General features: G+C 36.4%; 5 protein-coding genes across 9 annotated transcripts; 3 read left to right on the top strand and 2 right to left on the bottom strand.

Moving 5' to 3' along the window:
* Positions 1-9,591: 9,591 nt before the first annotated feature.
* zmat2 (zinc finger, matrin-type 2) lies at positions 9,592-19,074 on the bottom strand. Its single transcript, XM_056447150.1, has 6 exons — positions 19,013-19,074; positions 17,840-17,930; positions 17,214-17,337; positions 17,056-17,129; positions 15,399-15,544; positions 9,592-10,235 (listed from the first exon to the last, which is right to left on the bottom strand). The coding sequence occupies exons 1-6, from the start codon at positions 19,028-19,030 to the stop codon at positions 10,092-10,094; spliced, it is 597 nt and encodes a 198-aa protein (XP_056303125.1). The 5' UTR covers positions 19,031-19,074; the 3' UTR covers positions 9,592-10,091.
* A 402-nt stretch (positions 19,075-19,476) lies between these two features.
* Positions 19,477-24,126, top strand: slbp2 (stem-loop binding protein 2). Its single transcript, XM_056446909.1, has 8 exons — positions 19,477-19,528; positions 19,633-19,761; positions 19,875-19,943; positions 20,053-20,136; positions 20,702-20,848; positions 20,989-21,156; positions 23,241-23,397; positions 23,597-24,126. Exons 1-8 carry the CDS (start codon positions 19,479-19,481, stop codon positions 23,771-23,773), a joined length of 981 nt encoding a protein of 326 aa, XP_056302884.1. The 5' UTR covers positions 19,477-19,478; the 3' UTR covers positions 23,774-24,126.
* A 9,274-nt stretch (positions 24,127-33,400) lies between these two features.
* Positions 33,401-56,793, top strand: fam53c (family with sequence similarity 53 member C). Its single transcript, XM_056446658.1, has 5 exons — positions 33,401-33,904; positions 44,887-45,086; positions 45,197-45,254; positions 48,777-49,621; positions 55,582-56,793. Exons 3-5 carry the CDS (start codon positions 45,248-45,250, stop codon positions 55,852-55,854), a joined length of 1,125 nt encoding a protein of 374 aa, XP_056302633.1. The 5' UTR covers positions 33,401-33,904; positions 44,887-45,086; positions 45,197-45,247; the 3' UTR covers positions 55,855-56,793.
* A 7,795-nt stretch (positions 56,794-64,588) lies between these two features.
* dnajc18 (DnaJ (Hsp40) homolog, subfamily C, member 18) lies at positions 64,589-79,732 on the top strand. Its single transcript, XM_056446433.1, has 8 exons — positions 64,589-65,092; positions 67,355-67,556; positions 67,641-67,786; positions 69,488-69,700; positions 70,590-70,702; positions 72,731-72,840; positions 72,924-73,096; positions 78,523-79,732. Exons 1-8 carry the CDS (start codon positions 64,951-64,953, stop codon positions 78,645-78,647), a joined length of 1,224 nt encoding a protein of 407 aa, XP_056302408.1. The 5' UTR covers positions 64,589-64,950; the 3' UTR covers positions 78,648-79,732.
* A 3,423-nt stretch (positions 79,733-83,155) lies between these two features.
* On the bottom strand, positions 83,156-112,266 carry brd8a (bromodomain containing 8a). Of its 5 annotated transcripts, none has more exons than XM_056446867.1 (20): positions 112,217-112,266; positions 110,901-110,994; positions 109,999-110,068; positions 109,044-109,093; positions 107,916-108,038; positions 107,767-107,847; positions 105,612-105,676; positions 104,001-104,125; positions 101,362-101,553; positions 98,976-99,069; positions 98,700-98,834; positions 98,404-98,540; positions 94,384-94,795; positions 92,167-92,210; positions 91,756-92,030; positions 89,505-89,597; positions 89,248-89,316; positions 87,145-87,427; positions 85,583-85,627; positions 83,156-83,520 (listed from the first exon to the last, which is right to left on the bottom strand). In XM_056446867.1, exons 2-20 carry the CDS (start codon positions 110,921-110,923, stop codon positions 83,461-83,463), a joined length of 2,376 nt encoding a protein of 791 aa, XP_056302842.1. In that variant the 5' UTR covers positions 110,924-110,994; positions 112,217-112,266; the 3' UTR covers positions 83,156-83,460. The 5 variants fall into 5 exon arrangements, with proteins under 5 accessions (XP_056302842.1, XP_056302839.1, XP_056302840.1 ...); XM_056446864.1 differs by lacking the exon at positions 112,217-112,266 and adding an exon at positions 111,385-111,468; XM_056446865.1 differs by lacking the exon at positions 112,217-112,266 and adding an exon at positions 111,385-111,468 and having other exon boundaries at positions 91,756-92,027.
* Positions 112,267-119,321: the final 7,055 nt, after the last annotated feature.

The following is a 119,321-nucleotide window of genomic DNA, read 5'->3' as shown; positions in this document are numbered from 1 at the left end:
CTTTTTTACAAAGGATCTAAAACACAGTCATCTGGAAAAGGACAATAATATGTGCATCATAAGTACTAATAAACAGACAGTATAGTAATATGAAAAATGATAGTAATATAATAACACGGATGGACAGTTGTATGTTTTACATAATACTATAGTCACTGTAAAGAATTAGATGCTGACTTGTTGAATCAAATTAAATTTTCAGGTAGTAAAAATCAGTCCAAGTGCTCGAAAAATGTGAAAAAATAATATTTTAAAACAATTTTAAAAATATTTTAAAACCAATTTTTTTGAGTGCCTTGGAGTGATTTTAGCTGTTTCTTCTGATGAATTCTTTACCCAAAGAGCACCAACACATTATTTAACCTATACCTGAGCTTTTTTTTTGTTTGATTTTTAATTAAAATATTTATTTAAACTTATATTACAAGAAAGAAAACTGACTTGAAAAATCAATTTGAATCTCAGATGACTGACATGTTAAGACGTGATCGATTAACGCATTTTGTGTTGAATTAATATAAAAACATGTTTGTTTGTTCGTTTGTTTACTGTGTAATAGTCTATTGGTTGAAAGCTTAATTTGCTAAAGATTTATAGCTTTTTATTTATATACAAATTTAAACAAATTTTGCACTTAAATTTCACATATAGTGTGACAATTCCCAGAAGTATTTATTATATATATAGTGTGTATGTATTTATATATATATATATATATATATATATATATATATATATATATATATATATATATATATATATATATATATATATATATATATATATATATATATATATATATATATATATATATATAAATATTATTTCATTCATATATAAATATATTTATTCATTCATTTTCCTTTGGCTAGGTCCCTTATTTATCAGAGGTCGCCACAGCATCATGATCCGCCAACTATTCCGGCAAATGTTTTATACAGCGGATGTCCTTTCATCCGCAACCCAACACTAGGAAATATATATATATATATATATATATATATATATATATATATATATATATATATATATATATATATATATATATATATATATATATATATATATATATATATATATATATTTATTTATTTATTAGCCCCCTTTGAATTTTGAGTATGTCTAATAATATCTTACTTCTAATTTTTTGTTCTGGAGAAAGTCTTATTTGTTTTATTTCGGCTAAAATAAAAGCATTTAAAAAATTTTTAAAAACATTTTAAGGTCAAAATTTTAGCCCCTTAAGCTATATTTTTTTCCGATAGTGTACAGAACAAACCATCATTTTACAATAATTTGCCTAATTACCCTAACCTGCCTAGTTAACCTAATTAACATAGTTAAGCCTTTAAATGTCACTTAAAGCTGTATTGAAGTGTCGTGAAAAATATCTAGTCAAATATTATTTACTGTCATCATGGCAAAGATCAAATAAATCAGTTATTAAAAATGAGTTATTAAACTATTATGATTAGAAATGTGTTGAAAAATGTTTCCCTCCGTTAAACAGAAATTGAGGAAAAAAAATAAACAGGGGGCTAATAATTTAGGGGGGCTAATAATTCTGACTCCAACTGTACGAGAGAACTGCATTTATTTATTATTTAATCTTATTAGGACACAAATAATATGACATTATTTAATTTAATTTTTAAGTTAATTAAATTACTTAATTAGTTACTCACCCACTGGGTAAAAAAAGGTATTTAAAATAATATTTAAAGGGATAGTTCACATGAAACTCCTTGTGTTCGCGGAGGTTTCCTCTGGGTGCTCCGGTTTTCCCCACAAGTCCAAAGACATGTGGTATAGCTGAATTGGGTAAGCTATATTGCCCGTAGTGTCTGTGTGCGAATGAGTGTGTATGGGTGTTTCCCAGTGATGGGTTACAGCTGGAAGAGCATCCGCTGCGTAAAACATATGCTTGATAAGTTGGTGGTTCATTCCGCTTTGGCGACCCCGGATTAATAAAGGGACTAAGCTGAAAAGAAAATAAATTCAATTCAATTCACCTTTATTTGTATAGCGCTTATACAATGTAGATTGCGTCAAAGCAGCTTCACATAAAAGGTCATAGTAAATAGTAAATTGGAACAGTGTAGTACAGTTTTCAGTGTTTAAGTTCAGTTCAGTTTAGCTCAGTTCAGTGTGGTTTAAAAATCACTACTGAGAGTCCAAACATGAATGAATGATTTCACATGAAACTGAAATTTCTGCCATAATTTACTCAAAGTCCATTTGTTCAAAGCCTTTATGAGTTTCTTTCTTTTTCTTTCTCTTTCTCCAGCCATTGACTTTCATAGTATTTTTGTTCCTGATATGGAAACGCTGCTACATGTTAATATATGAATGACTGCCAGTTTACAGCATTCTTCAGAATATCTTCTTCAACAGAAGAAAGAAATTCATAAACGTTTATAACCGCTTGCGCATGAGTAAATGTTGAGAGTGAGCTAAACTATCCTTTTAAGTTTACAAGATAATTCCATTCAGTCGAATTGAAAAACATTAGATAAGATTATTATCAATTTTACTCTGTACATATTCTTTCAAAACATGTTTTGAAACAGCACAAAAGGTCAGATTGTACTTGCAGAGAACTGTAAATAAATAGTTCCTTGCAACAGACAATGCCAGTAATATAATATACTTGGGTAGCATGTCAGCAGAGGTCTTTATGAATAAACAATCTTCACAAGCAGAAGTCATGTTCTTTCAACAACAATCATTTGCAAGACAATGAATCTGCATATTCATCAGGTCTTGGTATTGATGTTGCTTTTTTTTTTGTTAAAATTGAGTAAAGTTTCGATTCCTTGTGCTTTCCATTTTCACTTAAAGAGACAGTTCACCTCACAAAAATGAACATTTACTCACCATTTACTCACTCATATGAAAAAAAATACCAAATACTCTATTTTTAACCCATGTATTAAACAGTGCATATTATACTACTTAACTCTTTGTTGATGAATGGTACTTTATACTATAGTTTTAACTAGCTGATAATAAATACTGTAGTATACTTTAGATTTTACTATAGTAAACTATGATGAATTGGAGTATACTATGCCCAATGGTTGAAAAAATTCAAGTATTGGGTAATTTTGTTTATATTATTATTGTTGTGTTACATTAGTAAATATTTAAAATAATTCAAGAAATTGCTTCAAGCACTTTACTGTAGAAGGGTATAAAAACAGCATTTACTATAGTATTTTTCATATGGACACCCTCTAGTGGTGCTTTTTACTGCTGAACACAAAAGAATATACTTTAAAGAATGTTAAAAACAGATAGCCATTGGTAAAATCATAAAGGATATTGTAGAAGTCTATAACCCATCTGTTTCCAACATTCTTCAAAATATCTACTTTTGTATCCAATGTTAAAACCGTCTAAATCAGGGGTGTCCACACTCTGTCCTGAAGGGCCAGTGTCCTGCAAAGTTTAGTTCCAACCACAATCAGACACACCTGGGCTAGCTAATCAAGCTTATACTATAGGCTTTCTAGAAACATCCTTGCAGGTGTGTTGAGGCAAGTTGGAGCTAAAATCTTCAGGACATCGGCCCTCCAGAACAGAGTTTTGACACCTCTGGTCTAAATGGTGAGTAAATAATTGAAATGGTGAGAACATTTTAATTTTTGTGTGAACCATGCATTTAACCACAGTCCCCTACAAAAAAATGAACAATAATTAATAATATGTATAACAGACTGTTTACCGAAAAAAGTTGAATGTTTTATACATTTATAGACAAAATAAAAACTGACTCACTGTTTTCTCATGCCCAAGTGGTTCCAAACTAGGGCTGCATAATATTGGAAGAATCGAACATTGCAATATTTTGTTTTTCTGCGATATATATTGTGATATGAATACAGTTTGACCAGAATTCTAATTTTAGAATAATTGGGATGATTCTGTAATGGAGTTAATTATGCATAATATATATATATATATATATATATATATATATATATATATATATATATATATATATATATATATATATACATATATATATATATATATATATAAAAACAATATTCAATCATAAATAAATACACTGAAAGAAAATAATTTTTTGTTGTGGTAAAATCTAATAAATGTACCCTCATACTTTTTAATATTAATACTTATAATATTAAGTGTCAAGGGTAGCTAGATTTTTTTATGTAAATATTTTATATTTACACATTTACTTCATGTAATAAATGAAAGGAGTGGAGAGAGTTTAATATTAATATTCATTTACTTGTAATATTTGAATATTTTCTAATCGTTGCAAACAGTAATATTAAGTACATTTTCATAATCTATATATCCTAGTGCAGCGTTTCCCAACCCTGTTCCTGGAGGCACACCAACAGTACATATTTTGGATGTCTCCCTTTTCTGACCCATTAACTTCAGGTTTTGGAGTCTCTTCTTATGTTCTAATTAGGTGATTCAGGTGTGTTTGATTAGGGAGACACTGAAAATGTGTACTGTTGGTGTGCCTTCAGGAACAGGGTTGGGAAACACTGTCCTAGTGGATGTGTAGTTCCCAGAATGCTTTGCATGGGACTGAATTAAGAGTAGAATATTTTGAAAATAAAAGCAATCTTAGGTGTTTAAATTTAAGAGAAAGACTTGTTAGAATTTAATCATCATTAGTTTAAAGTTTTGAGTATGTGTTTTTCTGAGATCAGTAAGGATTTTGAAAGTAAATTTGCTCTTGGGTTCAATTTGCTTAAACTAAAGTGAAATAACAATGTGTGTTTTAATTAAACAAGTTATGCCAGATGTACTATCATTCATTCATTTTCTTTTCGGCTTAGTCCCTTTATTAATCTGTGGTCACCACAGCAGAATGAACCGCCAACTTATCCAGCATTTGTTTTACGCAACGGATGCCCTGCCAGCTGCAACCCATCACTGGGAAACACATTCACACACTACGGACAATTTAGCCTACCCAATTCAACTGTACCGCATGTCTTTGGACTGTGGGGGAAACCCACACGAACAGAGGAAGAACATGCAAACTCGACACAGAAACACCAACTGAACCAGCCGAGGCTCGAACCAGCGACCTTCTTGCTGTAAGACAACAGCACTACCTACTGCGCCACTGTGTCACTCCTGCAAAATGTACTAATTTAACTAATACGATTTATTGAAATTATGAAAAAAAAACAGTCTTCCTTTTGTTAAAACATGCACTTGACATTCCGTGATTAATCTGAATAAATATAGACTCCAAATTAAAGATAATCAAACACTTTTACTATGTTTGATTAAACATTGAGTAAATTTTACATGATATTGACAAGTTAATTAAATCTAATATGAAAATGTACAATTTTTACAAATTTACTTTAAGGATTTTTAAAGTAAATCGAAATTAGCTGTATTCAAGTACAGGAATTGAATAATTAAATGTAAAATAATACTGCAAAGTCTTCAATTAAATAATCTTTAAATATCATTATTAAAGCTACAAATTGTTATATTTGTTATGCTTGAATGCTTTTAAAAAACCTCATGCCTCAAAAACATGAAAATAATAAACTATAGTCCAGACTCAACATTGCTTATGCTGCAATGTACCTACTGCGAATGATCACATTGCAATATCGATGCTGAAACAATTTATTGTGCAGCCCTATGCCAAACCTTAATGAATTTGAGTTTTTTTTCTGTTGAACTTAAAAGAAGATACTTTGAAAAATGTTGGAAATCTTGATTTCCACAGTAAGAAAAACACAAGTGGAAGTCAACAGTTACAGGTTTCCAGATTCTTCAAAGTATCTTCTTTTGTGTTCAACAGAAGAAAGAAACTCAAACAGCAAGTGTAGGTTGAGCAAACGGTGACAAGAGTTTTTATTTTTGTGTGAACTACCCATTTAATCTGTGTGAGTAAGCGGCTGTGACCTCTTCAACACGGGTTATAGTCCACGAACGTCTGCATTCATCAACACCCACAGCTGGAAAACATGACTTTCAGCTCACAGTTGCTCCTCTTTTTTAGAATGTAGAGCTGTTAGTTCATGGAAATTATTTGCTAAATGAGCTTCCATCGCTGAACATCATGTTTTGAAGTAGCTCTGAAGCGTATTTGATTCACAAAGCCGATAGAGTTATCATTTTTGCATTCATTTTACATCATGCAGCGAAATTCACATATACATTACCGCATCTCCTCGTCACACAGTTATTTCCATTTCCTGTGAAGTCGAAAGTGGGTGTATTAAAATCGGTCTGGGGGTAAAGTCAGCGGTCTTGATTCAGTGTCATCCTGTTGTTTATATATGTCTGTGATATTTGACGAAGATCCTACACTGACTTTCATTGTAGTGGAAACTGTCGTTATTCCATGGGAAATTGTGCAATGGCTTATTAGAGACACTGAAGTCAGTATTTCCTTCAGACAAGAGTGCTGATTTTAAATCGTTTGGTGATTGACAAAAAAGTGCAACAAATATTATACACTACTATATTATATACTACTAAATATCTTATACTACTTAAAAATTATAAAATGTAACTACTACAACTATATATATATATATATATATATATATATATATATATATATATATATATATATATATATATATATATATATATATATATATAAAGACATCTATCTATCTATCTATCTATCTATCTATCTATCTATCTATCTATCTATCTATCTATCTATATATATATATATATATATATATATATATATATATATATATATATATATATATATATATATATATATATACACACACACACACACACACACACAGTTGAAGTCAGAATTATTAGCCCCCTTTGAAATTTTCTTTACTTTTTTAAATATTTCCCAAATGATGTTTATCAGAGCAAGGAAATTTTCACAGTATGTCTGATATTTTTTTATTTTGGAGAAAGTCTTGTTTGTTTTATTTCGGCTAGAATAAAAGCAGTTTTTAATTTTTTAAAAACCATTTTAAGGTCAAAATTATTAGTCCCTTTAAGCTACATATTTTTTTCGATAGTCTAATTACCCTAACCTGCCTAGTTAACCTAATTAACCTAGTTAAGTCTTTAAATGTCACTTTAAGCTGTAGAAGTGTCTTGAAAAATATCTAGTCAAATATTATTTACTGTCATTATGACAAAGATAAAATAAAACAGTTATTAGAAATGAGTTATTAAAACAATTATGATTAGAAAAATATTGGAAAAAATCTTCTCTCCCTTAAACAGAAATTAGGGGGGGAATTATTCAGAGGGGGGTAAAAATTCTGACTTCAACTGTATATAACTGCTATTTACTGGCGTTTAGTTTTTCCTCATTTCGGACAAAATAGAGGTGTCATGATATTATTTCCTCTTTGTTTGTGCACAGTGGCAATGTGTTATTAGTAAGCAAATTAACTGACAGAACATTCTGGTTCTTATTGAAGCTCACAGATGAACCACTTCACTTTGTAGGCCAACATTTTAGTTGGTTTCTGATGCAGTATGCACTTGGTGAATTGGCTTTTTTCATTGACAAGGTTGTGGGAAACATTTAGTACTTCATACTTCGGGTTCAATCTGTTTTGTAGATGTTTATGGCCAGTGTATTTGTTAAAATGTATATAATGAGAGCCAATTGCGCCATCAGGTGGTGATAGAAATCTATCTAGAAATCACTTTGGAGTTTGGAGTAAGATATTAGTTTAAAAGCATATTTAGTAAAACTGAAATAATCAGTTCTTTTTTTATTTAATTTACGGGATGATTATATAGCGTAATGTGTGCAAATATATAAAATAAGATAAGTCTTTAACTGATAATGTAAAAAACAACCATTCTAACAGAGTGAGTTTGTATTTAAATACTGTAAAATATGGTCAATAAACTTATATTTCTGGTATAAGTTCAACAAAATTTCTAGGATTCAACTTGGTTTTAAGCAATTTTATGTAATGTGAGATTAAATTAATTGTGAAGTTAAGTTTATTAAACTTAATTATTGTTCAATTTGGTAGAAACCTTATTTAGTATAGACCATTTTGAGGGATGTAAACAAAAACAACGGTCCCAATGTATTTCCTGTTGTACATTTTTAATTTCCATAGCTTCAGAGAATCCAAAAAGAGCCACATATTGTTAAATAATATTATGATAGTGGTTTTAACATTAATGAATCGCCTCGTGTTACAGTTATTTTAGAAACAAGCAGGAAATGTTCATGGGCTAAAGACATCACCACATTGAAATGGTCTATACATTTGCTATGCCAAATACCAAAACATGGTGAAACAATGTTCCAACATAATTAAGTGCAATAGACATGCAAGTTAACTTTTGAAGTGGATCAAAACTATTTTTGTATAATTATTAAATTATTGAATAAATAATAAGTAATTAAATATTGATATTGTATGTTATTGTAAAAATGTTGTTCTAAATGAAACTATATACTTATTCTGACTTGCACTTTTTCAAATACATACATTTTGTGACAATATTATTCTTTAACCCTTGTGTGCTGTTGGGGATGTTTTTATCCACCCTGGGATGATTTTGAGTCTTAATTTGGCCATCAAGGTTTCTGTGTTTCAGCTAGCAGAATGATTTTTGTTGACTATTGTAATTTCGACACATATTTTGATTACGATTTTTTTTAATTCAATGATGCACTCTGGGCAAATTTACTACCTTTTTTGTTATATTCTGGATGAAAACATCCACTAAATTAAACTGCTGTAAAAATGTGTCAGGTAAATATATAAATATTTTTACATTTAAATTGCTTGGAAAATTACAGGATTTTAACTCTTTAATTGCCAAATTCACAAAAGATGTCACTGATTTGATGAAAAAAAAACTAAATTAAGTATTTACAATATAAAAAGTATTTGTGGACTGGATTTTTTTTACCTTGGACATGTGAAACAACATTGTCTTTGATTGATTTTCATTTTTTACTGTTGGTGGCTGTTTTTGCCACTTTGACTTTATTTGACACAGTAATTTACAAATAAATTGTTAAAAAAATCATACAACGTGATTTTTGGATTTTTATTTTTAGATTCTGTCTCTGAAAGTGGAAATGTAGCTATGGGGAAAACTCTAGACCCCTCCATGATTTCTAAGTAGGAGATATTGAAAAATCACAGGTTGATCAAACACTTATTGACCTCTCACTATATATATATATATATATATATATATATATATATATATATATATATATATATATATATATATATATATATATATATATAGTTATATATATATATATATATATATAGTGAGAGGTCAATAAGTGTTTGATCAACCTGTGATTTTATATATAGTTATATATAGTTAAATATATAGTTATATATATATATATATATATATATATATATATATATATATATATATATATATAGTTATATATAGTTAAATATATATATATATATATATATATATATATATATATATATATATATATATATATATATATATATATATATATATATATATATATATATATATATATAAAATATTTTAAATAGAATAAAAAATACTTTTAGTTTATTTCTTTTATCATGGCTGTAATTTACTTCAATCCACTGGAAAACACAGGAAAAGGTTTTTGGACAATGTTTTAATGTAAAATAACCACAAATAACAACTTATCACTCTCTTCGTGATTAAAAGAAGAAAAAACACCCCATCCTCACACAACTACAGCAGGTCTTCAAATGTCTCTCTCACATCTAAAGACACTGAGGAATGGAAGCATTGTCTTGTACTCAATTTGAACCTTTCACGGTTTGTTGTGTTGAAGGGGTAAAACATAAATCTGACAACCCATAAACCATACATGTAGAAGCTAACCCTATTTACACACTGACCTCTTAACAAAAGTGTGATAAGCAGAAGTTTAATTTAGACTGGAACCAAAGGTTGAGATTGCCGATAACAGTCTAATCAACTACAGGATTTTTATAATGTGTCGAAACAGGATTTTTTTTCCAACAGACTGTGCGATAAAAAGCTGTGTGGTCCTGTGAAGGAATAATGAAGTTCTTGAAGTTTCATACAGTTCAGGGAAGGCCATGGTGAGCAAACTGAATGAATGATAATCAGTGGCCTTTTTTGGAAGATCCAAAACCTGAGAATCCCATCACAGCAGCCATTTCATCGTCATCTTCAAAGTTGAGATCTTCTTCTGCCTTCCTTTTCTTTTCCTTCTGCTTCTCTTTTCTGTAGGCTTTAGCTTTCTCCTCCTTCAAAACAGAGTAAATAGGTTATAATTTATCACTGATATTGTTGGCCAGACCATACTACTGAAGTTTTATTCACACATTAAAGTATTCAGAGTTTCTGCAAATAACTCAGGTTTCTTCAAATCAAATTTAAGACCCTTTTAAGGCCATGATTAATTACATTTTAGACTTATACAAGGCTAAACACTAAGGATTTTTTCTAATGGCCCAGTTACTTCTGTAAATAGTTTTTGTATTAATAGAATATCATGTTAATGGATGTGTTGCTTTAGTTTTCTTTCCCTATTTAGGGAAATTAACTTGGAGACTTTGCTTTAAAAATGTCTAACAGTGGTTGTGTATCTCTTTGCAATAACAAAAATATATTTTAAAAAGTTTTCTGACGGGGTGACACAGTGGCTCAGTGGTTAGCACTGTCGCCTCACAGCTGGGTCAGTTGGCATTTGTGTGGAGTTTGCATGTACTGCATGCGTTCGAGTGGGTTTCCTCAAGGTGCTCCGGTTTCACCCACAGTCCAAAGACGTGCGCTATAGGTGAATTGAATAAACTAAATTGGCAGTAGTGTATATGTGTGAATGAGTGTGTATGGGTGTTTCCCAGTACTGGGTTGCAGCTGGAAGGGTATCCGCTGTGTAAAACATATGCTGGATAAGTTGGTGGTTCATTCCATTGTGGCATAAGGAACCTCTGATGAATAAGGAACTTAGCCAAAGGAAAATGAATGAATGAAGTTTTCTGATGGACTATTGGTGATTGGATATCAGGTGATTGACGAGCTTTAGGAAATAGATAAATTAAGACCTTTTTAAAACGATTTAAGACCAACACTACAGTATTTACAACACTATATTTCAGTGCATTTAAGACTTTTTAAGGTCTACAATTTTGTTTTTGAAATTTAAGACCCCGCGGACACCCTGGTATTGCATTTTACTCTTTAAAAATAAAAATAAATAAAGGATTTAGCTTTAAAAAGTAGTCTGAAAACTTGATTTGATGGTCAAAAAAAAGAGGTTTTCTCCTATAGTTTCACACGCAAAGACATCTGATCCAAGTCTAAATTTGGGAAGATAGTGAGATCTGATACCTTTTAAGACCTTTTTAAGACTCTTTCCATACATTTTAAGACCTAGTTGCCACTTTGGGATTCAACGCTAACATTGGCGACAATTTAGCTTTATCTATTTACTAAATACTGACTAAGAAACTAAAACATTATTCATATACTGAATAAAAATGCTTATCCAGCAGGTGGCGCCTACAACAGCAGGAATAACGGTGTTGCCTTGGTTACAGCAGTAAACAAAAGCAGCGTGACGTCAAATCCAGCAGGATTTTAGCAATTTCATAAACTACACAGCATCATAATAGTTGCAGATTAAATTCAGGCAAACTTAAGCAAACTGATACAAAATGTAATTTGATTAATTGTAAAAGAAAAGCATTTAATACCTGTTAAGGGCCCTAAATTTCTCTAAATCGATTTATCAACTTTTAGTACCCCGCGCACATCCTGATTAAAGACACCAGAGTTTAATTTAACAGTCAAATAAACCTGAGCATCCTCTGCCAGTGTTTCCTTAAATAAATCTATCAATAAATAGACAATAACAAAGGGGCCAAAACAGAGCCCTAAGAAACTCTGCAGGTCAGTGCAGCATTTGTTAAGAAATGTTTGCCTACCGTGACTGAAAAATGTCTATTCATTGTCATCACTCATGGGATATGATTTAAAATCATTTCAAACTACACCTTTTAAACCAAACACTGCTCTAAATGGTCAATGAGAATACCACGGTCAACTGTATTGAAAGCAGTCATCAAATCTAAGAGAACAAGGTCCGTAAAGTCCCACAAGTCACATCATATTAAGATATCAATAAAAACCTTCAAAAGCACAGTCTCTGTAGACTAACATAACCCCAATGAGTGTTTAAATGCACGTTCTTAAGCTGATTGTGCTTAATAAGCTGATGTGTGTAATGTCAGGTAAACATGTTACATGGATTTCTTTTATTGGTTTAAGGTCACAAACGGCTTGAACACAATCCAATCGGGGCAGGCAGTTTTTTTGCCCAATAGGGTACATGCGGAAAGACTTTTAATTTGTCAGTAACCTGGGTTAAGCGTTTCCAGTGAACTGTACGCCATTACAAATCAGCACGTTTAAGGTGTGTTACTTTAAAAATCAGCGATCTCCACTGGCTGATTGATATCCGATATAAAGTGGGTCTCAGATTTACAAGAAGCACTGCATTAGATTACATTTTCCCCGCAGTGTCTTTAAAATATGAACATTTATTTTACCCCAGTATATTTATTGGAACTTCTGCATTAGCCTGCTAATCCTGATGAGCGTATAAACAGCTTCTCGTCTCGTGTTACGCTTGAACAACTAAATGAATGCAAAGGTCTATTTAACTGATTGTATTTTAATTACATTACAACATCAATGCTGTAAAAACATTCCATTATAAAACGCAGAAAAGGTCACATTAACCGTTCACTGGAAGTTTATCAGTATGGGAAGAAACACTAGCTCTGCATATACCCTATACATAGATTTCAAGTTGCACATAAATGCCTTTATCAGCATTCTAGAAGTTCATTCATGTTAGCATGTCTGACTGTGCATGTGAGGTAAGTACAGAAACAGTAGTAGTAAACATCTTGACTATTGTTATTAACGAATTCTTTCAAGATTACCTGCTCCTACCAGACCTTACTACAGACAAACATTCAGCTTGAGTGGGCACTTCTGGACAGGGGTGGCAGCATTATTTCATACACTCCGATGGATAATTGTCTTAATAAAGAACATATCATGTCATCGACTCATGCAGTTGATGCAGAAGTTTTCCATTCACAGGTACTGTGAAGAAGTGATAACACAACAGCACTGCTTCTGAAGCTGATGTTTGAGCTGTGATGTCAGCTCAGCTGCTGGCGAGAAATCTGGCAAAGCTTCATGTAAAATTTCATGTAAACTTGATTTTCTGCGTAGGCCACTTACAGATTTGCAGGTCAACTTATAAAAAAACTGAAATACTAACATTTTTGAACAAATTCTCAGCTTATTTTTGTGCACATGATGATTAGTGATGCTAATGATCTTATGCTATTATCTACTGAAGAAGATATTTATCTTCTTCACCCATTTGCATGACAAGTGTTTTTCAATCACCAATAAACTTCAGATGAAAATGTTTAATTGACTATTCAATTTCACAAGTTTCCCTTCACTTTTACCATCGATAATGTAATTTAATTAAAACTTAATCATTTAAATAGACTTCTGCATCAATTTAGTTGTTTATTCATTCTTTTTTTTTGGCTTAGTCCTTTTATTAATCTGGGGTCACCACAGCAGAATGAACCGCCTACTTATCCAGCATTTGTTTTATGCAGCGGATGCCCTTTCAGCTGCAACCCATCACTGGGAAACATCCATACACACTCACTTACACACATACACTATGGACAATTTAGCCTACCCAATTCACCTGTACCGCATGCCTTTGGACTTGTAGGGGGCTCGCGTTGGCAACAGGGAAAAACTCATGCGAACACAGGGTAGAACATGCATACTCCACACAGAAATGCCAACTGACCCAGGCGAGGCTCGAACTAGTGACCTTCCTGCTATGAGGCAAACGTGCTACCCACTGCGCCACCGTGCAGCCTTAATTTAGTTGTTAAAAGCATAAAAAAAGATAAGAGGCTGTTTCAACAAGCGCTATCAAGAGCAGCAGGCGAGTGCAGAAACTGCAATGAAAATACTGTGGTCAAATAAATGTCCATGTTTTAAAGACATGGCTTAGAACAATGCAATTTAATGCAGTGCTTCTTATCCAGTCTGAGACCGACTTCATTTCATATCTCGATCAGGCAGTGAAGAGCATTGATTTTAAACAAATCAGATCTTAAATGTGCAGAGTTTATAATTGCACGACAGTTTACCGGAAGAGCTTGAGCTGACTAAAGCCTAATTTATACTTTCACCTTGCGGCGCATCATGGACCTCCGCTGACTGCGCGCACACTTCACAAAAAGGATGAGGCATTTATACTGGCTGCGTTTGCCGTTGTGATATTCTTTAAAACTACAGGGGGCGGTCAAAATAAACTGACTGTAAAATCAGACAGATAAACAGAGAAGTAAGAAGTTGCCGGAACTACGTCATATCAATATCATTCAATATTTTTTAATTAATAATTGTTATAAATTATTTGAATGATTATAAAGAGTTTTATAACTATTCAAGATTTTTTTTTAATCAAACTTTGATGCATCACTTGCTTTTGTTCATATCTCGGACAGTTTTACCTATTAAAGTTTATTGAAATATTAATGACAAGAGAACATGGGTTGCTCTACAATTGTATCTTTTATTATGGCAAAAATAAAAGCAATAAAAGCACACTTACTAAAAAATACTGATGCTGTTTTTTTATATTTAGCTCACTCCACAATTGACACATTACAGTCTGGTTAGTTTCTGTCCTCTAGTTATATGCTAAAAGGCAATAAAGGTCCAACATTCCTGATAGGGCATCATTATATTGTAAACCGATAGGTTCAAATATTCCTTTCCTGTTATCAAGAAAATAATTTGCTTATTAATTTTAGTTATGTAACTATCAAATTGTTTTAAATGCAAAATTGTAACATATACATCAGTGTTAAACCTATAAATGGTGGAAAACACATTTCTGTAATTGTGTACCTGGGTCTCTACTTTTGCCATGGTCTCTTTTTGCTTTAACAAACTTATCCCTCAGGTTTTTCCAAACTTTTTAACAAAAACTTTCCTCTTTTGCAACTGTTGCAATTTCTAGGCAAGAATTATTGTTCATCTGGTTCTCCCTATGATCATGCATGGATGGATGGATGTGTTTACAGGCGTACCTGTTTCAGACAAAATCTTTTGAAAGTGTTTCATACTCAACTCAAATGAAATTTCAAAATCTCGAATCTCAAAAAATTTTGTGCACTCCGCCAGACTAAATTATTTCGCACGCACCCAAAGCGAACCTCCGCAAATACTACGATGATATCAGTCACTGCACGCACTCAAGCAAACACATCGCATACAAACCAGGCTTTATCCAAAATTAAATTAAATAAGTCAGAAATAAAATGAATCCCATTTACAACACTGACCTCCTCTCGTAACTCCTTCATTCGTTCCTCAAAATCATACTCCTTTTGCTTTTCCTCCAGCTTTTTCTTGTTCACTTCAAAACGTTTCTTAACTTGGTCCAGCGAAGAGCGCTCTACTCGCATCGACATTCCCAGATTCCTCTGATCTGCGAGTCAGCAAAATAAATGTATTGTGTTATGCATTAAATATACTGAAAATACCACTGAGTAGTGGAGTAGGCATGGGACGATAACCGTTTTCAAGGTATACCGTGGTTTGAAAAAGTCAAGGTTTTAAAACTGCCAAAATGTTTTGCAATACCGTTCCTAAGGTAGGTGTAAGATTTTTTATTTAAATTTTTTGGTTTTGGTTTTTAGGACAACAGTATCTCCAGCAGAAAAAAATATCCATGTCGTTTTGAACTGTAACAAAAAAAATCTGTTTTTAAAACAAACGAAGACAGCAGAAGTCTATGATTGATTTGAATTATTTAGCCTGACATGTTTACTGCTCCAAAATATTTTTAATGTTTCTTAAAATAAAATATATTGTGTTTAAAAGGGAAAAAAGTTTTTGTTTTTTACCCAGATATTTAAAAAGAATATATTTTAGAGCAGTAATCTCAATACCGCGAAACCATGATATTTTTATCCAAGGTTATCATACCTTCAGAATCTTATACTGGCCCATGCCTACAGTGGAGCAGTCAATATATTTTTATTTTTCAACAGAAATACAACAACCAGATATTGCTTTACATCATAGATCCATTTGATTAAATTAAAGTGTTCATAATTTGTCATCAGATATTACCATTTATGTTGTGTATAATGACATTTATTTAGCATAACCATTTACAACTTCCACTGACTAATGTGCCTTCCAATAAATAGTCAAATAAAGTTTTCGGGAACATTTGGATGATGGGAGGTGTCTATATTTTAATTTTCAAATGTTTTCTTTTATATAATATATAGTTAAGTCTGAAAATACAAACAGATTTTTTTCCCACACTGATGCCTCTTGTACATCATGGGAGAAGCCTGTGTCATTTCGTTGAATAAAAGTACCTTTAAGTCAGAATATGCCAGGGGTATGAATAATTTTGGGCTTGACTATATACACAAATATATCTTTTTTTGTAACATACATGTCTGTGAAGTTTTAAATATCAAAGTGGATATTCAAAGTGTGACTATTTTCTCCCAATAGAAAGAATCTATATTAAACGGTCTGAAATGAGTCATCAGTATTTCCAGTCCTACTTCCTGCACAAACCTATGTAGATTTGTTATAATTTTCATATAGCCAACCTACAGTTTTCATCAAACAATATAGCTTTAGAAAAGTCTGAAAAAGTTTGTGTAAAGATACGGTTTTCTCCACAGCAAAAACAAAACTACCATAAAGCGATGATACACATTCTACATTTCACATCAACTCTGAGAAATGAGTAATTAATGTAGAGTTTGAGAAAATGAAAGTGTTTTTTGACCTTGGATGGATCTGAACCTATTGTAAGAGACCTGTACAACGAAATTAATCTTTAAAATAGAATACAATTTACGATATTGCACAGAGGGATTTCCATAGGCAGTGTGTCTACAGGCAAACCACATTTTATTTGCAATATGTTGTGTAAATTATAAGAAAAAACAAAGGCCTTTTAATACTTACGTTTTTTACCATTGATATGATCCAAGAAATTGATGGAATCCTTTACTACACAATCACACACATTGCAGTAATACCTTAGAATGAAAAAAAAAAGTATATTGAAATTTTATTATTTATATTTATACTGAAACATAGTACAAGTTACAGGTAACACCCACCCTCCCATCTCAGCCTGTGGTGTGGTCTTCGTGATGACGATTGTTTTCCCCAGTTTTGACTCCAGATCCACTTTATAATCTCTGTGGCGGAGGAGCTCCCGCTTGATGGGGGGCACAGGCTTGCCTGGGGAGCAAAAATGAAGAATGACATAGCAAATATTGGCCAGAATTATTTACTTTTGTGAAATATTCAGGCATAAGAGAATTATTGCAGTTTGTTGTCAGCATATGCGTTTATTTGACTATAATTTAACCATTCAATTTACCGAATAACGATACTGCTTACATATGCAAAAAATTCCACTGAAAGTTTCTCAGAATTTATCATTTGTTATTATGTGTTTGAGTGAGACATAATTTTAGTTTTATTCTGTGAACTACTGATAATATTTCTTCCAAAATGTCAAATAAAATAGACATTTTCTGGAAAAATAGGAAAGGTTCTGATATAAAATATTTTTCTAATTTAATTTTTGGAAGAAATGCTATTAGACTTTTACAGAATTAAACAAAAAATTTTACATTTTATATCCAATAAATCCAGAAAAATTGAGAATTTACAAGTGATCCTTTAGATTTTTTACTCTGATAACTGTATATATTGAAAAAGTGTTATTTTAGCTTACCATCTTTTTTCTCTCTCTCCTCTGTGATTCGTTTCTGGGCCAGCTGTTCATATTCATCTTTGTCCCATTTGCGTCGAAAATCATTCTTGGACTACAAAACCAGAAGATGATTGTAAATGATGAAGGTACATTTGAGACACTTTAAAGACCTTTTTAATACCTCGCAGTGAAAACATAATAAATCATTTTAAGGGAACACAATATACAAACACTGAGTTGCAGAAACAATGATTTGTATCTACGTAGCCAAACCTTTTAAGGTTTGAAAATACAAATCTGTATTATTCACTGTTAATTTAAAAAAATGTATTCAATAATCTGTACTTTTTGCCTGCACTGTAAAAATCCTGTTGTTCCACAGTTTTTTTTACCTTTTCCATTACTGATGTCTAAAGATTGTAAAATCATGATACATTTATAAAATTAGATGAGAATAAACAATGTCTTGTTTCTATCAGATTGTTCAAAATAAAGCACGCAAGATGCAAGTATGATTAAAATATTGCAAATATCTGCCAACTGGCTCAGAAATACACCCTCAAAGAGCAAAGTAATTTTCATACTCTAGTGACAAACAATATTTTATCTCGATTTAAACTTTTAAATTATTTATCGATTAAATGAAACCTCATTTAAAGACATTTTTATGATATTTATAACGGAATGCAAAAAATATTGAGGAAGATATTTATTTTGCAGTGTAAGGCCATGGAATATAATATCTGCGGATTTAAAACCTTTTCAGGGGCTTAATGTCTAATTTTAACTTTAAAGGCCGACATAAATCTTGATTTTAAACTTTTTAATAGGCTAATCATGTCAGCTGAATACGCAAATCTATTGAAAATGCACAAAAACGTCTGTACAAAAGATAGAACAAGAATAAACCATAATATAATCATACTGATAGATAAACTATGCTTTTCAGCCAACAATAATAAACATTTCAGATTTTAACACGCTTCACTACTAAAATATGTGTGTTTTTATTCTTGTACACAACAAAACAAAACCATCTGGCGTCACAACATCGACTAGTTTTCCTTATTCACCTTTTACGATACCAACATTTCCTAACACATGACGCTATAAACTGAATTCTTTCTTAAATAACGTTTAAAGTAAGCGGATAGATTAAAATAACATATAAACAAGTCTTAACAAAATTCTTACCCCACTGCCTGACGCCATTTTGCTATGAGGATGCCGTAATGCGTGTGCGGCTGTCGTAAACAAGCGCCCCTGCCGAACTGCTGTTACTATTTTGCCAACTGTGAAAAGTGTCATCACGCTTGGTAATTTTATTTGTTTATTTGTATTTTTTTGGGCTTTGTAGCAGTTATGCTTACATTTAGTCAAAACCCGTTTAATGATATAACATTTGTAAAAAGCTTACTGTAATATTCCTGTCGTTACTTGGAGAATTTTCTTCAATATGTCTAAATAGAGACACACTATTTAACTACAAGAAGTTGTCGACTAAATATTTAAAATAATATAGATATGATGATTTATTATTTACTTTTTTGAATGATTAGCGGCCTTACCTGTCTCATTTGTAGAGCCCCGCCCCCGTTACACCTGTCGCTGATAAAAAGCTTTGTCAAACGCAACGTGTTGTGTGGCTGAAGCCAAAATCATGACAACACGCATAGAAAGCCTTCTTCAAAGCCCCTTTGAGTCGCGGTTGTATGTTTTAAAGCTTGTTTTGTGCCTTTAAAATGTCCTCATATGTTATTGTCCTCATGTGTTATAGTAAAACACTTTGTTTTTGTTATTTTTGTGTGATTTAGAGGTCTGCCTCTTCACTTGTGGCCAACAGACGCTGCTCAAGACTTCAGTAGTAAAACCCTCTCTCTCCCATGTAGCCCAGAGCCTTGGCTTCTTCCTGGCTGCAGTTCAGTGTATGATAGTCTTGTCAGGTAAATATATCTCTGTTGAATGAGGAATCTCTTCATCTGTTATTTAAATAAAAAAATTTTTTGGAAATTTGAAAATGTTGTTTTGAGAAATCCTCATTTTTTTCTCCCCTCAGCTGCTCTAAAACCCCACTGTCTACTTCACAAAATGGAGAGAAGTCTTCTGCTGTTCAGAAGCCTCGCAGGTAGGCTTTTTTTTTTTCTTGGTTGTGAATCGTGTTTTGTCTTAATTCCAATTGATGATTATGTAACCTGTTTTAGTGCCTTTTTTATTTTAAATTATTCACTCTTCAGGTCCTCCATCCTTGAGCGATGCATACTTAGGATGTCTACAGCTAGTGTAGCTGTTGGGACGGAAGATCTTGATGGGGTCAAGAGGTCTAACAATTCTTATAGTTCTGCGTGTGTGTGTGTGGTTTTATTTATTTTTTTTTTTTAATAAAGTAAAGTATGTTTAAATAAATTAATGGGAATATATTTGTTTTTTTTTTTAATCTTTCAAAAATGACAACACCGCTTTTTTAGAAATGACACGTGTTGATCACATTTGTTATGGGGTTTTGGAAAAATTGAGTCAACTAATTATTATAATTTTTTTTTTTCCCCTCCACATGAAAATGTGTACAATCATTTATTGCATGGTTTTAAAAATGTAACACTTATGGTATTTTTTTTTTTTTTTTTTGTGAAGGAACATTTATTTTAAAAGAATGAATATAAAATTTGCACATTTAAATTAACATTTAATTCAGGAGAAGCTTTAAAGAAAACAAACTTTTATATGAAAATGTTTCATCTATGTCCCACATGTTTGTTGTTTTTAAACCTGAAGCTAAGTAGTTTCTTTTAGGCATGTTCCTCAACTTAAAGCACCCAAGTGTTTATTAATAGTAGTTTTATTTATTTAATATAATGCAAGTATTGTTTTACTCTGATTTTGTAGGTCACCATCAAGGGTAAAGTGGTATCCCCATAATGCTGACCCTTCTCATTTTGAGATCAACGAGGCTGTTTTGAAGCGTAGACAAAAGCAGATTCAGTATGGGAAGAATACCTGTGGCTATCAGAACTACGTACAGCAGGTTCCAAAGTGAGTTGTGGTGAACGTTATTACCCCCTTATCAGCTGCTAGTGTCCACTTTTTTTTTTTTTTTTTTTTTTTTCTTGGATGCCCTTCTGATTGTATTAAGAGCATAACTAATCTTTCTGGCTTCTGTCTCCTCTGTTCAGGCGTCTGCGTGTCCCTGGAATTCATCCTTCCACTCCAAACAAATACCGCAAATATAGCCGCAGATCTTGGGACATGCAAGTCCGGCTCTGGAGGAGAGCACTTCATGCTTGGGACCTGCCATCTGCATCTCAGAATGACACTGAAGGACAAGACCCTGTTGATCAACTGTGAGTTTTATAGATTGAATTTTCATACATGAAATGGGAAAACACTGCATCATTCTCAACTTGATTAGTAAATTAACTACATAATCAGATTATGAATATGATCTACTTGTTATTAGATCACATTTTAATGTACTCTTAATAATGGAATCAAAATAGTCAGATTTTACATTGAGTTATAGTTGTGCAATTCTATTTAGTGGCCGTTCCCAATTCTTTTTTTTTTTTTTTCTTTTTTTTAAATCAATTAGTTCATATCATGTTCCTGTTTTGTCCATATAATGCAGGAATTATAAACCTTTCCCCCTGTGCCGTTCATGTGACCACATTTACATCTATATAAATTAATTAATAAAAATTAACTCAAAATAATTTAATTCTTCCAAACCCCAATTTGGGGTTTTTTTTTTTTTTTTTTTTTTTGCTGACAGAAAAACAAAGAACAGATAGACAAACCCACCATGTAACTATAATCTGTGCAAAATGTGAAATGAGGGAAGAGAGAGAGAGAGAGAGAGAGAGAGAGAGAGAGAGAGAGAGAGAGAGAGAGAGAGAGAGAGAGAGAGAGAGAGAGAGAGAGAGAGAGAGAGAGAGAGAGAGAGAGAGAGAGAGAGAGAGAGAGAGAGAGAGAGAGAGAGAGAGAGAGAGAGAGAGAGAGAGAGAGAGAGAGAGAGAGAGAGAGAGAGAGAGAGAGAGAGAGAGAGAGAGAGAGAGAGAGAGAGAGAGAGAGAGAGAGAGAGAGAGAGAGAGAGAGAGAGAGAGAGAGAGAGAGAGAAAAGAAAGACTGGATCTCACATTTAGCTGAGTTACCAGAAGTGGTATCAAATTCTTTCAGAATGTAAAATGGAGGCGAGTCCAAGAATTAGTCAGAAAAAAGAGGCCTGACATTTTTCTTCCAGAAACAAAGGTACACTTTTTGCTTTACAGTCTCCAGAAAATCTGGCTAACCAAAAATTTGCTGTGGGTCAGAGTTTACATGTTTTAATACACCAAGTTTCTGTTATTTTTTATTTATTTAATTTAAGATCATTTTGGTACCAAATGAAATCAATGTATTCAATCAGATATCTAAAGCAGGGGTGCCCAAACTTTTTCTTATGAAGGGCCAAAACCAAACTTGATTGAGGCTAAAGGTAAATTATAGTTGCCATGGGTAACTTCCTTTTTCTAAAAATATTTAACAATAAAACATTTGCTTTATATTAACTAATACAGTATTCCTTACACTTTTTATAATGAACTATTACAGTTAAAACACAAATTCATTGATAACGGAGTTATACTAGTTTTTGCCTTGATTTTTCTCGCCAACGTCTTCTGCATCGTCCTCCATCCGTTGAGTGACACTGTTTACATTTTAAAAATCTGATTAATTTACAACATTTAATTGGAAAAAAAAGCAATAAAACAAACAAAAGGGTTTTTTTTTCCCATTAAATGAGCTCTGAACCATTTGCTCTTACCCTCTCTGCTCTTCTCTTTCCTCTCAGATGGGATGGCAGGCCAAATCAAGGGTTACAATGGGCCAACTTTGACCCATGGGCCCTAGTTTAGGCTATCAAAACATGAGTAACTCCTCAGGCGTCTGTTTTATTGTCTTAAATTTATTGTAATCTATAATGATCCCCAATTTAATGTAGTCAGGACTGATTCAAATTGATATAGGGTTAACAATTAATCCCGTGTGGTTTCTAATTGCATGTTCAACACAATGCCTAAACCCTGGATGTACTTTATTTGGAGTAGTTGATTGCATCCCATGATGTTTTTACTTTAAAGGCTATAACGCTGTGCATTCTCCTGTTAGGTTTTTTTATTGTTTCTTTATGCTATCAAACATGGACCTAATATATCAGCAAATCTGAAAAGGGTCTGTTCATGTCAATGCTAAAGCAATGCTAATCCTAGTTTGGAGCCAGATTTCACAATGCCAATTGAAAAGTGCTGCTGATCTACTTCTAAATTATGTGTGGAAACATTCCTTTACCAGTGGTTTAAAAAAAGAATGGCACTGTGTTGTGCAGTTTTAACCGTTCTAACATGAGTAGGTTGCTTTTTTTTAAATTTTCTAATTTAAACGCTATTAGGCAGAGCTTGCTTGAGAAGATGAATACAGAGCTGTGTGATGGTGGCGAAAAAGAGGACATCAAGTGGGAAATGGTGCCAGATTCAATGACGTCTATCATTTCACAACCTTCTGAAATCTCAACTGATGGTCCTTGGTTGGCTTCTAATGCTTTGCAGGTCAGACTTGAATGTTTATGTAAATTTTACTACAGCCATTGAATTGTACACTGAATTGGATAAATGGTTTGCAGGTCTGTTGTGACCTTGCCATTTCAAGAGGCACAACCATGTTCATTTTCAATACATGAAGGATTTGCATGTCTTGAAAATAAACCAAATCCAATGTCCTTTAAGTACAGTGTGTTCTTCTGTCCAGATTGGAGCCCCATCCCACCTGAACCAAAGCTCTCAGCATGGATTGGGCTATACCTTCAGCAGTAATCAGACAGCACAGGAAAACGTCCTTGGATGGTTACGGTTTCTGCTTGAGACTGACCACAACCAAAGCCAAGCGCCTTTGCTGCCGGAAGAGCCTTTCTGGAGAATTGCGTAGTGTCGTCAAATCATGTGAATTATCTGCGCGAATCTGGTGCAGATCTTGTTCCCCCAGCAGCCTTCGACACTTTGAAGAATCACACTTGAATCAGTTGGTCTTCTAGTTCTGTATGTTGTCTACTTTATGTATTTCATATTTGTGGTATCCTCTCCAGATGAATGTTCTAGATTGTTCTCAATACTTTGTTCCTTCACTTTCTAGTTTCCATTATGTTTCTTGAAAAGCACGTTCCTATTTTTCATTTGTTCCTTGTTCTCAGCACTATTTCCCTCCTGTTTGTCACGTCACTGTTTTTCTAAAAACAGGAAGTTTTGAAGTTTTATTTACTTTTATTTTTGTGTGGACCTCTATGAATGGAAAGCAAAACTAATAAAGATATGGACTGGCAATAGATGTCATGTGTTTGTAGTAGTGCAACATCCTGTCCAGGGGTGCGTTTCCGAAAACCATTGCAAGCCAACTGAGGTCGCAAGTTCCTTCATTATGAGCCAGTTCATTGATTTGCCATTTCCCAAATCCATCGTTCCAACAAACAATGGCAAACTGCATCACAAACTTGCAACCACCTCTGGAGCTGTAGTTAAAAGCAAAGTTCCTGGTTGTTATATTCCCAGTTATCCCCCCTTTGCTCCATTCCTTTTGAACGTTCTAACGTTTAAACTTGGAATGATAAACAAAGGTCAACTTTCTTTGCTTTCAAAGTATTTTTACAGTTAAGTTTTAGCAATCTTCATTTTGACGGTAGCACTCCCTTCACAGTGCAGTTTGAAACCAGTTATGCCATTTTGAACACAGCTGTGGCTCATGATGAAAGCTATGTGACCTATTTTTTTTAAAAACAATTTTTATTACGTCTCAAGCTTATGAAAACAAACAAACAAAAAAAAAATATATATATATATAGCATACGTTAATGCTTAAGTAATTTTATTAAGAACTGTAGTGTATATGACATGGGCCTGTTGGCTAGAACATTTTTGCAATGGTTTGCATGTTAAATTGTAAGTAGACTTAAAAAAAACAACAACAATATCCTACTGTAAATTACAACTATTAACCATTTCTGATTTATACATGAGATTAGAATATGTGTTAGCTAAGCGGTTTATGTTTTAGAATGTGGAATATTCTCAATATTTTTAAAGAAAACATAAGCCTTATGTTCCGTTAACATATTTTAATTATTATGAAAACGAGGGCATGTTTTTATCAAAACTAATATTGGAGTTTCTTTTGTGTGTGTAAAACATAGTTTGCACAAATTATGGGGTTTTAATCTAAAGAAGTTGTTACTCCACCCTGTTTAGAGCGTCATTATGGGCTTTTATGTTATAACTAACGTGGCTCAAACGATGGATCTGCGACAAAACACTCGTCAGTACTTTGTTCTTTTCTCAAAAGATGCATCATACTATGATAGCTCAGCCACAAGTTATGTCGTTGTTTGAGAAACACACCCCTGATCTGTGAACATGACTTGAAAACATGCCAGGCCAGTAGGTGGCAATGTAGCTCTATAAAGGAAACAGTCGGTTAATTCCAAACATGAGGTGGGTCCCAAATCGCATACCTATGCACTACTCTACACCATTTTGTGGTATAAATGGTGTAAGTAGTACGTTCACACTAAAAACACTTAAAATAAGTGGAATTTAATTACCCGGATCATGCACTCATTCAACTGGTAAAATGAAGCGTCAAATGTTGGACACTTCGCAGCCAACAGTCGCAGCTTTGCGCACGTAGTGGAAGGAGCGAAGCTATCAGGTGCACATGTTGGACTCCATTATTTATTTTGTATTATGAAAGCAAAATTCTCCTACGAGAGTGATTATAGCGCCTTCCGATGGTGAGTGCGGTTATACTCATGGCTGGTATTTGATAGTTTTTTGGCAACCGTCAAATGCCATCTGGGAAACGGTTTGAATTTCCACTTAGTAAAAAAAAACATTAGTGGACCATTTGGGATGGCACTACGTTCAAATACTATGCTGTTGAGTATGTAGTGTATGTAAGGACATAGTGTATAGTGTGCCATTTGGGACGCAGCTATGATAAATACAGTATTGCTCTCCGAAGAGCAGATTGGAGTGAAAACAATCACAGCCTCCATATTGAAGTGTCATTTCAAACTGAAGTGCTCAACTGGCCACTTCATAGGGCCTTTCAAAATGAACTATTTCAAGGGTACGACTAGGGGATACTTTTAGCCTCATTGATCCTTAGCACAGGAAAGTTGTTTGGTGTTGCAAACTAGATTCCATTCAGAAAGGATGTTCCCTATGTCCTAATCCCTTAGATGCTGTCACTCGGGAAGGGATTGCGGTATAGGCAATAACCTTTCTGAACGGAACTCCATTTCTAATAATGTGTACAGTACACACATATAGTTCTGTTGTCCACCATTGTGTTTGTCAAGTGCTCAGATCTACAGGCTGAATGGATAACAGCACTGTTTTTGCAAAATGCTTCAAGGGTCATTTAAAAGGAGATCCTTATTGCATTTAATATGACACTTGTATTACACTGGGTGTCTCGGTGGCACGATTACCTCACAGAAAGAAGATCGCTGGTTCGAGCCCCGACCAGGTCAGTTGGCATTTCTGTGTGGAGTTTGCATGTTCTCCCCATGTTCGTGTGGGTTTCCTCCGGGTGATCTGGTTTCCCCCACAGTCCATAGACATATAAGATGAATTGAATAAGCTAAATTGGCTGTAGTATATGGGTGTTTCCTAGTGTTGGGTTGCGACTGGAAGGGCATCCGCTCAATAGTATCTGGATGTAGCCTTAATGATGCAAGCTGAGATTGAATCGACCAGAGATGCAATGTCAGACACAATGCACTCAGTGGAGCTAGTGAGGTCACTGTGAGGGGTAGGGTTAGGGGTGGGGTTAGATGAACGCATTAAAAAGCATTGGATGCAGCTCAGCTTGCATCTGCATCGATTCTGCAGCCCCTCTCCATCCACTGCGTAAAACATATGTTGGATAAGTTGGCGGTTCATTCCGCTATGGCGACCCCTGATTAATAAAGGGAATATGCTGAAAAGGAAATTAATGAATGAATAAATATTATTAAATACTAAAATGGTTGTGATTCGTAACTCTTGTTTTGGCAATGTGACCAGTCATTACCAGTACCATTCACCTGTCATTATTACATATTCAGGTCTTTGGCGACCCAGACTTTACATCTAAAAGGACTCACAACATTGTTTGGGGGGCTTGTAAATTACACATTTTCACAAAAACATGGCACTGGAAAGCAGCAGCATGCACCCCTATTATGTGTTCAGGCTACAGTCCTTTGCAAGTACTGGACACCCTAAACAACAATGGTTACAGCAGGACCGTATGTAGCCTACAAATACACGATGTGTTGTGTATGTTTGGTTTTTTTAAACTAAGTGACATTGGGAACTATTGGCCTGACCTGCATGATGCAGTATATTTAGTTGTTTCATGGGTTCATGTGGGTATAGCATTGACTACTTTCATCTGTACGTATGTTCTGAACCGTCAGCGCCAGTGGTTAGTGCTTCGGCACATGCACTCCGGTGCTCCAGGGGCCTCATGTATCAACGCTGCGTAGGCAGAAAAACTTTGTGTACGCCAGATTTCACGCTCAAGTTTGGATTTACTAACGATGAAATTAACGTGAGAATGTGCGTTGGTCCATACCAACTTCATGTCTGGCGTATGTGTATTTCCTGTGTGTGTTTGTTTTATTTCCATTGGCGACTCCTAGAGGCAATTGTGTTAAATTGCACACTACAAAGTATCTTTGAGCCGTGCAATGGCAGTTGTATGGGACAGGATCATCCGCATGTCTAGCAGCTATATAAGGTTTCAATACCATGCAGTTGACCAGCCAAACATTAAAGCGCAATTTGCAGCGATCGCCGGTTTTCCCAATGTAATCGGAGTGATCGACTGCACGCACATTACTATAAAGGCGCCATCTGAAGATGAATTTGCATACGTGAATCGGAAACATTTCCATTCAATAAATGTGCAAATAATATGTGATGCTCAAATACGCTTAACATAATACACACACTTATTAATGATTCCTCCTTGTCTTTCTCGTAATGAAGAGTAGGCAAAATCTGATATGCAGTGGGGGAAAATAGAAGAATGAGTTCATCAGACGCTGGGTTCGAACCGGGTTCATGGTCGATCGTGTCAAAACATGTTGCCAAGCAATTTACGAGTTACAGCACTTACGCTGCTGCTAGACGCTCTCTTTAGTTATGTTGTCTCTGTCAATCAAGCGGTGATGGGCGAGAATCACTCAACTAGCTCTTTCCAACGAGGTGTGCTACCTAGCCTAAATAGACACTATAAAATGTACACTTTTACATCAGACCATTTGTTTTTTAATTCACTCACAGTGCGATGTTCACCGCGTTAGCTAAACTCTTCCACTCTATTTTTTTCGTTCGTTAATTCTGGAGGACAAACTTGCAAATAACACCCTTTTTGTCCGGTCTACCACCGAAAGGAGCACCTCCGATTCACATTCTGTTCAAAGTTTCTCTTCTTGCTTGCTTTTGCCGTTGCTTTTTCTTTTGGTTTTGCCAAAGTAGAGTCATTACCATATTTATTAGGGGAAGGAGGCAGGGAGGGGTTTTGCGCTCGTGCACGTGCGCTCAGTTTCACGTTAATTCGTTATGTACAAAGAAATTATGCGTGGGATTCTGCGTATGCAGTGTTTCATACCTCTAAATTTTTTACTGCGTACGCACAAAGCTGTAAATGTTTTAGTATGAATTCAACGCAAGTCTTCGTACATGAAGCCCCTGGTGACCAGAGTTCGATTCCTGCCTCTTAGTTGTATGCCATTCCTTGCCCTCTCTCTGCTGCCCATGCTTTCCTGTCAATACTCTCTACTGTGCTATCCATTACAGGTGAAAACGAAAAAGAAAAAGAATTCTTAAAAAAAAAGAAGTTCTGAACTAAAATCAAATGCTCTTCTGTTGTTAGTATAATGTTTACTAACCTGTGTCAGTCCCATAGCCAGGGGGGGTTCAGGTGGTTCGAAAAACCCACCGTCAACTGACAAAGCGTCCATGTATTGTATTATGCCCTATTTTATTTTCTTTAACCTCCTTTAACATACATGGACAGCACATTTTAGCTCTTAAGTGGCTATTTAAAATACTTTGAATGTTTTATATTTTGTTACAGACATACAGTGTCATCCTGCAACTGTTTTTCAGGATATGAAGTGTCCCAAACCCTATTTTAAACTGTCCAAAATGGGGGAAAATTGTTTTTACTCTCTGATAGTCAAAGCAAGTTAAAAAAAATATGTTAAATATGCATTAAAAAATTCAGGAAAAGGTGTTTTATGTAAATTCGGACCACGAGTCCACATATATGGGCATAATTTTTCTCTAAAAGTACATCATATCAAAAGAAGATACATACAGTAGATTTCTAATTAGGTTCTAATAAGCCCAAATAGCAAAGAGAAATAAAAAATGCATGTAAAAAACACCATGGGCCTTAAGAAATATATTAATGAACTGCAGAGAAAAAATGATGATAATCTCACTCTTATAAAATATGTCGATGATCTGGCATTGGTTTCCTGTCAGGAAGAAATGAATAGCTCCTTATGTTTTAAATATATTAATAGTATCTCAGATTGGTTTGGCAAAAGTTGATTACATCTTAATATTTTCTGTATATATATATATATATATATATATATATATATATATATATATATATATATATATATATATATATATATATATATATATATATATAAATAACGTCTGGGGAATCAAACAAGAAAAGTAGATACTTTATAAATCAGTCATCATAAATTGAAAAATAGTCCAAAAAGTCTCAAATTTGAAGTATTTAGGCACAATTATTTACAATAAACTGAATTTTGATAGTAATGTAGAAGCTGTATATTAGACTCCTCTGTAAGTTGAGAAGTTTAATGTTTGTGGACAGACTTTAAACATGGCATATAGATCATTGATAAAGAGTGTTCTCACATATAATATTGTTTCATGGTCTGGTAAAATAACACTTAAACAGAAGAAGAAATTATCACAAATTATCAATCAGGCAATTAAGATAACTGGTCGCAAACAACTTTCACTACAGATTTGATTTGACTCCTTTATGAAAAAATGGGATTTTAAAGATAATACACATCCCCTTCACTCAGCTTTTGAAATGCTACCATCAGGATGCAGGTTCCAAGAGCTTCCTAGGAAATTCTTATAAAAAGTAATTTATCCCAATTGCAGTTGTTTTCTTAACTCAGATCACTGCTTGAAGTGAATGGGGTGGTTGTCAAGAAGGATCTGCAGTAATATGTACTGTATGGGCTAATTTGGTTTTAAAATGTTAACTTATGTTGCTGTATTGAGTGTTGCTATTGTGTGATTGATGTATGGATGCAAATGTTGTCTTAAATCCAGGGTTAAAGACAAATGTCCTTTCTGTGCCAAGCAGAACAGACAATAAAATTTAAACTAAACAGAATTCATTTTTCTGGACCAAACAATTATTATTTTAAGTCCGACATCCAGCTATGCGAGAAAACGCATATATATATATATATCTGTATATATATCTGTGTGTGTGTGTGTGTGTGTGTGTGTGTGATGACATATTATATAATAAATTTGTAATAAATAAGTATTTTTTTTACATTTTTTACAATGCGTCACATAATGCTATGATGCATGAGTGTGCTCCACGCAGGTGAGTGAGCTTGACAAACCATCTGTAGGACACATGTCTTACTGCACCAGACATTATAATAGAAATACCCCTATGCTTAACATGTTTGTTTATGTGTTTGTTTATATAACTGCTATTTACATTTATAGCACTTCATTTTTGCATTTCTTGTGTAAATAATGTATGAACAGCAGCTACGCTGATTATTTTCTTTATTGTCTATTTCCAACCTGGGGACTTGCAGATTGTGCAGCACCATTTATGCGATCCAAGACATGGGCAGAAATGCAAGGTACCCATAATCCTGGACCAGGCCATATTCCGAGCTGATGTTGTGGTGGCCAGAGAGGAGCGGAGAGCTTGAGACTGATTCCTGAAAGACACCAGTGACAGACGAGTCTCTGCATTGTTCCCATGGGCCAGCCTGATCACTAGGGCCACACGGAATCTGTGGATGTTTTTTGCTATTTCTGCGGAGAATTTAGATATAAATCTGCAGATTTCTGCAGAATTCTTTTGGGAGTATCATAACTAAAACCTTAATTTGTGAAATGAAAAGTCATATCTTTTTAACTTTTATTTAATGTTTAAAATGCAAATCCAATTAGATTCACTTTATTTGGTAAACAAAGCAAGTCTCTATCTACTAAAAGACAGAAAATATTACTGTACAAATTGCATTGTACATAAATCAGATGAACATTTTCTCAGTCAATAATAATACTGTAATTAATAAAATATCTGAATATATATAGATTTACACACATTTACTCAAGTAAATAAACAGAATTATTGATAGGCTAAAAATCTGCGGAATTCTGTGCGTGCAGATTCCGTGTGGGCATACTGATCACCCACAGGTGACCTACTCACACCTGCAGCTTCTCCACGATGGATGTCCAGTGTTCATCTCTGGTGTCTAGACTGCAGCTTCGCACAGGAGGTTTGACCAGAGGAGAAATGGTTGTGCCCAACTGAGCCTGGTTTCTCTCTAGTTTTTTTTCCTTCACTTTGGTCAATTAGTGAAGTTCTGTTCCCCGCCACTGGCTTGTTTAGTTGGGACTTGTAGAGCTGCGCATCGATGGATTTGCTCTTCAGTGTTTGGACTTTCAGCAGTGAAAATTAAACCACACTGAACTGAGCTTAACTGAACTTCAACTCTGAAAACTGGACTGACGCAGTTTCAATCTACTAGAACTTCTATGTAAAGTGCTTTGACACAATCTACATTGTAAAAGCACTATAGAAACAAAGATGAAATGAATTAAATGAAATTTATTCATAAATCTTTAGGAAATTTTTTGGTACATCAAATAGTGTGGTTATGATGACCATTTGACAAGCTAATCCAGCAAAAAATAGAGCTTAAAATGTCACTAATAAGGCAGTATTTAAACCTCATAAATAAATAGAAAATGAGGCGAATAATTATAAAAAAAGATGGAAAAAAAGAACCACCAGAATCACCAGGCTGGCTACAGGCCTGTGTGTGCTTTTGAAATAAGATTTTGTAATGATGCATCTATCCATCTCACTACTTTAAAATCTCCTTAATTTAATAATCTTCTATACAGGCCTGTAGCCTGCTTATTGAAAGGGGTGGTTCTTTTTTTCTGAAAAACTGGACCATTGCGCAGTTATTTGCCTCATTTTCTATTCACTTATGAGGTTTAAATATTGAGTTTTAGTGACATTTTAAGCACTTAAGAACTTTTTCATGTACCTAAAGATACTACACTGTAAAAAATGCTTAGAGATTTTTTGTCTTGTTTCTAGTCCAAATATCTAAACATTCTTATATCAAGAAGCATGTTCTAGGCAAACAAAACATATTGTCTTGTTTTCAAAAATAATATCTCAATAATATTAAGTTTATTTTTCCTTAAAACAAGGCTTGTTTTTCCATTTGACATAAGATTATTTTTCTCACCCAATTGGCAGATTATTTAGCTTGTTTTAAGGAAAAACTTACTTCATTTTGGCATATTATTTCTGAAAAAAAGACTATATGTTTTGCTTGTCTAGAAAATTCTTCTTGATATAAGAATTTTTAGATATTTGAACTAGAAACAAGACAAAAAATCTAAGTAAGAAAAGCTATTTTTGCAGTGTAATTTAAATGTTTATGTACAAATGTGCATTTAAACTGTAAGTTTTATTTTACAGTTTTATAAATAATGTTTAGATTAGCGAATAAAGAAATCTGAAAAGATACTTATTTTTAAAATACATTTTTTATTATCATCTATCATTAAATTATTTTTTGCTGATCTGTTAAAACTTGTTTTAAATTAAAACTGAATCCTATACGCAAATAACAAACAGGCCAGTACATTTAACTTTCCTCAGCCAGAATTTGGCCATTTGAATAATTCACACATAATATTCAAACATAATAATAATAATAATAATAATAATAATAATAATAATAATAATAATAATAATAATCATCATCATCATCATCATCATCCAACAGAAGATTCCACTTGGTCTTAAAGCCTTTTTTGATTGGTTAGTTTGACAATTTATGATAGCATAGAAGTCAAACATGGAATGAATGAGCTCATATAGGGGACCTGGACCTTTGTCAATGAGGGGTGAGTCTTTCGAATCACCCAAACCTCCCCTGGCTACAGGCCTGCTATATCTACCCTTTAATAGGGTTTAAAGGATACACAACATAATAATTTTTGTTTGGATATTAGCCTATCACGTTAGCTAGTTTAAGTGTTGGCCACTTCTTGTGCTTAATTTCACTTAAAGTTCATTTTCTCGATGAATGTATACATTTTAACATTCAATTTAGGATTATCAGCAAAAAAATAAGGTTGTTTTAAAGTTCCCCACTACAATTCCCATGATTCTGAGTGCTGTATTATCTGAGGGGATCGGCTCAGTCCTGACAGACTCGAGTGTTGAGGATTGTTTGGCAGAGCTAGGCTTAACATCTTCCGTTTATTCATCTTATAAAATTTGTCCCCATCTTCTAGATCCCACACAACGCCTTCCACGCATTTGCTGGAAGGAAAGCTGAAGCCGAGACTATGCGCTGAATGTTATTTACAAATTCCTCCATAGAAAGGACGCACTTATTTCTCCCTAGTGGGCGACGTTGAGAAGACAGTCTGTATCGACCAAGCGTGCATTTGCAGACCAAGCCTCAATTTTTACACGATCCTTTAATTCCTCCTCCTCATCATCACCTTAGCTCTTCGTTTATTTCCCGACGTGTTATTTTAGCGGTATGTTTTTGGTTAAGCACAGCAGTCGAGAATTGTGTGCAGATATATTTCCAGGCCGAAGCGATGAGAGTGCATTAGACGGCGAGCCGAGAAGCTTTAGCTTGTTGTACCGATTCGGCTGAATCTCTCGGTTTTGATCAACATACAAGGCCTGGGCTGTTATCGACTCGAGGTAAGCCATAATTGTCATAAAATCACCCGTGCATCTTTATTTACATGCTGTACCCCTCGCCTATCGTGCAGTGTGGCTGCAGTCGGGCTCATTGTGCATGGCTACAAATCGCTTCGCGGGGCAGAATTGCATTTCATAAACGTGTGTAAACAAATCTGCAGCACATGGCAGGGATGCAGCATTCTGTTTTTGCACACAGCCGAACAGAAGCCGCCGTGTGTGTCGGAAAGACATGTAAACCTTTATTTCATTAATGGGCCTGTTTACGTTACAGCTCCGCGTTAGCTGTAGCCCGGGTCGGCTGTTCCTGATTGGCTTGTCATATGCAGTCTGTTATTTTTAACCGTCAGTAAATGAATCGCGTTTTGTGCCGTACACAATCCACAACTGCAATTTTATGGTTTTGTTGTGTGTAATAGATCTCAGCTCGCTGCAAGATGCAAGGAAGCAGCAGCCGGTGCACGCGACGTGAAACCGCTTTCTGCTTCCTAATGTCGCCCAATGCTTATTTATAGTCTCGATTCATTCGCTTGCCCTCGGCGTGCACAAATCAATATACTCTTAATGTGTATGCATGCTCAGAATGGCTAAATTTGGCTAATACCACACGCTTCAGTAATGTAACCCAGTGGCCTACTCCGACCTTCAGCGAGATTTAATTTTATTATGGAGAGGCGGTCATTTATTTATATATATATATATATATATATATATATATATATATATATATATATATATATATATATATATATATATATATACACGCGCAAATGATGTGAACGTAAGCCGAAGGATGTGTTGTGGTACATGTCACGCTTAATGTGCTTGTAATGGAGATGACAGGCGCGCTCCCCCTCCCCCGCCATCAGCCGCGTTACCAAAGGCAACGGCGGAACCGAACCCGAATCCGCTCGTGACCGCCGTGAAACGTCATCACTAGCGACGCTTTTACACAGGCATCAACATATACGGACTAGGCTTTGCTTACCGCTTTTAAACCAATGGTTTTAGATGCTATACACCTTCATAGACATGATCATAACCGTGTGAGAGGTTCCAGTCTATAACGCCACTTGTGAAAACGTCAAAATATGGAATAACGATCCGTCCTCCTAGTATAACAGATACACAAAGCAATGCCCTCCTCTCAACAAAATAAGAGACAGTGTTCTGACGATGATGCTACCTCATCAGAATGTGTTACCGGTAGCTCAATCTGTCATATTTCATCTAAAAAACAGGGTGTTTTTTTTCTTCTTATCAGCTTCAAATGTCAATCGGAACGAACTACCACTCTAATAAACAAATTAAATAAATAAAACTAAATAAAGAAAAGCAATTAAGGCAGTAGTTCACAGACATTTTAAGCTGCTAAGCCTTTTTCTACATTGTTCAATAGAGAAGTAGTTGATTTCGATAGATATTTGAAGCTGACATTGTGCTACCCCTGTTTTTACACCCTTCTTCAAGGAGGTAGTTCATTCTGATAGACATTTAAAGCTGACAAGATGTGCTAACCCTGTTTTTTTTAGATGAAATATGACAGATTAAGCTAGCTTTAGCACATTCTGAGAAGGTAGCACAGATTGTCAGAACACCGGCTTTAAAATTCTCAGGGTTTGAAAATCAATATTTGTTGGAATGGAATAATCCTCATTTTGAGAGTCTTTAAACCAGGAGTCGGAAACCTTTTTCCAGCAAAGAGCTGTTTTTGATTTTTTATTTTTTTTGGCAAATGCATTTTTAAAGGGCAATTGGGGTATATTAAAGTCCCTTTAGGGCAAGTCATTTCACTCGGCGGCCATCTTTGAAACTCCTCTTGGGCAGTATGCTCGGGCATTCTGTCTAAATGGGGAAACATCAAATTCTCTAAAACTGTTTGCCAAGTTTATGATTATATTACATATTTGAAACCACCAATAATATTTAACAACGATTGTCATAAGGTTAATTTCTAAACGTCCGACTCAAAACAAAATTGGCATATTTTCAGGTTGCCCAAGCTAATGAGCATGTGCACTAGAAAGGAACGAGATCACGACGATAACTTCATTTATGGCTGTAGTAATGCACAACTTGGTCTTAATGGTGAATCTCCTCCAGAAATGACAGTGACTCTTTGTTTACAAGTTTGTGGGCGTTTGACAGTACTGTACCTTACTTTCATACAGATTACAAAACCAAAAATCTTTATTTAAAAGTACAGATTTCAAGCTTTATGTTGATATATTTCTTATGTCTGTGAAGCAAAGTTTTGCTGAGGTTCCAGTGCGTTTGTTGACCACCAAACTGTCGTAATAGCACACGTCTGGTGCAAGCTTCTCCCCTGGAGAAATGTCAGTCTATAGCGATTGATGATTGGCTCCTGTACTAGTAGGCGGGGCTTTATTTGCCATATAGACTGTTACACTTTTCCCCATTCAAAGCTAATCGTGACACGTCTTGTGTATTCTAGAGTCTTTGGGTTTGTATGTATATGTATGTGTGTGTGTATATATATATATATATATATATATATATATATATATATATATATATATATATATATATATATATATATATATATATATATATATTCATTTTGCTGTAAAAAATCACAATAAAATGGGAATTGTAATTGTGTTTTCAATAGAAAATTTATTTCTAGTGACAGTTATAATTTTTAAACTTAAATATTATTAAAGAGAGACAGCTGGAGAGACGCATTTTGGTCAAAAAGCCACATGTGGCTCGTGAGCCACAGCCTAGGTTCCCTACCACTGCATTAAGCAGTCATATAAAAACAAATAATCATATGTTGTTTTATTTAAAAGTATTAAAAACCTAATAAAAATGGCTTCGAAAAAATGTGGTGAAGAGTAAAGATTTAAAATGGCTATCAAATAATTACTCATTTGGAGCTTCACTGTGATCCTTAAATATTCTTTTCATGTCATCAAGATTTTAGTTGTTTTTTTTTTGTTTGTATATACTATAAGCCATTAAATAAAATAGTTTTAGTTGATGTCTTCCTCAAATCATCGAAAAATGTTTAATAGTCCTAATTTTTTGCTCTGAAAGTAATAATAAAAAACAGGACACAATAATAGTAATAATAATGATGATAATAATAATAATAATAAAAAAACAATATCGACTAAATAAAAAAAAAGCTGTATTACACATGGCCAACGTGGTGGTGCAGTGGGTAGCGTTGTCGCCTCAGCAAGAAGCTCGGTGGTTCAAGCCTTGGCTGGGTCAGTTGGCATTTCTGTGTGGAGTTTGTGTGCTCTCCCTGCGTTCAAGTGAGTTTCCTCCGGGTGCTCCGGTTTCCCCAACAAGTCCAAAGATATACAGTACAGGTGAATTGGGTAGGCTAAATTATCTGCAGTGTAGGTGTCTGAATGAATGTTTGTGTGTTTCCCTGTGATGGGTTGCAGTTGGAAGGACATCCACTGCGTAAAACAAATGCTGTGGTGACCCCAGATTAATAAAGGGACTAAGCCAAAGAAAATGAATGAATGTATTACACATTTATCGTTTTGATCCAGTTTGTCTTTGACCCATATGCTGTGAAAATTAATACTGTAAATGAATTTATTACATTTTTCTGTACTCCTATCCTGTACTGTACTAAAATAGCCATTGAAGCTAACTGGATTTCACTGGGATTGTAGTTCTTTCCCTCATTAAAGCAGCACACAGCCTTCTACCTTTGTCTTTTTGACCAATTTTTTTCATTGCTAGAATTTTCGTGGCTGTTATCAGTTTATACCATGAGAAAAATACCTCAGTAATCCAGTTTTTGCTATCACTGATACACTCTATACCGTCAATGATGATACAACATTAAACCCCGACATGTTTTGAATGCTCTGTGTGTCAGTGAGCACAGACAGGCAGGGATGTGTTTGCTGGAGTCCCCACAGTGGCGTCAGGCCAGAGGAACAGCCGGTTCTCCGCTGCGCAGCTTTACCAGACACCTGTCACCATGCAGACCCTATTCATGTGTGGTGTAATGGGACGGCGCTGGCAGTCCGAGCCTCTGTCCTGAGGGTTTCAACTTCAGACACTTTCTCAGACTAATCCGCTTCAAAAGAGAAATACACCGTAAAAAACAACACAACTGCTTCATGTTGACCCAACACAAATCGATTAAGTTAATTTAGTCGTTTTTACAAATTTAAATGAATCGAACATAAAATAATTAAGTTGTCTAAAAAAAAAGTAAGAATTGAGTTGATTCAACTCATTTAAATAAGTAGTTTGAAGCCATTTTTGGAGTGTATGGAGGTAAACTTGATTTACCCAAAAGGCGTTTTCTGGCATCAAAACCATGACAGGATTACATTAGAATGTTGTTTTTACGATTTACAGAAAACACTCAGATGTCATTGAGTGTAACAATTAGGCCTGTAATAATATCTGTTGTTTGTTGTGTGACATATTGCACCAAAATATATTGCGATAAATGATATTACTGCCATTTTAAGATCCTTTTATGTCACTCGTTATATACAGTGGTCCCTCTTGATTTGTGGGAGCTACATTCTAAAAATAACTCAATAGGCGAATTCCGTGAAGTAGCTTTATTTTTTACAATTATCATAGATGTTTTAAGGCTGTAAAACCCCTCACTACACACTTCATACACTTTTCTCAGACAGGTATTAACATTTTCACACTTTTCTCTTTTTTTACACACTTTCAAATTTCAAACCTTTGTAGAAAAATAAGTCCATTATTATTATAGAATAAAACCAAAGATCAAAAACATTTGATCTTCATTTATTTATTCCATAATGTTGCCCTACAGTTGCGTAACTTCTACCTTCCTTTAGCATGTCCAGAAGTTCAACTTTTTTTGTGATGGTTAGCATCTTCCTCTGCCTTTTGGGTGCTACCACAGGTGTCTTTGACGGTGCAGAATGTTTCGTTGATGTTGTTGGGAGAAAACTTGCAGACATACAGTACAGCACTTCTGAGTGACACTGATAGCGATCGAAAATTTATGTCAATTTGGCAAGCTGAACACATTCTGTACTGTACATGAGACACGGCACGGAGGAGATGATTGACAATGATCTACAGCCAATCGGGCAGAACACAATGCGATGTAGAAAAAAAAACGTCAAATTGCACGAAAGAAATCCACGAAACTGCAAGGCCGCAAAAAAATGAACCACGTTAAATCGAAGGACCTCTGTAATCTAGGCATGGGCCAGTATAAGATTCTGATATGATATGATAACCTTGGATAAAAATATCACGGTGTTGTTATTACTGCTCTAAAATATAGTCTTTTTAAATGTCCGGGTAAAAAACAACACATTTTTCCCGTTTAAAAAAACAATATATTTAATTTTTTGAAATATTTAAAAATATTTTGTAACAGTAAACATGTCAGGCTAAATAATTCAAATGAATCACGAATGCTGTCTTTATTAGTTTCAAATCCACAGATTTCTTTACATTTTAAAATGGCATCTTAGGCTATCTTTTCTGCTGGATATATTGTTGTCCTAAAAAAAAAGTAAATAAAAAAAATCTTACACATACCTTGGGAACGGTATTAGAGAAAACCTTGACTTTTCCAAACCGCAGTTATAGTCCCATGCCTACTGTAATCCCAGAATGACAATGTAATAGCATCACAATGCAAGTACACTCTTCCAAAGAACACATAATATTTTATTCTTAAGAGTGTTTAATTTAATTATGGTCATTTTAACAGTTTAATAATGAGGCATTGGAATCAGATTGTGAAAACCCATATCCTAAATAAATAAGAATAAATGTTAACAAAAACGGGCAACAAAGTAACAGAAGCTGTGATATCTGGTATCAGATGTATGTTAATTTGTCAGACACTCACATGAAAATATACGAAAGTATTTTGTAGTAAATACTATAGTTTTTTTTTTTAACCATACACCTCCATTTTGACCATACATTTTGACACCTCCAATACACTACCTGACAAGTCTTGTCGCCTATCGAAGGTTTAGGAACAAATAATAACTTGACTTCTAGTTGATCATTTGGAAGTGGCTAAAATGAAAGGCAACGGCCTCTAGTCTAGATCAGTGTTTCCCAACCCTGTTCCTGAAGGCACACCAACAGTCCACATTTTCAACCTCTCCCTCATCAAACACACCTGAATCAACTCATCATAACATCAGAAGAGATTCCAAAACCTGAAGTTAATGGGTCAGAAAAGGGAGACATCCAAAATATGTACTGTTGGTGTGCCTCCAGGAACAGGGTTGGGAAACACTGGTCTAGATTACGCTTATTTGACCAAAATAAAATGCGATCATGCCTTGATTTTTTTTAATGATTTAATTAGGACAGTAAAGTCTGATTTTGTCAAAAGTGTTGTCACTTAAGAGAAATAATGTACAGTACAGAATATAAAGAAATAGTCCAGTGGAAAAATAAGGAATATTGTGTGTGACTCCCATGAGCTTGGAGGACTGCATCCATTCATCTTTGCAATGACTGAAATAACTTATTAATAAAGTCATCTGGAATGGCAAAGAAAGCCTTATAGAAGGACTCCCAGAGTTCATCAAGATTCTTTGGATTCATCCTTAATGCCTCCTCCTTCATCTTACCCCAGACATGCTCAATAGTGTTCATGTCTGGTGACTGGGCTGGCCAATCCTGGAGCTCATTGGTCTTATTTTGCTTGTGAATGCTAAAGTATGAGGAGTGCTATCCTGCCGAAGAATTTGCCCTTTCCTATGGTTTGTAATGTAATGGGCAGCACAAATGTCTTGATACCTCAGGCTGTTGAAGTTGCCATCTACCCTGCAGATCTCTCGCATGCCCCCATACTGAATGTAACCCCAAACCATGATTTTTCCTTCACCAAACTTGACTGATTCCTCTGAGAATCTTGGATCCATGTGGGTTCCAATAGGTCTTCTGCAGTATTTGTGATGAATTTGGGATGCAGTTAAACAGATTATTCATCTGAACAATCTATCTTTCGCCACTTGATCAACTAGAAGTCAAGATATTATTAGTTGCTCTTAAATATGGGAATCGACGACAAGACTTTTGTCAGGTATTGTAGAGATAAAGATGTTGCACAATCAACTATAATGTTGCTAGAATTGGTTTTTATGTATGAGCGATAGATATTGCATAATCAAAAGTCATTGAGGTCATGTCCATGTGTTGTGTGATAAGTCGACATATTGATTATTGTGACAGGCCTAGTAACAATAGTTTAAATGGCAAACGTTTTTATTTTTGGTGTTTTTAAATCGTTTGGTGTTAATCCACATTCTTGGTCTGTTTCAGTATAAAAGTGTAATGTCAGCGATTTAGCATTAAGGACTTCTTAATCAAAGGGAATTTTAGATGTGCACTGTAGGCAATGCATAGTTAATAAAGGCCTGCTTTATAGACTGTATTGTTTATGCTATGAATTGAGGTGATTAACTGGTGGTCTATTTAATAATTCTACAGAAAGGAAATAGTTTGATTCATTTGTTTATCATCTTTAGCTGTTGGTAAATTTAGCCAGGAAAAGGACTTGGAAATAAAACCTACAAAAATGAGGATCTTTTTATTTTTTCAGTGCGTCCTATGTTTAGTCAGACAGGAAGAAGGGCTCTTCTTAAGGATTTATACTCTTACTTGTAAACACGTGGCCCCAAATTGGTATTTATTTATTTTTTAGCCATATGGTTTTTCATGCCGCTCCGGCTACATGGATCTGATCTTTTCGATTATGATTTGGGTCCATATTTGGTCCTAAATCCAGTGTTTATGACCCCACTCTGACTAGTAAATTCAGTCTGCTTTCTTTTTAGTCCAAAATGACATTTATCTAAATCCAATGGCTGCATTCACCCAATATTTTGTAAAGAAATCCATAAAAGTACATAGCCTCTTGAGTGGGAATGGTGATCAAATGTTCATTTTTGGTTGAACTATCCCTTTAAGGTCTTATCATGTTCATAAATATTTGAATTTTTGCTTTCCCTTTGCTGAGGTTTGCTCGCTTGACTTGCTTATGTCATGTGCACGAATTCTCTGGCTTTCGCTATACATAACCTAATATTTAGACATAAACTCATGTTTCATAGACTTCAGTGGCCTCCATGTTTACCATTTACGTTTTTTCGTGTACATACAGGTCTGTTTAGGATGATTATTAGTTCCTAATGGAAACTGATTGTGAAACAATAATTATGTGAACAACAAAGCAGAATTGGGAACTAACACTTTTGTTCCAGAAGCTACAATGATAGAATGTGTCATTTATTGTTTATATGCTTTCACTTAAAAATGGCTAGAAAATGCCTATAGCCCAGGGCTGCACAATATTTAGAAATATTGCAAATCTCGATATACAGTACATATCACAATGGTTTACGACTTTTATTAGCTTTTTTATGAATTTATTTACATTGGTTTGCGATTTAATACAAAAAAATTCTGTTTGTGTGTCATTAACACAGCCTCTGAAAGACTTTTCAGCACATCAGGAAATATGGTTACATGTCAACGTGCATTTCTGAAACCAAACCAAAAATCTGTTTTAGTATGGATGCTGAAATATGACTTGGCTCACACAGAATTTGAGCGCACAGAAATCCATATTTCTGCTGATTTTTAGCCAGTCGTGTCTATTTATTTACTTGTGTAAATGTATATTTATTCAATTTTTTAATTAATTTCAGTGATATTATTGACTAATATGAAAATGTTCATGCACTCACTAGCCACTTTATTAGGTACATCTAAACTAGTACTGCGTTGGACCCCCTTTTGCCTTCAGAACTGCCTTAATCCTTCATGGCAAAGATTCAACAAGGTACTGGAAATATCCCTCAGAGATTTTAGTCCATATTGACATGTTAGCATCACGCAGTTGCTGCAGAATTGTATTATATGAGAGACTTGCTTTGTTTACCAAATAAGTAAATCTAATTAGGTTTGCATTGTAAACGTTAAATAAAAGTGAAAACTGTATTTTTTTATATCATATATATATATATATATATATATATATATATATATATATATTTATTTATTTATTTATTTATTTATTTATTTATGATACTCCCAAAATCATTATGCTTAAAACTGCATTTTTTTTTTTTTTTTTTTTTACAAAAGTCTTCACAGAAATGGCAAAAAATGTCCGCAGTTTCTGTCTGGCCATAAACATGACCAATAACCAAGCCACGTTCAAAAATCAGTAAAACAGCAAAAAAAATCGGTTCAGAGTGTTTTTGTACACCTGAATGTTGATTAAGTATGCAGTGAAGCAAGGTAGCGGTGATGGTTATTTGATTTAAAAAGTAAATAAAATTATGATACAGAACAGATACACCAATTACAGAAGACAAAGCATGTACGAAAAGACAATAAAAACAAACATAAGGTCAAACATAACAGGTCAGGCAACTGCAGTGTGTTCAGGTATGCGAGTGCATGTGTGCTTCATTGTAGGGGTGGAAAAGTATAATTAGAGAAACATACAGTACAGTACATCATGAATAACAACAGGTATAATAATAGAGGGTATAATCAACGGTGGTAATAATAATTTTAATAATGAGAAAAGCAAAAACATTGAAGATTAGAGAATGAGAGAGGTGATGCATGGTTATGTTGATGATAAATAAATAATAACAATAACAACAATGATAATAATAATAGTAAAAAATTATAAAAATAGTAAAAATGGGAGAAAAGCACAAATAATAACAATAAACTAATATTAAATAATAATAATAAATTATATTACATTAATAATATAGAAGAAGAAAAATATAGAGCTTCATTTATGTGATTCAATGGTTTTCCTTGATGCTGAACATATACATTGTGGAGGAAAACTAACAGAGGACACTAAATATGAATCAGTACATGCATAAAATGCTTAATTGCAAAGATGAACAAGAAAAAAAGCATGCGCTCTTTGTCAGTGCGACTATCTACAAAGGCCGGTCTGTGTAGGTCAGTAGCACGGTGCTTGTATTGGCTTGTCATTCAAAAAAGTCACTCTATATTGACATAAAGTTGAATGATTCTAAACTTCGTTGTGACGTTGGACACGCCTACATCCAATCATCAAGGCTCGCTCTAGTAGCTGGAGAAATCGCTGATAGTGCGAATGGGGCTTACAAGGTTGTGGAATAGTTACATGATTTAAAGGGTTAGTTCACCTGAAAATGTATTATTGTTATTAATTTCTCTATTTGTTTATCATTTTAAGAACATTAAATATTTTAGATGTAATCTGAGAGCTCTCTCATCCTCCAAAGACTAATGCTCCTGATTCATTTAATGTTCAGAAAAGGAACCAAAAATATTGTCAAAACATTCCATGTGGCTTCAGTGGTTCAACAGTAAATCATACGCAGTACATAAAACACTTGTGCAAAAATATAACGTAAAAACGACGCCCAAGTCTTCTCTCCTGTGACCGGTCAGGATGTGTGTTTACTTGGGGCAGTGCCACATATTGCCATTAGAGTCACCAGAGGAACATAATAAATGCAACCCCTGACCTGATGTGGGAGACACTGGCGAACAACATAGTTTGGTTCCCAGTTGAACCATTGAGGTCATATGGGTTATTTTTGACAATATTTGGTTTTCTTTTTGGGACCGTTGTTGTCTATAGATGGTCAGTGATCTCTCAGAATCTAAAATATCCTAATTTGAAAATGAACAAAGGTCTCAGTTACTTGAATCATTAACAGAATTTTGATTGAACTAACCCAATAATTGCTTTCTTGATTCAACAACCTGACTAATAGTCACAGGACTATGACAATATATGGATTGAGTTTTTCTCGTTATAATTTACCTGATAATACAGTATATAATAATGCAATGCCTATGAATACTCTGAGATATGTTGCATGCCCCCTTCTGTGTACGAATCCACATCATTTCAGAAGTATAAGTTAGCCTTCAACTGTATACATTTGGTTTTCTGCATTAATATCTATTTTCCCTCTGTGCCCCAGGTGAGGTGATCATCATGTTTCCTGAATGATACTCGGCGAGTCCTGGATGGTTTGGTGGACTGAGCTTCAGTTTTATCTAGTGCACATCAGCCTTTTTCCCCTCCTTTCCTTCCTCCTCCAATTTGCCATGCCATGGTTTCGTTAAATGTTAGACAACAACGTTGTCCCAGCATCAGCAAGGACCACTGGACAGCAAACTGGTAAAGCGTGTGTTTTATCTCATTGCAGGCAGATTTGATTCATTTAACCATGATCTGTGGCTTCCGTTAGATCTGCCTATTAATGCAGATCTTTTTTTATCTTCTTTCAGTCTCTACTTCCTCGTCAGAGCCCCGAAACCAACCGGCCTGCTGATGGATTGATGCCTGGTAAGTCACTTTTCTGAAATGTACTTCAATCTGAACTACAGTAGTCAGCGTTTGAAGTAGATCAAAATCTTTGTTTGAACTAGTTCTAAAACTACTGAACAATACCCAATCTTGTCTTAGGTTTTTTTGATCCACTATACTGTTGACCACTGTACATGACTGGACATCAAGCATTTATCTATTCCACTCATCTTTCAAAATAATGCTCATAATGTTCGTTATTTATAATGAATACACATTTTTTTCAATTGTAATAAAATATATCTGTGGGTTTGTGACCAGGTTTATATACGTTTTATAAATAAAATGCTACATTGATAACGTATGCTTGTCAACATGAAAGTAATAGGATGATGTATTTTAATCAGGGATTCTTAACTGGTGGGCCTCAGCGATCCTCAGGTGGGCTGCGAGATGGCTTAAAATGAACTTAAATGTTATACTATAATTGTTTGATTTCATTATTAATTATGTCATATTAAAATGATCGCAGTAAAGGCATTTCCTGTTTTCTGTATTGTATAGGCTCATTCAGACTCTGCAAAACAGCCTCATTGTCAAATACATATCTGCTGCTTAAACTTTCAATTGCTGCATGTCAACTAGGACTACGTTTTCAGTTGTGTAAATAAAACCGTCACGGAAATGTAAAGGTAACGATTTTTATGATGAGTTATAATAGCCAGTTCGCGCATGCCTTATGTCTGCGATTCACGTCTGCGGCTCGTACTGTATCAGAATCGCACAAGTCCGTTGATTCATAAACTGTTTATTTTTTTCCCCAATTTCTGTTTAATAGAGTGAAGATTTTTTCAACACATTTCTAAACATAATAGTTTTAATAACTCATTTCTAATAACTGATTTATTTCATCTTTGCTATGATGACAGTAAATAATATTTGACTAGATATTTTTCAAGACACTTCTATACAGCTTAAAGTGACATTTAAAGGCTTAACTAGGTTAATTAGGTTAACTAGGCAGGTTAGGGTAATTAGGCAAGTTATTGTATGATGATGATTTGTTTTGTAGACTTTCGAAAAAATATAGCTTAAAGGGGCTAATAATTTTGACCATAAATGGCTTTTAAAAAATTAAAAACTGCTTTTATTCTAGCCGAAATGAAACAAATAAGACTTTCTCCAGAAGAAAAAATATTATCAGACATACTGTGAAAATTTGCTTGCTCATTTAGTAAATGTTTAAAAAAGAAAAAAATTTCAAAGGGGGGTTTAATAATTCTGACTTCAACTGTATGTATAATGTTTTGCTTTTTTATTAAATGATGTAGAAAAATAGAAGAATAATAGTAGAGGGCAAAAGAGATGTTTTGGTAATAAATAAAGCTTTAAAATAAGCATTTTCTCCAGACAATCAGTTTGGGTTTTCAATTTTCAAATTGTCAGAGGAGGTGGGCCTCGAATTGAAAAAGGTTGAGAACCCCTGTTTTAAGTCATAGTATATAAATAGGGAACTTGAGCAATTTAACTGTACGTCTGTTAGAATATCTAATTTGCATCTGAGAAAATAGCAATATAGTTAATATTACTTTAGTCTAAAAATCTGTAATATTGCAATAATACATTTAAATAAACTAGTATATCAGTAGGGCTGGGTGGCATGATACAACCATATAAGCTATCTCATATCCTGATAACCTTGTGTGTGTATATGCATTATATTTTATATATATATATATATATATATATTCAAGATATAGTACCATTTCTGTACATTTAATCAGTTAATAGTTTATATATTTATTGATTATATTTAAAAGAGGGCAAATTTGAGGGCAATTTTTTGATTAAACATGCAGAAATATCAAATAAATATTAAGATAAAGATTTTAATGCATTTTGTTTTCATAATGAGGCTGACAACTATTATAATCAAGATGTACATTTATTGGCCTATATATTGGTTTGGTTACTGGTAAAAATGTCCATATTTATGTTTCTCTAGTACAAAAACAAACCTACGCGTTCTCGCATAGAAGTACACACTATACAGCTAAAAAAACATACATTTCGTGACCATACACACACTCTGGCATGCGCGGAAAATTGCTTCAGCGTATTCGGACGTCTGTGCTCCAGGCAGTCAGTGGGAACTCACTGGCTGAGAGTGGATCTTTTCAGCCAGTCCATCTTGGATCTGCCGCATACATGCCCATTACATATCCATAATACAGTGTGATATAGCCTGGTTCAGATCGTATTGCTTTTCACTACAATCGATCTGCTCCAGAGTTTGTTTCAATCGAGCCGAATCACCTCATTCAGACGATCTCGGACCAGTTGTTTTGGTGCAGATCAGAGCATGATTGCTGGAAACGAACTGTGCTAACTGGGGAAACACGCCAGGTTTCGAAACTAAAGATAGGTGTGAAAGCACTCTTAGATTCACGGAAATATTGTCTTGTAGGTCTTCATTTCATTTTAAAATCATTTTAAACAGGTCTTAATTTTCCTTTGTTTATGTAAATCAAATCGATTAAACGTAAACCAGTCTCCAACAATGCATCTTAATAAAACGTTTAGCAAAACTATTTATAATTAATATTATAACAGTTTGTTGTGGATACATTTAGTTTACTTAAGATTTTACTATAAAAAGTTTTGTTTTTTTTTGGTTACTATTTATACAACTAGGGTCTGCTTGTTTTGACACGTTTTTTTAAATATGTGGCTAGGAAATAACTAATTAGAATTCGTTTTTTAATAGGGCAAGTTTTGCTGGACAATTTTAAAAATCCTTAGCGTTAACCCATATATAAGTCTATAATTTAATTCTTGATGGCCTTAAAAAGGTCTTAAAAAGTCTTAAATATGACTTGGTGAAACCTGCAGAAACCCTGTATATAATTCATGTTGTGTATATCTAAAGACTATGTGTATTAGGCTTACTTGTTCTTAAATAACATGTTTTGGCTGAGTGTAAAAATAAGTTAATATATATTCATTTATGTAACTATAACGTACACTAATTCTGCACATTTTACTGATTGCTTGCCTTTTCTATATTGTACAAACTTATTGTACTATATACTTTTATATTGCCCATTATTGGTTATTAAAACTGATAAGGATGCAGGTCTGAACGTTGTGTACCTGATATTGAGAAATGCCCCAATCAGGTAGTGAATGTCGGCAGCAACACCTCCATTTGCCTCCATCTACACAGACACGGAGCACCAGTGTTTTAAAATGAAATGACCTCTTTAGCATTTCCAAAACTCTTCATTTTTGAGTATCGGAAACTCTGGCTATGGATGGAAGCGGTACTGTCGCAAACTTTATGCATTTCAAATCTAAAATGTATTTGTGTAAACGGAGCCTCCGACTTAAAGAAGCTGCTTCTTTTTTTTTTTTTTTACTTTTCCAATGCCCTACTCTTCCCTTAAAAAATCTTAAAAAAAGACTTTATAAAAAGTATTATAGAAATGTGTTATTTCTAAACTGTTTTTTAATTATCGCCATTAAATAGATCTTTAATCTGTGTCCTCCGTCCTCTTTCAGAGAGCAGCTACTGGCAGCTCTGCCCATCCTCGAAGGCCAGCCTGCAGGGGGTGCTCAGCTCCAGCTTCCCCCCCGGCCCCGTGCCCCTGGGTCCTCCAGAAAGCCACCTGCCGGAGGGGGATGCCCTGAACCGTCCGCTCGCCCCTAGCACCTCTGTGACGGACCTGTCTTTTCCCGGGCCTCCCCCTCCCCCCCCGCCACCCCCCAAACGCCACTGTCGTTCGCTGTCGGTACCAGAGGACCTGTCCCGCTGCCGGTACACCTGGCGGCCGAGTGCATCCAAGGTCTGGACACCAGTGAACCGCCGATGCCACAGTGGAGGGGGCGCGGGGGGGCCGTGTCCGCTGCGTGCCCCCAGCTCCTCGCTCAACTCCTCGCTGCACTCCTCTTCCAGCCCCACCTTTTTCAGCCTGGCCCTGTCCCCGGACTCCCCGTTGCCGTGGACGTTCCCCTGGGACCCGAGTGACAGTGCGGGCGGTGGCGCCTGCTGCTGCTTCTTCCCCTCGCCGTCCTCGTGCTCATCGTCTCCATCGCCGCTCCACCCGCCGCCTCCGCCGCAGAGACGCTTCTCTCTCTCTCCTGTGCTCATCCGGGAAGCAGCTGCCCAGTTCCTGCCGCCGCCTCCGGTGCCCCCACAGATCGCCTCTCACCCTGCGGTGGTGCCTGCCTCGCCCTCGTCTGCCTGCAGCACTCCGTCTTCAGTGCGCCGTGCTCTTCCTCCACAACTTCCACGGTGCCATTCTCAGCCCTGCGACCTGCTCCTGCTCAAACCTGGCCTGAAGCGCCGCAGGGACCCGGACAGACCATGTGCACGGCCTGTGCTAGACTTTGCCAAAATGACACAGGTATGCAGATGCTTTTATTTATGGAAGGCCAGGGAAAAAAAATAAATCAAACAAAAAGGTAATTGTGGCATTTTAGTCCAAGTAGGTATCGCTGCAGCCTGGAGACCTCCAACTGGGACAGATTACACTGCATGTAGGCTGGTGGCCTCCAAGTGGGAGGGACTAGACATTAAAGAGCCCCTATTATTCATTATAAAAGGTCATATTTTGGTTTTGGGAGTCTCCAACAACAGGCTGATATGCATGCAAGGTCAAATAACACTTTCATTGTCTTATAATATGCTGTTATCTTTACCCAATTATCCCAACGACTCCTATATGATTAGTTCAGCAATTCATTTGTTCCTAAACCCCTAATCAGCACGATGCTAATCTGCTCTGATTGGACCCAGTCTATTGCGATTGGTCGACTCCGTTCAGCGTGAGACGGAGAGAAATGCCCACCACGGATTATCAACATTGTTGAAATAGTCAGAGTGCATAGTGTATGTGTGAGCCCAATGCAGGAGTGCATTAAAGCAGTGCACTTAGACACCAGCATATTGCTCTATTTTTAACCATGACACACATTCAGTATTAATCCACATAACGGCAAAAGCTGAAGTATTTTGAAACTTGATCGCCGCCCGAGTGTAGGAAGAGCTGACGGTGGCCATAGCAACGACAAACGGCAGAGGATCGTGAGCTCACAAACGCATTTAAATCTGTACAAAAAGCGGCACACGACACGTTTTCAACAGGGTTTTAGATGCAATATGAGAATATAGAGTTAACCAGATACAATACAAGCGGTTACAAGTAACAAAACTCAATTATATACATAATTTGCAAGCTAGAGAAAAAGAGGCAACCATTTTAATGGCACTTAAGTTGCTGACACTTGTGAAATGGAGGAAGGAACTGATCCATGAACTGTATGCTGTAAAGGTTCTGTCGAGCTGTGTCAAAGTCCCATATGTCAATAGTCATTTCTGATTCTTCCTTTAACAAACGGCCGACGAATCCCCCGTTGTGAGTAGATTGCTGAAGCTGGGACGATGGGAACACAGCACAAGGCTGGGGCTATAATGCTGAGCTATTTTTGCAAAAACAAACTTCAACCACTGACTCTTCACAGCCTCATCTTTGGGTAGAGAAAATAACACTAACTTTCCCTTACACTTCAGAGTATAGTGTTTTCGTGACATGATTCAACCGGGATCTGCTACAGCGTTAGTTCTCCTCTTTTTCTTGCTACAGTGTTTGTGGGTGGGGCAGAGGGTTTATATTATTCAAGGTCTGCGTGTGAAACAAATGGGCGGGGCTTAAGTTTCTTATTGTGACATCACGCCGACATGGCTAACGACTCATTACCCCCACGATTTATTTGAAACACCCTGAGTTGACTCTTTTCTAGATAAATCAATAGTTTTAAACAGGGTGCACTTTCAGATTTAAGCCTTAGCTGAGTATTTCACTTCACTTAGAGCGGTGTTACATTTTCAATAACCCATAATAGGGGCTCTTTAATAAAATGGGTTACTGTGAGGTTGGGTTTAGGGTTGAGGTAGGTGTAGACGTTAATAAAGCAACAGGTTACTGTGAGGTTGGGTTTAGGGTTGAGGTAGACATTCATAAAATACAATCGATTGGATCTGTGTCATGTACCAGACGTTAAATAAATGAAAACTCGCAGTTTATACAGCCCACTTGGAGCTCAAGTCCCACCCACTTGGAGTTGGCTCAGACCTCCGTTCATAGCCTTCTCTTTTAGTCACTAGATACCTTGTCTATTAAAAGATGACGCTTCCTTGCCATTGATGGGTTTTTATGACAATCCATGTTTTAGGTATGTGACAGTGCATGTCCTGAATAAGTTATGAGACTTCTATAAGATCAGAAAATTAAGTCATACAGCTTTCCTTTGGCTTACTTCGTTCTTTATTAGGGCTCGCCACTGTGAATAATTCAAACAAAATGCTTTTTTGTTTGTTTAAAAGGAGAGGCTTGGTTCTTTATTTTAATATACAATCATATTCCTAGCAGAAAATATTCAGAGGGCAATCAAATTTAGGTGAAACAATGTTGGCAGTGGCTGGCAAAAAAAAGAGGAAAAAAAAACACGCTTCTACAGAAAGAGTTAATTTAGAGACTTACCTCACCTTTCAGAGCAAAAAAGGCAAAATTGAAGAAAAAAAAATCTTACTTTTGTCACTTTTTCATTACTTTCTCACAATTTAAACTTTATTTCTCAAGTTCATTTATAAAAATTGTGTCTTTGTTCTAAGAATTACAAGATATAAATATAGTTGGTATAAATATAAGTCTATATCTATCTATCTATCTATCTATCTATCTATCTATCTATCTATCTATCTATCTATCTATCTATCTATCTATCTATCTATCTATCTATCTATCTATCTATCTATCTATCTATCTATCTATCTATCTATCTATCTATATATATATATATATATATATATATAAATAATCGTCTCAGAATTGCATATTGATTTTTTTAGCCTTTCTTGCAATTTTGTCTTCATTTCTTACAATTCCGTATCACATCTAGAAGTTTTTGTTATAAACTCACAATAATTGCAAGAAAAAAAAATCTGAATTCTTAGTTTTTAATCATAAATTGTGTGAAAGTGTGTAGTGTTGCTCCTTAAAATTAAATTTTTATAGGCCGCCTTGCAATTTTGACTTTCTCACAATTTTGATTTCATGTCTTTTGTTTCATTTCAACTTTTAACTTTGTTTTCAGAATTGTGAGTCCTCACAGTTGTTACAGAATCAAGCTTTTCAGATGTTTACTCCATTTTAAGAAAGATCTCAATTGTTGAGTTGAAAAGATGAAATACAAGTGTTATTTCATGGCGGAAACTATCTGCTATAATTTCTTGGTTATTACAGCGTCTGTTACTCAAAAATAACTTACTTTGAAAGCTGGAGTGCTTGAAGTGGCACATTTGTCAGGGATGTGTTTCTGAGGAGAAATAGGAGGCAGTTGTCATTATAAAAAAAAATATTGTATAAAAATTGACATTAAATTTCACGTAAAATAGGGCTAGTTACATTTCTCAATTAAGCAAGATTGATCCAATTCCAGTTCACAAACTCTGTTAACACAAGCTATTAATATTTGTCTTTTCGATCCAATCCCAAGTGAACAACACTAGATACATGTGTGATCTGGGTCAAAATAGTTTGGAGCTTGTCCTCTTTTGGTCACTTCAAAAATGGATTTGACCAGATAACTTTTATAATGTGAAAGCCGATGCATTCAAACAGCCACAAAAGGCCAATCCCTCTTCATATACTGGCCTAATTCCTGATTTAAACATTAACAAGCTGGTTTAAGAGTGAAGAAATGTAAAATGTTTTCCTACCAGTGTTTATTCTAACGCAAATTCACAGCATTCAGTATACTTGTATGTAGTATGCTAGTATATATGCATTCGCATGTCAATTTCATGAGTATATTTCACAATATTATATTGAAAAATCATTAAAAAAAACAAAAAACATTTCAGGTCGAATGTAAAGATTTTAAAAAGTTAAACACAAGCTAATTCTGCCCAATGGTATTCTAGAAGAATCAGGATCCTCAAGCTAAATTTAAGATGTTTTCTAAATAGTTTACTTTGTAGATTCCAGTGTAGTGTTGGGAAATGTGGGAATCTGTAATACCTTTGGTTTGAAAATAAACACTGGAGGGCCACTATAAAACACCACAAAACATTTTATGTTTAGGTTATATTTTACTGTGTTTCGCTTCTGTTAAGTTATACAGATGTTTTTTTTAATAAACTTATAAAGATTCTCATCAAATTTGGATGAGCAATCCAAACATCACACACATGAAGAGTTTTGGGTCAAAATGCTATAATTTATGTGGTCTTATGAGTTGACTCTGAATGTAAGCAGACTCTACAGTTGTTTCTTCATCTGTACAGCTATATCGCATTGTGTTTTACCTGAGATAAACATGCATTCAAATGTGTCTCTTTGACAGTTTTTGTTCAGATTTTATCTTCTGTTGCTCTTCAAATACATTCAACCACATGAGTGTTGTTTACTTTACAAATGTGATCCAAATTGATCTCTGAAAGTGGTCAAAATCTCAATCATTTCAGACACAGTAGCATCTTGCAGTTGCAAAAAGTATTTTAATAGAAGTGGCTTCTCTTGTCGAGGCATCTCACAATACACCCAAATACATTATTATGAGATGTGGGGAAAATATCAACACAGCATGGTATCGCAATATTATTTCTGCGGTGATACTGTATCAATACATGGACACCCATATTAGTATTTTAACAAAGTTTTATTATACTATTTGGTTGAATATTAAAATCAGCTTCGTTACAATGTACTACATGGTGGTTTTGAACTAGAGTTTTTTCTGGTGGGTTAGTTTACCTTCAGCATTCAGTTACTTAATAAAATAAAGCCCATAACTTCCATACTAATAAAGTAGCTCCCACTTTAGTTTAAAAATTGTCATCGTAGGCTCTGTTGCTCTTCCTCTCAGACAGGTTTTTTGCATGCTAGTGAACCTAAACACTCCATACCTCATCATGTTGCTATATATCATTGATATTGGGATTTGGTTTCTGTTTTTTTTAATTGTGTATTATTGTGGGTAGGCATGGGTATAAGATTCTGACGGTATGATAGCATTGGATCTAAATATCCCAGTTTCACAGTATCACGGTATTGTGATTACTGCTCTAATATATATATATATATATATATATATATATATATATATATATATATATATATATATATATATATATATATATATATATATATATATATATATATATATATATATATAAAATGTCTGGGTAAAAAAAACAATACCTTTTCCCTCTTTGAACACAATATATTTTAATTTGTGGAAACATTTAAAATATTTTGGAACAGTAAACATGTCAGGCTAAATAGTTCAAATGAGTCATTGACTTTGCTGTCTTCAATTGTTTCAAAAACACAGATTTTTTTTTCAATTTAAAACAGCACCATTGGATATCTTTGGTCTTGGTGGTACTGTTACGCTAAAAAACAAACAAAAAAATGTAAATAAATTTTTACTCATACCTTAAGAACGGTATAGCAGAAAATTTTAAAAACCTTGACTTTTCCAAACCGCGGTATATTTTGAACACAGTTTTATATGCAATCATGGTGTACACAACAGTCTCTGGACTTGCTGCATCACAGACACCAATATTTTAACAATTTATAAAAAAAATCTGTTTCTGGCCATCGGGTATTAGGCACATATATATTGCGATCGTGATTTTCGAAAGTATTACATCGCTTTGTAAATGTTTATTATTACCATTTGTTGAGTCTCCCCATACGGTTTGATAAAGTGCTTGTACCCGGAAGCCACTTTGCGTGACATCACACTTATCAAGCGGATTGTGCCAAGCGCTACTGTTGATATCGTTATAATTCTAATATTTCTAAATATTGTGATATTTACGATTTGTAAAGTCATACAGCGCCCGATGATTAGAAACAGCGACCGCTAGTCTCCCCTCCATCTTTAAAAGTTTCCATAGTCGTATTGACAACACAAACACTGTGGTCACTTCAACAGAAACCCCACCTCTGCTTTCATTTGATTGGACAATGAAAAAGATGCGACTGACGTAGTGTGCTTTTTCCAATCAGACTTGACTATTTTTTCAATTGCAGGCACACAGAGCGCAACGGCAAAAAACATGAGGCGCAGTACAAAACGTATGGCATGCAGGGTGCATAAACAGTGTGCAAAAAGGTTGCGGCTATTAGAAAACCAATACAAAATGGTACGCTCATCACAAAAAGAGCGTTCTGTGTGATCAAGGCCAAATATGTCCCAAAAAGAAGCGAGAACATGCTTTCCTAAATTCTTGCTCCACCTGTTTGTTGTCAGCAAATGTACGTGACATTTATGTTTATCCCTATATTTTCAGACTCGAAGCACAGACCCTCTCAGTTATCTGGAGCGTGGTAGACTGGCCTGCGGGGGGGACGTCTGCATGGGCTTGGAGCCTTTTTTTGGAGACTTCAGAGGCTCATGTTCACCAGCTGAAGGCTTGGGTAGGACGAGTATTGGCCCTTTGAGTGAAAGTGACGAGGAGGAGGAGAGAGAGGAGGAGGACCCAGAGGAGCGCGACGGGGGACAAACAAGCGTTTTCGAAAGGGATTGTACCGAACTGGATATCACCCTCATCGAGGAGAACTGAAAGCAATCCGGGGAAGATCTCCTTTCCCCACCCTCAGCTCCACCGCCAGCATTCAGCTCTCTCTGCACCACCTGCTACGTTACACTGGCAGGCCTCTCAGGAACCTCCACACGAGGCGCACGGGCGCGTAGACGACCCGTTAATGAAGACATGTCGACTACTATCATATGCAGACAGTCCCAGACGCTGACCCATCAACATTGTACATTCCAGAATGAGTTGCTGAGAGACATTCTGAAGGATGCAAATGTTTCGAGTTTTGTGTGTATCGGACGTCCTGTTAGAACTCATCTTCAAACTGACAGAGTGGAAACTGGAGGCGAACTGCTTCCTGCTTCTTTCTTTTCTCGTCTTTCCTCTTGACTTGTTTTTGATAGTAAGAATAGACTTTCTTGGATGACGGTTATAAATATCAGTGTTTTTTTTTTTTTGTTCTGTTGAAATATAAAAGGGCAGTATGACATAGCAGTATTTACTCTGCAGACCTTTATACTTCCTGACGAAGGTCCATCTAATTCAACATAAGCCTTAAGATGCCTGTTTTTTTCTTCCTCTTAATCAAAAGATTCCTCAAGGAAATGAATTGTGTACTGTAGCTGTTGTTCAGTTTTTTTTTCTTCTGCAGTCTCTCTCTCTCTCTCTCTCTCTCTCTCTCTTTTTTTATCTGTACAATGCATTCCTCTGAAATTGAAATGTGTATACATTTATAAATGCACTGTATTTGGGACATTTAGAGCGAATCGATGAAAGCAACCACTGTATTCTGAAGGCACATTGTTATACTGTATTGTACAGCAAGTATTTGTTCAAATAAGTTGTGTAAAGATGGTAGCTTGAAGGTTGGAGACAGGCTATTTCTGTCATTTAGAATTTTTTTTTTATTGTATGTGTGATAAATTCAGACTCAGTTTATGTACAAATAAAGTTTATTTGAAATTACAGCAGGCTGAAATATGGACTCGGATGAGGAGTGTAAAACTGGGAAAATAGGCAAAAATTGTCATGTTTTTTTCCTCTCCTAATTTTTCAATTTTCATTTAGAATTATTGACCTTTGCTGTTTATTTTGCAAGTTTACATCAAGACAACAAATCCTGTTAACTGTCATGCCCATTTTGAGTGCAGGTTTGCAAAGATAATGACCAAATTCAAATGAATATAACTCTGGAATGCTTTTGTATATAATAGCCTTGTTTTAAAGAGGAGTTTTTGAAGTTTCTTGAATGGTTAGCTACGTTTTACAAAAGTTGTGTGTATATATATATATATATATATATATATATATATATATATATGTGTGTGTGTGTGTGTTAATTTTAATAATACTAATATATATATATATATATATATATATAAATTTTTTTTGTACCCCTTCCCCTTGGCCCTTAAAACTGAGTGTGAAGTGGAAGAGCTTTAAAATGTACCCCTAAGAAATGGGACACCACTGCAGTACCTGCACACGTCATCATATGTCATTGCGATCTTTTGCTTCATATGAGATCGACGATCGCAACTGCTGTAGTTATTCTAGTTGTGTTATTTTTTAGTATTTAATCTTCAGGAAGTCACTGAAGGCATATATTATGTTATCATAACGATCTAATGTGGCAATAAGCTCATAACTGTACTGTGCATTTACACAGTGGCCATATTCATTTATGTAAACACACCCAAAACAACATTAACATTATTGCAGACTATGTAAAAAGGTCATTTCCAGCCACTAGACTTTTCCGACAGGGTATTCGAGTGTCACTGAGTGTTAGAATGGTGTGGGACTTCTGTATAGGAGTTATTATTATGGACTATAGATAGCGAAATTTAGTGGGTCTTTTTTTTTAGCATTTTTTCTTTTTTTTTAAGCATGACGGTAAAACACGAACGCCATTATGAATGTATTAAAACATTAATGATAATAATGACAAAAAAATTGTAATTTGTGGATCCCTTTACTTCCAGGTGCAGCTTTACTGCTGTTGTGGCTGGTGTATTCTGGAAAATTTTCCTACCCCTTGGTTTCGAGTGTGGTTCTAAAAAAACCTCTGTTCGAAAGGGTATCTACCCATTCCTCTTAGCCCTACGCCTTCAAGCTAAAGAGATATGGGACCTACCCCTTCACTTGAACATGCAAAACGATGGGTAGGGGGAAGGGCCAAGGGGTAGAGTTGGGATTGAGCTGCTATACCAACAAAAGCCACTAAGTGACATTCATGGCCAGTTGATAACTCCTAAAGCCTAGTTCACACTACAAGATTTTAAACCCGATTTGGAAGTTAACAAACTCGCTGACAAAAAATGTGGGGGTGCTCGGCGCTCAGCAGTCTTTATGTGTGAACTATTGAACAACGCATCAAATCGCCAACACCTCGCAGATGAAAATCCAATATCTAGTGTGTTGAATATTGAGCAGTCGGCTGACTCAACCCCACGTACGGTCAGATGTAGTGATGAGCTGCAGCCAATGAGAGAGCATATCAGCATGAGCTGAATGGCCATGTGCTCAGGAGCTCAACAGAAAGGTCTGTGATTGGCCAGAACGGGCATCGTTGCACTCCCTTCATTCTGCGTTAACATGGACAGGAGAGTAGGCTATATTAACAGTGGAACTGGAATTCTGTAATTATTAAAATTACCATACTGGTCATTATAATTAGTCATATTGTCCTGTCATATTTACATCCAAAGCTTCTATTGAGATAATAAAATTAAGCTTTGAATGTCTGTCATTATATTTTATGACACCATTACCCCCAAAATATTGTCTTTTTTGGTAATACAGCCTATAAATATGTAAGATACTAGAACACCCACAAAGGTCTGGGCCTCGCTTTCATTTTCACTTTCAAACAGGAGCTTTTTCGTGGTACAGAATATGCTGTTTTGAAAGATATTTGTGAATTAAATTTATGTTTTTGTTATCAGAAAGTTATGTTTATCATCGCAGGAGGTTGCTAGGCAAAAAAGGCATGCGTATTTAAAGTCATATCAAAAAGTAGCAGACATGCATGCAGTCATTTTGACCAATAATTAAAGGTAGAACTGTTCAGTTCTTTACTGTTTTGTAATTTAAAAAAAAATAACTATGCTAGAAAGAAATACACAGATATTTAGGAAACGTCAGGATATTTAGATATGTCAGTTTAATTTCTAAGAATTATTAAATTACAAAAATTAAAAACTGACTGCCTCTGTAGTTCTAGTGTTAAAGCCACATCTATCCACTTGAACCTTGCAGATGAGCGATTGATCCGCTGACGCATCAGCTGACTGGCGATGTTTCTAAATGCTACCTTGAAAGCTTGAAACACTGTCAGTGATGTCATCAGCACACAAGCAGCCAATAGTGTTCAGCTTTTTCTGACGGCTCCTCCATCAAAATTACATTGGCTGTGGTTTGATAGCTTGACTGAACTGTTGGGGAAGGAATTGTGGATCATTTACGTAGTGTCGCGTAGTGTGAACACCACAGCGATTAAAAGACACAAAACCGAGTCATGTAGTGTGAACACAGCGATCTGCCGATGTTTAAAGTCATGTAGTGTGAACTAGGCTTAAGGGTCTAAAGAAGGTATCAATATGTTTTTTTGTGAGCTGCTATACCAACCAAAGCCACTAGGTGACATTTATGGCTAGTTGATGACTCCTAAGGGACACTTGCACTTTGTTCCATTTGGAAGGGATTATTAATATGCCCCACTCCCTTTGAGGGTTTTACCCTCCAGAGCGACAGCTTTGAAGGGATTAGGGCATAGAGATGAGCCCTTCCAAATGGTACATGGTGTGCAACTTTCCTGCATAAAGGATCATGGGGGCCCAAAGTGTCCATCAGTTGTACCTTTTGAAATACCGAAGGGCACTCCCAAGTCCATAGTTTTGAGGACTTCGGTTTGGAACACATCAAAATAGTGGCCATTATTGTTTTCACTCTGAAGTACTCTTCGGAGGGCAATACATCCCATTTGGAACACTCCGTAGGTTATCACTTGACCTCAAACCACAACAATTATTTGTGTTCAAGATGTAAAATATTTCAAGTGATTGTGTGTTTATTGGCTTTTCATAGCAAGGGCTACAACTCCTGGTATACTTTAGATTTTTTTGCCATCTTCTCATCACAAATTAATTCAATATTGTCACTACACAAAGCAGTGGTCAGAAAAGAAATGTAAATGATAATTAGATTTTTAGGTTTATTCTTCTACTGTGGGGACCCTTGATGAAGAGGGAAGCAAGTCAAAGGAAAGTAAGTGACTGAGTTCGGTGATGATTCAGGTTTGTTCAATATGAATGTCAGTTTTGAAGAATGTGAGTCAACCGTATTGCAGTCAGAGTAAATCATGACATCATTTTCATTTGTGGGTAAACTACCCCTTTGAAAATGATATTTTCCTTTACAGATATATTCCTAAGATAATATATCGCAAGAAGAGCATCTGTGTGTTTAAGGTTTCGACAGTAAACTCACCGTTATGATCTCCTCAGAGTGCTGCTGCTGATGGACTGGTTGTTGGGCTGTTCAGATCCTGAGGCTAAACGTCATGCACTTGCTGGCCCTCGGCTGTAGGAAATGATTTAAGGATAACTGGAAGTAGCTTCCTGATGATCATTGTCCACAGAGCAGATGATGTAGTGTAGAGAAGTCTAATCTAAACAAAACATTCCACATGCATATGAATTCTTCATCTAGAGGAAATATTACCATTTAGGCCAGGGATCACCAAACTTGTTCCTGGAGGTCCGGTGTCCTGCAGATTTTAGCTCCAACCCTATTTAAACACACCTGAACAAGCTAATCAAGGTCTTACTAGGTATACTTGAAACACCCAGGCAGGGGTGTTGAAGCAAGTTGGAGCTAAACCCTGCAGGACACCGGACCTCCAGGAACGAGATTGGTGACCCCTGATTTAGGCAGTCAAACTGTTTCACATATGTTAGAGCAAAAGTAATGGAATTACATTTTTGATCAAGAGTTTCATAATATGGGATGCTTATGGGAGTTTTATAATGTAATTAAAAGAAAAGTTCACCCCAAAATAAAAATGTAATCACTGTTTACTCAGCCTTAAGTTTCATCCCTTTATGAGTTTATTTATTCTGTTATTCTAGAAAGCTGAAAACCTGTAACCATTGGAAAAACGAATACCATGGAAGGCAATACTTAAAGATTTCCAGCATTTGTAAATAAAATGATCAACAAAAGAAAGAAATTCAAACAGGTTTGGAACAAGTGAAGAGTGAGTAAATGATGGCAGAATTTTCATTTTCGGGTGAACTATACCTTTCATAGATGTAGGCCACAGTATGTTTTGCTGTTTAATCATCAGTCCAGCTCCTGGATGGGGTATTTTCAGTGTCCTGCTGCTCTTCATCACTTTTACCTGCTGATCACATTGAGAGTTGGTGGATTTGCTGCGAGGAGACAACCAAAGGAATAGACAACCCCCCAAACCACTCTTTCTTGTCTCCCTCTTTCTCGTTTCTCTCCACAGGCGTCCCTTCAGGACGAGGATGGAGCTCCACCCTGTGGTCGGTGGGTGACTAAAAATGAATATAGCTGAAAACATGGCACTTATCTATTTTTTTAAAAAAGTATTTTTAAAATGTCATCAAGAGTTTAGAGACTAAAACAAATATATTTTATATATACAAATAAAATATAATTCACTCAAACACATGATATTATAAATAATAAATTGAGAATGAGAAAAGTGGTCTCCCATTTTTTTTTCTGTGCTAAAACAAGCTGAAACGTTGCTTTCTTTAGCTTAGTCTCTTAGTTATCAGGGTTAGTTAAAACATTTGCATGTTGGGATAATTCAATCCAAGATTTAAGCTTCCAATTTTTACACTTTGAGATTTTTGGCCTTTCATAATGTGTTTTTTGGTCTAATGTAAAGAAAACAACCTAATACACCTACAGATTTTATAGTTCTACCACAATTTATCAATCCGTGTCTGTAGATTGCAGTATTAATGTATTAAAGTCTGTTTTGTCAATATGCTTTTCTCAAAATGGGTGCTCTCCACTACAGCATCACTCACATTACCAAACATTATAGTTTTATTCACATCTATATTCTGAACGCTTATATCTAATATAATACCTTTGCACCTCTTCTAAATAACAGATTTTTGATAACATTCTACAATAACAGTACATGAATAATGATTTGTTTATATGTAAACTAAACATTACTTTATTATGAACTAATGATTAATGCATGTGCTAATCATGAACTAACTTTAACTACAACATGAGTCACATAAGTTGATGTGTGAATAATGGATACTTGTTAGTACATGATTGTTTGTTAGTAAATGTCACATTAGTCTATGCTTAATTTAACCATCATGAACTCATGATATGTTAATGTATAATTATATCATGACTTAACTTGGAGGGGCACATAATCATTAACCCATTCATAACTACTCACGAACTCTTTATGCACACCTGTCTAGTACGTTTACACTGAATAACAATAGAAAAGTTGTTCAATCGACATCAACATGAACAGTTTAAACACAGGAGTTCATGAGTAGTTAAGGATAAGTAAATGGTGATGTGCCCCTACAAGTAAAGTCATGACATAAAAATACATTAACAGCTCATAAGTAGATGATGCGTTTATTTATGGGTGAATATCGAGATTTATTCACCACGTCTGCCACGTCTGGTGTGAACACAGCATTCGAGTTTATGCCACGCTGTTAGTTTATGCCTCGCTGTTTTGAGTTTATGCAGCACTGTTTTCAGTTTACACCATGCTGTTTCAAGTCTATGTCACGCTGTTTCCAGTATATGCTGCACTGTTTTGAGTTTAGGCCACGCTATTTCAAGTTTACGCCGCACAGTTTAGAGTTTACGCCATGTTGTTTCGAGTCTACTTCACGCTGTTTCGAGTCTACGTCATGCTGTTTCGAATCTATGCCGCACTGTTTAGAGTTTATGCCTTTCTGTTTCAAGTCTACGTCGCGGTGTTTCGAGTTTACGTCATGCTATTTTGAGTCTACGTCATGCTATTTTGAGTCTAAGTCACACAGTTTCGAGTCAAGGTCACGCTGATTCAAGTCTACGTCACACTGTTTCGAGTCTATGCCACACTGTTCGAGTTTACACTAAGGCCACAATGTTTCAAGTTTACGCCGTGCTGTTTAGAGTTTACGCCATGCTGTTTTGAGTCTAGGTCATGCTGTTTTGAGTCTACGCCACACTGTTTCGAGTCTATGTCATGCTGTTTTGAGTCTACGTCATGCTGTTTCGAATCTATGCCACACTGTTTCGAGTTTATGCCAAGGCCACGCTGTTTCAAGTTTACGCCACACTGTTTAGAGTTTATGCCATGCTGTTTCAAGTCTACGTCACACTGTTTCAAGTCTACGTCACACTGTTTCGAGTCTATGTCATGCTGTTTCGAGTCTACATTGCGCTGTTTTGAGTCTATGCCACACTATTCGAGTTTATGCCAAGGCCACTATGTTTCAAGTTTACGCCGTGCTGTTTAAAGTTTACGCCATGCTGTTTTGAGTCTATGGTACGCTGTTTCAAGTTAACGTCATGCTGTTTTGAGTCTATGTCACACTATTTCAAGTCTACGTCATGCTGTTTTGAGTCTACGCCATGCTGTTCCGAGTGTATGTCAGGCTTTTTCCAGTCTACGTCATGCTGTTTTAAGTATACGTCGCACTGTTTCAAGTCTACGCCACACTGTTTCGAGTCTACGTCAAACTATTTCAAGTCTACGTCACGCTGTTTTGAGTCTACGTCACTCTGTTTCAAGTTAACGTCACGCTGTTTTGAGTCTATGCCATGCTGTTCTGAGTGTATGTCATGCTTTTTCGAGTCAACATCACGCTGTTTTGAGTCTACGTCACACTGTTTTGAGTCTACGTCATGCAGTTTCGAGTCTACGCCATGCTGTTCCAAGTCTGTTACGCTGTTTCGAGTCTACGTCATGCAGTTTCGAGTCTACGCCATGCTGTTCCAAGTCTGTTACGCTGTTTCGAGTCTACGCCATGCTGTTCCGAGTCTGTTACGCTGTTTCGAGTCTACGCCATGCTGTTCCGAGTCTGTTACGCTGTTTCGAGTCTACGCCATGCTGTTCCGAGTCTATGACACGATGTTTCGAGTCTACGTCTCGCTGTTTTGAGTCTACGTCACTCTATTTCGAACCTACGTCACGCTGTCTTGAGTCTATGTCACACTGTTTCAAGTTTACGCCGCGCTGTTTCAATTAACGCCGCACTGTTTATGCCACACACTGTTTAGTTTATGGTTACATGTAGCCTAAACCTAAATGTTACTTAATACACTAATTACCAACATGTACTAAAAAGTAATTAAAGCAGACATTATTCACACATGAACTCACGTGACTGACTCATGTTGTAGTTAAAGTTATTTCATTATTAGCACATGCCTTAACTCATTATTAATTCATAATGAAGTAATGTTTAGTTTACATATTAATATTTCATTATTCATGTACTGTTATTGTAAACTGTTAGCGAATTTTGTGTTAGAAATGGGTGAAAATTAGCACATATTAAATTAACTCTTTTCACCTGCAGCGTCTCGCCTATTGACTGTAAATAAAAGATCTTGCCCATATAGTCTTGAACACTTTTGTCCCCGCTCACCTTCCATACCCTCGGATTTTTTTATCCTGTTGCCATCATGCCATTTACGGAAAATAACGACAGCTTCCGATTGGCTGTTTGGATTGTAGTCCAGCGTCGTTCGCTTCTGCTTCCGGTTAGCAATGGAGGTTACAAGCAGTATTGCATTTCTGTCTTTCTCGCACATTTTGCAATGACGAAGCCAGGTCTGGTGTAGAGGATTAAACATGAATCGCTTTGATAATAAATTCATATTCGACTAGGTTGCGTCGTAGAGGTGTCCGTTTAGTGAGCGGAGGATGTCTAAAATCGGAAGTTAAATTGTTGTGGTTGCATTAGCATAACGCACTCGATTTAGCTTCATATCAACAACACCGCGAGTCATTTGTACCGTTAAATAAGCCTCGTTCTGATTATTTAGCTACTTTGAGCTCATCGGCACGTTATTTAATGTGGGTTTGAGGTGTCATTGCTAAACATGTCAATGTTTGAGATGGACAGAGAGGAGTCTGACAGGCTGATAGAGAAAGCCAAGCTGTGTTTGCGCTCAGGACGCAAAGAGAAAGCCCTGCAGCTGCTTTACGAGGCGCAGAAGATCTACCCGAGCACCAGGGCCAGAGGTTTGTATCCTGCTGCTGGTGCTGTTTGATTGACAAATCAGCTGTGTTTGGTCAGTGTGCTGAAATAGAAAGTGCAGACGCGGGATGTTGTGTGTTATATAATCTGTCTCCGGGTCGCTGATGATGGGTTCGAGGATGAAAACATCTGACATTTGATGATTTAAAAGCTGTGAGGCTGATCTTGTGAAATTAGCGTCCCGTGAATCCAGTTTTGATGCAGTTTTTGTTTATGTATGTGGTAACTGCAGAATTGACATCTTTTACAAATTTTCTTAAAGCGGCAGTACACCTCAATGTGACTCTGGACTACAAACCCGTATATCTTATGTTGTGCGGGTATGTTTTTGGCAAAATATATGTTGTATTGCGGCGTCACGGTGACGCAGTGGTAACACGATCGCCTCATTGCAAGAAGGGCGCTGGTTCGAGGGTCAGTTGGCATTTCTGTGTGGAGTTTGCATGTTCTCCCCTTGTTCGTGTGGGTTTTCCCCACCAGCCCACACAAACATGTGGTTTAGAGGTGAATTGGGTAAGCTAAATTGGCCATGGTGTATGTGTGTGAATGAGTGTATATGGATGTTTCACAGTATTGGGTTGCAGCTGTAAGGGCATCCGCTGCGTAAAACATATGCTGGATATATTGGCGTTCATTCCTGAGTGGCGACCCCTGATTAATTAAGGGACTAAGCTGAAAAGAAAATTGATGAATGTTGAATTGATCAAAATGAATGATTTTTGTTATTTGCCTAAAATCATTTGAATAAAGTAAAGATAATATCGTATAATAAAGAATAAAGATCACCATGAAGACATTTTGGTAATTATCTATCATAAATGTATTAACTTTTTGGTTAGTAATATGCATTTCTAAAAACCTCATTTGAACAACTTTCAAGACTATTTTATCAATATTTTAGTTTTTTGAACCCTCAGAATGCGGAAACAGTTGTATCTCAGCCAAAAACTGTCCACATGCACGATAGAAAGCTTATTTATTCAGCTTTCAGATTTTGTGTAAATCTAAATGTTAAAAATGTGACTCGTATGACCGGTTTTGTGGTCCAGAGTCACAAATATGAAACAAAATAATTAGTGACTTATATTATATTTATGTTATATATGCATAATTAAATTGTCTACAGTTGTTTCAAACCTTTATGAAGCAAAAAATGAAAGTTTCTCTTGCATGGTGATTTGGATTTTTATGTATTTTACATGCGAGCCAACATTTAATTGAAATGTTAAAAAGGACAGGAATTGAGAACCACTGAGATCATCCAATGTTTGCAAAAAAATAAAAAATCTGTTTTCCAGACTACAATAATAACTCTTAAAATAATGTTTGCACATTGTTAAATGTATTTAATCATTGTTCACTGACATTTATCTAATAATTCATTTAAAAAGAATATCTGCGTCAGACTGGAAATGCAAGCTTGTGCGACAAGTTTTGCAGTTCACTGACCTGCGAAATCGCATCACATGATTGCGTGAAACCAATCGAAGATTAAAACATGACCTCTCTGGACAGAAATGTAAAACATGGACCAATAGCTCGCTTATTTTAATTTCTAATCATCTTGTTTAATCCCGCACATTTTCACAGCGCCGTACTACAGAATTTTAGCTTGTCCAGGTGTGTTTGGTTAGTTTTGAAGCTAAAATCTGCAGGACAACGTCCCTCCAGGAACACGTTTGGTGACCTTTGCCTAAGTGCTTCCATTTCTTACAGTTTACCAGTTTTGTTTGAAAAATATTCCACATGTTTTTGTACAGGTGGAAGGGTCAGAATCTCTGGCTAAATATATGCACATACGTACATACATACATATATACACACACATACGCACTTGCACGCACGCACACACACATTGCAAATGTTTAGTCTGCTTCGGATGTTTTTTTTTATTATTGCAGGAAAACAAAATTTTGCGATTTATAATGACAAACACAAAATGATTAAATGTCATATTTGTATACATTTTCCCCAGAATGTTCTTGTGACCTAGTAGTAAATCTTCCACAGCCCATACTGGGTCTTAACCCATTGATTGTGGACCCCTGCTAATTTAAAACGATCAAATCAGTGATCTATTTTAATGACAAATGCTCAGTTAAGTGTCTGTGGCGAATAATGATATTGGATTGACCAGTACTGGTATCGACTAACAAAAATCCCATCAACCCTCAGAAAAAAGCACACAAATATACACTGATTGTAGAGTCAGTGCAACAGTATAAAATCTTGATTTCTCTCATTAGTGCTGATTGATGCCATTGTGAAGAATGGCTACACCCCCCCTGATGATGAGCGCACCTACACACCTCCGCCGGGCTGGAGAAGCGCTGATGAAGATGTCGCACCTTCAGCTGCACATCACCGGCCCAGTACACAGGAGAGAGCAGAGGCATCCGCCGATGACAAGAAGAGCTACACGGAGGAGCAGCGACAAGGAGTCCTCAGGTGCTGAATGAAGTACCGTCACCCAGTAAATGAAAACTCTTGTCAATTCCGTTTATTAATGAACTTTTCCCTGAATCTATGCAGGATAAAGAAATGCAAAGACTTTTATGAGATTCTTGGAGTGCCAAAGGACGCCAGTGATGAGGACCTGAAGAAAGCTTATAGGAAGCTGGCACTTCGCTTTCACCCGGATAAGAACTGTGCTCCTGGAGCCACTGATGCTTTTAAAGGTAACTCATATATGTAATGCAGCCACTAGTGTTAAAATTGTTGGGGTTAGTATGATGTTATTCTTTTTGTTGAGAAAACTGAATTAAAAAAAAAAAAAAATTTTATAATTCTAAGTTATATCTCACAATTCAGATATAGAGCTCCGTCTTGCTTCTTTGAGTTTGTCTTACTGTTTTGAGTTTATGTTTTGGCGGTTTGAGTTTACGTCATGTTGCGTTCACACCAGGCGCAGATGAAGTGCCTGTTTTTGGTGTCCCGAGGGGAAATCCTCTTGCCGACATTGGACAACAGTTCATCAAACTGGGCTCAAACTGAGCTTCCATCTTCCAGGTATCGTTTCTCGAGGAGTTGATTAATTCAGAGCTGGGTGCACCTCTGAAAGGACCTAGTGGACATAGACACGGCGCAGAACGAATCTACGTTGTTTTTCAGCCTTTCTAAAGCACATAAAGCACAGCTATTAATAAAATCCATGTTAGCCATTTAGCAACGAAGCTAGAGTCACCGGGCAGACAGAAGCCCTGCCCATGACGCGAATCCGCATCTGAAGAGAATTTGACGCGTAATTGAAGTGAGTAAACTCAACATGTTCATGTTTCTATTTATGCGTGAATAGCGAGATTTATTCCCACGTGCCGCATCTGGTGTAAACACAACATTCGAGTTTAAGCCATGCTGTTAGTTTACGCAGCGCTGTTTAGAGTTTATGCAGCACTGTTTCGAGTTTACGCTACGCTGTCTTGAGTCTACGCCACGCTGTTTCGAGTTAATGCCACTCTGTTTCGAGTCTGTCACGCTGTTTCGATTGTACGTCACGCTGTTTCGATTGTACTTCACGCTGTTTCGATTGTACGTCAAGCTGTTTCGATTGTACGTCACGCTGTTTCGAGCCTACGTCACGCTGTTTCGAGCCTACGTCACGCTGTTTCGAGCCTACGTCACGCTGTTTCGAGCCTACGTCACGCTGTTTCGAGCCACGTCACGCTGTTTCGAGCCACGTCACGCTGTTTCGAGCCTACGTCACGCTGTTTCGAGCCTACGTCACGCTGTTTCGAGCCTACGTCACGCTGTTTCGAGCCTACGTCACGCTGTTTCGAGCCTACGTCACGCTGTTTCGAGCCTACGTCACGCTGTTTCGAGCCTACGTCACGCTGTTTCGAGCCTACCTCACGCTGTTTCGAGCCTACCTCACGCTGTTTCGAGCCTACCTCACGCTGTTTCGAGCCTACCTCACGCTGTTTCGAGCCTGCGCCACACTGTTTCGAGTCTACGCTGTTTTGAGTCTACGCTGAGCTGTTTCGAGTGTGCGCCAACGGCATACTGTTTCAAGTTTATGCTGCACTGTTTCAATTAACGCCGTGCCATTTTGAGTCTACGCCGCGCCGTTTCAAGACTTAGCCATGCTGTTTTGAGTTTATATTACGCTGCATAATGTGAGTTAATCAACTCCTTGAGAAACGATACCTGCATGATGGAGGCTTTCAGCAGTGCTTCAGAATAAGACAAGGCCAGTTTGATGAACTGTTGTCTGGTGTCGGCAAGAGGATTTTCCCCTCAGGACTCCAACAACAGGCACTATGTCGTAATTACTCCTCTACAAGAGAAAGCTTATGATTGGTTAATGTGGCGCAAATGTCCGTTGAAGTTCTGATTTTCCAACTCAAGCAATTTGCCCGTCAAACACTGCCTTCTCCATTCAGCTATAGGCAACGCATACGCAGTGCTCAGTAACCCAGAGAAAAGGCAGCAGTATGATGAGTATGGAGACCAGGGCCCTGCCGAAACATCCAGTCAGCCTTCAGCCCAGCCGCGTCAAGCATACGCACGCCATCGTTCTTTCACTAGAGACTTTGAGCCGGACATCTCCCCTGAAGAGCTCTTCAACATCTTCTTTGGTGGCAGGTTTCCTACAGGTATGACCCTCTATTAAACACTTCAGCTAACTAAATGGGTCACATTTAGTTAGAGGCTTTTTTGTGTACATGTAATTGAAAAAGCATTTAATTTCTGCGTCCTGTAAAAGTCTTGAGCTAATACCAACTACATTTTTCAGATTGATAACAAGCTATGCAAAATCATGTTCATAATCCCAGATTAAGTCAAGTGTTTTTTAACGGTTTGCTTAGGTTCTGAGTGAACTACTGCTCTATGTTGATTCTAAGTTGCATCTAAAAGCATGTGAAAAAAACGCATTTAATAACTAGTTTTTACTCCAAACTCACTTCATAACTTCAGTCCAGTGCTTGAAATAAATCCTTCTGTGTAATAATTTCTATGGCACATATATATATATATATATATATACATATATACACATACATACACATATATACACATACATATGTTTATTTTGTTCTGTGCTTATATATTTTGCTTATATATTATTGTTTTCCACATTTGCTTATCCGTTTTTATATTTTACCTGATATTGATGTTGTTTTTAAAATTTGTGAAGCACTTTGAGTTGCATGTTATGTAGGAAAAGTGCTATACAGATAAAATGTATTATTATTGTTATTATTATTATAATTATTATTAAAACAGGTAAATCTTCTCTTTATTTAACAACTGCTATAGAGATTTCCTTGGTCCTTCATGGGTGTGTGGAGTTTCTGTGCGAGGGTGCCTTAAGAGATTTACTACTGATCACAGAGCCATGTTTCCCTGACAAGATGTTCATGACAATTGTAGCTTTTGATTAATTGTGATTGCGATGTCATTTTAATTGATCATTGTCTAGCTGCAACACTTATGAACTAAATGTCATATTTAAAGAACAAGCATGCTTTTTTCTTGTTTTAGGCAACATCCATGTGTACACCAACGGAGGAGCTTCTTATGCTCATTATTACCAGCCACGCAGACGGCGTCCATATGAGAGACGAGAAGAGGAGGTGGAGGAGAGCCATAGTACTGTGAGTAGATCTTGCTGAATGTGAGGATAATGTATAGGAAATATATGGATCGATAATAAAAATGAACTTTTCTGCAGGTAGAAAAAATAGTGTTGTCTAAAGTAATGATTTCTGTACCAATCAGTACTGAAATTAAAAAAATGTGACACTACCAGTACTTGACAACCTAATGGGAAACCACTGGAGCACTTTTTTGTTCATAAATGCATTGTGCCTCAGAGCCGTACACCACATGTTATCACAATCACAGTCATTTTGATGTGTGGGATCTTAATCATTATGGACTGTCTCTAAGGTATATTTGAAATGAAGAGCTTGTGATCCATGGGTTGTTTGATGATTATATCATCTGCTGAGGCAAATATATTTGGATTTTTGATGCATATTTAATTAGTTTGGTTAAAGGTGTGAATTTTTTTTTTATATACAGTTGAAATCAGAATTATTACCCCTTCTAAATTATTAGCCCCCCCCTGTATATTTCTTCCCCAATTTCTGTTTAACGGAAAGAGCATTTTTCAACACATTTCTAAACATAATAATTTTATTAACTCATCTCTAATAACTGATTTATTTTATATTTGCTATGATGACAACACATAATATCTTACTAGAAAATTTTCTACAATTTTCAATAGTATTCAGCTTAAAGTGACAGTTAAAGGCTTTACTAGGTTACTTAGTCAAGTTAGGGTAATTAGGCGAATCATTGTATAACAGTAGGGTTTGTTCTGTAGACAATCAAAAAATATTTCTTAAGGGGGCTAATATTAAAATGTTTATTAAAAAAACTGCCTTTTATTCTTGAAGAAATAAAACAAACAAGAGTTTCTCCAAAAGAAAAAATATTATATGAAATACTGTGATAAATTCCTTGCTCTGTTAAACATCATTTGGCAAATATTTAAAAAATAAAAAAATATATTCACAGGAGGGATAATAATTTTGACTTATAAATTAGATTATAAATATATATATATATATATATATATATATATATATATATATATATATATATATATATATATATATATATATATATATATATATTAGGGATGCACTGATATGGATTTTTTTTTTATGGATAACCTATAACTATGTAGATTTAAAGGCTGATATATTAGCCGATAAATATAATTTATTTTCACATTTTTCTGCATAATTGCAAATACAAAAGGCAAACACTTAAAGTGAACAACTGACTTTATTTTAAAAGCGTAAATTTAAAAAAAAAAATTTAAGCCGAAAATTTTCTAAACTATTAATTACCTTTCTTTTTCTATGGACAACTTTCTATTATATAAATAAAATCTTCTGACTGAAGCAACTAAGTCACTGAAAAAATAACCAAAATCAAAATACCAGTGAAATGATAAAAAAGGATCAGGCAGCAAGCCATATGAAGTAGTTCAACTGTCGGAAAAATACATAATTTATCGGCTTATATCGGCCTAGTTTTGTTGTTGAACCAACAACCATAACATTAAAAATAGCATTTAGCAGCTGATACCGATATTGCTGTGTATTATTAATTTTATTTATCTTTTGCATGTTTAATACGTCAAAGCTGCTTGATTTAATACAAACAACTTTTTAAATAAACACAGATGTGATTTGACATGACTTGTCTCCCAATGCCAATTTACAGCATCTGATGCAATTATCCACACCACAGATGTTTTCTTAACTGCTGTTTTCTCTACTCTGTAATTTTAGCTGTATATTAAATTTGTTATTGAGCAAAAAAATGCATTCAATATTTGAATATTCATCTAAACATTGCTCTCAGATCAGTGTAATTCTCACAATCGAGTATTCAGTGTGAGGGCGAAAGATTTTACCTTACGCCCAAATTCACCATGTGAACCAATAAAAAACAGCCTTCTGTGAAAGCTGTGCTTCATATATGCCTACATTTCCTCCCCACAAGTTTTCACTAATGTTATCTCACACTTTCTTTTTTTCTGATGTCGAAACTGCCATCAAGGCCTCTCTAAAAACCTTCTTCCCTTTTTTTTCTTCATGAAGAACAACTTCACCCCTCTCCTGCAGCTGTTGCCGGTGCTGGTGCTCATTGTGATCTCTGTATTCACTCAGCTGATGGCCACCAATCCTCCCTACAGCCTCTTCTACAAACCGTGAGTCAACAGTAAACCGTCATGCATGATTTAAACCATCCGCTTGAAGAAAACGCCTGACGATTATACTCGCCATCCCGTAGGTCCATGGGGTTAGTGGTGTCCAGGGAGACTCAGCACATGGGTGTGCCGTACTACGTGGATAAGAGTTTCGAGAAGGAGTACCGTGGTGCTGCCCTGGATGAGCTGGAGAAAACCATTGAAACTGACTACATTGATCATCTACAGAGCAGCTGCTGGAAAGAAAAGCAACAGAGTAAGATGTCTTCTCATCTGTTAGCTTATGACTTTTTAATAATTTAATATAAATCAGCTGCATTATAAACTAGTGTCGCTACAGTGCCTAAATGGTGGTAGTCTGTGCCAATTAGGGGTTTGGGATATTTGTAGTTTACTATAATATCCTAATTATTTTACACTTAGCAAAAACAGAGGTCTACATTGTCCAAGATAGCCCTTAGGATGCCCATAATTCAAGTTCCTTCATTAATTTTCCTTTGGTTTATTTATCAGTTCCTTATTTATCAGCGGTCGCCACAGCAGAATGAACCTCCAACTATTCCAGCATATGTTTTACGCCACGGATGCTCTTCCAGGCACGGCCCAGTACTGACTAACACCTATACACTCTCACATTCACGCACACACTCATACACTACAGCCATTTTTGTTTACCCAATTTACCTTTAGCGCCAACTGGTCCAGGCCTGACTCGAACCAGTGTCCTCCTTGCTCTGAAGTGACAGTGCTAACCACTGAGCCACCATGCCACCATTTTCAAGTTATGAAAGCAAAAATATTCCTGTAAAGTCTTTTTTACTGAAGGAACATTTCATAGTTACTTTAACTATTGCTAGAAGTTCCTGCATTTTGGTGTGATGTGACCAACTGAACTGTAAACATTTTTAGTTATAAGAATTCCTTTAGAGGGGATGAAATCAGCTCGTACTTCAGAGTAGGTTAAGTAACCTACCACTAGGGTTGGTGTGAAAACAATTTTCTTCAAGCGTCAAAGATTTTGTCATAATTAGCGTTAGAGCTGCACAATTAATTAAAAAAAGATCACGATCTCGATTCGACCCCCTAGACGATCTTAATCCAGAATTTCTACGATTCTGCCAATCATATTTTCAAGTTCAGGAGAGAAGCAAAGGCGGCTGCATGAGTCTTTTCATTGTTTCGCATACATTGCTCAGCGACATGGACACCTCCAAATGATGTTAAAAGAGTCACAGACTGTATTTATAAGGTATAATTCACCTAAAATTGTCATTTTTGTCTTCATATAATGCTGTATTCGTGGCCAGGAAATCATACGCTAACCATGAGCTGTTATCACAGAGAGGGCGGGTGCACAACCTACTTAATGATAGACGCGCGTGCGTCTACTTTAGTGAACAGAACCTGCATAGGCTGTGAGTAACGGGTAATAAAGTTGTAAATGATGTTCAGTTTGTGGCACAGAGTGATCGTTTGAGACCCGCGCGCGAAGTATGAACAACACTTAGCAGTGAAAATGAAACCGAAAGCGCACACATAATTTAAATGATCATATCACATATTAGAGTTATGATTGCGACAAGCATTTGATGTTTTTTCTTTTATAGCAAACACACAGTTGTGCATGAAAATAAATGTTTACAGTGATAGTATAACTACTCTAGCCTATATAATGTTGATTTTACCAGTGAATTAAACGGTCTAATAATGTTGTCAATGACAGATTGCAAGCATAGGCCTATATCTCAAACATAATTCAACATCAGAATTATTATAAGTAGAATAGAATTATTTATAGAAACCAGTGGACCTACACATAATAATATTATTGTTGTTTTACCATATGTTTGAGAAAAAATAATAATAATTGCCGACTCATATTAAGCTTTATTTTACATCTACAGAATCGTGAGAAAATCGTGATCTTTATTTTAAGCAAAAAAATCGCGATTTTCATTTTAGACAGAATCCTGCAGCTCTAATTAGCATTGAAAATTTGAGGCTTTGGAAGGTGGGGACTGAAATATTCTGATTTCCAGTAAAGACAGAGATCTCTGTGTTTGTCTGTTTGGGTTTTATTTTTATGTAGAGCAGTGGTTCCCAAAGTGGGGGTCGCGACCCCCCGGGGGGTCGCGGGAGCCCGGCGCAGGGGTCGCGAGATGATTGGTTTTTTTAAAAAAAAGTGGGAACATTTTTTAATTTAATTCAATACTTGTTAAAAAGTGTTTGCAGAAAAGACTGATAAAAAAATAAAAAAAACATAATATATATACACATTTTAATTAGATGTGTAATTTTGTCCCAGACATTACGAGATTACGTCAGCGTCAATCACAATCAAGTTACATACATCACGCGCAGCAAGACAACATCCCGCTTTTTTTGCTAAAGCTAAATGTGTTTGGAGGCTACAAATACATAATACCTGCTTTAAAAATGAAACGGTGGTTAATATCCACAACAGAAAAACCGAGAGAGGGAGAAAATTCACAGGTGGGGCCGGTTGATGGTGCGAAAACTGCAGTTGCGGAGGGAACATCCGAGAGGGCAGCGGAGGTCAGTGAGGGTGAGCCGCAAGAAATGCCCTCCACTTCTGCTAAGGGTGGAGCCCGCCAAGCCCATCACTTGGACCCGGCTTACTCCAAAACAAGAAAATACAAAAATGAATTTATTAAGTATGGATTTGTGTGTCAAGTCGTAAACGGAATACAACATCCCCAGTGTGTAGTGTGCTCCGAAGTCCTTGCTCACGAGAGTCTTAAGCCGGTAAAAATGCAAAGACATCTGAACACTAAACATCCCAATCTAGCTGCTAAACCTATCGAGTTTTTCCGCAGAAAAGAGGGAGAGTTACGAGGGCAAAAAATACTCCTAACTACACAAACAACAATCCCCGCTAAAGCTCAGAGGGCCTCCTATGAAGTGGCATATTTAATTGCACAGACTAAAAAGCCTCACACGATAGGTGAAACTTTAATCAAGCCAGCGGCAATAGCCATGAGTCGGATTATGCATGGTGATAAGCAGGCCACTGAGCTCCAACAGGTGCCGCTCTCAGACGGGACTATAGCCCGCCGCATCAGTGACATGGCACTGGACATCAAACGTCAAATCATTGACGCAGTGAAAGGAGGTAAGTATTCGTTACAATTGGACGAGTCCACCGACGTCTCCAATTCCGCCCAGCTCCTAGTTTTTGTCAGGTACATTTTTGAGAGGAAGCTTAACGAGGAAATGCTGTTTTGCGTGCCGCTGGAGGGAACGTGCACTGGTGAGGACATTTTTAACAAACTGGACCGCAATCTAAAAGAAGAGGGTCTCTCTTAGAGCGAGTGCTTGTCAGTGTGCACAGATGGTGCAGGCGCAATGCTCGGAAAAAAGAAGGGTTTAAAAGCACGAGTCCTGCAAGTGGCACCTCATGTCATTTTTACTCACTGCATTATACACAGAGAAGCCCTCGCAAGTAAAACCCTAAACCCTGAGTTAAAACACGTTCTTGACACTGCAGTAAAAATGGTCAATCTCATTAAATCACGACCACTTAACACGAGACTGTTTTCAACTCTCTGTAATGAAATGGGATCAGAGCACCAGTGCCTGCTGCTCCACACAGAAGTTCGCTGGCTATCGCGGGGCAATGTGCTGAGCCGTCTGTGTGAGCTGCGAGATGAGGTGCGCATTTTCCTCACTGACCAAAGATCTCCTCTCGCCGAGCACCTCACTGATCCTGGCTGGGTTACAAAGCTGGCATATTTGTCATCTATATTTGAAAAACTGAACGGACTTAACATGTCACTGCAGGGCGAAAACACGAGCATCCTGTCTCTTAATGATAAAGTGCAGGCATTTGTGCGCAAAGTGAAGAGGTGGAAAGAACGAGTGGAAACTGGGCGCATATACATGTTCACCACACTAGACGAATTCCTCGAGGAAAATACATTGAGTGTGAATATTGTCAGGGAGTCTATTACTGACCATCTCCAAACCCTTCTGGATCATTTTAACAAGTACTTTCCAGAGGAAGGTACGCAAGAAAAACACGATTGGATTCGATCCCCTTTCACTGCCACAGCAAACCATCTGACGTGTGACACGGAGGACGCGCTGATTGAACTTTCATCTGATCGAACCTTAAGGACACTTTTTGACTCAAAAACGCTGGACGAGTTCTGGATTTCGGTGAAGGATGAGTACCCGCAGCTTTCCAAAGCCGCTTTGGATACACTGATGCCATTTGGATCAACTTATTTATGCGAGAAGACTTTCTCCGCTCTAACTTACATAAAAAATAAACATAGATCGCGTCTTAACGTGGAAGATGATCTCCGTGTTGCCATCTCCAAAACTAAACCCAGACTGGATCTGCTTTGCTCAGCGCACAGCGCGCACCCATCACATTAAAGTGGTTCCCAAACCTGTCCTTAAGGACCCCGCATGTGTGTGCGCGCGCAAAAGTAACTAAACACATGAACTGAGGTCAAAACATCAGAGTCTTATGGCTAAAGAAAATATTCTGTTTTTCGGTAAATATTGTTATGATAAATTCGGTCATAGTTTAATTAAAGATTAATTAAAATTTAGTCTTTTAAAACAGTTGAAATGTAACTGGGTGACACAATGTTCTCTGAATTACTGTCCTCTTCATAGATGAAAAAATGCAAATAATCTTGTTTGACCGAAGTTATAGGTCAGTTCTGTTTTAGAATAAAGGCAAGATATTAATGTGTGTTTGTAGAATTAAACGTTTTAGATAAGTCTGTTTTAAACGGTGATCTTGATTTATTTTCTCAAGTTGCTGAATTATTAAAATCGTCTTACACATTTGTATTTAGCATTTATTGTATGAGCCCGATCTCATGAAAGTGCGTATACGCCAAAATGAGTTTTTGCGTGCATATGATATGCTGTTTTCGCGTGCATATGATATGCACTTTATGGCGTGTAATATGCACGCACTCCTCAACCCTAATCCTTAAGGGGGATGGGGGGGGGGGGGGGGGGTTCGTGGGGCAGCAAAGCATTTATCATGGGGGTCGCGGGCTAAAAAGTTTGGGAACCCCTGATGTAGAGAACCGTTAAGTGTCCACATAGAAAAAGTTGATATAACCTGCAGATATGTGATCTTGCAGTCTGGCAAAAAACGTTTAATGTGTGCGTTCAGAGAATTATCATGTTCAATTTTGCTTTAAAAAAGTCCTAATGTCTGTCATCTCCCAAGGTTTTCAAATCAGCTTTAGGGTAATTCCATGCAAATGTCAACCTTGCCATGAAAAAAAAATGTTACCAAAACAGCGAAACCGTTTTCTCAATTTCTTTGTCAAGGTTTTCAAACAGTCATTTTTGATTTCCCAAAGTCTCACAAGTGGCAATTTCACATGTAACATCCATAACAACACTTTTTCCTCATAATTTTCTCAATGTGAAATAAAATAAAATCAGTGATTTTTGTTCGATAGTAAGCCAACTCTTATCCTTTCGATTCGTTTTTTGGGGGTTGTGCAGTTGAATTCACAGAATTTCTACAAAGTATGTTGTATACTGTAAACTCCCCTACTTTTTTGGTCACATCCATAACGCATGTTTATTTTCCTCATTTAAAATATAAAAAATGTTTCCAGATTGATATTTAGACGATAAATGTGTGAAACGTGTAATACTCAAGACTGCTGCGTTTCATTTCAGAATCTGATCTGGCTAACCTAGGCCAGCTTTATCGAGATGAACGTCTGAAGCAGAAGGCTGAGACCATGAAGCTGGATCACTGTGACAAACTGCACCGCTTCATCGGCCGGCAGAGAGGAGACTGAAGCTTCATCGTCCATCCAGACAGCATGGTCAGCCTAATCAAAGAGCTTTTAGTATTCGTTACGGTTATATATTTCAATTTTCACGGGTGGGTCACCTTTTTGGGAAGGAGAATGAAAGGTAATAGATGTGTTTCAGCCCAAGCTGACTTTGTCTTGAGCGTTTGTGCCTTTATTGAATCCGTTGATGAGGTGAAGTCTGAAGGCCTTTAGCTCAAGCCTCTGGTTCAGCTGCGATTGCACAAGCGCGTATGGAAGAAGGTAATTTTTGCACGAGTGCCTGGCATTTTTTTTCCTTATATTAAGGAGTACTGGCTCCAGGCTGGCAGATGGGATTAAAGCTAGAGATTGTTGTTTATTAGTCGCAGTTAAGCTTTATTGTTCATAGGAATTTAACTTGTATAGCTCATATTTAATTTCTTTTTCCTGCATTTGAGCTGTGAATTACATTTGACAACACAATTATAACTTTTAATAGGACGAAAGCTGAATTGATTATTTTTTTTCCGGGTATTTAAACCACTACAGATTTTCAAAGTACTCTAGACGTAGCAGAAAGCCCTTGTGCACATTAGTGTTTTGCTCATTTGTTCTATTGTTGTATGTTTTGGACGTTAAATGGCGACCGTTTTAAATCAATGTTTTATTTTCATGAAGATCAGCGCACTGACAGAAATGTTGAATGCCATTACCTCTCTAATTTATTTATCGACAGTGTTTTATTTATAATTTGGCACTTTATTTGTCTTAACTTATTATGTGTTGCATGCTTCCATTCAAGCATTCTCCCTGCCTCGGCACAGTAATTATAACCAGGCAAATAATCGTTACTGAGCATCTGTTTTGAATGTTTTACCTCATGTCACTGAACACTATGTTCTGTATATAATAACATGCTGATCTTTAGCACAAATCTGAAGAAGCGCTGCAGGAATCATCCTCATTCAGGATGGAGTAGTGGATGTAATGTGGAGAGTTTGTGCCAGTGGTATTGTTGGTGTTGTTTCCAAGCAGTTTGCAAACTGATGGAAGTTTTGTTTGGATTGAGTGCGTTTTGTGCCGCTTAAATAAAACATTAATCAAGCATATGTTTTCTGTGGTTCGAACTTGTTTGCGGGTATGTTGAATTAACGAAGTATTAGGTCATTTGGAAATTTGATGACAAAATGAGTTATTTTCTTAAAGTTGCCATATAATGCATTGGTTCAATAAGTAAAGTTGTTCTCTGATATGTAAATGGTAGATATTTGCCTTAGGCAAGTAAAAAAAAAATCTCCAGAAGCTATTTTTATATGGTTATTTATTACTTCAAATAATACCTCTTGAATCTGAAGCTCCTTATTGACCATATTTGGGATGGTCCTGAATATTAAGTTCTGCTCTGAGCTGGCCTCAGTGCTCTCTCTCTTACACACAGCATGATGTACTTTGAATTAAACACATGCAAAATACTTAAACAAATGGAGTAGATGCTTTGTTAAATCTTGAGCTATCTAATATAAATCACCACAGTAACCTGTTTTTCTCCCGAGTTGTGGATACATTAATTAAACTAGACAAAAGAGACCGACAGATCGTGTTGTATTTTGATGCTTTAATGTAAATCCTATGTCTCAACTAAATTCCTGGAGGGCCGGAGCTCTGCATAGTTTAGCTTCAGCCACCTCCAACTCACATCTGCTTTAATAGTCTCTAGTAGTCTTTAACAACTTGATTAGTTGGATCAGCTGTGTTGGAGAGTGTGCAGAGCTGCGGCCCTCCAGGAATTGAGTTTGAGACCTATGATGTAAATGAAAACACTGCCAGGAATTAATATCCAGGAATTAATTTAAATAATATAATTTAAAAAGTGTATTGCTATTGTTTCACTTCAGAGAAGTCGCATTAACAACTGAGTGATAGGATGAGATGCTTAAATGTGCATTAAGCACAATACCCGGAAGTCTACTTGTGTTTGTTGCCTCAAATTACAAACATCTGGCAAATTTCACTATAAACATGCTAAAATTAACAAAAGGGTTAACTAAACATTCCTTGTGGTTCTTCGGGATGGCGCTGAGTAAATTTATAATCTGTATATCCAGCATTTTGTGTTCTGACGAGCGCTAAAGTGATGACTGGTTGAGGGGTTTAGTAATGCACAGAAAACAAACTTGTGCAACTTGCCGTGCTTTTCAAAATAAGAGTCACACATACAGAGTAAGTTTAATAAGAACTTTGATACACTTAAAAATATAGGAGGAAGACGATCATTGTTGTATTCGTAAAACACAGCCTGGTGTCTGCATATTAATGATCCTGTGTGCAACAAATCTGTCTGTGTATTGGCTGCTTATCTCCTGCAGACATGGTTGCTCGTCAGCTATGGATAGGCCCACAAGGAATCTGCACGCACAGAATTCCGCAGATTTTCCGCACAATTCCACAAAATTCCGCAAAATTCCACAGATTTTCTGCAAAATTCCGCAGATTTTTAGCCCATCATTCATTTTGTTCATTTGCTTGAGTAAATGTGTGTAAATCTAAATTTATTCAGTTTTTTTATTTAATTACAGTAATATTATTGACTAATATGAAAATGTTCATCTGATTTATGTACAATGCAGTTTGTACAATAATATTTTCTGTCTTTTAGTAGATATATTATATGAGAGACTTGCTTTGTTAACCAATTTAAGTTAATCTAATTGGATTTGCAATTTAAACATTAAATAACAGTTAAAAAGGTATTCATTTTTATTTCACATATTAAGGTTTTAGTTATGATACTCCCAAAATAATTCAACAGAAATCCGCAGATTTTTACCAAAATTCTCAGCAGAAATAGCAAAAACGTCTGCAGATTCCGCCTGGCCCTGGCTATGGATGACACAGAACTTGACCTAAAGTTAGTGCTGCACGATTCTGGCTAAAAGGAGAATCACGATTTTTTTTTTTGTGCTCAAATTCAAGATCATGATTTTCTCACGATTCTGTAGATGTAAAATAAAGGTTAATATGAGTTGGCTATTATTATTGTCATTCTCAAACAATAATATTAGGCCTATGTGTAGGTGTACCAATGGTTAATATTAAATTATATATAGACTTGTAATGGTGGACTTGAATAGACTTAAAATTTGTCCTGGTTGTTGTACAGTAAAGTGATGACATCAGAATAACAACTCATTTGAGACATGATCATTTCTATGATATTTGCGCATCTTGGTTTTTTATTTTCACTGGCGAGTGCAGCTCATGTCATGGCTGCCATCACTTTGAGGGAAAAAACACACATGCAAATCACACTTCCCATGTGGTTCTCAAACGATCACTCTGTGCAACAAACTGAACGTTATTTACAACTTTATTACCTGTTGTTCACAGCCTATGCAGACTTCATTCATGGGCACATGCGTGTACTCTCAATAGTAAACACACAGTGCGTCAACTCGTGTGTCATTTTGCCGCCGCAAATTAGGTGAATTATACCATATAAAAACAGTATGTGACTCTTTTAACGCCATTTAGAGGTGTCCACGTTGCTGAGTAACGTAAGTAAAACAATGTGAAGACTTGTGCGACCTCCTTTATGCTTCTCCCGAACTTGAAAATATAATTGGCTGAATCGTAGAGATGCTGGATTAAGATCGTGTGGGGGTCAAATCGAAATCTTATTTCGATTAATTGTGCAGCCCCACCTAAAGTACATGCAAATCTTGAGAGCATGCCCTGTGAGTCACGCAACAGTCTGTTTTGTGTTCCGATTAGCCTGCTTTTCACCAGAGTTTTATATTCAAGGAATTTACATGAAAACTAGGAAACATTGGTGTTTGAGGCTGTATGGTCATTTCCATGTAATGAACACTTATTGTTTGACTATGCCTTGGTTTAACCACACTTCCTTTATTGCACCTTTAAATGGATGTAAATTGTCACCAAAGATCTTTAATAAATAATGACTTAAAAATTTAGATAAAAATTTTGATTGTGAGTAAAAAAAATTTCCCTCAGTGTCAGTATTAGGGCATGTGTTCACATGTCGTGATTGGTTCTGCCTCTGACGTAATACCTCGGATGCGCCTGTGCTTTGTTTCTAACAGAGGAAGTTGCGCTTTAGCATCAGAGTGGGTATACATCACTGCAGAGTGCGTCTGTGTGTGTGCACAATATATTGACACTGAGGAGAAGAATCTGTTGAATAAAGTAATTTGTTTAGTTTTATGTGCACACAAAAGTATTCTTTTAGATTGTTTAATATTGCGATTAAACCACTGAAGGCTATACGGTCAGTTTCAAGGATGTTTTTTGGCATTTTTCTGGACTTTGGATTTGGGAACCTTGCTATCTTTGGAGTATGAACGAGTTCTCAGATTTCACCTAAAATATCTTAATTTGTTTCCAAAGACAAAGAAATGTCTCAGGGGTGTGGAAGGACATGAGGGTGAGAAATTCAAACAGTTTTCATTTTTGGGTGTACTAACACCATAACCCGTAATATCATTCACTCATGAAAAGATGAACTTCTTGGCTTTTCGTCAGGTTTATTCCCAGTCATTCATCAATACCTATAAAGGCACTATTTGTACACAAAACATCTTTAGTACATCACAACACACACTCACCTTACAACAACAACAACAACATTCAGACACAAATATGCACACTCAAATTTTGAGGCGAACTTATAATAATTGTCCAATGTCAAACACCAAGTTCCCGTGAAACCCTCATAAACCTGGCTGTTAGAGATGTGGTTTAGACAGATTGTCTTATGCGGTCTTCATCACTCAGTCTCATTCTGTGTGTGTTTCAAAGGAAGCCAATTATTGGAGACTCATTTCTTCATCTTCAGGTCTGCTTCTATAGCACAACGTCGCCCCCTTGTGCCTCCATCCTACAGAAATCAAGAAAACAGTCCCAAAGATATCAGCGTTTTAAATGTATGACAAACAGATTATTTAATTACAAATACTTTTTAACCATTTGCACTTTGCCACATACTGGTGAAACTGTAATTTGATTCACTTTTTGATCGCTACCATAGACATCACTTGTTATATATGTAACAGAGGCCAGCTAGCGAAGTGCTATGCAGGTAAACCTCACTCCTCTGCCCTCTAAAGATGCTCTAGCGACAGACGTTAAAGGCCATGGTCTTTAGCCTCCTTGTTAGAACAACCGAATCCTATGTAAAGAATTGCCACGTCAATCCCAGCTCAGACCGAGTTGGGTGCAGTATGACTGGTGGGTTACACGTGGGGGCTCCTCCGGGATGGGAATTAGGTTTAGGGGGGATGAGTGTAGTGGAGGCCAACTAGCGAAGTTCTATGCAGGTAAACCTCACTCCTCTGACCTCTAAAGGTGCTCTAGCAACAGATGCTAGAGGCAATGGTCTTTAGCCTCCTTGTTAGAGCAATGGACTCCCATACAAAGATTGCTCAGACTGGGTTGGGTGCAGTATGACCGCTGGGTTACACGTGGGGGCTTGTCCAGGATGGGAGTGAGATTTAGGGGGGTGAGTGTAATGGAGGCCAGCTAGCAAAGTGCTATGCAGGTAAACCTCACTCCTCTGCCCTCTGCAGGTGCTCTGGCGACAGACGCTAGAGACCATGGTCTTTAGCCTCCTTATTAGAGCAACCAACTCCCAATGCAACGAATCGCCAGTTTAATCCCAGCTCAGACCAGGTTGGGTGCAGTAGGACTGGTGGATTACACATGGGGGCTCGTCCGGGATCGGAGTGAGGCTTAGGGGGCTAAGTGTAACGGAGGCTTGCTAGCGAAGTGCTATGCACGTAAACCTCACTCCTCTGACCTCTAAAGTTGCTCTAGCGGCAGATGCTAGAGGCTATGTTCTTTAGCCTCCTTGTTGGAGCAACCAACTCCCAATGCAAAGAATCGCCGGCTCGATCCCAGCTCAGACCGGGTTGGGTGCACTAGGACCGGTGGGTTACATGTATAAAAACTAAATTTTTGTCCTAGTATTTTGATGTTGATCTGACCGCTTGAAACACAAATAACAATACTGTGTAGTTAAAAACGAAGTGTTGCCATAACTACACATGACAACTGCTCAAACACAGTCCTGAATGTTCGTGATTAATAAATCATTGCAAAAAAAGCATCGTCATTTAGGAACAAAACCGTGTGTATGTTTTTAATTGAGTCACATTTTTACTGCTGCTTGTTAGTCAATCTGGAAATAAAATTTGATGACTGTATGGAAAATTTGTTTCTTTAGTCAATAGCTACGTTTCCTTCCACCTATTTATATTCGCATTTTGGATGTGCGCATTAAAAATGATTGATGGAAACGACAAGATGCACATGAATTTTGGAAAATGTAACTGTGTAGGATGAACTTTTTCTTTGATAATAAAAAATGTGCATAAACTACACTTAAAACACGTTTACCGAACAAATTCCAGTATGCGCATTAAATAAAGGTCATGTAATTTTGTTATAAGAGATGTGATGATAAAAATGTGTAAATGGACAAACTAGCAGGCTGAGCACATTATAAAACATCTGAAATGTGGTTTTTGTCATTCTAAATGCCTTAACCATTTCAGTATTAGTGTTATTACATCATACCTTCAGAAAAGTCAAGAGCATCTGTGCTCCGCTTCTCACACCTTCAAAAGTCACCAGGCGTTCATTGTGTGTCAGCATTGTCTTCTGAGGCACAAGTCATTTATTAATTAAAGGAAAGATTCACGCAGCTTCTCCTACTGCAGCAAATTCTGTTTTTACTGTTGATATTTTGTGTCGATTTTGTTCTCTTTGACTCATTGGATGGAAACATTGATTTATTCGCACGTCTTTTATGGGATGTTCCAGTTTTGCGCATAATTTTAATTTGGATCTTTGGATGGAAACATAGCTAAACTAAAAAGGTGATTCAGTTGCCATATCAGCCAGTTTATTATTGATAATGCTTAGACAGACAGGATACTCACAAAGAGAGAAAGAAGAAATGCAGGAGAGGCCATTGGAACACAGTCCTGTGAGAGCACAGAGAGATAAATACACACAGAACTCAAATGCAGAAGCTATTTAAAGGTGGATTGTCCACTGAAATAGAAAAGAGAAGAAAGGAAAAATCTGCGTTCAATTGTCATCTCAGTGATCTGTAGACGGTGTGACTAATGCAGGATAGTTAACACTGTGTTTTTCAGTCATCAGATCACTGTTGTTTTTACACTGTACCATTATCCAGGGTAGCGTTGCTGCTGTGTTCACATTGCATAAGCATCAGCAGATGGGTACACTATGGTCATAAAGGGATGGACATGGTCGGCAACAATACTCAGGTAGGCTGTGGCGTTGACACAATGCTCAATTGGTACTAATGGGCCCAAAGTGTGCCAAGAAAATATCCCCCACACCATTACACCACTACTACCAGCCTGGACCGTTGATACAAGGCAGGATGGATCCATGCTTTCATGTTGATGCCAATTTGACCCTACCATCCGAAAGTTGCAGTAGAAATCGAAACATCAGACCAGGCAATGTTTTTCCAATCTTCTATTGTGTAATTCTGATGAGCCTATAGCCTCAGTTTCCTGTTCTTAGCTGACAGGCTGATGTGGTCTTCTGCTGCTGTAACCCCTCCGCCTCAAGGTTGGTCGTGTTGTGCATTCAGAGATGCTCTTCTGCATAACTCAGTTGTAGTGAGTGTTTATTTCAGTTACTGTTGCCTTTCTATCAGCTCGAACCAGTCTGGCCATTCTCCTCTGACTTCAACAAGGCATTTGTGCCCACAGAACTGCCGCTTGCTGGATATTTTTTCTTTTTCTGATCATTCTCTGTAAACTCTAGAGATGGTTGAGCGTGAAAATCGCAGTAGATCAGCAGTTTCTGAAATACTCAGACCAGCCTGTCTGGCACCAACAACCATACCATGTTCAAAGTCACACAAATGACCTTTCTTCCCCATTCTGATGCTCAGTTTGAACTGCAGCAGATCGTCTTGACCATGTTTACATGCTTAAATGCACCGAGTTGCTGCCATGTGATTGGCTGATTAGAAATTTGTGTTAACAGGCAGTTGGGCAGTTGGTGAGTGTATACAGTTTAAGTCAGAATTATTACCCCTCTTGAATTATTAGCCCTCGTTTATTTTTTTCCCCCAATTTCTGTTTAAGGGAAAGTTTTTTTTTTTTCTAAACATAATAGTTTTAATAACTAATTTCTAATAACTCTGTTAATTAGATGGTTTGTTGAAAAAATATATATTTCTTAAGGGGGCTAGTAATATTGACCTTAAAAGATTTAAAAAAAAAATTTAAACCGCTTTTATTTTAGCCAAAATAAAACAAATAAAACTTGCTCTAGAAGAAATAATATTATAGGAAATACTGGGAAAACTTCCTTGTTCTGTTAAACATGATTTGGAAAATATTTGATTAAAAAAAGCATCAACAGTATATTATTCAATTATAAATGATAATTCACCCAACAATAGCAGCCTCAATGATCATAAGAATCTACTTTCAAACACATAAAAAAGCCCTGCCTTGTCGTTGGGGTCCTGTTTGCGGTTGGCCTCTCTGCCGCGCAGGCTCTTGGCACTGATGCCCGACTCTGAGGTCTGCATGATCAGCTGCGTGGCCAGAAACTGCTGGATCTGCTCCAGAACGTCCCTCTGCATCTCCACAGCCATGTGGAAAACATCGTGATCTGAGCTGTTGTACATCACTGCGTTCTGGAACATCAGCATGATGTCGCGCTGGAACTCAGCTGTGGTGCGGATCAAACCGTTCTCAATGTTCTTCTTGATTGTGGACAGGTCCATCGGCCTAAGAGCAGAAAATGGTGGTATTTAAATGACTTTGGATTGATTGAGCTCTGGGGTAAACATTGAGCTCTGGGGTAAAGCTACACTCAAAACTTTTTTTTTAATAAATGAGATGAAACAATACAATTCTAGAGATTTCATTGGGACAACTTAATTTTTTTTATAATCAATTCACATAAATTTGTTAAAAGTGTTAAGTTGACCTAATCAATTTGTGTTGGGACAACATGAATGAATTGTGTGGAACCCTGCATTTTTAACAGTGTAGGGATATTATAAGTCAGTGTCAGGACTACGATAAGTAGTACATGGGAAACGGGAATGTAAAAAAAATGCTACCATTTGTTTTGCTTGTATGTTTGACTATTTTTATCTTGAAACATCAAGCACAATTGCATTCTTGTGATGAAGGCAGAAGTGTACATCAGTTTTTAATCCATGTACATTACATACTTGCAGAAGTATCCTTCAGTTTTTAATTCCAGTACAGACTTGTGATTATTCTTTATGTACTACTAGTTATTTGTTTTTTGATGCTTGTAATCATTCATTTGTAACTTTTCAGTAGGAACTAGCACTTTTTGATCCTAATTTTTGGTTTCACATTTAAGAAAAGTGACTATAGCAGGGAATAGAAGTATTCAACATCATGTTTTTTTCCTGGGAATAATATTTGCAAAGGAGCTGTTGATATGGAATTGAACCACATTTTGATAAAAACCCAAACAATACAAACATAAAAATAAAACACAAAACAAAAAAAATCTGAAAAATAGTTATGTGTAATAACAATGGAACGACACAAGGAGAAAGTACTGAACTACTGAAACGTATTTAATACTTTATATAAGGCCTTTTTTTGGTGATGGCAGCTTAAAGACGCCTATCATATGAAGAATGAAGTCACATGAATTTTTCCCGCTGTGTATGAAATATGCATATGATGTAGAGTTTGTCAAAAAGTCAATGTTTAGTCAAAACTGAGTACTAGTACTTTAAGACGTGCTATTAGTAAGTATTTTAAATACTGCTACATAAAAATGAATCACTAGTAACAGTCGGAATTCTAATCAAAACTGAATATTCAATATCTGGGTGACATTTTACATTTATTTTTAGTAACAACAGAATGATGTATTATTAGATACTAGTACTTGCTTAAGTTTGTTCAATGAACTAAGTACTAGTATCTAATGACTACATTAAACTAGTACTAATACTAATAAGTGCTATGAAAGACAAAGAACTAGTAGTAATTTTAATAGTTCATTATCTAGTTTTTAATGGAATTCATTTATTTTCTTTTTGACTTAGTCCCTTTATTAATCAGAGGTCGCCACAGGGGAATGAATCGCCAAGTTATCCAGCATATGTTTTACGCAGCGGATGCCCATCCAAATACAACCCAACGCTGGGAAACACACACTCATACACTATGGCGAATTTAGCTTTTTCAATTCACCTGGACCGCATGTCTTTGAACTGTGGGGGAAACTGGAGCACCCGGAAGAAAAACCCACACAAACACAGGTAGAACATGCAAACTCCACACAGAAATGCCAACTGACCCAGCTGGGGCTCAAACCAGCGACCTTCTTGCTGTGGGGTGATTGTGCTACCCACTGCACCACCGTGCTGCCTAATGGAATCCAATATTCAATAGAAAATATACTAGCATCTAAAAATTAGCCAATACAGTGCTATTGCTTAATGGTATGCTAATGTATGCACAAAAATTATTCGTAACTTTGTCTAAATATCATGAGACAATATTTATTTTTTATCAGCTAACCTTTTGGATCAAGTACAATTTTCTCTCACCTGTGTACGATACTGTGGTAACCAGGGGCGATGTCATCAGTAACCGGTTGCAGGAAGACATTTGCATACCTGTTCAAAATGACCCATTATTACTTCATTTATTAAAATTAAATGAAAAGCTTTAGATGTGCTGAGATATCCAAAGAAATGAGGCAATCTGCATTTGGTGAAGTCACTGCAGCTGCCATTAAGAAGTTCTGGTGATCACACAACAGAATTTCAGCTAAAAGGAGGGCGGGGTTACTTGAGAGCATCACCTGTGATTGGCTGCTGCTCGCCAAACCAGCATAATGGCTTTCTTCCAAATCTTCTGAGCCTGAATGGCTTCCTGGTCTTCACTGCAGATAGAGCTGAGGAGAAGGAAGATGATATTATGTTATAGTAACATGATTAATTCTAGCATCAGAGCAAAAAGTGCTTTTTTTTGGTTAAAATATAATCACCAGATGTATTTACAGTTTAAAGTGACATGATATGACAGTTGCGATTATCATTTTTCCTATTATGATATATAGTGAAACAGCTTCTTGACAAAGAAAAAATGTAGGATGGGGCATAATTTTGTCCACAGGAAATAACTCAAATGTTGAATTGTTTTTGGGGTTTTTTCATGATTGACCATTTGTCCCATCCTCTTTCTGAGAAACACCAGATCAGAGAAGAAAGTTTGTTCCAAAAGTAATGTTTCATCCACTCTAGGGTCATTTTGAGTCTTGAATTTGCCCACAACCTTCTCTGTGTTTCAGCAAATGGAGTGATTTTTGGTGACAGAACTTATTTTGACACATATTTTGGGAAAATGCTTTGAAAAAACACTGGGCAAATTTACTACCCTTTAGTTATGTTGGTGGCTGTTTTTTCCCAATTGACCTCCATTATAATTACTTTTTTGATTGCAAAGGCATGAGATTATATTATTATGTATTCTTGCTGGGTTTTCCCTCTTGGGAAGAGGTCAAAATTTAAATTTTTACTGTTGATCATCAGTTGCAGTGCAAAAAAAGCCTAGTTTCTGCCTTTTTGGAGTATTGTGTGTGTCTATGAGAGACCTTTGCAGACCTATCTTGACATGTCTGAGAAAATCAAAATAAGCAGCTCTGGGTCCGTTCTTTGTATGTGGATTACTCAATTAGCTGGATTTAGTTATTGACGACTTGATACGATTCAGAATCATTTCGTTCTTCAAAACTCATTAGAGTTGTTGTCATAGCAACAGCTCAAACCTGCTCAGGAGCAGACTTATTTCATATAAACAGGATTAGATTGGGTCTTTTCAAGCAAAGGTAATACTGACAGTATGTACCAAATGCTAATATTATCTTGCAGTGGTTGTTAAATATAGTTTCAGTTAAAATTTAAAGTTAGAAAATATATATAAATAAAACTTATGCAATCTACACTCCGAAATAGTACAAAAACTGACATGGGGTGGTTCTCCCCAAGGGGTTCAAATTTATAATATGAACTTTTTAGATAAAAACGTGTACTATTTTAAGGTACCGACCCAGCTTTAGTACAATTTGTGTATGATAATAGACATCCAAAATATTTTACTTTAAATTATTATAATTTTTTTTTTTTTAAGAAATAATAAATTATGGGATTCCTGCACGTTTTGACAGCTAATATGCCAGTGATTTGATGCTTCACAAAAGTTGCAGACACCTTGACCTATATCAAAATGCTTTTTTGATGCAAGATTAATTTAAACAGCCAGTTATTCCTTACACTGATTAAGAAACTTGAATAGGCCTACTATAATAAAGATAATCTGCTCTAAATGTAAAATTAAATAAATTGATAAATAGTCTCGACACATGAAAGTGTAAAGCATGCAGCGCACAACAAAGGTGGAAATTTATTATGTTTAACAACCGTTTAGTATGAATTTTATGTAATTTTGCTCACGTTGATAATTGAATATTAATCAGATGATGTCTTTACATTGCTGTGCCGTCAGCCAATCGTTGCATTGCTGATCATGATTTCAAAGATCGATAGATCAGTCCTTGACAACACACGCAGTAATCTGAGATCATTTTATCCAGACATTTTAATCTGATTCGCGAAGTGTTTGAAGAACCAAATTAGCCAGAGATCAGTTATCAAGATTAAAAGATCCAGGATGTCAAATCATTTTAGATCATTCAAGCGAGGTATGAAGAACGGACCCTAGCTCTCAGAACATGGTAAACATAGTAAGTGTATTTATGCACACAAACACTATAATCTGCTGTTTCACTCAAAAAAGCCAGAAACTTTTTTGCACAGGCCTATCTAAAGGCTTAATGCTGCCAACTAGTGATCAACAGTCAAAATGACACATTTTACCTTTTCCCAATGGGGAAAACCACCAACAATGAAGATTGCATGATTATTTGCTGTCATGGCTTTACAATCAAAAAATGCCATTTTAATGGAAGTCAATGGGGCAAAAACCAACATAACGGAAGGGTGGTCAATTTGAACAGTACACAAGGGTTAATTCCATTTGGATTGGACACGTACAACTGTGAGGAGGCAGGGCTGCTGGGAATGGAGTCTGCCGTGGTGTTTTGCTGTACGGATGAGGAGGCCGTGTGCATGCTGTAGCCATCCTCGCTCTCGCTAGCCGGAGGATCCAGCTCGGTGTCCCCGTCTGCTTCAGAGAGATAAACAGCATCTCCGTCCTCCTCTCCTCCACAATCCTCCGCTCCATCCCCTTCCATTCCGCCTTTCATCTCCGACACACTGCAGTCCTCCGCATCGCTTGCTGCTTCCTCCTCTTCCTCTTTTACTTCCTGCTAATGAGGATGTAAACAAATACTAAAAATATATATATTAGACACACACACACACACACACACACACACACACACACACACACACAGGTGGATGGGGCATTATATATTATATGTAAGTGTATGCAGACAGTCACACCTTTGAGTGCTGTTTTATCACCAGGTCATCGTCTGACCGCGCATCTGGAAGAAAACCAAACATTTGTGAGTTCTTTAAATAGGTTTTTTAGATGTTAATATCAACATGTTAATGGCTGATTTATACTTCTGTGTTAAGTACACACGTATGTTCTGGTGCAACCTGTGTGTGGGTGTAAGGGCCCGTGAAGGAGGTCCAGATGGAAAGTTTTGTTTTGTGTTTACCTTAAGTTGTTGCACGTTCCCCGGTTCCCGCCTCAAAATGAACGAGTTTCAGCTACTTCTACAATAAGGTAGCGTTCAGAAAACAAAACACCAGCGAAGAATCTCGACACAGAAGAACATAAAAACCTACTGCCAGCTAGCGTTTCGGAACTTGAAGCAGAAGTATAAACCAGGCTTCAGTCTTAAAGATATCTATAAGCTAGTGTGCTCAAAAACAGTGACACAATTTGCATTTAGGAGATGTAAACATTCAAAGTTTGCCGTTTGTCACTTCCTCCTAAATGGATCAATTCTTTTTTTGATCTCATACTTCAGTTTCTCAACAAATACTCTGACCAATCAAATGCTCTAGTGTCTGACATAGCCCGCCCCTTCAGGATGCTATTCCTGCTTTCGCTTGAGCTCAACCACTCTTACTGGCAGAGCTGTATTAAATACTAAATGTTATTGGCTGTTTTTTGAAGGGGGAGGGGCTATGATTATCCCCGATTTTGACTCGCAGACAGGTTTTGAGAAATCGCTGACAAATGCCCGAAATCAGGCAAATCGGTGCTCATTCACGTGAGTAACAACTCCACAGTGTGAACTATCAAAGATGCGATCTGAGAAATGCAGATGAGTCGCCAACACCAGTCAGATATTTGGCATGCTAAATATCTGTAGCTTTTGCAGATTTAATGGAGTGTGAAATGTGTTCTGATTAAAAACAACATCGCGAACATCTACGGCCAATGAGAGAGCAGCATCCACTTGAATGGTATCTGCAGGCCAGCGGGAAGTTGGGGGAGAAGTTAAAAGTGCTTCATTTCGGTCTATTTGGACCCAAGAAATGAAGGAAAAACTAGTAAATTTGGCAGCAGCACCTGTGTCTGTTTGACGTGTCATCTGATCAATACCACAACCGGGTCAAAAAAAGAAACAAGTTGTGGAGAAATTGCTAATTCCCTTCAAAACCCAGGTGAGCAAAATAAGCACATTTTCTACCCCACTAAAGGCTTCTTTCTCATTGTACCGTTAATAACATAAGATTTACTATGTGCCCTCACGTTGTTTTCATGTCACTTCTCGCATGTGTTTGGTTGTGAAACGTAGTTTGTGGACCGAGACTAAGTTGTCAGCAATACTTCCTATTGTACAGTCATGTAGTGTGAAACCCCCACAGCAGCGACGAAATGCTACCCTAGATATTCATGCAGTGTGAAAACATCTGGGAAGTCACTACTTTAAAAATCGAGCAGTCTGAACTCGGCATCAACCATGTCCTGCCCTGTTTTCATGTTTCAGTTCAAAAATGCTATTCTTAAGATACATTGAATGGCTAAAACGGAATAGTTCACCCAAAAATGTAAATTTGCTCAACATTTACTCACCCTCACACGGTCCCATTGATTTTTGCATACAAATATGAAAATTAATATATTGATTTTAAAATGGTCAGATTAAGGTTTTATTTACAAGGATGCTCTTCTTTTAATGAGGGTTTTCTTTTACTTGTCATATTAGGAAAGTATGATATCTCACTATCTTATCAGGAAAGTATACTCATCTTACATCAAAATATATATGAATTTTAACAAAAAAAAGGAGGTGTGTTAACATATGACCTTCCATTTCATTTTTTTTTAAACTTATTAATAGTTTTTCTGTGTAAGGCTGCAATTATTTGATCAACAATAATAAATATGATAATAGCAATAGACTGTATTGTACATGTACAATGTAAAGTAAATCTATTTAAGATCAGAAACTATTCTTATATGGTGATTTGGTGCTCAAGAAACATCAATATTGAAAACAATATTTTAATGGAAACTGTGATAAATTTTTGTCAGGATTCTCTGATGAAGAGAAAGTGCTACATGTATTAACATTACAAATCCCCGATCTATCACTTTCAATCATCAGAATGTGTCCTTTATAGCATAATGTCTTAATAGCATCATGATTTTGACCCCAACATGATCAATCCACTTAAACACTGAACTTGTCAAACCTGATTGAGAGCGTGTCCATTCCTCAGTCTCACTTTTGATAAGAGAATGCAGTGACTCCGGTTGCTCGTCCTGGGCCTTGTCTGTGTGCTCTTGTCTGGGTGCATCAGGCTCTGGATGGGCTCCAGCTGTAGGTGTGGGGTCTTGAGGAACAGACGGAATAGTGCTGGAGGGGGTGGAGTACATCTGTGCGCAGCCACTGCTGGATCCACACGTGTCTGGACCCTCTCTCTTCCCCTCTAAGAGATTCATCGAGTGCGGGTCTAAGTCTGCTGAAGTGCTGGATGGTTCTGGGCCAATGGACCTGAAGGGGTTTGGCTCCCAGGAGCCTGTCAGATTGTGACCCGTGTCCTCACACAGAGACAAAGCAGCTTCCACTACTGCAGCATCCAGCGCCTCTGCGTTCTCATCGCCCTGCGTGAATACAGAAGAACAATCAGCTTCTGTTGGAGTTTACTGACATAATTAGAAAGATGTCATATTTCTGCGCTGTCAGTTAGTTTCACCCAACTAGAACTTTTATTTAAATTTTTGGGTTAAAAAAATGCTTTCATTCAGATCAAAATATTACAATAACTGATGAAGCGAATATTCTTTATAATCTCCTAACAAGGGCACCTAATATTGCACAATAGATGGAGAGCAAACATTCAGTTCTCACCCACCAAGTAAGTTTATGTTTAATAGATGTCTCAACATAGACGGCTTGGCAAAATTTGGGCTGTAAATAAACATCTAATAGACATCTAAGAATAGCCCAAAACTGGACTAGTCATCAAATAAACAGATTAGACAGACTTCACATGTAGTAATTCATTCCTGTCTATGTGATGACTAGTCTAATTTTGACCTCGTCTTAGATGTCTGTTCGATTTTCACAAAATTTAGCCTTGTTTTAACCAAGCTGTTTATGTTTGGACGTCTATAAGATTTCTTTTAAATAAAAAATAGCTTGCTGGGCATCTCTAGAAGAAGTGGGCAGGGATAAAGATATGAGGAACTTTGATGAGGGACAAATAGAAAGTCGTGGTATGCTGAAATCATGGTACCATCATGGTAAGGATGACTGGGTCAGAGTATCAGTGAAACAGCAGTGGTCTGAGGAGGGATGAACAACAACTGGCAACAGGGTGTTGTAATGCACTTTGGTTCATTGATGCAAAAAGGTAATATAGGTAAGACTCTCGTATGGTCAGAGAAAACAGTGTGGTCACATAGAATTGAAATGATGGTTCTGGAAGGAATCTGTCATAACACGCTCTTCAACATGTTTTCCACTTTAATGCCTATTTTGACTCCGTCGACTGTCAAAAGTGCCTAAAATGTGCATGTGAGTGCACAAATCTTCTTGTCAGATCAGTCTGGTATGAGTCTCTGTGGGGAAAACCTGAGTCCGTCCATTCATGTGGATATAAATCTGACATGTCCAACCTACTTAAACACTGTTGCAGACCAGGACAATCTCTATATTCACAATCATATTTCAGGTACAAGTGGACTCTTATCATATGGCACACGTTGTTCAGCATTGTTATGATGAATATGATGAAGAATTTAAGGTGTTGTGCAGGCCTCCAAAATCCCCAGATCTCAATCTGTTCGAGAAACTCTGAAAGGTGCAAACTCGACCCATAGAGCCATCACCCCAAAAATACAGGACTTGAAGGATTTGCTACTATCATCTTGGTACACACAGGCTCATGTACTTCAGCCTATATTTTAGTGAAACCAAAAGCAGGGCAGGGGACACTTGTAATTTTAAGGGGCACACTTTAACATACATCACAAACTACTTATACAATTATTCAAAGTTTTCATGCACTCTGCAGTCTTCATAAACAATATAATTAAATAACTTAAACTCTAAATAATCTTACATGTTAATCTTTTTGACAAGTAACTTTGTATTGTAGTAGGATAACACATTTCTAACATTCAAGTACATCAAGGCACATTTTTGCACCTGTAAACTTATACAGTGTCTTATAACAGATACAGTTGACGTCAAATTTTTTGCCCTCCTTATTTATTTAAAATAATGTTTCCCATGTGATCTTTAACAAACCACAGACATTTTCACAGGATTTCCTATAAAACAAAAATGATTCTTCTGGAGTCATAATATGTCTTATTTCTTACAGTTTGTCTTGAATAAAAGCAGTTTTAAATAAAGAAAAAAAACATTTTAAGGTCGGTGTTATTAGCCTTCTTAAGAAATATTTATATTTTTTTGATTGTCTACACAACAAACCAGTTATACAATAACTTGACTAATTATTCAAACTTTCTTAGTTAGCTTGTTGACAAGGGGGCATAGAACCGCCACTACTTTGAATGTGGCATGGTTGTTGGTGCCAGACGTGCTGGTCTGAATATTTAAGAAACTGCTGATCTTGTGGGATTTTAATGCACAATCATCTCTAGGGTTTACAGAGAATGATCCGAAAAAGAGAAAATATCCAGCGAGCGGCAGTTCTGTGAGCGAAAATGCCTTGTTGATATCAGAGGAGAATGGCCAGACTGGTTACAACCGAGGTATGCAGAAGAACATCTCTGAACGCACAACATGTCCAACCTTAAGGCAGATGGGTTACAGCAGCAGAAGACCACATCGGGTCCCAGTCCTGTCAGCTAAGAACAGGAAACAGGCTAAAACAGGCTCACCAAAATTGGACAACAGAAGATTAGAAAAACGTTGCCTGGTCTGATGAGTCTTGATTTCTGCTGCAACATTTAGATGGTAGGGTCAGAATTTAGCGTCAACAACATGAAAGCATGGATTCATACTGCCTTGTATCAACGGTTCAGGCTGGTGGTGGTGGTGTAATGGAGGGAATTTTCTTGGCACACTTTGGGCCTATTAGTAACAAATTGAACATCGTGTCAACGCCACAGCCTGAGTATTGTTGCTGACCATGTCCACCCCTTTACGACCACAGTGTACCCATCTTCTGATAGCAAGATAACGCACCATGTCTTAAAGCACGAATCATCTCAGACTGGTTTCTTGAACATGACAATGAGTTCACTGTACTCAAATGGCCTCTTCAGTCACCAGCTCTCAATCTAATAGAGCACTTTTGGGATGTGGTGAAGCAGGAGATTCACATCATGGACGTGCAGCCGACAAATCTGCAGCAACTGCGTGATGCTATCATATCAATTTGGACCAAAATCTCAGAGGAATATTTCCAGTACCTTGTTGAATCTATGCCATGAAGGATTAAGGCAGTTCTAAAGGCAAAAGAGGGTCCAACCCGGTACTAGTAATGTGTACCCAATAAAGTGGCCGGTGAGTGTATGTTTGACAGCAGTTTCTAGGTAAAATGGTTACTATGGTGCTAACTTTTGTTCAATTTCACCCTAATGATATTTACAGGGACATAATATTAACCACTAAAGCATTATTTTGTGGAGTTCTTAGTGCAACACCAAATAAATACCACAAAACTATTTAAAAGCACTTATGATTTGTAAAATATGCTATTTCCATATGGCTACTTTTCTAGTGTGATCAATTTTCTCTGTAACTCAATTTGTTGTACTTGTGTACATGGTTCGATAAAAGCAATGTAAAATCATTGTAAAACTACTGCTTCTGAAAACACAATTGGTTAGGTTTATGTCAGTGGTTCTCTGGTCTAGGTGATCTGTACGACAAGTCCTGCCTTCTTGTGGACGTGTACATGAAGGACATGTATCTGAAACATACATTGAAACATAAGTAAAGTAAAAAGTATTCTCGAAAACGTAGACCTAAATCCACCCTATAGTTAACTTATCATCTGAAACATCCATTGAAAGTCATGCATTTCCAGTGAGGCTGCGCTGCAGATACCACAGCAGACACTTTTTGGTTTCACGTAGAGTCCAGACCTCCAAAGAAGGTCATAACCTTTCAGGCTCAGTGTAAATAGGATACTTCTTTTTAAGATATAGAAGAATACATCTATTATGCAATATAACCATGCATCATATCTTTTACATAGATCCCACAATTAAAAAAGGCATGTCTAAATTACCTTCTCCTCGATAATGGCTATGATGTCCCCAACTGTCTCCAAGTCCAGCTCCTCTGCCATATAAGACACCGTCACCAGATCCTCTTCTCCTAAAACTGCCTCCTTAGTATCCACTGAAGCACCAGCAGCTCCATCACCTGTTTAAAAGATTACACACACATCAAACTTTTATCATTGCTTTAGACCAACACACTAAACTAACATGAGACAGTCCAACCAAGGTATAATAAATGATTCAATACATTTAATACATCAGATTTGAATGGCGGAAGGATAAGACAGTGTCTAGAAGCAACCTGTGCTGAGCGGGGCAACGACATCCACTGCAGAGATGGCAGCGCTGGGGGCGGAGTCTGCAGTGGCAAATGAGCTGAGCTGAGAGGGGAACTGGGCGGGGCCTGCCTCCAGCAGACGAGACAGTGTAGGAGCACCTGAGACAAACACGTACAAGAGCAGCACACACACAGTGCGCAGAGAGAGCACGCTAGGCGTAAAGCTGGAGGAGGAATGCAGAATTTGTCCCATTGCTTATAAAGCTCATCTGCTATAATGTGACACTGCTGCTCTCATACCTGTAGCTGCCTGAGAGGCTGGTAGTGAAGAAGTCATCATCTGATTCTCATGACTCCCTGTAAGTTGATTAGATGGGGTTTCTCCCTCGACTGCCTGCAAAAGGATTTTCTTTAGATTAAAATTGTTTTATATATATTTTTAATATATTTTCAAAAAGATGGATCAAACATTCTGAAACAGGCAGGACTCAAAAAGTTCAGGAGAAAAACCTATGCAATGCATTAATCAAAAGGTGACTCATTAATAATATTATCAAATTCTATTTCTTAGAAATGTAATTCTTCTAAACTTTCCCTTAATTTTTTTAAAAGATTCCACAAAAATATTGATCAGCAGAGCTGTTTTCAACATTGATAACAAAACATCCACTGCACTGGCTATCATTTTTGTATGTTAAAAGGCCCAAACAGGCAGTGTAGTAGCAGGCATTGATCTTTTGTGGAGGTGGAGCTTATCCATACTATTACATCGTAAAGTAGAACATTTTATTTGTCATTCAGAAAGACTGCCTTCAATATAAGCAGTTTTTTGTTCATGACTCTTAGTCTGCTGCTTGAACCACATTTCATTGCCAATCTTAGCTAATTGTAACAGTTTGTTTTGGGTCAATTTAAAATTTCCACAACCAGCAGAGAGCCCTGGGAATCAAAAAGAGACTGAATTGACTTTCCCCAGATCCAGGTTTTAGAGGAAAAACTAAGTTTTGCGCTTCAAAATCCAAATCCTAAATTTAAAATTTCTATAGTGTTATATTCAGGGCTTGACATTAACACCTGACAACCCGGCAAATGCGGGTAGATTTCAGCTGTGGAGGGTTAAAGAACCGCTCCCACTAGCTACTTTGGCTGGTTGAAAATCATTTTTAAGTTGTATTTCACTGAGAAGCAGCACGAATGACAAAATAACTGTTTGCACGAGCAAAAGAAAGCAGGTAAATATTGAATGAGGTTTATCGTGTGTAAGGTGAGACGCACGCTTTCTTCACTAACCGACAAGGGCTATACTATCATACATGCAGCTAATGTGATGTGCCCACGTGTTTATAAAGCTTGCGTGCTCCCGTTTCTTTGCATGAAGCAACATTGCCTGCAAGCACAACTTGTGCGATAGCTTTTCATTAAAATAGACTGGACAAAAAGTGATGCTCATGCACCCACAGTCCTGCTGCTTTCAGGAGCTTCAGATTGTTTGAAAAAATTCTTTTTGTAAGCAGCAGCGGTTGCAGCTTTCACTTTAACCAATCTTTGAACAGATTATTAATGGACCTAAAGTTAATTGCTGATCCTTTTTTTTTTAGTTTAAAGAAAGTTTGTGTTGGGAAAAAAGTGTATGGATACAAGTAGAGTTGCTTGTTTTTACACAATATTTAAAACATTTTGTTAAGAAATATCTAAAATACTAAAATTTTTATTATTAAATTATTATTGTATTATTAAAAGTATTAAATTCTATCATTTTTTGATACTACATTGTAAATGATCATCCTTTCATAATCGCACACGGTGTGTATTTCACCTGCTTTCTTTTGCTTACAGTTATTTTTTTTTAATTTAAGGTTTAATTATCATCATTTACAATAACATTTATTTAATAGGAGATAGATTTCTGTTTAATGGAGAGATTTTTTCAGCACATTTCTAAGCATAACAGTCTAACAACTCATTTCTAATAACTGATTTATTTTATCTTTGCCATAATGATAGTAAAGAATATTTTACCTGATATTTTTCAAGACACTTCTATACAGCTTAAAGTGACATTTAAAGGCTTAACTAGGTTAATTTGGTTAACTAGACAGGTTAGGGTAATTAGGCAAGGGGCTAATAATTTTGACCTTAAAATGGTTTTTAAAAAAAATAAAAACTGCTTTTATTCTAGCTGAAATAATACAAATTTAAAAATAATACAAAAAAGACTTTCTCCAGAAGAAAGAATATTATCAGACATACTGTAAAGATTTCCTTGCACTGTTAAAAATCATTTAGGAAATTTTAATTCAAAGGGAGCTAAAAATTCTGACTTCAACTGTATGTGTAAAGTGGGTCGCACACTAGATGCAGCGCTCAGCGACGTGCATATGACAGTTGGAAATAACGCACACCGCATGCGCACATTCCCATGTTTCCCATGTTAAAATGAATCCATTCAGATGCCGCTCTGTGGCGCAGCACACAAATATGAACACTGTCCTGAGTCAAAGCTGGGTGTCGCGGACAGCTGCCAGTATGCAGCACGTCTGTTAAGAATTCTAAAATGCATGGCGCTGCGTCGCCGAGCGGCACATCCAGTGTGTAACCCCCTTAAGACATAAATCTGCTGTATTTCTGTTAGGATCCGAGTCCACTCAGAGGTCCTGATGAATATATATATGTAAGAAAGGCTGACCAGTCTGGGGCTGGTGGGCAGGAGGCTTCCTTTCTTCAGCAGTTCTGACAGGAGAGGAGATGGAGGCGGCGTGATCTTCTGACCCAAAAGCTTCTTCTGTGTTGATTCATCCAGCAGAGACCCCAAACTGGCCTCTACCACTCCAGGGCCGGGCAGCTCCGTCAACGGCACAAACACTGTTGGTCCTGCCGCCTGCAAAAGGGTAGGAATGATTGTCATGCGCCTGTCAGTTTTGAGATTTCTGACTTTTTGGTGTTTTATAGTGTCCAAAATGCACTTTGATACCACTTTAGCAATTTATGTTTGTACATCTGAACTACAATAACTATTTTAGAGGCCGTTTTGGGTCAGAAAATCTCCTCTTTAGCAGCACTTATATATCAAACTCCAGTTTTATTTAGTTTACAGAGAGACATTTTCATACATAATTTGCCTGATTATATACAGCATTTTATTCCATTTGAAATGTAGTTATTGTCTGGCTGTTTGAGGTATTTTATGAATTATGGCATTATAAAAAGGATACCCAAAATTTCCTCTGTAAAAACCTTTGACTATTATATGAAAAAATAATAACTTTGCACCTGATTTTATCCAATGTTCAGATTTTTTTGAGTTAGAATTGTATGCAAATCAGTGCATATTTAATGAAATAGGGCCTCATTTGCATTTTTATGTTTACAACCATTTTAGCAAACTTGTCATTCTTAATGTAATCAATTGACTGGGGGTATTATTCTGTTTTTTACCCTGTTCACCTAGAGTGTCTTACCTTAAAGAGCCCATATTATGGGTTTTTGAAAATGCTCTTCCATGTAGTGTGTAACACAGCTCTAAGTGAAGTGAAATATCCAGCTAAGGCTTAAATCTGTAAGTGTACAGTGTTTAAAACTATTGATTCATCTATAAAAGAGTCGACTCATAGTGCTTCAAACGAGTCGCCTTGATAACGAGTCATTAGGTGTTTCGCGATGACGCAGCCACGAAACAAAAGCCTCGCCAGTAGTTACGCGCGCAAACCAGGGAGATTTGAAACCTGCGGCCCCGCCCACTAACACAGAAAAAACACTAGACACACACACACAGACGCCGCCAGTCGAATGAAGTCACGCTGTGCTCAGATGGATAATATTGACAGTCTCTACCCAAAGATGAGTTGTTAACCTGGTACAGTACACGCGGTTACTCTTTATATTCTCTTATCACATGTAAGCCACGTTAAAAACGCGACGCGTGCCGCTTTGTTTACGGATTTAACGTTAAAGGCTTTTGTGAGCTCGCGTTCCACTGCCGTTTGTCGTTGCTATGGCGATCGATCGTAAGCTAGGAGACAGTCACGTTCCCTAGTTCTTCTGAGGAGCGTTGTGTGTGTCTGTGAGAGAGAGAGAGAGAGAGAGAGAGAGAGAGAGAGAGAGAGAGAGAGAGAGAGACAGAGACTCGCGTCGCTTTCCCTAGTTCTTCTGAGGAGCGTTGTGTGTGTGTGTGAGAGAGAGAGAGAGAGAGAGACTCGCGTCGCTTTCCCTAGTTTTTCTGAGGAGCGTTGTGTGTGTGTGTGTGTGAGAGAGAGAGAGAGAGAGAGAGAGAGACTCGCGTCGCTTTCCCTAGTTTTTCTGAGGTGCGTTGTGTGTGTGTGTGTGTGTGTGAGAGAGAGAGAGAGAGACTCGCGTCGCTTTCCCTAGTTCTTCTGAGGAGCGTTGTGTGTGTGTGTGAGAGAGAGAGAGACTCGCGTCGCTTTCCCTAGTTTTTCTGAGGAGCGTTGTGTGTGTGTGTGTGTGTGTGAGAGAGAGAGAGACTCGCGTCGCTTTCCCTAGTTTTTCTGAGGAGCGTTGTGTGTGTGTGTGTGTGTGTGTGAGAGAGAGAGAGAGAGAGAGAGAGAGAGAGAGAGAGACTCGCGTCGCTTTCCCTAGTTCTTCTGAGGAGCGTTGTGTGTGTGTGTGTGTGTGAGAGAGAGAGAGAGAGAGAGAGAGAGAGAGAGAGAGAGAGAGAGAGAGAGACTCGCGTCGCTTTCCCTAGTTCTTCTGAGGAGCGTTGTGTGTGTGTGTGTGAGAGAGGGAGAGAGAGAGACTCGCGTCGATCTCCCCAGTTCTTCTGAGGAGGGTTGTGTGTGTGTGAAAAAAGCCTTACACTATGAAGCGCGTGTGCACTGTGACTACTTTTATATAGTTGATTACCAGCTGGGCATTTCACTCTGTCTCCTGCTGAAGCCTGTCACTGTCGACCAATCGCAGCAGGCTGTCATCGGTCCAATCAGCGCAGATTAGCTTCGCGCTGAGGAGGGGGTTGGGAACAAATGAATCGCTGAACGATTCATATGGGAGTCGTTGGGATAATTAGGTAAAAATAAATGCAGATTATAAGACCATCAAAGTGTTTTATGACCTTGCATGCATATTAGACTGTTGTTAGAGACCCTTACAACCTAAATATGACCCTATTTCATGTATAATATGGGCTCTTTAAATGAACTTAAGCAGTTGACTTAAACCATTTTTGAAACCATTGAGCTGATTTCTTGTTCTGGCGGGGTCACTATTAGCTTAGCTTAGCATAAGGTTTTTTAAAAAAACGAGGAGTGTTCCTTTAAAATAAATGATTGTATACAAAGAATTTACAAAATGAAAATGAATACAAAAGCTCACAGCTGAGCCAGGATCTTCAGATGAATCTCCAATAGGAAAATCCAGGCTTGGAGAGCAGGCCCCAGAGGGGGAGCGTACGGTCACACTGGGCACACGTTTAGGAGTGTTCTTCACTGCCTGCCTGGCTGAAAAGAAAAGAATCACAGCTCTTACTAAGAAGCTTTTATGATTAGCTATATGATTAATATATATAGTTTATATATTGTTGCAGTTTTTACCATCTGAAAATGCCTGCAACCTAGAGTAGAGATTAAAGAAAACCTACAATTTCCTAAATTTAGAGTTCATGTTTAATCCAATTTAAAGTAGTCCAAGCAGGTTTCATCAAGTTAAATTTAAGACCTTTTTAAGACCATTATGAATGAAATTTTAGACTAACAAAGGGATAAACATAAAGGAATTTTTCAAATGGCCCAGACGGAATGTAGTATCAAAAAATGATAGAATTTAATACATTTAATAATACAATAATAATTTAATAATAAAAATGTTAATATTTTAGATATTTCGTAGCAAAATATTTTAAATATTGTGTAAAAACAAGCAACTCTACTTGTATCCATACACTTTTTTCCCAACACAAACTTTCTTTGTGCGCTTGTTATATTCATTATAAATAAGCTGATCAAATCTAAAAACAATCTTACATCAACACATGGCAAGCAACGCGTTGATAATAACAAATAATCATATTAGATTACAAACAACCCAACGATTTTTTTAGCACGTGTGCATCGTTGCTATTATGTTTACACATGCACTATTTTTCCTGAGACAATTAAAACTAAAATACATAATGACACTCTATCAAACATCTACAATGATAAGGAATATGGTTACTTACGGAGTTAATAATGCACAGCAATGCCACACAAAGAAAGGACGAATTTTGAAGGAATAAACAATGTGAGGAAAGCTCCATTACAGTGCACTGGACAAGTCTGAACCCACCATGCACAAGGCAGGCAGTTCTGTACAATTACGTAATTATCAGCTTCGTCCTAATTTTGATATTGGATCGATAACGATAACATTTATAATGGCACTTATCGGCTGATAATGATATGGCCGCCGATATATTGTGCATCCCTAGTTTTAAGTTCAGTCTACTTATGTTTGTTAAAACAACTACGTGAACTTAATCGATTTGTGTTGGGACAACATGAAGGAATTGTGTGGAACTCAGCATTTTTTACAGTGTAATTATTGATTTTTATGCGTTTGAAAGTAAAATAAAAACATGCAAAGTCATAAGTGGAGCTCAGACAACAGAATAATGCAATAAAAAAGCCAGCTCATTATGACCCTTTTATATTAATACATGCCTTTGCCTACTTTAAGGCTTTGAGATTCTCTCTCTTCATCAATGATGATAACAACTTTAATGCAGTCGGATTCATTTATATATCATTCAACTGCTGTCTGTTCTGATTGTTGGGATTATTGGTTAAGAAAAGCAGCTGTTTTTGCTTAAAGAATTCAAATCAGCTCAAACATTCAATAAATGCATTAATATGCAGGTTCACACTGAAGTCAACTGTCTCTGAACGTGACCACACAAAACAGACAAACACGTGAAAATGACTGTGCTAATGAGACTTTGTTTTGTACCCTGGTACGCTGCATCTGTGGCTTTTCTTTTCACCTCAGCTTCCTCTTCCTCTTGTTTTCTGCTCCTAATGGAAATCCAGAGTCAAAACGTCAATAATTCACTTGAGGGGGGTCACACACCGGATAGTCTTTTGGACGCATGTTTGAAACCAATATAATGTTATTTATTATGAATCTATGCAGATGACGCTCTGTGGCACATCAGAAATTTGAACCGTGTACTGATTCGTAGCTGGGCATCGCCATAGATATATATACTAGATATCGCATACGGACCCTGAGCATGTGTCAATACTGCCGCCACACTTGCACAGTGCTCTCAGGACAAATGTCATTTAGTCAAGACCAATGCCGATGTGAAGATGCTGGACTTTTTTTGCTGTGTGCAGGTGTAGTATTGAGTGAACACATAAAACAAAGCATAAAGGCAGAACATTTCATAGGTAAGATTTCGTTGTTTACGATTTTGTATGTTACGCATTTTTTTACTGATCAAGTAACGTTATTGATGATAATACAGTCTTGATAATTGATGATGATAATTACTTCACAGACCATAAGGAAAAGTAGCACCAACTCGCACTAAATACTAGGCTTATGCTAGTTTTGTTGAATAAAATAAGCAAACAATGTGAATGGAATATGACAACAAGATGCTGCGGCGCCAGAAACTTGTATTATTGTCGACTAAGTGAAGTAACGGCTAGTTTTTGAAGTAACCTATAAGAGTGCCTGATAACATAACTGCTCCTCAATGTGCATACTTTCCACCCTAAATTATTGAATATTATAAATGTGATATATTATTTAGATAGGAAATTTTACCCATCACTGTTATTCAAATGTACATTACACACCTTCAATAAAAAAATTCAACCCTTCCATCATTGACCTTTACTAAAATTGCCTTATTTACAAGTCCTAGATATAAAAAATTGTTCGGATAAAAATAGATTAAAAAGTGGGACATTTATACCTATAAGCCTATTTACCCACTATAAAAAAGCTTGTATTTATGCACTGCTTATGTTTGAAATTACTCACCAATGACTTTTACTTTCAATTTCAGTCACTGAATTAGGGGTTATAATAAATGAATAAAGTCACAATGACTAAAAGAAGGCGATTTGTAGAGCTATTAAATACACAAAATGCAATGAATGATGGACAGTCTGGAGAAATAAGTGATGCATGAGTGTGATGGCACAAATTTAGAAATTTTAACCTACTCATAACCTACTCCTAAAATAATCCTGTTATCCTGAAATAATAATTTCATTAGTCTAGATACTTTTTGTTAACAGTGGCGAAAAACAGTGATATAGTATGTTTGTTTGTTTTTTTAGCAACTTCTAAACAAAATTTGTGCTGGGTAAGATTTACCCGCATGGGCGGTTTTATACAGCAACCTCAGGTAGTTCTAGTGTTAAGGCCTAAAATTTAGTTTTTGGATTTTAAGACTTTTTAAGACCCCACGGATACCCTGAATAACCACTCCTTTCCTCCGAAAAAAGTAATGTAATGTGTGTATATATATATATATATATATATATATAACACATTTATTATGTATGGCCATACTCCTAAAGGGCTTCACAATCATGATGGGGATTTCTTCTCACCACCACCCACAATGTGCAGCATCCACTTGGATATCCATGTTTATAAGAAACGGGAAATAATTACAAATGTCAGGGCACGACAGAACTTCTCTATACCCCAAAACACCCTCAGACCCAAGACAGTGACATAGAGTCTTTTAATATGTCATCATCACACTAGTTTTTACACACATTTAGTTGGTGTCTTCGGTAAATTATGGAAAACGTGTGATAACCATCATTTTTTGTTCAGAAAAAATACACAAAATAATGTTTGAGCGAAGAAATATTTAAAGCTATATTGGTGTGAAAACTTTCACCCAAGTTTAAATGTACAAAACTCTTTTTCATATACATTTAGGCAAATATTCTTGTTTTAGATTTTTTAAAAAGTAATATATAATATTGAAATAAAATATGAACATAAATTATGAATAATAAAAATTATTTACATGAATAAATCTGGTATATAATAGCAGGTACATGCTTATAGCAGACAGACAGATGAAATAGTTTGGGTTGGCAATGGATACACTTCATATAATGACTCTTACCGTACAATTTCCTCCCATAGCTCCTCGAGTTTGGAGTCCAGATGACCAGCCTGGATAAGTTCACTTTCCCTCTTCAGTTTCCTAAAAGGCAGCGTTACAGTCAGCCGACAGCAGATATTCCTCCAGCTGTCCATGTGAAAGTGTGCTACCTGTGCTTCTCTTGTGTGTCTTTGATCAATCGCTTCAACTCCTCGATCCTCTCTGCCGTCAACCTGCGAACAATCACATCCTCCACCGTCTCCACCACCTCGCCTTTCTCACCCCGCTTCCTCCTGAAGGCATAAACACAGATAAACAATTAAATGAGTAGTTCAATCAAAAATTTAAATATGGATAAGGATAAGCAAACGTGTTGTACGCACAGACATCCATTAGCCTATACATAAATAATTTAGTTTAAGCTATTTCTAAATTCGGTTCTAATTTTCAGCAAATGAATAAATGAACAATAATAACGAAGTGTGGACAAACAACGGAGTTATATCCAAATACACATGCTATGCCCCATATGGTCAAAAACCTGACTGCTGGACAAATCAAAGCTTGTTTTTAATAAAACAAATATAAATATGCATATAATAAATAATCCTGCTAATAATAATAACATTATACAAAAGCAAGTTGTCATGAATAAACTAAAAAAGCCCCCCCAGGATGAAGAAGGCATTAAGGCTTCTAAGTAATAATTTTTGTAATATTTTAATCCTTTAATTTTTTTTCATTTGTAAAGATATTTGCGTATTGCTGTACATCCTGCGTGTATTAAGCGATGTGTAAGCGAGGCGCACAACTGATGCGCTCTGCACTGGACTTTAGACCTGCTTTCTGCTGGTCTATTGTGCAGTTTACTTTAGTTCCTCAAAATAGCAACGCACCAACAATGTGCCTTAACACACCTCTTTTCTAGACTGAAACACCCATTAGTCCACAAAGTGGCACAAATGGATTTACTATTTAAACAACGTGGCGGAAAACAGGAAAATAAAGGTTACGTTGGTCTGAAAATAGCAACACGTTGTGGAAACACGTCTTGCGCCTTATATATACTGTATGATAGATGTATGATAGGCCCTTAAAAGTGCTGGTACCCACTGACCACCATTACTGCTGAAAATATATCTTCTTAATGTTTTGTTTTGCTTAAGAGATAAGTCACCTACACCTTGGGTGGCCAAAAAGAGACATCAGATTTTTATATTTTAGCTGAACTATCCCTTTAATCATTGCAAAGAATGGAGTGGATGTTGGAACATAAACAAGCATGAAAATGGACTCACTTTGGCGCCTCTGTTGTCTCCAGGAGCTCAGAATACTGTGATGCACAATGCTGTAAAACATTGAAGAAAAGACAAGAGAGAGTGTCTGGAAAAATGATATATCACATCGTGTTTCACTAATGGAGTATATGCACAGCTCAGGGCTTAATTTGTGCCGGAACACGCACCTCATTTTACTGATCCCCTCCTCAACCACCCTCCTCCCCATCCGCTGTTCACTTTCACTTTCTTTCGTAACTCCCCAACCCTCTTCACTTTCATCTGCGACAACCCCGCTGCCTTTCACTTTAGTCCGCGACACCCCTCCGCCATCCAACACCAAGAACCCCCCCCACTCCCCTTCTTCACTTTCGTCCGCAACAAGTCAACAGCATTGATGTTGTAATGTAATCACAATACATTCAGTTAAATAGAATTCAGCATTTAATTGTTCAAGCGTAAAATTATATGAACGACTGGGTAACCGCTAGCGCCGTCAGGATCAGCAGGCGAGCAATGAAACTTCATTGAAAATACTGAGGTAAAATGACCTGTCATATTTTAAAGACATGGCACTGGGAAATGTAGTGCTTTATGTCTGGTTTGATACCCATTTTATGTCGTATTTCTATCAGGCGGTAAAGATCACTGATTTCTAAAGAAATCAGACCTTAAACATGGCAGTTTTATAACGGAAAGACAGTTCACCAGAAAAGCTGAGCCTGGCTGGCTGAAATTAAAAGTCTGTGTGCATAGACCCCATTGATCCTTAAAGGAGCAGTTCATTCTAACCTTTTGTTTATACGCAAAAGCAGCAGTCTTCAAAACTAAACGTTTGTTCCAAAGAAAAACAGAATTACATTGGTAATTAAGAAACAATGTGAATATTTAACGACAGTATTTTTATTTTCTGGATGAACCATGCCTTTAAGTTTCCTCATCACTGGATTGTTGTAGGCTATTGTCCCATCAGTACCTTCTGAGAGAACCAGTCAGGAGGACGCCCAGGTTCTGCAAACGGCTTAATGGCGCGACTCACAGACACCCTAAAACAAAAACACAGAACAGTGAACAAAAACACATGACTATGATGATGGTGTATGTTAGTTTAGGTTAATTTCACAAACGTACTTTACTTAAATGTAATTATAGATTTTAAAAGGGGGAAATGTGACTATATTAAATAACGACTATATGTTTAGCATTACATTAATAATTTAGCTAGCTCCTAGCCTGACTGTATTATCCTGTTTACTTGTTTGCATATTTCCCATCATTTCCTACTATATAGATGAGACTGTATTTGTTTGTGCTGATGTATTAAAATAACGAACAATTAATAATAATAATAAAAAAAAAAAATATATATATATATATATATATATATATATATATATATATATATATATATATATATATATATATATATATATATATATATGAATATATTAAATAATACAAAATAGATGTTGTGTGTGTTTTTAAAAACAAATAAATATTTCACATATTTTTAAGTAACTTAATGTTTTATTAGCTGTGAATCAAATCAGGGATCAGTTACGAATAAGTTACAAATGGAATAATTAAATATGTCAGAATAAACGCATCATGAAATTATTGTTCTGACTTATTATGTCTTTATTACAGTGTAATTATGCACTTAGCTATTGAATACTGAATATTAATTAACAGCATTTACTTACTATATGATTAGGGTTAGCTGTATTTAATAATGCATTTAATTTTTTTTTTTTATATATAATAAATAAATGCAAGGTTTGTGTAATAATAAATGTAAATACACATAATGTATACGTTTACAAAGAAATACCCCCATACATCAATCAATTTATTTTGTTTTACGCAAATAAAAATCACCAGTTTTGGTCTCCACTCTTCATGACAGATGAGGCGAGGCACAGCTTCTCCCTAACTGACCATGGGTCTGTCGGGCCCAGCAGCAGTTTATGTTCTGTCAAAGAAATAAAAGCACAATATAAAGAGACGAGTGCATTTTATATGTCAACAGCATCTGTATGACCCACTGCGATGTAAAAGAATGTATGAACAGTAGCAACTAATAACTGGGCCATTTTAGACGGTCAACGCATCACCGGCATCTCACATTCTTGTAACGTGATGCTCGCAAAGCTAGTCGAATATAGTCATGAATGTGTGGTTTTGGCGATTCGGCCAATGATTGCCATAACCAATGACTTCTGCGTGTCAAAACGCTAAACGCCCATGCACGCGCACCGCTGCATCCATTCTGCACGCGCTCAACATGCATGCATTATAATGTGTCCTCCGCCCCGTGCAGGACATTCATTTGTACGATGGAAATATAGAGAGCAATACTCACTTCCAACACCGCTCGCCATTTTGTCATGACTGGACTGTTTTCTATCGCTTCTTTCGCATGACAAGTGTCTTGCTGTCAAATGTAAATGTGAATATCCGGTGTGAATTTTCCAACAATCATTTTGCACTAAAGGTCTGCGTATTTATCATCAATGTGCATTATTTAGTCGATAATAGTTTGTGTTTTCGGTCAGCATTTTCGCTGGTATGACCGTATTTCGGTCATTTTTAATACTTCAGAGGTGGATATTTAATTGTAATTGATTGATGTGGTGTTTACAGTAGCTAAAAATAAACCATAATAAAGCAAATAATATTGGATAACTGTGAATTGTTGCGTTTTCTTTTGCTCAGCAAATCTAGTTAATGTTGGTTATTTTAGTTACATTCAATGAAATGACTTCATGTAAACAACTGTGCAATTATATCATTTAGAAAATATATGCATAAAACAAGCACTTTTCAAATAAAATTCTCATATTTTATGAATTATAAATGCAACTTTAAACAATTCTCGAATTAAACTATAACATCTCGAGACTCAAAATATATACAAACAAGCAAGCAAGCAAACAAACAAATTGCGCAGCTTTGTTGTTAATAATTAAGCTATATCTTTTTGGTACTATTAAATACATATCTTAAAAACCAAACAAGACTTGGTTAAAAAATAAACAAGTATGCTAAAATGGTTTACAATCAGCAAGCTGTTTACTTTGGATCGTTTTTAAAGTTGTTTTAACATTGTCAAAGAGCAACTATTTTACAGGACAGAATTTACACGTACTTTACTAATATCAACTAATAATATTGATAAAAGACAAATCAGTTACCTCATAGAGCACAGTCGATAAACAAGTATTTTGTTATAATTAGTTAGCTTTTATTTTGACTAAGTTAGCTGACTTCCTTTCCGGAAGTAAAGTGAATAAAACATTTATTCCGATTTATATATATATATTTATCGTTAATGAATTAATTGCAATTGTTGATCAATAATTGTGCTGTTTTTTGTTTTTTGTTTATTATTTACACGTAAAAACAGCCTGGTATAGGTCGCACTATTGTGGTGTTTAACTTCATACATACTTAAAGGAGGGATCACGGAGGGGGATTAGCTCAAATGGTAGAGCGCTCGCTGCGCATAGGAAGGTGCCCGCATCCTCCAATGTTTTCATTTTTCTGAGTATGAAAAATATCTGGGTTCAATTAATCATTTTTACAATATTGTGTTTATATATATATATATATATATATATATATATATATATATATATATATATATATATATATATATATATATATATATATATATATGACTATGAATTGGGTGTTTCTTTGCTTTATCATAATAAGCAGACTAATGACTAATGATTACCGGCAATTTTCCGGAAAGGTCTGTATGTGTGAACAGGCCCTTTTTGGAAATACCGGTAAATTCCGGCTATTTTCCGGAAAGAGAAATTGTTAGATTACCGGTAATTTGCTGGAATGCTGCGTTGTGTGAACGCAGAAGGAAGATTGCCGGCGGAAAGAGCGCGTGCACGTCTAGAACGTGCTGACGTGAGACGTCTGATTTAGCCAATCAGAACACTCAAACGCATTCACGTCCGCGCGGTTTATGGAAATAAAAGCTTTTGAATATTTACCCAGACACATTTAACTGCTAAGAAGTTAGTCAGATAACGTTTATATGCTCGTCTTAATGCCAACAGTGTAAATAATTCCCGATAAGATGCTTATAAGCCGTTGTTTGTTTACCTTCAAGCTCGTGCCCGTGAAGCAGCCGGTGAGCACCAGCACACACACATATCATGGATGTGTGAACCCAGCAAGCATTTTTCAGTGGCGCCGCCAGAAAAGTTTTTTAGGGGTGGCCAGAAGAGGCCGCACCAAATCTTGGGGTGGCACACAAAAAATTATGAATTCAGTGTAATGTTATATTTTTGTTTCTGGTAAATGAAATAATATGGTTTTAATTCGTTTAATTAATTACTCTTGAAATATTGCAACACGGTGGCGCAGTAGGTAGTGTTGTCACCTCACAGCAAGAAGGTTGCTGGTTTGAGCCTCGGCTGGGTCAGTTGCCGTTTCTGTGTGGAATTTGCATGTTCTCCCCGCGTTTGCGTGGGTTTCCTCCGGGTGCTCCGGTTTCCCCCAAGGTCCAAAGACATATACAGGTGAATTGAGTAGGCTGAATTGTCCGTAGCGTATGTGTGTGTATGGATGTTTGAGAGAGGCGACACTCTTCCATTGTAACAGCACCGCCCAGCAACAGCCCCGGATTCCGCCATTTTGGAGTAAAAGCAGTCGGCTTTCCATTGGATCTTATTGCCGATGGCAAGCTGCTTTGGTTTTTATTTATTTATTTACAAAGCGCCTTAAAGCTGAGATGCAACCTGAAAGACGACAATACAACGCTTACGATCACAATCATCAGCACTTTTAATAGTTTATTTTACAGACTTATAATATGCTGTTGTTCTATTGGAATTTTCATTCCAAAATGATCGCCGCAACCTCTAGTGGCTGTTACCCAAATCGCACTAGAGTGTCGCGTCTGTAAGGTGAAGCTGCAGGCCAGGAGACCCAACCGCACCAATAGTATGATCCTGCACAACTGGAGTGGCTGCACTTTCAGGACCGTACGTTTAGGACCGCATCTTTAGGACCCTAGTTTTTTGTGACATCGCCACCTACTGGATTGGATGACATTGTAAAACTGCATTTCTAGGACCGCATTTCTTTTCGGCAGCGCCACCTACTGGATTGGATGACATTGTAAAACTGCATTTCTAGGACCGCATTTCTTTTCGGCAGCGCCACCTACTGGATTGGATGGCACGGTAAACTGCATTTCTAGGACCATATTTAACAACGCCACCTACCGAATTTAATTATATAGTGAAAACTTCAGTTGCAGGACTGGATTCCCAGCGCCACCTACCTGATTGGATGATATAGCGGAGACTTTTAGGAGCTTTTTTTTTCAAATTGTGCTTTTTGATGTAAAACGTACCAGAAGTTAAAGTGTGAAACACCTGTTGTAACAATTTTAAATTAAAACAAATGAATTTACAGATAAAAAAAGAAATTAAAAATGTTTCTTAACTTTACAAAAATGAAAAAAATGAGTGCCTTAAAAGACTTGCATTTCTTGAAAAATACTGTATATGGATGAATCCCCTTGGATTAAACTAATTAGCTCAGTATCAGGACAAATACATTGAAATCAAATGTAATCAGCATATGCAGTAACTAATTTAAAACCAGGTTGTAAAGGATGTAGAGAGACATGACAGAGGATTTATTCAAGAATGTACATTTATTTAAACATCCACACACAACAGCCACAATAGCACAAAAAGCAGCATTCCTTTAGCTCCTGTGAATGAGAGAGGGAGAGAGAATCTATATATATATATATATATATATATATATATATATATATATATATATATATATATATATATATATATATATATATATATATATATATAAATAAATAAAAAGTTGAACCATTTGTTATGCAATTAAATTTAAATTAATATTTATTATAAGTAATAAAAAATATATTTTACCATGTTTAACTGTAATATATATTTCTGGTTTAAACTTATGCACTGTTAGGAGAACCAAAAAGGACACCCAACTGCCAGCTGCAAATTTTTAGGTATATAAGAGCAATACCCACCGATTGAATGGTCTCCCTTCTTTCCTAGATTTTTTGTCAATTTTTCGACTAAATTATTCTACTTCACTGAAATAGAGAACAAGCACTGATGGGTTAATGTAAATATCAGTAACAAAAAGTTTCTCTGAGCATTGTGTCAAAATAAATCATATTCTGACCTGTAATGATATTTTGTGCCAGAAAGGTAAACCTGCTCAGCATCATCTGAAGACAAACCCCTCAAGACCCCCAGAGCATGTATGATGGCCTATGAAAAAATGATTCATTTAAATGAACTAATATACCACCACCGAACAGCAAATATCATTATACATGGGTCGATAAATGAGTAACACCCAGCATGCAATTTATATACAGTAGATTTTGTAAGTGCATTATTTGGTCTGGCATACCTCTGGAAAAAGAACATCACAGATAAGCTGCACTTCATCTGTAAACCTCAGTTTTGTTGGTGTCCTGTGCAATACGTCTTTAAGATAAGCAAAGGGATATCTTGCTCTTCCTCACTGTCTATGTAGACAGGCACCTGGAAAGATGCTTGCTTACGCAACCACTTAGAGGGCTTCCCGTTGAGTACACCCTATGGGCAAACAATGGTATAAAAACAATTATTTAGAGAAACGTATTACACTAAAGACAAAGATGGATAAATGTGAAGATCGGTGAAGTACCGTCAAATGCTCCTCAGACCCCTTTAACTTTACAATAAAGTCGACAATTCTTTTTTCCTCTGTTGTGGAACAGCCTGAATGTGAAGTGGGATTTCCTCAGAGATGGCACACTTTTTTGGCACCCTGTACACTGGCTGAAGTTTTCCTTGGAGCAAGTTTCTGGCCTCATCGGTCCAGAAGGCAAACCGCTGATTAAAAATAACAAGATTAATCTAAAATACTGCATAGCTTTTCCCTACACTACATTACCTTACAGCTGCATATAGCATGAAACAACTATTGCAAATATTTCCTATTTATCTTAAGATGACGATGACAGTCATTATACTTTATTATACATTATCCAGCAAACACATATGATAACATCCAATATATATATATATATATATAAAATGGAAAACAGCACATGAAATTTTTCAAAAGTGTTACAGAGGTGCCATACCCTTCTATTTTGAAGTCTTATAATTCATGATGTGTCCATTTTCTTCAAGATAAAGAGTATACAAACAAACATTTAAAGTGAGAATTGTTTTCTAACATTTTCTCTAAATCAGGGGTGTCCAAACTTAGTCCTGGAGGGCCAGTGTCATGCAAATTTTAGTTCCAACCACAATCAAACACGCCTGGGCTAGCTAATCAAGCTCTTGCTAGGCTTTCTAGAAACATCTTTACAGGTGTGTTGAGGCAAGTTGGAGCTAAAATCTGCAGGACACCGGACCTCCAGGACCGTTTGGACATCGCTGCTTTAAACAAACTTACCTCCTGGAATTCAATTGCCACACCGGTCACAGAGCAAAGGGTATACTGCAATAGAAAAGATGGAAAAGCTTTTATTCACAGTGTTGACAAAGGCTTGTTTATACTTAGTTAAAAACCTTAGACCTCACCATAAGCATAAAAACCCCACATTCATTACCACAGCTCTGGCGTGGCAAGCCCTAAAAGTAACAAAAAAAGATACAGATGAAAGCCACTGTCTATCTCTTGTAGTAATATTTGTTTGAAATAGCCATTTGTTTAGTTACAGCAACATCATGCCCAGTCTTCTCAGTCCAGTTTCCAGGATCAATTTGTTGTGCAAGATTTCTACAAAAAAAGAAAAGAAAAGGATAAGAACGCAGGCTGAGAATATCAGTACAGTCTATAGGAACGTAGGCAAAATATACCAGTACAGCCTATAAGAACACAGGCAAAATACACCAGTGCAGCCTATAGGAACGTAGTCAAAATATATCAGTATAGCCTATAGGAATGCAGTCAAAATATATCAGTACAGCCTGTGTACTGTATCATACAGCATGTGTACTGTATCATACAGCATCTCTTCAATTCAGGCAGGGATCTCCCTTGTTGGATCGTTATATGCATCTTGAAAAAGAGAGAGCCTAATAGTTAGTGTATTTGGTAATTAAATAGCTGCATACTATGAATAATTTCTTAAGAATTAACAAATAGTTAGTTCATCACTTGCTAAGCATTAAATCTACAATAACAGACATTAGTAAGTAGTTTAAATACAGCTGCAGATGCTGTATTCTTTATTTATAATGCGATTCTTTTTTCAATAATGAAGTATTGCATTATTTACATACGAGTTATTTAAGAGTAATTGGTGCAAGTGATTAATGAACATGTATACATCTTATTTTTCAGGCATAGAGTAATAGTTACTCTGTAAATTAATAAATCTGGTATTAGCTCAACTTCTTAGTTTTGTGACCTAATCTAAAGTGTGGAATATTTATGATTTGTAGATCTCTTATAAATGACAAGGCTCAGTATCAAATGAAAAATAAATCTTTGCTATTTTTAAGTAAGAATAACATTACATTTTAAAAATTAAATTTGATAAAACATCAAAATATCACTATTTCGCAATATGATAAAACATTTTTAATGTTATGCTGTGGTTTAAACTGTACAGTAATTTTATCTTTAGATTGCAAAGATTTGTTTTTTATTTGATTTTGTAAAGTTTTATTTTTTATTGTTTTGTTTTAATCACTGTCATTCATTTGCTTAAATAATACTTAATTTTGTAATGAAACAAAAATAATGAAATGAAACAAATAATTAACAAATACAAAAAACAAGCAAGCACATCATAGAGGTGCTATTAATTCAAGAATACAGCTAGCATTTGTAACTGTATTTATAAACTGCTTAACTATGTCTATTAATGTAGATTTAATGCTAAACAAATAATAAAGTAATAAGTTAACCATTTGTTAATGCTTAATAATTTATAGTATGCAGTTTTTATAAAGTGTTACCCAAAAGTTTGAGATAACCTCAGCGAAAATATTCCTATAGTTTGTTTTCAATTATATTGGCCATCACTTCATATTGGACAGGTAGATAGACATTAACATGCCTACACAATAAACATAGATATTAATGTGTAGACATAATACATGATAATAAGACTATATGGTCAAGGCCTGATTTATACTTGGCTAATGTGATAAAACAATGAGTAGAAGACGTTTTCACACTATTACAGAAAAATATAGGTAAATCTGAAACACCTCACACATCAACGTACTTTTTAAAATGATTAGCCGTTAAGTCAACACGCCATTAAATCAACAGTTTTATTAAACCATGGCCACGAATTGAGAACGTTGTAATATTTAATACAATTAGAAAATGTATTCCCAATTCTTGGGAATAATTGATTGATAGTTAGCAGCTCTCATTTTACCTGTGTAAACTTCTCCACACTCAATATTATTAGATTTTCTTCTGGAAAAAAATCGTCGCATATCGTAACATAACTTTCCACAATTTTTGTCCGAGACCCTTGAAACTGGGGTAAATCGTGCGGGCTAATCGGGCATTTTTGCATAAACTTTGCACAGTATAAAACAATAACAGTACTAAATAAACACCTTCTTTTACAGTTTAAAATAAAACCTAAAAGAAAATCGGTACTCACATTATTCTTGCCATCCATGTCGTCCATCTTATTAGAGCGTCTATGATCTAATCCGGCAGGTGGCGATGTCACAAAAAACTAGGGTCCTAAAGATGCGGTCCTAAACGAACGATCCTGAAAGTGCAGCCACTCCAGTTGTGCAGGATCACCCTTCTCAACCGCACGCTCAGACCTGCACACACAGACCTGCACTTCCAGACCTATCATTTTCTCAGACAGTGCCACCTGCTGTTGGGTTGGGTGAAGCGGCAGGTACGGAGACGCAACTGCACGCTCAGACAAGCACTTTCTGGCAAGTAGCAACATCAGACACACGCTGTAAGTTTATTGATTATTAAAGCGATTACTGAAAATGACCAGGTTTTATAGCATAAATCAATGTGGTGTAAAATATTACACTAACAAACAACAATTTTAATGTTTGATTTGATCAAAATGTGTGCCAAAAGATAGTATTATTTTAGGATATTTACAGCTTGCTCTTATTTTCAGTGTTATTGGGACACTTTTCTAGCAATGTTTTCTGCCAAAATAAACGTTAAAGTAAAAATGTTAAAATAAAATGTTTAATATATAACGCAATTATTATTTGAAAGATATTTTAGTGCTATGTAGGTCTACTGTACATATTACTG

The sequence above is a fragment of the Danio aesculapii genome, chromosome 21 (assembly GCF_903798145.1).
Source record: "Danio aesculapii chromosome 21, fDanAes4.1, whole genome shotgun sequence".
Lineage (NCBI taxonomy): Eukaryota > Metazoa > Chordata > Actinopteri > Cypriniformes > Danionidae > Danio > Danio aesculapii.
This window is presented reverse-complemented; position numbering and strand designations above follow the sequence as displayed.

Excerpts from the sequence above, each read along its gene's own strand:
- zmat2 (XM_056447150.1), bottom strand. Across the intron at positions 17,338-17,839 it reads GGAGAGAGAGAAAAAAGATG|GCAAGCCTGTGCCCCCCATC; the intron begins GTAAGCTAAAAT and ends TTTGCTCCCCAG. Across the intron at positions 10,236-15,398 it reads TGAAGGAGTTACGAGAGGAG|GAGGAGAAAGCTAAAGCCTA; the intron begins GTCAGTGTTGTA and ends TCTGTTTTGAAG.
- slbp2 (XM_056446909.1), top strand. The coding sequence starts at position 19,479 with ATGACAACACGCATAGAAAGCCTTCTTCAAAGCCCCTTTGAGTCGCGG. Across the intron at positions 19,529-19,632 it reads AGCCCCTTTGAGTCGCGGTT|AGGTCTGCCTCTTCACTTGT; the intron begins GTATGTTTTAAA and ends TGTGTGATTTAG. Across the intron at positions 20,849-20,988 it reads TACGTACAGCAGGTTCCAAA|GCGTCTGCGTGTCCCTGGAA; the intron begins GTGAGTTGTGGT and ends TCCTCTGTTCAG.
- fam53c (XM_056446658.1), top strand. Across the intron at positions 49,622-55,581 it reads ACTTTGCCAAAATGACACAG|ACTCGAAGCACAGACCCTCT; the intron begins GTATGCAGATGC and ends CTATATTTTCAG.
- dnajc18 (XM_056446433.1), top strand. The coding sequence starts at position 64,951 with ATGTCAATGTTTGAGATGGACAGAGAGGAGTCTGACAGGCTGATAGAG. Across the intron at positions 72,841-72,923 it reads TACAGCCTCTTCTACAAACC|GTCCATGGGGTTAGTGGTGT; the intron begins GTGAGTCAACAG and ends GCCATCCCGTAG. Across the intron at positions 73,097-78,522 it reads CTGGAAAGAAAAGCAACAGA|AATCTGATCTGGCTAACCTA; the intron begins GTAAGATGTCTT and ends GTTTCATTTCAG.
- brd8a (XM_056446864.1), bottom strand. Across the intron at positions 110,069-110,900 it reads AAGAGTGGAGACCAAAACTG|GGTGTCTGTGAGTCGCGCCA; the intron begins GTGATTTTTATT and ends TTTTTGTTTTAG. Across the intron at positions 98,835-98,975 it reads AGCCTCTCAGGCAGCTACAG|GTGCTCCTACACTGTCTCGT; the intron begins GTATGAGAGCAG and ends TGTTTGTCTCAG.